The sequence below is a fragment of the Furipterus horrens genome, unplaced genomic scaffold, assembly GCF_987537825.1.
Source record: "Furipterus horrens unplaced genomic scaffold, mFurHor1.1.pri manual_scaffold_5, whole genome shotgun sequence".
Lineage (NCBI taxonomy): Eukaryota > Metazoa > Chordata > Mammalia > Chiroptera > Furipteridae > Furipterus > Furipterus horrens.
In genome coordinates this window covers 158,197,343-158,325,051 of record NW_028327175.1, presented here as the reverse complement: position 1 = coordinate 158,325,051, position 127,709 = coordinate 158,197,343, and the positions used below count along the sequence as shown (strand labels likewise).

General features: G+C 37.9%; 1 protein-coding gene, 2 non-coding genes and 4 pseudogenes across 3 annotated transcripts; 2 read left to right on the top strand and 5 right to left on the bottom strand.

Annotated features, from left to right (window-relative positions):
• Nucleotides 1-909: 909 nt before the first annotated feature.
• On the bottom strand, nt 910-16,816 carry LOC150010171 (membrane cofactor protein pseudogene; annotated as a pseudogene).
• On the bottom strand, nt 6,190-6,293 carry LOC150010172 (U6 spliceosomal RNA). The gene has a single exon (XR_016511477.1). It is a non-coding gene; the product is annotated as a U6 spliceosomal RNA (small nuclear RNA).
• Nucleotides 16,817-31,275: 14,459 nt separating the features above from the next.
• On the top strand, nt 31,276-70,526 carry DNAJC12 (DnaJ heat shock protein family (Hsp40) member C12). The gene is made up of 6 exons (XM_090278090.1): nt 31,276-31,337; nt 31,430-31,536; nt 41,154-41,232; nt 51,926-52,065; nt 65,050-65,254; nt 69,990-70,526. The coding sequence occupies exons 2-6, from the start codon at nt 31,459-31,461 to the stop codon at nt 70,082-70,084; spliced, it is 597 nt and encodes a 198-aa protein (XP_090134216.1). The 5' UTR covers nt 31,276-31,337; nt 31,430-31,458; the 3' UTR covers nt 70,085-70,526.
• Nucleotides 70,527-89,381: 18,855 nt separating this feature from the next.
• TRNAS-UGA (transfer RNA serine (anticodon UGA)) lies at nt 89,382-89,463 on the bottom strand. The gene has a single exon. It is a non-coding gene; the product is annotated as a tRNA-Ser (tRNA).
• Nucleotides 89,464-93,320: 3,857 nt separating this feature from the next.
• Nucleotides 93,321-94,620, bottom strand: LOC150010168 (GTP-binding nuclear protein Ran-like; annotated as a pseudogene).
• A 500-nt stretch (nt 94,621-95,120) lies between these two features.
• LOC150010167 (protein-serine O-palmitoleoyltransferase porcupine pseudogene) lies at nt 95,121-96,562 on the bottom strand (annotated as a pseudogene).
• A 12-nt stretch (nt 96,563-96,574) lies between these two features.
• On the top strand, nt 96,575-103,862 carry LOC150010166 (ribosome biogenesis protein NSA2 homolog pseudogene; annotated as a pseudogene).
• Nucleotides 103,863-127,709: the final 23,847 nt, after the last annotated feature.

The following is a 127,709-nucleotide window of genomic DNA, read 5'->3' as shown; positions in this document are numbered from 1 at the left end:
TTGGAAAAAGATGTTAGTAAGATTATATACATCCATAACCATTCTTTCTTCATTCATTCATTCATTTATTCATTCTTTCTCCAGGGTAGATTTGACAATGTGGAGATATTTTTGGTTGTCACAACTCAAGGCAGACTGTACTACCAGCATTCAGCAGAGGGAGACCAGGGATACAGCTAAATGTTCTACAATGCAGAGGACAGCTGCTCATAACAAAGAATTATCCAGCCAAAATGTCAACAGTGTCAGAGTTGAGAAACTCTGGCTTAGAGTTTCAACCACACAGGGCAAGTGGTATTGGTTGTGGCTCTAACTAACAAAGATTTCCTAGGGAGTAGGGGACTGGCTTTTACTAGCAAGGCCCGGTTGCAAAGTAACATAGACAGTGATTTTCAGACTTTTGTTTTTAGCAGCAGAATCCATTTGTTGAATGATCTCAACTCTATCATAAAATGTAGATAATTTCCTTTAATAATAAAAGAACTTCCACCAATCAGTAAGAAAAAGATTCATAGCCCAGATGAAAAAGAAGAGTTCATTTCACCAAAAAGGGAATGTAAATGGCTTTTAAACATGGGAAAGATGTAAAACTTCACTCATAAGAGAAATCCTCATTAATCTATAATGGAATATCATTTTTCACATATCAAAGTAGTAAGGAACCAAAACTTGATCATATCTTGCATTGACAAGGATGTGAAGAGCCAGGCCCACTTGTATCATGATAATAAAAGTGTAAATTAGTGTCCTATGGAATGCAAATTTGGCACTATAAAAATGTAAAATTCATATACCATGTGTATAAAATGACATATACAAGGGTAGTCATTGTGCCATGATTTGTATTAGCAAAAGATGGGAAATACATGGTTTTTGTTTGTTTGTTTGTTTTTAGAAGAAACATTTAATTTACTCTTTCTTCCCCTTGAGAAGACATTTATACAAGCAAGTGCAAATTACTGCAATGGCAACAAATAAAGTAAGAATAACTGGAGCAATGACTCCTGGATCTAATTCCACAATCTCTTCCATTGGTGGTAATTCACAAGGATTGGGATATCCTGGATATCTTGAAACTGGAGGCTTGGTTGGATGAGTAGACTTGAAATCTTTAATACAGTTTGGCATCTCAGGCTCCCAAGTGTTGTTTGCACTACAGAATACTGGGTTGCTGCCATTAAGATAGAAACCCTCCAGGCATTGAAATAAAATCTCATTCTGGTAGGTAAATTAAAAAAAAAAATTGATATTGGTCTTCCATATTCGAGTACTGGATAGTCACATCTGACCGCTTTACATTGAGAAGGGTTACTAGTCCATTTGCCAGGCCCAGAACAAATAAGCTTGCTTTCTGCAACAAGTGAATATTCCTCTGCTCCATTTGAAGAATTATAACTATAAGTTACTAATTCATTAAATTCAAATACATCCCTCCAGTTATCAGTGTGTTTTCCATTTTTTATATTTCCAGGTGATTGACAACAAATTCTCTGTCATCACAATAAAAGTGAGCTTCTTTATCAAATTCAAAGCCCATCTGTGGGTCAACTGCTCCACCATTTGGGACCTTTGGAGTTGGGACATGCTTTTCTGCAACAAGCTTCATCAAGAGGGTACCATGTGTTATTTGGCTCACAAAAGGTGTTATAGGGGAAAAATAATAGTATCTTGGTTTACACTCAAAATACTTTCTCCCAAATTGCATATGAAGATTTAGGGATACCCTTTATTGTCTTAGAGTCAAACACTGGTTGTTTACCGTAGTCACTTTTTGAGTACAGATACCAGATGCAACAATTAATTGTCCGTTAATGAGGAATTGGTTAAACATATCACCAGTATATATGTTTATATGTACATAAATTATCACTTAAACTCAGAAATGGGTGACAGAAGTTTCTCTTAGGGAAGGCAAATGGGGGAATGAATGACAACGGTATAAAGAAGATTTATTTTTACTATAAAATCTTTAAGGCCTTTTGAAGTATTCACCATATGGATCATTACATATCATACATGCATGCACTCATACATCATATATTACATGTACAGACATCCCTCTCTATCCTTGGGGGATTGGTCCCAGGACCTTCCCCTCCCCCTACTGTCGATACCAAAATTCTCTGATGCTCAAGTCCCTTATATAAAATGCCATGGAACATGCATATAGTTGACCCTACCATGGAGTTGACACCTGTGGGTATGGAGAGCTGAAAACAGGGTTGTTCTGGCTAAAGTAGACTCCATGAGTTTCTACCACAGTGTCCCTCAAGACATCACTGAGATTTAGGGTTCCAAATGAACATAGTAAAAGCCAGTGTCATAGTTGTATTAGGGTAGACTAATTGCTGTAATAAATAATCCAAAAACGTCAATGGCTTGTTGCAACAAACGTTTATTTCTCTCACACACAACAATCCTTCAAGTTGTTCCCTGTCAAACAACTCTTTGGGTCCACTTGCCATTGGACAGGTAAAGGAAATGTAACATCTGTTGAAAAGTTTTATGGGCCAGTCTGGAAAGTGACACTCACTACTTCCGCTTCTCACATTCGGTTGTCTAGGAACCAGTCATGTGGCTACACACAAGAAAGCCTGGGAATTGTATCATTCAGGGAGATAGAATGGCATTGAGAGCAAACAGAAGACAGTGACTAGCACTAAAATGGAATCTAGCTGTGTGGCCAGTTTGTCAGCTGGATCTAGTCGTTATAACTTTACAAAGTTATAATGGATCCGTCTCTGTAATGGTGTCTTTTGATGAACAGAAATATTCATTATAATGCAGGCTAATTTATAAATCTTGTCTTTTATATTGGGTTGTCTTCTTTTTATTGAGATATAATTAAAATACAAAAATTTTAGCTTTATATGTTCAACATAATGATTTGATATATATATATATATATATAGTGATGATTATCAGAATAAGTTAACATTAATTACTGCACAGTTAAAAATATGTGTGTGTGTGATGAGAACTTTTTAGATTTACTTTCTTTCAACTTTCAAATATACAATATAGTATTGTTAGCTATAGTCACCATGCTGTACACTACATCCCCAGGATTTATTTGTGCCTTTTGACCACCAACACCCATTATGCCCACTTTCCCCTTGGCCCCTCACCAACCCTGCCTCTGGCAACCATCACTGTTCTCTGTTTCTATGAGTTTTTTAGTTCCACGTGTAAATGAGATCATACAGTATTTACCTCTCTCTGTCTGACTTATTTCACTTAGCATAATACCCTCAAGGTCCATCCACAAATGGCAGGATTTATAGCATAATCAATAAAATATATTTAAAAAATAAAATAAAATATATTTTAAAATAAAGTAAAATAAGCCCTGGGATGTAATATCTCACTTATTTGGTGATAAGCTTTTTAAGAATATTGAGGTTATCTTTGTATTTAGTCTTCAATTGACCATTTAATTAATAGTACGAAGGGTCTACTATATATTGGGCAATATGATATATAATGGGATGTGATGATAGACTAGGAATACAGACGGTCCCCAATTTAACAAATTTTGACTTACTATTTTTCAACTTTACAACGGTGCAAAATTGATATGCATTCAACAGAAACCATGCTTCAGATTTTGAATTTTGATCTTTTCCTCGGCTAGCGATATGTAGTACAATACTCTCTCATGATACTGGGTAGGAGAAGGTCCCACTCAGCCACGTGATCACGAGTACAAACCATTGATACTCTATCGTGTACTGTGCTGTCAGCATTTTTTAAGATACTGCGTTTTGTGTTTTGCATAAATTATGAGATATTCAACACTTCATTATAAAATAGGCTTTGTGTTTGATAGTTTTGTCCAACTGTAGGATAACGTAAGTGTTCTGAGCACATTTAAGGTAGGCTAAGCAAATCTATAATGCTCATATTAAATGCATTTTTTACTTCTGGTATTTTCAACTTATAATTGATTTGTTAGAATGGAGCCCCATTGTAAGTGAGGAGCATCTGTATGTATAGTTCCTGACCACATAAAACTTGAGATATGTGCACAACCAATGGACATGGAGTAAGGGGGGGGACAACTTGAGGGAGGGAGGTTACTGGGTGGAGGGGAACAAAGGGAAAAGAAATTGGGACAACTGTAATAGCATAAACAATAAAGCATATTAAAAAATAAAAATAAAAACAAAAACAAAAAAGAAAACAAGATGTGTATCACTTATCATTCCTATAGAAGGCATTCAAAAATATTTGTAGAATGTACATGAGACAACTCTTTTTGTGGTAGGTAGTATTTTAAAATATAGCATCTGTTGCAATTTTAATCAAAACTAGTTGGACTGCATTTATTAATAACTAAATTTATAAATCATCACTTAAATCTGTGATAATAGTGGTAAATAAAAGAAATAAAGTAGATAATTAAAGTCATAGTTAATCTGTCATTTTCTTATGGAAGGAAAAGTACCATGAAGATTAAGTATTGCCTGCAGGTAACTAGTAATATTCTTAGGCTGCAAAACCCTGTCCTAGGGAGCATACTTTCTGGAACAAGATGTTCCTCCAGATTTTGTTGGTTCATGTCATACATAGATTCATAAATGATAAATTTGATAAAGAAAAAAATGTTTATAAGGATGTATCATATAAAATAGATTACTAAAAGCAGCCAAATTAAATTTAACCAAATTTGGCCTAATATAAATTAATCTATTTGTTATTATAAGTAGTAAAACATGCACCAAAATCAAAGTCTTTTATTATTTAATTTATAAAAATACAATATAATAATGCACTACAGATAAAATTATGTAATTTATAAAGTTAAAGGTGTAATAAAAGATATGGTATTCCTATACAAATACATATGTGTGTATTGAACTCTGGCATTTCATTTTTTTTTAATAAATAGGAATTTTATGAAATAGTTTCATTAATGAAAGATGAATGCTGAGATTTTTCCAATAATTTTTCTGGCCACTATCATTACATTTTTCCTCTGCATTTAGCAAAAAGATAAAGTTATGTAATGCTAAAAATTAATCAATTTGATCCAGTCACTAAAATATAATTTTCTTTTGGTAATAGAAGGCAGAAAATATTAAACATTTCAAAAGTGGAAATAAGATGGTGTGGTAGTCAGAATTCTAAAATTCCCCCTATCATCTCCTCCCCTTGAGCATGGGTAAGGCCTATGAATAAGATGAGATATCCACTCTCTTGATTAGTTTATGTTTTATAAGTCTGTTTTAGCTGACTGGAGAGATTCTCCTGTTGGCTTTGACGTGCTCTCCTAGGTTGTAAGGGTGCTTGTGAGAGGGTCACATACCAAGGAACTGCAGGGGTCTTTAAGGAGCTCCAGCTGATAGCCAGCAAGAAATTTAGGATCTCAGTCCTAAAACTGCCAAGGTAAATTCTGCCAAAAACTAATGAGTTTAGAAGAGGATTCCCTAGCTTCAGACTGAAACCAGAAAAGTCAGCATTTATGCTGTGTTTCACCATCAGAGCAAATAAGCAAAGAAATATTTTGATTCTTTATGGGAGCTTTATTCAGATGGCCGGTGATCTCAGCAGATGGCAGGGTATATACATACCCTAAAAGACCCTCTTACATTTAATTTTTTTTGTTTATTTTTTAAAATTACATTTTATTGATTATGTTATTACAGTTGTCCTGCCTTTTCCCATTTGCCCCCCTCCACTCAGCACCTCCCACTTCCTTAGGCAATCCCCACACCATTGTTCATACCCATAGGTCATGAGTATAAGTTCTTTGGCTACTCCATTTACTATACTGTAATTTGCATCACCATGGTTATCCTGTAACTACCTATCTGTACTTCTTAATACCCTCAACTCCTCACCCTTTTTCCCAGACCCCCCACTCATCAGGCAACCATCAAAACTCTCTCTGTATCCATGATTCTGTCTCTGTTCTTCTTTTTGCTTAGTTTGTTTTTTAGATTCAACTGTTGATAGGTATGTATATTTTGGCATTTTATTGTTCATAGTTTTGATCTTCTGCTTTTTCTTGAATAAGTTTCTTTAATATTTCCTATAATAATGGTTTGGTGATGATGAGCTCCTTTAGTTTTTTCTTGTTTGAGAAGTTCTTTATCTTCCCTTCAGTTTTAAATGATAGCTTTGTTGAGTAGAACAATCTTGGCAGTAGGTCCCTGCTTTTCACAACTTTCAATATTTCCTTTATTTTAAAATATGGAATACTTCATAAATTTGTGTGTTATCCTTGCACAGAACCATGCTAATCTTCTCTATATCATTCCAATTTTAGTATATGTTCTGCCAAAACAAGCATGTGACTGAATATTTCTTGTCAATGCCTTTTAGCACACAAAGCTTCTTCTGAGAAATCAGCTGACAGTCTTACGGAAACTCCCCTGTAGGTAACTAACTGCTTTTCTCTTGTTGCTTTTAAGATTCTCTTTATCTTTAACCTTTGGCATTTTAATTATGATGTGTCTTGGAGTAGGCCTCATTGCATCTACCTTATTTGGGACTCTGTGTTTCCTGGACTTGCATGTTATTTCCTTCATCAGATTAGGGAAGTTTTCTTTCATTATTTTTTTCAAATAGATTTCCAATATCTTGCTCATTCTCTTCTCCTTATGGTACCCTTATGATGTGAATATTGGACCTCTTGAAGTTGTGCCATAGGCTGCTTACACTATCCTCATTTTTTTGGATTCTTTTTTCTTCCTGTCACTCTGATTGGTTGTCTGTGCATCCTTATATTTCAAATCATTTATTTGATTCTCAGCTTCATTCACTCTACTGTTGTTTCCTAGTAAATTGTTTATTTCAATTAGTGAATACTTTGTTTCTGACTGAATCTTCTTTATGATGCTTAAGTCCTCACTAAGTTCCTTGAGCATCCTTATAATCAGTGTTTTGAACTTTGCATCTGATAGATTGCTTATCTCCATTTCATTTAGCTCTTTTTATGGAGTTTTGATCTGTTCTTTCATTTGGGCCATATTTCTTTGTCTCCTCATTTTGGCAGCCTCCCTGTGTTTGTTTCTATGTATCAGGTAGAGCTGCGTTGACTCCATGTCTTGATAGTGTGGCATAACGTAGTAGGTGTCCTGTAGGGTCCAGTGGCACAGCCTCCCCTATCACCCAGTCTGGCTACTCGAGATGCACCCTTCATGTGGGCTGAGTACATCCTCCTCTTGTAGTTGAGACTTGATTGCTGTTGGCAGATCTTTGGGAGGGATTTACCCAGGCCAGTCAGCTGTAAGGACTGGCTGTGACCACTTACCACCAACCTCCACCTTCCATGGAGGATCAGCTGTGTGTGGACAGAGTGGTGGTGCTCCGACTTGGTTTTTAGCTGTCTACTGGGTGCACTGGTCCTGGGGTTTCCTGGATCGTGCAGGCCAAGGTCAGCCCCCACCTGTGTTTTGCCTGGGGTTACCCTGCCTGAGCTATAAAGCAATCTGAGATGGCTGCTGCTTGTGCTTTGCTTGGAGATTCCCAAGCAAAGCCAAGCTGTGACTATAGGTTGGTTGTTGCTAGTGCCAGGCCTGGGGCTCACTGAGGCCAGCTGTTGCTTTTTTGAGAGGATTTAGGAAGTTGTGCTTCATGAGCCAAACCAGCAATTCATATGGAAAAGCAGCTTGGGTGGGCCCATAAGTTGGGTGTGGCGGAGTCTCTAGGAATCTCCAGCGTAGGTCAAACAGTGTTAGCCAGGTTGATGGAGTCTCAGATATGGCACCAGCTTGCTGGCTCGGTGGCTCTGTGGGGAGAGGGTTCAGAAAAGGGACAACTGCCTGTGCTCACCTTGATGCCAGATACTTTAGTTTCTCCCAGTATGCCACTGGTGCCTTTCAAACTTCTCCCTTGGTGCTGTAGCTCAGAAAGAGTGAGTCTGAGTAGGTATGTGCAATTGTGGATTCTTTTAGGAGAAATTGCTTGGGGCTCCAGCAGTTTCTTCCAGCAACTCAATGCCTGCTGATTTTTGCAGCCAGAAATTGTGGGGACTTACCTTTTTGTCACTAGAACCCTGGGTTGGAGGGCCTAATGTGGGGCTGTGACTCCTCACTCCCAAGATATGCCTCCTAAATCATATGCACCACACGTGAGTGAGGGACCAACCCATTCCACATCTGCACCCCTCCTACCAGTCTGTATGGATGTGGTTTCTTAATCCCATAGTTGTCAGACTTCCATTCAACTTGATTTATGATGGTTCTGGTTAATAGTTGTTCTATATTTTAGTTGTAATTTTGATGTGGCTGTGCAAAGAGGTAAGCCTTGTCTGCCTATGCCACCATCTTGACCAGAATATCTCATTTATTCTTCACATTTCATTTTAAACCAATCCTTTTTATAAGGAGAAACAAAAGTGTATGTAAGGGTTTTGGAATTGAGGGAAAAGGTTAGATAAAAGCTGCAGCATTCTTTCATCTATGGACCAGTGATTCTTTATTTGTACCTTGGGTGTTGGAGTCTCTCCTTGGAGCACAATGGCTCAGATACCATCTAATTGCTTGCAGTCCTCATGGGACACAAAGGTTGGATTGCTGTGGCCTCCTGGAGTCAGAGTGGTCTTACCTTCAGTTCCTAAAACAATAGCTTTTTACATGCATTAATTACTAAGCTTATTAACTATTATTTAAAACTAAAATTTTCCAACTCTTGAGTTACCCCATCAATATGAGATGTAACCCTCAGATTACACCTTGATTGTAGCCTCTGAGACCTTGGGTGCCAGATTCAATTAAACTCTGCCAGAACTCCTAACCAGTGGAAACAGTGTGGTTTAATAAATGTATGTTATCTTGAGTGCCAGCCTGTGAACCAAAGGGTCACGATTCTATTCCCAGTCAGGGCACATGCCTGGGTTGCCAGGTCCCCAGTTGTGGGCACATGGGAGGCAACCATACATCAATGTTTCTCTTCCTCTCTTTCTCCCTCCCTTCTTTAAAAAAAAAAAAAAAGAAAGCAAAGATATACCTTCATAATTATTTTAAACAATCAAACTGTGCTTCCCAGGATATAAAATCATCATAATCTTTCCAAAGGTCGCCAAGGTACTCGTATAAACTATACATACAGTATATATAACATACAAGTCTAGGGTAAAATAAAAAATAATTTTTTTAATGTATGTTGTCTAGAGCTACTAAGTTTATGGTTCATAATGTTTCTCTTTCTCTCTTTCTCCCTCCCTTCCCATCTCTAAAAAAACAAGTAAAAAAAAAAAAGGACTCAGTCTTACTAGTACTGCTTCAGCAATTCAATTGTGTTTTCCTTCCAGCTAATGATATGTCCTGGGAATTAGCGCTAAAATAGATGAAGACAATTTTTAAAATTTATATTCATAATAAAAGCTATTTTAAGCATTTCAATGTTTCTTACTAAAGCTCTCTTTGCTTTCCCCAGACCTTCCTTCATGAACGGTGTATTCTTGGACAATAGTCAAAGGATAAAGAAGTTACTAAACAAGAGTTGTTGCCACTCCCATTGCCCACACTGATTTCAGAACATTCCAAGGTCAGCACATCCTCTTTATAAGTCAGTGATCCATTCCTATTGGAATTATGTTTAGATTTGGAAAGGCAGGAAGCTGAGGAAGATTTATGGGATCCCGATTAAATATTAATGGGTGCATTTCCAATTGTCCATTTGCATGTCGTCTTAGAAGATCTCACACTTGGGAAATTGTTATATAGCAGTAATATTCAGGACAGAGGTGGGGAGTGACTTTTCTTTGTAGGAGAAATGCTATTCTGAAGGGGAAATAGGGAAGGATAGCCTGAGCCATGCTATGAAAAAGTACAATTGATGATCTGGGGACAGAATTTCTTGACACTCTATGCACCTACCTGTCTGGAAAGTCTTCCAGTGCTCCAGTTTGAAGACCTTGGGTTCCTGCTGGTCCTCGACTATATCTTATTATCTTTAGTGCCTTCCAGTCCTTCCATCATTAGCACTGGCAAGACAAGTAATAAAAAACAGACAATGACTTTCCAAGTAACAAAAACAGACAATGACCTTCCAGTGGGTAGAGGAGACTTCTGTCTGCCAGAGATAGTGTCTCTTCTCCTGAATGGAACAGTATAACTACGGTCAGATTCTTGCTTTGTAATTCTTCATTATATTTATCTCCCAGGGAATCTTTACCACCTCATTACTTCAGAAAGGCATATTATCATATGAAACATTTCCCTCTAAGGACTCTAAATTCAACACAGATTTGTTGAACATGATATATCTCTTACAGAAGTTCTGTGCTTCACTGGGGATCCTGAGATAAGAGGATGGTTCTTTAGTTTCAGGAATTCTAAGTGCAGAAGGGGAAATGGACTCAGGTATAGAAGTTCAGACATAGGAGCATTTTGTTTTAATCAACATCTATGCTCTTGAAGATCTCATATCAAACTACATTTTCAAGACTGAGTTGGATAAAGGACTGCAGTGAAACAATTTTTGTTTAGCAGCTAAAAGGTAGCAACGATATTTGCAATTAACTCGGCTCCCCAGCTTTGAAATTATGTAATTCTTGATGGATTTTTTTAATTTAGGAAATTTGCATTATTTCTATATTTACAACATTCAAAATAATATTAGTATAATTATATCACAGGATTTCAACATTTTATAATTCAAATTCTCAAACATTGCTCTGCACTGTCCAAGGAATAGAAGTACTGTAGGCACGACTGAATGCTTTGAGGAGAGCACTTTCTTCTGAGAATTAAACATTGGGACTTGGTGTCACCTGGTCTTTGGTAGGTGGGCAACAAATGAGTATTGCAGCAAATTCTCAGGGCACACTGTACATGTGGTGGAAATGAGACAGTTTTTAAAAATCCTGAACAAGTCTAGAGAGACTTCGGGGGGTTAGAAGGGTTGGGAGAGCAAACATTAATATACTTAAAAAAAAAAAAAGAAGCTCAACTGGATGGAAGGCGGCAGCTTTGCTTTGCCTGAGGCTAGAACGTATTGTAATTGCTCATGCTGCCCCCATCAGGTTGAAATGTTCACTTTCCTAACTCTGTCTTCAAGACAACGAAGGGGTGGGGAAAAGGGCTTGTTCTTTCCTCACTCATTCGTCTCCTTTCAGACTAAAGGGAGCTAGATATGGAAGACACAAAACTAACCAAGTGAGCAGGAAGAGGATGACTCAGAAAACACACTCAAAAGCAAAGCCAGGGCACTGCCAAGGGGAATGGGGCACTGAACCACATGAGGGTTACATCCAGAGGGGCAGATGTCCTCTTGGTCTCAGATCCCCAAAAGCTGGGGTGAAAATCTGAAGGGTGGGTTGATTCTAGGTCAGCACTAAGACCAGTGTGTGATCTGGAGATTGGGGAGATATTGAAATCTAAATCTAAATGTAGGGGCTTAAAAGTTTCCTTCCAATGCTCTAATAGAAGGCAATGGCAGTTTCTAGGGCCCTTACTATGCAAAATCTCAAGTGACATTTTGGAGGAAGTCATTTTAAAGCTCTAAGAATGGAATCTAGGTGGAACTCGACCGGCTTCAGTTTCCAAACTTGCCTTCTCTCTGAGGACCTCTTAAAAATCCGCAGGTGCCCTGGCTGGTGTGACTCAGTGGACCGAGTGCTGTGAATCAAAAGGTTGCCAGTACCATTCCTGGTCAGGGAACATGCCTGGGGTGTGGGCCAGGTTCCCAGCTGGGGAGGTGTGAGAGGGAACTAAACTAATCAATGTCTCACACATGTTTCTGTTCGTCTTTTTCTCCATCCCTTCCCATGTCCCTAAAAATAAATAAATAAAATCTTAAAAAAACAAAACAAAACAAACAAACAAAAAAACCCACAGGCTGAGGCCGCACCCAAGACTAATTACATAGAAATCTCTTGGGGTGGGACCCAGCCATCAATATTTTAAAATCTGCTCAGCTGATTCCAGCCCCACTTACGAGCACTTTAGAAGCCAGCTGGCATATTTTCTGTATAAATAAAACTGTTCAATGTTGTCTACAATAAAAACACAAGGATAGATATGGTATTAGGGTATAAGTGATACAGAAACTATGTAGAACATATCATATTACATTTTTATGAGTTTTGATAAAAGAATACACCTGTGTAATCACCACCTTGATCAAGGTATGGAACACTTCCATCACCCCAGGAAGTTTCTTTATGCCCTTTTGAAGTCAATCCTTACCGCTCTCCCAAGAGACAAACACTTTTCTGACTTCTACTATCCTAGATCAGTTTTGCCTGATCTTGAACATTATTGAAATGGAATCACACCCCATGCATTCTTTCATGGTGATCTTTTTTTTTTTTTTTTTTAAGATTTTATTTATTTATTTTTAAAGAGAGGGGAAAGGAGGGAAAAAGAGAGGGAGAGAAACACCGATCAGTCACCTCTCACATGTTCCCCAACCTGGGATCAGGCCTGCAACCATTTTCCAGCCATCAGATTAGTGAACATATTCAAGTATATAATATTTATTATGGGCAAGGATGTGGGGGAGTTGGTGCTTTTGTACACTGTTGGTGGGAATATAAATTGAGGTAGCCTTCTTGGAGGGAAGTTTGAAAAGATCTTTCCTGATTCAATATACACACACCTTTGATTTAGTCATTCCACTTATAAGAATTTATTCTACAATACATTTACTGAGGATAGAAATAATTTTTACAAATTAATAATAATAATAATAAAACAAAAGTCCCTTAATGAGATTTGAGTAAAGTTCTAAATGTATATAAGTTATGAATACCATGAAGCTGTTAAAAGAATGACTATGCAGAACAATACATATAATAAGCTACTGTTTTGTGCAAAAAGGGAAGAAAGTAAAATAAGAATGTATATGTATATATTTGCATAAAGAAGGATACACAGTAAACTAATATGGTATTAATGGTTACCTGGTTGAGTGAGAATTAGGTAGATGGTAGACAGACATGGATATGAGACAGTCCATTGAATACCTATTTATATTGTTTTATTTTTGAGCTATGTGAATATTTAACCTAAAAAAAGTTAAATTTAAAAATTAATAAAATAACTGAAATAAAAGAATAAAAATATCCACACAGGGGTTGGGAGTGGGTGGATGTAGGAGAGGCTATAAAGGGTTAAAAGGTAGTGGAAAAAAAGTATAGTAAAAAATATATAATGCAAAAAAACCCACAAAAAGTCAAAGACAACTTGTACAAGATATATTAAGTGAAAAAAATAAGTTACCAAATAGTATGTAGTTCATTTATTTATTCAATTAACAAATACATTTGAGTCCTTAATTTATGTTCTAGATACTAGAGATATGAAGTAAACAAGGCCGCCAAGGCTGCTACTATCATGGAGACTGCATTTTAGTAGTGAGTGGGTAGGCAAGTATATAAATGAACAAGGTAATTTCAAACAGTGATTGAAGAAAGAGGAAAATAAAACATGGTGATGGAGAGTGACTTGGGTTGGAAAATAGCTACTCTGTGGGTGTCATAAAAGACCTCTCTGAGGAAGTGACATATAAGATGACATAGGAATGAGAAAGACCCGGGGGAAGAGAGTGGTCCAGGAAGATAAGATAAAGAGTGCAAAGGTGCTGAGGCTGGAACAAGCATCAAGTCTGATCTGGAATACAGTTTGTATAGAAAACAGAAAGTGATAGGAAAAGGAGTCAGAGTGGTAGTCAGGGGACAAATCATGGTTTAAATAAAAAAATATATATATATGTTTATATAGACATTGAAAATATCTATAAGGACACACAATTTTATTAATGTTATTAAGAGGCCATTTTGCGGCTGGGAATCAGTTCAGTATCTTCTAGTAGGATTTAGATTTTTAAAAATATATTATTTATTTATTTTTAAGTATATTTCATTGAATACGTTGTTACAGTAGTTCCAATTTCTCTTCCCTTTGCTCCCCTCTTCCCAGTACCTCCCTTCCCTCCGGCAGTCCCACCCCCCTTAGTTCATGTCCATGGGTAGTACATATAAGTTCTTTGGATTCACACTTTCCTATATTATTCTTAACTTCCCCCTGTCTATTTTGTACCAATCACCTATGCTTCTTAATCCCTGCACCATATCCCCATTTCTCCTCCTTCCCCCTCCCAGCTGATAACCCTGTGAATGATCCCCATACCTATGATTCTGTTCCTATTCTGGTTGTTTGCTTAGTTTGTTTTGCTTTTTATTTTTTAGATTCAGTTGTTGATAGTTGTGAGTTTGCTGTCATTTTAATGTTCATAGTGTTGATCTTCTTTTTCTTAAATAAGTCCCTTTAACATTTAATATAATAATGGCTTGGTGATGGTGAATTCCCTTAACTTTACCTTGTCTGGGAAGCACTTCATCTGACCTTACATTCTAAATGATACCTCTAGTGGATAGAGTAGTCTTGGGTGTAGGTCCTTGCTTTTCATCACATTAACTACTTCTTGCCAATTGCTTCTTGCCTGCAAAATTTCTCTTGAGAAATCAGCTGACAGTCTTATAGGCACTCCTTTGTAGGTAACTCTCTGCTTTTTTCTTGCTGCTGCTAAGATTCTCTCTTTATCTTCAACTTTTGGCATCTTAATGATGATGTGCCTTGGAGTGGTCCTCTTTGAGTCTAGCTTGTTTGGGACTCTCTGTGCTTGCTGGACTTGTATGTCTATTTCCTTTGCCAAATTTGGGAAGTTTTCCTTCATTATTTTTTCACATAAGCTTTTGATTTCTTGCTCTTCCTCTTCTCCTTCTGGCACCCCTATGATTTGGATGTTGGCATGTTTAAAGTTGTCCCAGAGGTTCATAAGCCTCTCCTCATTTTTTTCAATTCTTGTTTCCTCATTTTGTAGTGGTTCACTGTTCTTTTCTTCTTTATGTTCCAAATCATTGATTTGAACCCTGGTTTCCTTCTCTTCACTATTGGTTTTATGTTGATTTTCCTTAATTTTATTTAGCATAGCCTTCACTTCTTCCTTTATGCATTGCCATACTTAAGCATATCTGTCAAGCCTGTGAGAATCTTTATCACCAGTGTTTTGGACTCTAAGTCTATTAGGTTGGCTATCTTCTCATCTGTGAGGTTGGCTATCTCCTTAGTTCTCCCTCTGGAACCTTGATTCGTTTCCTCTTTTGGGCCATACTTCTCTGTCTCATCTTGACAGGCTCCTGTGTTTGTTTGCCTCTGTGTCTTAGGTAGAGCTGTTGCATCTGTTACGTTGTAAGGGGCAGAGACTTAGGTATTCATCAGTACAGGGCTACCAGTTTCACCACGTTGTGGTGCTGTGTGTGGGGGAGGGGTCTGAGAGGGAGAAATGCTGCTTGCTTAGCACTTGCCCCTTTTCCAGGCACTTTTTTCACTTCTTTATGGAACTGGAAACTCTCTGGCTGTTTCCCTGGCCATTGTTTCCAGAGTGGGTGTGTCTGTAGATGTTCTAGGACTGTGGGAGTCCTTTAAACAAGCAGACTCTGCTGAGAGGCTGGCAGTTTCTGCCTCCATGCCAACTCCCACTGGTTTGCACAGTCAGAAGCAATGAGGCATTATTGTCCCTGGCCATGGAACCGTGTGCTGTGTGGTCTGGTTTGGTGCTTGGAGTGCTCACCAGGTGTCCCTCTCGACTTTAAAAAATCTTTTACTGCACTTTATGCTGGCCTGCCGCTGCTGCCTCCACCACACCATGTCCTCTCTGCCCTGGCTCCACCCTCCTACTGGTCTGGATGAGTATTTCTTCTTTATATCTTTGTTTGTTGGACTTCCGTGCAGCTTGATTTTCTGGAACTTCTGGTAGTTGTATTCCTTCTTAGGTGTGGAGGGAGATGCAACATGTCTGTCTAGGTCTCCATTTTCGTCGGAAGTCCATTTAGATTTTTTAAAGTACTTAAAAGTGCATGTAATAAAAAATATGCTTTAAAGTAAGTTCATTCTTTTCCTTTTTTTACAAATAAGGAGTATTGAGTAATAATCTAGGAAAGTGAATACTGGAGAGGCAGTCAAGACTGTGGCATAGGTAAACATGGCTTGGGTCCTTGCAAAACCATATCAAAATTACATCTAAATTATACACCAACCATCACTCAGAACTGGAAGAAGTTGAGTTGAATGGATGTCTGACAACTACAGAATTAAAGAAACCCCATCCATCTAGACTGGTAGAAGGTGTGGAGATGTGGAACAGGCTGGCCCAACATCCATGTGTGGTGAATAAAAATTCAGATATCTTGGGAACGAGGAGTCCCAGGCCCACACCAGACCAATCATCCTAGGATTCCAGCGACAGGAAGATAAGTCCCTATAATTTCTAGTTGCAAAAACCAGCAAGGACTGAGTCAGAAGAAGAAACTTCTGGAGTCCCAAGCAGTTGCTCTTAAAGAACCCACACATGGGCACACCTACTCAGACTCACTCCCTCTGAGCTCCAGCATAGGGTTAGCAGCTTGAAAGGTACCAGTGTCATACAGGAAGGAACTGAAGTGTCTGACATCAAGGCAAGAGTTGGGGGACAGCTTTCTCCCAGACAGAAAGATGGGCAGAGGCCATTGTTCATTTTGTTCATTTTCTGAACCCTCCCCCAACAGAGCCACAGAGCTGACAGGAAGGAGCCATATCTGAGACTCCATCAACCTGGCTAACATTGTTTGACCCACCCTAGAGATCCCCTGAGACTCTGTACCACCCAGCTGTTAACAGAAACTTTCCCGTATGAATGGCTGTTTTTAACTCATGAACCACAACTTCCTAAATCCTCTCAAATAAGCAACAGCTGGCTTCAGTGAGCCCCCAGCCTCATACCTCTTGCTTAGTGGCCCCAGGCTCGGCACTAGCAAGAACCAGCCTAGATTCACAGCTTGGCTTTGCCTGGGAATCTCGAAGCCCAGCAAAGTAGCAACCATCTAGATTGTTTTATAGACTAGGTAGGGTGGCCCTGGGCAAAACATGTCTTGGGGCTGCACTTGGCCTGAACCACTTGGGAAACCACACAACCTGTACATCCAGTGGATAGCTAAGGACCATGTCGGAGCACCACCACCCAGCCCCTGCAAAACTGATTCTCCACAGTGGTTGGAAGTTTGTGGTAAGTGGTCACAGCCAGTCCTTGCAGCTGACTGGCCTGGGTAAATCCCTCCCAAAGATCTTCCAACAGGAATCAAGGCTCAACTGCAAGAGGAGGCTGTACTCAGCACACATGGAAGGCACATCTTGAGTAGCCAGCTTGGGTGATAGGGGAGGCTGAGCCACTGGATCCTATAGGACACTCACTACATTAGGCCATACATAATGCAGCTGTACCTAATACACAGAAACAAGCAGAGGGACCCTGCCAAAATGAGGAGACACAGAAACATGGCCCAAATGAAAGAACAGATCAAAACTCCAGAAAAAGAGCTAAATGAAATGGAGATAAGCAATCTATCAGATGCAGAGTTCAAAACACTGGTGATAAGGTTTCTCAAGGAACTTAGTGAGGACCTCAGCAGCATAAAAAAGATCCAGTCAGAAACAAAGTATTTAGTAATAAATAACAATTTACTATGAAACAACAGTAGAGTGTATAAAGCCAAGAATCAAATCAATGATTTGGAACATAAGGATGCACAGACAACCAATCAGAGTGACAGGAAGAAAAAAAGAATCCAAAAAAATGAAGATAGTGTAAGCAGCCTCTGGGACAACTTCAAGCATTCCAAAATTCGCATGATTGGGGTGCCAGAAGGAGAAGAGGAAGAGCAAGATATTGGAAATCTATTTTAAAAATAATGAAAGAAAACTTCTCTAATTTGGTGAATGAAATAGACATGCAAATCCAGGAAACACAGAGTCCCAAACAAGATGGATGCAAAGAGGTCCTCTCCAAGACACATCATAATTAAAATGCCAAAGGCTAAAGATAAAGAGAGAATCTTAAAAACAGCAAGAGAAAAGAAGTTAGCTACAGGGGAGTTCCCATAGACACATTTCTCAAAAGAAACTTTGAAGGCTAAATGGGATTGGTGAAGAATATTAAAAGTTATGAAAAGCGGGGACCTACGGCCAAGATTGTTCTACCCAGCAGAGCTATCATTTAGCATCTAAGGGCAGATAAAGAGCTTCCCAGACAAAAACAAAAAACAAAACACAAAACGAAACAAACAACAACAACAACAAAATAATAAAAGAGTTCATCATCACCAAACCATTATTATAGGAAATGCTAAAGGGACTTACTGAAGAAAAAGAAGATCAAAATTATGAACGATAAAATACCAATAAATACATATCTATCAACAGTTCAATCTAAAAAACAAACTAAGCAAACAAGAAGAACAGAGACAGAATCATGGATACGGAGAGGGCTTTGATGGTTGCCAGATGGGAGAGGGGTTTGGGGGAATGCGTGAGGAGGTGAGGGGATTAAGAAGTACAAATAGCTGGTTACAGAATAGCCATGGTGATGCAAAGTCGTCGTCGGCAGCCGTCCGTCTTGAGAGACGATGGTGTAGCTTCTTCAGAGTCTATCTGCACCGCCAAGAATGGCTGTGCAGTCCGACTCGGGAGTGACATGGTATCTGTCTCCTCCCGTGTTGAATCGACATCTTGAGATGACGCTGAAGCTACAGAGCCTGGGCAGGGTAATATGGAGGGTCTGCTGTTGCCCAGCAGACCCCCCCTCTCTTCGCAGCTGAAGGGTCCAAGGGAAAGACGGAGTCGATACAGCTTGGGTTCAGGTGCGCCGCAGGAGTTGCCGGTGTTGACTACAACGTCAAACCGCCTTAGGGACTCCGGCTCCGGATTTTCTGTCGGGGTTTACTCCCTTAGCCTTTCCCCTGAAGAGGTATGCCGCAAGGCAGCGGAGGTTTTTTGGAGTCAGAGTTTTCCTTCTCTGATGTACCCTGACTGGAAGATCGAACCAGCGACACTTAGCTCGCAGGCCGACGCTCAATCCACTGAGCTAAACCAGCCAGGGCATGATGCAAAGTACAGTATAGGAAATGGAGTAGCTGAAGAACTTATATGCTTGACCCATGGGTATGAAAAATGGTGTGGGGATTGCCTAAGGATGTAGGGGTTCTGGGTGGAGGAGAGCAAAGGGGGAACAATTGGGACAACTGTAATAGCATAATTAATAAAATATAATTAAAAAAAAAAAAGAGTACTGTACGTAAGAGCTAGATGATTCCTTTGGTTCTACTCCCTCTAGTGGTGGTCATGAGGTAGTGCTGCTGACTGTGTTCAAACACAAGCATCCTGAGCGAAAATACCTTTAATGGAACTCTGAAGCACGCAGAAGTTTTTTACCACCACCCCCACCCCAGAGTTTGAATTCTTAAAATTGAGTAATCCTTGCCAAATAGTGGGTGGGGAAAACTCAAAAATTTCTATAGTGATTGTTACAGTCACCTACCGTATATCATGAAGCAGGGGCCAGCAAAGTCTTCAGATTTAAAAATTAAAACATGAGGAAAATTCTTCAGTTTGGTTGTTCCTGCAAGTATATGGCTTAAATATCTAGGCCCTAGTAACCATCTCTCCTGAACTTTTTTGCTCAGGTCTATACTATCCTGTTTTTTTCTCCACTTGGACAAGCTATGTCTTCCTCCTCCCTTCGCCAGCTCACCTCCTCTCTTCCCCAGCTCACCCCTTCTAAGTAACTTCCCCAACAACTCACTTTGCCCCTCTTTAACTCATGAATAGCTGACATTTAGAGTGCTGTCACTAGGTACCAGATACCACACTGACTCATGTCAAATTATGCAATCCTCAAATCAGCCCCCTGAGGTAGGTGTTATTATCATCCCCTTTTTACAAATGCAGAAAAGCAACCTGAGGTGTAGGGCCATAAAGTAGGATCATGGTTGGTAAATGGTAGCTTGGAATTGAATCCATGTCTGACTCTCAAGCATATACATTTAAGTAGTAATCTATCCTTTAATATATTGCTTTTATTTGGATATTGATTATATATATTTAAAAGATTTTATTTGTTTATTTTTTAGAGAGAGGAGAAGGGAGTGGGAAAGAGAGGGAGAGAAACATTGATTGGTTGTCTCTCACATGCCCCCAACTGGGGATCTGGCCTTCAACCTAGGCAGTACCCTGACAGGGAATCAAACCAGAAACCTTTTGGCTCGCAGGCCAGCACTCAATTCACTGAGCCATACCAGCCAGGGTTGATTATATATTTTAATCAGCAAAGATCATGGGTCATAAACTCAGATATGTATAGAGGCCAGGCAGAGAACTATATAATAGTCTGTGTTTTCTCAAATAAATTATATCTTTTCTATTTATTTATTTTTATCTTGAGAGTGCATTTATTAAAGCTGGGAACAGTGAAAATAAAGAATGGCTTAGGGTAGGGGAAGCAACAGGAGAGAAATGTTTCTAGGCAGTACTCCAGAAACATTTTAGGAAAAAAGTGAGCCAAGGTGGGGCTGCTGTTAATTCACTGAAAAGTAAGAGAAAAGGGGGGCCTTGGAGAGAGGCTCAGGGGGTTAGCCTGGGATGAGCTGCTGCTGCCCACTGCTCCCCTGGTTGCAAGTCTCACGGGGATCCTTAGAACTCAGGGAGAAAAAATAAAGATACATGCCTGGGGAAGAAAGACCTAGGTGTGCTCCAGAGCGAGCCTGCCTGTCCTCTTATTTTTCTTGAAACATTGGGGCCTTCTTGGTTTATCTTTTGCTGTTCTACAATTGTTAAAAATAGGGGTCAAGAAATAGTTACTTTCCTCTTAACTCTATCATAAAAATGTTAGCGATAACGCCTGCCAACTGACACGTCGCCTCAGTATCAGAGAGCAGCAACAGGGAGTTGCAGGACTGTGACAAGCCCCATCTAAAGGGGAGATTCTCAGCTCAGCTTTAGGCAAATGTTGCCACTGGGAATGGCAAATTGAACCCTGATTCTCAGAGCTTCCATTTTTTCAAGTGGTGGTAGAAGCCTTAAATTTTATGTAAAATTTCCTAATTTTAAAATGTTGGCAACTAATTCACAACCTTTTAGGAACATGATTTGGTAGGCCTATTCCGTGGCTCACAAATTCAATCTTGCTTTTTAATTGCAATCCAAGTTCCTTATAAGGAACAACTAAAACAGACTCTTAATGTCTCTCATAGTGCTAGGCAGGTATCATGGAAGCAAAGATTTTTGCTGACCCATTAAGCCACTCATGAGTATTACTCTATATTTAGATTTCAACTCCTAGAGCAAACATTCATTTGGCAAACTGGGCATTCATAGAATCATGTGGTATCTATGCATTTATCATTGATTCAAATGATTCTTCAAATTTACCAAAGAGGATGGTGATATAGAAAGTACTCATAAAGTGTTTCTTGTTTTTATTCCATTAATATTTCCTGTGTATCATCAGATTAATATCATTGGTCTAGGATATATCTTGCTGTACATTAAAATCACTGAGGAAAGCTTTAAAAAATACCCATGCCCCACCCCCAGAGATTTTATTTTTATTGCCCTAAAGGAGGATCCTGGATTGGTATATGTGTATATATGTATATACATGTATGTATATATGTGTGTGTATTCACCAAGTGATTGTAATATGTAGCCAACCTAGACGATAACAGGTCTATGTTCTAGGAATCAAGACATAGGACCAGGGCAGTAGAGATTTTTTTTTTAACATTAATTTGAGAGAGAGAGATTTCTTATTCTCCTTATTTATGCATTCATTAGTTACTTCTTTATGTTCCCTGACCAGGAATGAAATTGTAACCTTAGCATATCGGGACAACACTCTAACCAACTGAACTACCCAGCCCTGGGCCAGGAGAATCACAGATCTTACACCACAAGTTATCTCATGGTGATTTAGTCCAGTTTCATACTCTTAAGTCACTATTTTCCTAAAACTACCATTGTATCTTATTTGACTACTTTATTACTGTCAACCTTAAAAATTAACAGCAAAAATTATTAAACCAGCAACTGAGTTTATTTGGGAATAGCAGAAGAACTGCAATTCGGGATATGCAAACTATGGTAAACCATAGGCAAGTCCACAGACAAAATTGAGTTCCAGGAGAAAATTGGGGAGGGTTGTCTTGAACAAGAGCTCATTGGTGGGGAATGAGAGTTTGAGGTTGTGGCCCTTTCTAACTGGGAGCAAGGAATGACTATTGCTGAGGGAAAAAGATGATCAGTGGACCATTACTGAGACAAACAGGGAGCGGTCTTCTTTCTTATTAATTGTATAAGCTGCTGATGCTGGTTAGCTAAGTTGCAATGAGTGGTATGAGCAATACATGGGAGCTCTCCCTTCATGGCTTCCTGACTCTATTTTGAGTGAGTTTCCCTTTATTTATTTTCACCTAACATACTCAAATGCAATTCTTTTTGAGAAGAGTGGGAAAAAAAGCTGAAATGTCAGGGAGATATATAAGTGCTTGTTTCCTCAACATAATCAAGTGACTGTTCAAGGAATTTCATTCTGTTTAAACCTGTTATAGTAATAGAAGACACAAAGTAGTAACTTGGCTTCTTCCTTTACTAATGAATAGAACATAAACCAATCTGTATTTTAGTCTCTTCACCTTTTTCAACCAGTCTTCCCAAACCTCTCCCCTCTGGCAACCACCAGTCTGTTCTCTGTATCTATGAGCCTGTTTTTGTTTTGTTTGTTCATTTCTATTGTTCTTTAGATTCCACATATAAATGAAATCATATGGTATTTGTCTTGCACTGACTTATTTCACTTAGCATAATACCCTCTAGGTCCAGCCATGCTGTCGAAAAATGAGTTATTTTTTTAATAAGATTTTATTTTTAGAGAAAGGGGAAGGGAGGGAAGAAAGAGAGGGAAAGAAACAACGTGTGAGAGAAACACCAATCAGTAGCCTCTCACATGTGCCCCAACCTGGGATCAGGCCTGCAACCCAGGCATATGCCCTGATCTGGAAACGACCTGGAGACTTTTCACTTTGCAGGAGGACCCCCAACCAGCTGAACCAACCTGGTTGGGGCTGAATTATTTTTTTAAAATCTAAAATACACAGTAAAAATTTTGAAGGTATAAAGCACAGTAACATATCCCTCCCATCCATGTACTTGGGTCCTCCCTGAAGGCAACTAATTTTATGAGCTTCTTGTGTATCTTTTCAGAGACATTATTACCCTAGTTTAGTCATTTTTTTATTTTGGCTTTAGATAGGAAATTTTAGTCACTCCATTTTGAAAGATCCTTTAACATTTCCTTAAGAGTAAAGGTGCTAAGGTCAGAGGAGGAAAGACTGACTGATCCACTGTGAAAATATTAAGAGCTTGAAAAGATATCACAGGTCATCCTACCCTTTGCTATTACAAGTGTTGTCCCTGGAATCAGCTGGGACTTCACCTGGGGACTTAGCAGAAATGCAGAATCTCAGACCTCACCCTGACATCCTGAAGTAGAAGTTGCATCTTAACCAGATCACCAGTTGATTCGTGTGCACCTTTAAGTTTGAGATTCATTACTCTGGTCTGATATCTTTCTTCACAAATCAAGGAGGTGCGGCTCACTAAGGAACCAGTGGAGGGTGATACAGAAGTCAGGTGTCCTAATCACACTGTCAAATGCTTTTTCTACTATGCCGAACTTCTGACCAGATAATCTGATGTGGTGTTTTCATGCATTTCCTTCACAATGAGCTTTTAGTCAGATCCATCAAAGTTCAGATCCTAGCTTTACCCCTGGCACATAGCAAGAGGTCAATAACGGTAGTTACTATACTCTTAGGTTATTACTGTTTTTAAAATTAATAAAATTTGTTTTTTAGAGCAGTTTTAGGTTCACAGCAAAATTTAGCAAAGAGTTCTCACATACCCCCAGCCACCTCCAACACTCCCTAGTACTGATACACTATTATTAACAATGGGATTACTAGCATTCCTTATTGTACTTGATTAAAACTTCAAAGCATTATGTCAACAGCCTTTAAAGAATCATTTACAAATTCTACTGTGTCTGACTTAACAAAATCACTCTGTTTAAACATATTCTGTTATCTCAGAATGCTGGTTTACTCTGGCAGCCAGGGAGGGATTGAAACATAAGCGAGACTAAAAGTCCTCGCCAGCTACGTTTTCTTTCCACCACATCCCCTGCTGGAACGAGGCAGTAGCTTCTGATGGGCGTTGGGAGCTAGCTGGGACTGAATTGAGAGGCCTTTTCTACCATAGCGCACAACCAGTTTCCAGGATCCCTGTGCAGGAAGCCGGAGCCCTGTTGTGGGCTGTCAGTAGTAATGGTTGCAGGCAATTTCAGGAACGTAGACTTAACTTCCTGGAAGCTCGGTTCCCATGAACCGCAAAGGAAAGCGTGCAAATTTTGTTTTACACGACAGAAATACGGCAAGTGACTGGAAGGAGAAGCCAGTGTCAGAGATGCTGCACGCCTTGAACTGCGAGTCGGCACAGAGCCCACCTATGGGCTACTTAACTGCTGTCCTCTCTCAGAGCTTCTGAGGCTTGTAGACTCTTACTTCCCGGCCGCCCTCTTTTCCGTATGACCTGAGTTTTACCTGTTACTTTCTTCCCGCTTAGAGCCTACTAGAGCATTTACGTAGCGATAATTTAAAAATTAAAAAGCACTTCCGGAGGAACGTTTCCTGAAAGCCGCAAGTAACTGAAACGTCTTGCGTTGTCCCCTTAACGCCTTTCCCGCGATGCCTCCTGGGGGTTGTAGTCCCGGGTGGGCGATGCTTCCCGGGAGTTAGTGGACAGGCCGGATTTTCCGGTCTCGTTGGTCCTGGGGTTGTGCATCTGACTCGCCTCTTTTGAGGTACCGAGAGCTTTCACTCTGTGAAAAATTTCATTTCATTTCTACCACCAATTTTGTGCTGTTTTTAAAGGTTTTCTTCAGCGACCATATATAAACAAAACAAATGCCATTTGCTGTTCTAAAATACTAAAAAGGACAAAGAAGAAAGCAAAAGTGGCGGATGACTACACTGACTTCATACACTTTCCAGAGGCATAAACAAAAGCCTCTCTTCTTTCTGTACATGCCTCGCTCCCACCCTTAAAAGGACAATACTAATATGCTTCTTAAAGACAAATATATATATATGCAAATGTGCATGTTCTTAAAAAGTACACAAAGAGAAAATGCTATATGTAATGCTCTCCTCAACCTTCCCTTTTCATTTGATAATCCATTTTCATTCCATAAATAACATGATTTATTCATTCACTACCCTCTTCTTAACCCATTGAGGGACATTTTGGTTGTTTTCCTTTTTTTTTCTGTTGCAAAGAATGTTGCAATGATTGCCTTGATCATATTTTGGTGTAAATCCTCTGAGTAAATTCGTAGAGAAAAAAATTGCCCAGGAAACAAAATAGATGCTTTATAAAAGTTATAAATACCACCAAATTGCCAGACTGTTCCAATTTATACTCTTACCCAGCATATATACAAGTGCTTACTTAGTCATTTCTGCTTTCACGTTGGATAAAACCAAGCGTTAGAAATTTTGCTTCTCCGAAAGGTGAATAACTTATCTTCTTTTGATTAGCCTTTTCATAATTATAAATAAGGCTTCACTACTACTGACGTATTTATTGGCCATTAATATTTCTGAAAGTAGTCATATTCTTGGCTCAATTTTCTATTGGATTATTATCTTTTTCTTACTGATTTGTCTACACTTTTTGTAAATTTGGGAAGTTAGCCTTTTGTCTATTATAGGAATGTGCATATTTTCCCTTGTATCTTTATTTTTCATCTGAGTTTGCATTTGTATTTTTTGACCACAGAAATAGGCTTAACTTTTATATGGTCATATTTATTAATTGTTTTCTATGGCTGCTCAATTACTTGATTATCCATAATTTATTTTGGTATAAGGAGGAATGGCTCTAACTTTATCATTTCTCTTAGCCTGTGGTACCAACTTGGTTTTTGTTACCTTTATAATTAGGGAGAAAAGCCCAGTGAACATTTAAAATATACCCTATGGTGAGATTCTGCTGTAGGTTTGAAGGCTAATTTTGGGGAAAAGAGTAGAAATAAATGAGTGGCACTCCAACTTTTCTCATAACATTTGCTCATCTTGTATTATTGCTTTTTTCTGAACAATATCCCAAAAGGTTGTTAATATTTATTAAAATAAGTAATAAAAACTTTTGTAGTCAATATGCAACTTAAAAAAAGAAAAAATTATGAAAATGATTTTAAAACTGAAGAATGATTGAAGTATTTCCAAATTGAGAAAGTGTGTTAAGATATAAGGCAAGGTTTTTCTCAACAATCATTCTTTAGGAAAAAAGGTAGATGCTTTATATTTTTAACTTTACAAAGTTTCTTATACAATGGAAGAACAGCACTGTTCCTAAATTAATAGATTTTTCATAATGTAAGATTTTAAATATGTAGGTTTAAGTAAATTTAAAAAATTTAATATTATTAAGAGATCATTTGATCATTTTATATATAACTAAATAATAGAACTTCAGTAGGTATCTGATTGTTTTACATATAATATATACAACTACAGTTATATGTACTACATAGATTTATGACCCCAAACTTATTTTTTTGGATTGTCTCATTGATGAAATTTAGAGTTGTCTTTTATTCAGGCCTGTTGTATGATCAAGGCTTTAATGTAGATAACAGCAGTACAAAACTACACATGAAGTTCTGAAGTACAAATTTCATTTAGAAAAATTGTGAAAAATACAAAAAGAAATAGCTAAAATGTTTCACAGTTTTGCCTCTGGGCAGAGGTAGATGTGAAACAAGTCTTCCACTTTTTAAACTATAGCTTGGAATTATATATCTTAAAAAAACAAACAAACTCATGAGGATGTATAACATTGATGTAAATAAAAGTTAATTTGAAAACAGGAATGTGAAGTTTGTGTTGTTTTGATAATAAGAAAAAGATGAGGACTGTCTGGTTAGGCACTTCTTTCAAGATTTTCTTTTTCTCTCATTATAAAGTGGCGCTGTAAGCATTTTATCAAGGGCCTGATCAAACTCAACTTTTTAATTTGGAGATGTACTCTCATAATTGAGCCAAATAGCATAACACTTTTAATAACAATTAAAAAATAACAAAACCTCAGAGGCCTAAAACAAGATGAGGAGGAATTTTTACTGAAATCTGGCAGTGAAAATAAATCTGGAGGTAACTAAAAAGAGAAAAATATGTAGTAATCGTGTGTAATATTAAAATATAAAGGAGGCCCTGGCCAGGTGGCTCAGTTGATTAGAGAGCATCATCCCAATATGCCAAGGTTGCGGGTTAGATCCTGGTTAGGGCACATACAAGAAGCAACCAATGAGTGCATAAATACAGGAACAACAAATTGATGTTTCTTTCTCAAATCAATAAATTAAAAAAATATATATAAAGGACATCTTCAAAGAGGCCTAACTGAATTACCTTTAAGGGCCAGAAATATATTTGACATACCTTGTAATCATTATCAGTGTTGAAATGTATGTGTAGTTTATGTGTGTAATTTCGTGCAAGCTCAACTACAAAATTTTCAGACTGCCTCCTTATTTCCTTCTTCTGCATGAGCTTTTTCTCTTTAATCCTTACCCTTGCCCCAAATGGTGTTGTGAGTTGTGGGGCATGAAAAATGGAGGAGCTGTTCAAAGTCATGGTGTCAGAAATGTAGGCCACAGTTGGATAAATAATAGATAGATAATGTAATATGATGCAGTTGAAGTCTATTCTCTAGAATTGCCTGTGCACCTGACTCTACAGACTCGTGAATAAATGCCTCGCTTTGCTGCTGAAGTCCTGTGTTCCGGTGTTTTATTATGAGTGCTTCTCAAATTATCAGTGGTTTTCCCTAGGGAAGAAAACTGGTGGTGGGAAGACAAATGGTGGAAGGACACATATCTTTCTTGCCTACCCATTTTTACCTTTAAAATTTTGTCCTCTGTGTATGTAGTGCCCATTCAAAAAAAGTGTGTGTGTGGGGCCTAACCCTCAAATTAATGGTTTAACTGTATTTGTCACTGTTGTCCTGCTTTCTTTCCTCCAAAAGCATGCAGCCACCAGATTAATCTTTTTTTTTTTTAAAGATTTTATTTATTTATCTTCAGCGAGAGGGGAAGGGAGGGAAAATGAGAGGGAGAGAAACATCAATGTATGATTGGTTGCCTCTTGCATGTCCCCACCTGGGGACCCAGCCCACAACCCAGGCATGTGCCCTGACCAGGAATTGAACTGGCAACCCTTTGGTTCACAGGCCAGCACTCAATCCACTGAGCCACACCAGATTAATCTCTTTATAGCTCCACTTATAACATGATACTCACATGCTCAAGAAGCTACAGTAGTTCCCTGTTGCCCACATACACACTCAGTATCCTCTGTCTGATCAGCAAGGCTCCCCTCCACCTGCTGGCCCAGGGCTCATCCTCATACTAATCTTAAAGGCTTTTCTCTCCAACACACTCTGCCCTAAGGTCGTTTTCCACACCTTTGCCTGAACTTGCTATGGACATTTTCATTTTTTTATGACAGCTTATGTGTGTTGCCCCTTCCTCCTTCTTTCCCTTTCGTGAGAAAGCTTCAATGATTCCTGTTAGATTTTTCCTCCAAACCACAAAATTTAGCATTTTATTAAGCTAATCTTTCATTTGAATTAATCTTATATTCTCAACCAAATTAATTCACTGATGTGTGAGGTGTGATTAAAGCATATTCCTATTCAAGGAGCAAGGGTCAGAGTTCAGTATTGTTTCCATTGCACTGTGATGCCTGTAAGCAAGCAGTCCTTCAGAAGACACAATACCTGGACCAACCAATCAGACTGAACAGTGGCCAAGACACCCGTGAGAGGGGAAGCTTGTGATGGCAGGACTAATTTCATTCAGTAAGTTAATTGTTATGTGAAGTTCGACATTTTTGCAGTTTTTACTTTCTTGTTTTTCTTATTGCTTCTCTTTTCTTACTATAAGAATAATATATGTACATCTTAGCAAGTGTAGATGAATAAAAAGAATAAAATATAAATCTCCTGTGACCCTATTATCTTGTGACAACTGACTTATTTTGGTGTATATACTTTCTTATATTTTATAAATATACATACAATGCATACTTATAAAACTGGAATCATACCATACCTACTTGTAAAATTTTATAGTTTTTACTTTTTAAATTGAGGTAAATTTGATGATATAACTTATACTCAGTAACATGCATAGGTCTCATTGCTCAGTAAATTTTTACATGGTACATACTGTTTTCTAACAGTAATGTGAATATTTCTAACAGATATGTGAACATTTTTCAGATATTAATATGTTTCTATATAATTTTCAATGTCTATATGATATATTACAGAATGTGAGAACATGATAGTTCAGGAAATAGAGCCTCAATTTGCATTTAGTGCAATAAAACATGAGTGGATATTTACCAAAATTCTTTTTGTAATTTTCTTTTTGTTCTTGAGAACAACATTAAAACATTGTCCTGACTGCTCTCAGGATGAAGAGTAAAGGAGCAATACTTTTTTATCTGGTCAAGGTTGTCTAGTGTTTGAGGAAATTCACATCACTTTTCTTTTCTTAAAAAAATTTATTTATTTACTTTTAGAGAGAGAGGAACGGAGGGAGATAGAGAGGGGGAGAGAAACACTGATGTGCAAGAGATACATCAACCAGTTGCCTCTCATATGCCTCCAACTGGGGACCTGGCCCGCAACCCAGGCATGCGCCCTGACTGGGAATCGAACCAGCAACCCTTTGGTTCACAGGCCAGTGCTCGATCCACTGAGCCACACCAGCCAGGGCCACTCTTCTTTTTAATTGTGGTAAAATATATATAATGTAAAATTACCATTCTGACTATTTTAAGTGTACAGCTCATTGGCATCAAGTACATTTACATTGTTGTGCAGTCATCACCACCATTCATCTTCAGAATTTTTCTCATTTTTCCAAACCAAAGCTTCATATCCATTAAAATACTAACTCCACAGTCCCTGGAAATTTTTCTTTTTCTTTCTGTCTCTATGAAGTTGACTCCTCTAGGAATCTCATATAAGTAGAATTGTACGGAATTTGTCCTTTTGTGTCTGACTTATTTTACTTAGCATAATGTCTTCCAGGTTCATCCATGTTGTAGCATGTATCAGAATTTCTTTCCTTCTTAAGGCTGAATGATATTCCATTGTATGTATATATCACACTTTGTTTATCCATTCCTCTGTCAGTGGACACTGTGTTGCTTCTACCTTCTGGCTATTATAAATAATGATGTTATGAACATGGGTATACATAAATCTGTTCAAGTCCCTGCATTTAAATCTTTTGAGTGTATACCACTCAGAAGTGGAATTGCTGAATCATATAGTAAGTCTGTGTTTAATTTTTTGAGGAATCACCACCCTGTTTTCCATAGCAACAAATTTGTATCATTTTAAGGCAATTTCTAGTTATTTTGGTCAGGATTTTGTGATACCCAAATAGGTCTCCAAATACCTCAAGGAATGTGAAATTTCTAAAACAAAATTATTTTATTTAAAAATTCCATACAGAACTTTTAGCAAGAGAGGATATATAATGAAGGATTAGTAAAAATGGTGTTTCAGTGCTTTATTTCTCTTCAGAAATACATCTTTAGAAAGATGTATATAGGTTGGCACAAAGAAAATATTTTTTTCCAAGGTGATAATTTATGGGGGAATTGAAAGAGGGAAGGCAGTTAGTTTTGTATATCTCACTACTTACCTTCTTCTTTAAATCCTAGACCTGACCTGCATTTCCTGGGGTCACAGTGAGCTAAAACACAGATTCCCACAGCCACTCCAGGTCAGACACACCCCTGAAACTGGACAGAGCCAGCCCAGGAGAAATGGCACACAAATCCGCCCCTATCATCATACAGTTCTCTTTCCTATTTTATTTCACTATTTAAATGTTTGCGTGTTTCTTGTTTGCCTCCCTCTGTCAGAATGTAAGCTCCCTAAGAACCCAGTCTTGCTTACTATACCTTTCCTACATTCATACTGGGAACAAAATAGGTCCTTAATAAATTGTTGAATGATAAATTATCAAATGAAAGAAAATTTGCTTTCCTAGTCGATATCCTTCTACTCAAACTATTTTAGAAATTCTGAAATATTCTAAACACTCAGAAAACCACCCACTACTCATATTAACAAATCCTAAGATTTAAGCATATTGCTTCAAATTTTCTTTCGTCACTTAAAAAGAAAGGGGAAAGGAAAAGGTGACGGCTCACTTGAGGAGTATGTAAAAATGGACAGTCTTTCTTTATCCATAAGTGGAATGGGTCATCTGCATTGCTTACATAAACTCAAACTACAAATCCCAGGCAGCACTGCAACAGTTAAGTACGAGGTCTATTATTTTTTCTTCTTCTGTAAATAGCCAATGGAAGGAAGTTTACACAGGTCTTGGGTGACATCTGGTGTATTGACTGTCCAGCCTTCAATCTTGTTAGTACAGTTTGGAATGTGCTGCTGTAAACCAGATTTAAAAAGGCCTTTCCTGTTAATTCGCAGCTCATTGTGCCTCTCTCTTGTTTCAGGGGCAAGAAGAGCTGATTTAGTGATCTAAATGGATGCAATACTGAATTACAGGTTGGAAGATACTGAAGATTACTACACGTTACTGGGATGCGATGAACTGTCTTCGGTAAGACAACGGATAATGTCCTTTTTCAGAACAGTATTTCAAGTTTTATTTAAGATTTTAACTTTGAAATTTTAGTCACACTGCCTAAAAACCTAATCTTGTATTATTTAAAAGCACTGTTGGCTCAGAGAAAGTTAAGGATTTAAATATACATTGGGTCTTTACTTGAATAGTGTCCTCTTGCAATTTTATGGATACTTCTGCTTGAATATGTGTTCTGGCACATGACCATAAACTCTATTTCACATATATTAAATATGTATGTTTGATATTTTGTTGTAATTGCTGTTGGCTGTGTTTCATAGCATACATAAGCTATAGCTTTAGTATCATTATTTATATTATAACTGAAATAAAATGTAATTTTCTAGTAATTAGTGAATTAAATGTTTTATTAAAGTATGTATTTTTATGTGAGCAGCTAAATTATGCAAATCAGGAAGCATCCTCTTATGTTAATATTTAAAATTGTGTGAGAGAAATTACTTCTTTAAAGGGTGGCTTCCTGCACAAAACATGTAAAAATTCTGTAATTGTTTGCTTGATTTATAATGGAATAATGTTTTAAAGGTCCCCATAGACAATTATAAAGGTTATAAAAGGTTTTTAAATTTTGGAAAACTCATTTATAATTCTACCTCCCAAGGGTAACACTATTAATGTTTGATATATTAATCTTTAATCTTTTTTCTATACATATTTTTGAAGAGATGTTTGGGAAGATATTATATGTATTTGTTTATTCCTGCTTTTTACCCATTAATCTTATAACAAGGATTTCTTCATGCTATGAAACATTCTTCATACTTATTTTATTTTTTTCATTTAAAAAAAAGAGATGTCATTTATCCTTAGAGAGAGGGGAAGGGAGGGAGAAAAACATCAATGTATAGTTGCCTCTCACATGCCCCCAACCAGGGACCCAGCCCACAACCTAGACATGTACCCCGACCAGGAATTGAACCGGCGACCCTCTGGTTCACAGGCCAGCACTCAATCCACTGAGCCACAGTAGCCAGGGCTTCATACATATTTTAATGATTGCATAATTCTCTTGTACCACAATTGATAATCCTGTTATTGTTAAATATCTTATTTATTTCCAGTTTTCAATATTTTAAATACTATTGAGGTGAATATGAAATATATTTCAATTATATTATTAAATATGTTCATATCATTTTATATTTTATAAGTACATACTTAAAATATTTTATTACTAAAGTATAGCTATTAATATTAATATATTATAAAGCAAATTATTTTTCTATTTATTTTTGTTTTATATGGTTGGAGTTTAGTAATAAAATATACTTTGGAGAATAGAATGTAATAATTGGACACAAAGGATGAAAATCTTTATCATCGCTCAGAGGAGTTTATCTTAGGTACCTTGTAGTTCCACACACACACACATACACACACACACCAGGTTATAATACTCTTTTAGGTTCATATTTCTCCTTTAGGATGATATGTTACTTGTTTACTTTGGTGGTGATTTTGCTTGTAGCAATTGAGAAAGTTTATTACCATTTTACCATATGCGTTATTCACACCTTGTATTCTATTATTGCCAAATAATTTTTGAAGGAACTATTTAAACTAAAAGGAGCAGCCCTGACCGGTGTGGCTCAGTTGGTTTGGCCTCATCTTGCAAAACCACAGGTCATCGATTCCCAGTCAGGGCACATTCCTGAGTTTGGTCTCTGGATGGGGTGTGAATGGTGCATGTATGAGAGGCAACCAATTGATATTTCTCTCCCATAAATGTTACTCTCCCTCCCTCTCTCTAAGAATAAGTAAATAAATAAATAAAATCTTAATAAAATAAAATCAAAGATAGATGATTGAACTTGATAAGTTTCACAATTTGGATTAAAAAATATTGCCATGCTAGGTTATAAAGTAAAGGTTATTATATCCCCATAATAAATCTTTTGACTGTTTAGTCAGTCTCTTGTAGTTCTGTTATTGTCTTTTCATTCTATAAAGGAGGAGGATTAATTTTGAATAGACAAAAAAGATCCTGTTTTTTTATTTATAATGTTTATAATGTTTAATATTTTTAACTGTTATAATGTTTATAAAGTTATAATGCTTATAATAGTTTTAAATAGGCTAAAAATGATTCTGTTGTTTGTTTATAATGTTTATAACATTTCATGGTTACCAGGTATAGTCATACTTCTCTGCATATATTGTGGCATACACATATTAAAAGGAGAATAAGAGCATTGTCTTGACATTCCTTTTTCTGGATGCAGTTTACTGAATCTGTCAATGGCACAGCATGCATAGATAACAACCACTGATTTAAAATGAAATGACCTGTCATAATTTTATCAATTCTTTTTATATGTATCCTTCCCACTTAAAAATATTTTATGACATTTTTGTGTATTTAGTGTGACATTTCCTTTACTTGACTTGTATTGTCTGGAGTTCTTTTACTTCAAATATTCCTTGATTTGATGCTCTAAAAAATTGGCTATAACTGTTCATATCCCAAAACAACTTAGCAGTTCTAATTTCAAAGCCACTTGATATTTTTATTCTTATAACAATTGAGTTGAGACACATAATTCTTTTGCCTTAATACATAGTTCTTATAATTCAAAACCTATGTTAGAAATTAATTAAATGACATATATAAACTATGGGAGGATTTCCATGCTATTGAGTAGAAAACAACATACCTCCCTAGTTTAAAAACATTTACACAAGTTTGAGTCGAAGTCAGTTAACTCTTCCTTCCTATATCAGGTTTTACACAAGTCACATTCTATAATATCTTGTAAAGTCCTTACACTAGTGGTATAAGGCATTCTTCCTGGTGTGGATCTTATTTGATTTTTAATATTTGGTCACCATTTTACAGTAATGGTAAGAATTCTTGACTTCAAGATTTCATGGACCTGAATATTGAACATAAACTCATAAAGGGAAACACATTTTTTCTAGTTCTTTTTCTTATTGACTTCAGACCAGCTGGGTTTAAATCTTACCATTTACTAGCTGTGCAACCTTGGAAGATTACATAACTTTTCTATGCCTTGGTTTCCTAATCTGCAAGTGGGGATAATTAGAGTACCCACCTCAAAGGGTTGTTGTGGAGATTAAACGAGACATGATATACAATCGAAAGTGCTTAGAACATGCCTGGCATATAGTAAGTTGTGGTGGTTGTGTTGTGGGTGTTGTTTTGGTCTCACAGTAATACTTGGAACTTTGTAAATTTATCCTTATTCTATAATTCACATTATTTAAAAAAATTCACAGTATTTTAAAAAAGTTTTATTTAAAAATGATTTAAATGGATTTGTTAAGTGCAGTTTTAGGTTCATAGAAAAATTGAGTAGAAGGTGCAGAGATTTCCCAAATACCCCTTCCTACCACTCATGAACAGTCTCCCCTGTTAACAACATCCTGAGTGGTGTACTTGTTACAACTAATGAATCTACATTGACATATAATAATACCCAAAGTCCTTAGTTTACACGATGGTTCACTCTTGGGTTTGTATATTCTTTGGGTATGGACAAATGTATAATGACATTTGTTTACTATTATAGGATTTATAGAGTAGTTTTACTGCTCTAAAAATTCTCTGTTAAAACCTATTAGAATAACTTTTGACTTACACAAAAAGTTGCAAAAATAACACAGACAGTTCCTATATATAAATCACTCAGCTTCCTATAGTGTTAACATCATACTTAATGGTAGTGCATTGATCAAAATAAGAAAATTAACATTGGTACAATAGTATTAACTCAACCAGGGGCCAGCAAGTTTTGTGCGTGTGTATGTGTGTGTGTGTAAAGGACCAGACAGAGTCAGGGCTGAGGAGCAGGCAAGCAGGGAGCTTACAATAAAAAATTTAAGGATGCACTATCTTTCAGAATTGAGCAAGCACAGAAACCTGAGAGAGAAAGAGTACCTACTTAAACCTAGGTGTCTGGCTTTTCTTATTCTGATGCTGGTCCTAAGATAGCAAATATTTTAGACTGCAAGACTTATGGTCTCTGTGATAAGTATTCAGCTCTGCCATTGCCAGAAAGTAGCTATAGATAATATATAAATGAATAACCATGGCTGTCTTTCAATAAAACTTTATTAAAAAAACAGGCGGCAGGGCCAGATTTAGCCTGTGGACCTGTTAGTCGACCCTTGATCAAAAGTATATGTCTCATCCTAATTTCATCATTTTTTCTACTAATGCCCTTTTTCTCTTCCAAGATCCAAGACAGGATCCTTTTTACATTTAGTGATACTATTCCCTCAGTTTCCTCCTATGACAATTTCTCATACCTTCCCTGTCTTTCACGACCTGGACACTTTGAAGCATAAGGTCAGTTATTTTGTAGAATGACCCTTAATTTTTATTTGTCTGATGTTATCTAATGATTAGATTGAAGTTATATGTATTTGGAAAGAACACTGCAGAAGTGGTATAGTGCCTTTCTCAGTGTGTCATATCAGGGGTGGTACATGATATTGATATTTCTTATTGACCTTGATCACTTGGCTAAGGTGATGTCCATCAGGTTTCTTCTGCCAGGTTTTTCCACTGTAGGGATACTGTTTTCCCTTTTGTAATTAACAATTATACTGGGCCCTGTTTGGTGTGGCTCAGTGGACTGAGCACCAGCCTGTGAACCAAATCGTAGCTGGTTCAATTCCCAGTCAGGGCACGTGCCTGGGTTGTGGGCCAGGTCCCCAGTTGGGGGTGTGCGAGAGGCAACCAATCAATGTTTCTCTCCCTCCCTTTCTCCGTCCCTTCCCTTCTCTCTAAAAATAAATAAATAAAATATTTAAAAAAACCAAATATATTGGTGAAGATCCCTTGAGACTATAATGTTTATCCTCAAACTTCCACCTACTGATTTTAGCATCCTTTGGTGAATCTTACCTGTAACAATACTACTGTGTTTGCTTAATGATGGCTATTTTCCTCATTTATTTTACATTTATTATTTGCAATTCTTCTCCCACATTTATTTATTTATTTAACTATTTTTGTCACTGTGCATTAATAGTTACTGTATTTTATGGGTTAAAACCTAGTACTACCCATTATATTTATTTTGTGGCTCAAATAGTTTTTTTTAGCTTACATTTTAATTAATTATCATTTGATTACAATGATGTAGGATGATCTCTCATGGAATTTATTTTAGGGATATGTCTAATACCTGGAGTTTTGTGTGGAAAATGCAGTTTTGTACTAATTGAATTGAAATAATGGATACTAATTAACCCATTTATTAAAATGAGTTTTCCTTTTTCTGTAGCATATTCTGTAGCATATAAATTTCTATCACTAGAATCATTTCATTTTTAATGAATAGATCACAATTTTCAGAAACCTTCTATTACACTACAGTCATGTTATTCAGAGAACATCTGCCAGTCTGTAATCAAGGATTTAGTCAACACTTGGCATGAGCCAGAACTAGAAGCAATTGGGGGGAAAGCAAAACAAAACAAAACAAAAAGGTGAGACATTGAATGAATGTAGAAAGAACTTAAGATCCAGTTGAGGAGCCAAAGCTAATATAGAGGAAACAATTTGAGAACAAATAAGTATGTGCTATGTAGTACTGTACATAAGTGCAACAGGAATCAAATAAAGAATATCTGAAAAGACTTGAGAGAAGGATGGGGCTTGAATGATATTACAAGGTCAAAATTTAGGTGCATGGAGGGGAAGACAGGGCATTTGTGTGGCCAGGGAAAGCTAGACAAGCTCTGTCCAGATGGGAATCAGATTAGTCCTTATTGCATACTAGAGTATTTCCTGGCACAGATAAAAATATTGTGCTAACAGGATATGGAAAATATGTTTTAAAATTTAATTTCTAAAATCAATATATGTTTGATAAGGAAATGTGGAGTATGAAGAGAGCACAAAGAAAAATGTTAACCTAGATGCTTAATATTTGGGTCTATGACATATGCATGCCAATTATGTGTGCACACACATATGAAAGGGTTAGGTATGTAAATACGTACATGCACATATGTGTATATATTTATATGCGTCTATTTATATGTATTTGAAATCAGCCCTGATTGGTATGGCTCAGTGGATTGAGAGCCTGCCTGAGAACCAAAGGTTCATCAGTTTGATTCCCAATCAGGGAACATACCTGGGTTGTGAGTCAGGTCTCCAGGTGGGGGTGTGTGAGAGGCAACCACGCATTGATGTTTCTCTCCCTCTCTTTCTCCTTCCCTTCCCCTCTAAAATTAAATTAATAAAAATATTAAAAATAAAATAAAATATATGTGTTCGAAATCAGACTGCCAGAACTCAAATCCTGGCCACTTACTAGCTGTGTATCCTTGGGAAAATTATTTAACTTTTCTATGTCTGGTTTCTTAATTTATAAAATGGGAATAATAATAGTACCTACTTCATAGAGTTGTTGTGGGAATTAAAAGAGACGTTGTATATAAAGTGCTTAGGGCAATGCTTGGCACATAGAAAGTCTCAATAAATCTTAGCTATTATTATTATTATCATTATTATATTTACATCATTTATTTTTAGGAAAAACATGGTTTTATACTGCACAAAATGCTTGTGGCTTACTTCTAAAAATAGAAATGCAATATATAAATTGTTTCATATTATTGGAAGTTTTCTACTACACGATAATTTTTTACAAGATTTTATTCATTTATATTTAAAGAGAGGAAAGAAGGGAGAAAGGAGGAGAAACATCGATGTGAGAGAATAACATTGATGGGTTGACTTTTGTATGCACCCCCAAACCTGCAACCCAGGCATATGCCCTGATTGAAAATTGAACCAGTGACCTTTTGCTTTGCGAGATGATGCCAAATCAACTGAGCCACACTGGTCAGGGCAAAAAACCAATTTTTTAATGACTACAAAATATTCCAGCTTATGGCTATATTACAATTAGCCTTAACAGATATCTTATGGACACATAGGTTTTTGTTTACAATATACAGCATGACTCTTCTTATAATTAAATTCTTTTCACACCTCTGATTATATCCTTAGACCAATTCCTTGAACTGGAATTGTTGGATCAAAGATTATGAAAAAAAAAAAATTCCAATTGCCTTTCAAGACATTTGCACCAGGGGAGCATGGGAATGTTCAGTTCTTTGTACCTTCAATAATACTCGTCATTATCATTCATTTCTTGGATTTTTTAATTTATTTGAGTACAAGTAAAGTTGAACATTTTGGTATGTTTACTGGATAACAGGACAGTCAGTTTTCCAGACCACTGGATATTGGATCAGAAAGTCAAGATTCAGTGGACCTTGAAATGGAGGGCCTCGCCTGCCCATGGGTTGCACTTGGCATTGGGCACATGGGGTGGTGATGCCAAGGGATTAATATTAATAGAATGTGTCCAATACAAACTAACCCACTTGACTAGTTAGTTCAACCAGAACCAACCAACATAAGAGATTTATGATGAACTTTATGACAGTGAAACTATGAAAAGTAATGAAAGACACATGTGGACTATTTTTAATTTTTTAAAATATGAAATTGGCGAAATATAGAAAATATAAAGAAGACAGTAACAACTGCACACATTAGCACTACTGAGAATTAACCATTTTGACATATTTGCTTCCAAGAGCTAATACTAAAATGTTTCCTAATGGGATAGGAATCAAATAACAATAAAATTCAAAATTTCTATCTTTGATAAATAAATATGATTTTAGCCATATTATTAAAATACCCCAAGATATGTACATATATATGTAAAAAATGTGTCTTGAAGGATGTAACCTGTTATCTTGGAGTAAGAAGGGTAATGGAGCTTTTACTTTTTCCTCTGCATTGATAGAAATTTTTTCAAAGAGAGACTGTGATTATTCATAAATGACTTATTAATTATAAAATGCTTCCTACTAGGATCTTTAGAATGTTTAATATTTTTAAGTTGAAAAATAAGTTATTCTCAATTTTCTTTGTTGTATAAGCAGATTACGGTGATTGATGGTTAAAGGGAGCACCAAGGAAGAAGAAACAATTGATTACAGTTCTTAACAGGAAGTCTATCTCTCCCCATTATTCCTGGAGGTTCTCAGTAGATGCTTAACAGGGAAAAGAATAAAGTTATTAGTCTGGGCTTTATACATATGCATATCTAATACAGTCTGACTGTATTAGTAAAGAAATTTTTTATAGTAACTGATTAAGAATGACATGGAGCTGATAAACCTATGTTTTTCCTCCCATGAATCTTATGACAGTATTGAGCTGAGCTGCTTATGAACTCATTTCTCAAACAAGAGGTAATTTGCTGTTATTAATAACTGGATAGTAAATATAGAACTTAATAATAGGTCCCTGAGCCTGAAGAATTCAGCCATATAAAACAGTAGGAAAGATGATTGGATTTGAAGTCCAACTGCTTACTTAACAAAAAACTTCGCTTTTTAAGTAACTAGATAAATTATTTCAGATATGTTACCTAACTGATGACATTTAATAATAGCTATTATTATTGAGTTTTATTTTAATCAGGCTTTGTGTTAAGTGCCCTACTTACATTATCCGTGTAATGTAAATATGAGGAAACATAGGCACTTAGAAATTGTATAACTTGCTTAAAGTCTCAGGGCAGAACTGGGGTTTAAAACGAAGCAATCAGATTCCAGAGCCACATACCCATTGTTGTCTCCTGATGCTGTCATTGCAATTATGATTAATAAAGCCAATTCTTAATTATTACTGATAATAGGGATTAGATGGGTGAGTGAAATCAAATCAAATCATAGATGGACCTCAAATGTAATTCTAGTTTTGGCTGAAAATCCTGTTTTCCCAGTCACAATCTCTAACCAAGCTGTTAATTGGTAGAATAGTCAGGTTTGAACTATGTCCATTTAAAAAAATTGTGAAGTTCTTAATATAACTGAAAAGGGCCAAAAGGCAGGGAGAACAAACTTTATAATGGATAATTTATAAACTGGACAGTCATCCCTGAATAACGAATGATGGCTAAGCACCTTTTCTTTTAAAAAGACTTTATTTACTTATTTATTTTTAGAGAGAGGGGAAGGAAGGGAGAAAGAGAGGGGGAGAAACATCAGTGTAAGAGAGAAACACTGATCGATTTCCTCTCCTATGCACCCTGTTGGGGGATTGAATTGCAACCCAGGCATGTGCCCTGATGGGGAATCAAACCAAAGATCTTTTGCTTTGCAGGACAATGCCCAACCAACTGAACCACACCAGTCAGGGCATAAACACCTTTTGAAGAACTCAGATGTATAAATACAGCTTTTATACATTCTTAGGATAAACCTATCTGACTGTTTTTGACATTTAAATATATTGAGCTCATAGGTGTCTTGGGTCATTACTTAAACACAGTAATACGTGAAATTGTCATCACAGACCACTATTTGAACAGGGGACTTTTATTGGATGCTTTCTGAATTTTGTTATTGAGGACATTATTTCTTAGAGTAAAAAGATGAAATACAAATATAAAGATCAAAATGAAAAGTTGGGTTGATTATAGCTGTTTTGGGAAGGACTGATGTGCAACTTCTTCCTTCATGACATTTAAGTTGGACTCTATTTTAAACATTGATTTTTGTTTTAGGTTGAACAAATTCTGGCAGAATTTAAGGTCAGAGCCCTGGAATGTCACCCTGACAAGCATCCTGAAAACTCCAAAGCGGGTAAGTATTTACTAGCTGTTTCTCATGAAACTGAGTAGCATATAGAACTAAAAAGCCATTGAATAGTAACTTAATTTTATTTTCTCTCTTAATCTTAAACTTATTTTTTCATTCAATGCCAAACAATGTTTTTGCACTGTTGGATGGTAGGAGGGAGGGAAAAGTGTAGTAGTCACTTAACATCCATGTTTCTTTCTGGCATAATGTGCTACTTCATGGCTTACAATTTGTCCAGTTTATTCCTTATTTCACCAGCACTGGAGTGTTAACATAACTTAAGTACGTTTGTAACCAGGTGGTTGTTTAGATAAGAACCTCGCTGTGTTTTCATCATTTTAGGGACCTGAATATTTCCATATATGATACATGTCCATATGTATGATAATATATTCATACTTTTGTTTTTTCCTTTATGATAACTTAAATTCTATTAGCATAAATTTAGACATAAATGCTTATGTATATTTTAGCTTGAAAAAATACTAACAAACTAATAATCCTTCCTTGACCTTTCTCCCTCCTGCTTCTCCTCTGTCTCTCCCCTTTCCTTCAGAGCCAAACTTCTTGAAGAAGACCCACAGTTGATATCTTTACTTAATACACCCAGTTTTCGATTTATCCCAATCTGACCTCCTTCTCACCTTACTTGGAAACTGCTCCTGTAACAGCCACCAAGACTTCTTGGCTGCCAAGTCCAATGGTTGATTTTTTGTCTTTACCTTCCCGGAGTTTGCATCAGAATTTGGCACTGTTGATCATGCCCTCTTTCCTGAAACACTCCTTTCTCTTGGCTACCAGGATAGGCACTCAAGCTTTTCCTCCAATCTCTTAAACTGCTCTTTCTTCTTTGTGATCCCTTCTCTGCTGCTTTAAGTTTCCCTCCTAAACTCTCTTCTGGGCTTACTCCCCTCTTTGTCTCTACAGTCTAGTCTAAGTCTGTGGCTTCAATCGTCAGCTCTTTGTTGATGTTTCCAAAATCTAACTTAGTTCTTGTTCCTCATTTTCAGACTCGAGTTTCGACTGCTTCATGGAAATTTCTCTTTGGAGACATTTCAGTAGCCCTCTCAAAGACTGGACTGACTCATTATTCTCCTCTCATCCGCTCTAAAATCTTGTTCATTTTTTAATGTTTCCCCATCTCAATAAATGGAACCACCAATCCCTTAGTTGGCCAAGGAAAAAACCTTGCCTCCCTCCTTTCCACATCTGGTTGATACTGGTGATTTACCTTTCACATCTCTCTCTTCCCTCCATCCCCACAGCCACTACAGCAGGTCACCATCATTTCGTGCCTGGATCCTTACAGCACTTCTTTAATTGCTTCCCACTAGAGATAGTGATTTTTCTTTTAAATTATGGGAAAAATAAAATATTCAATATATATAAAGAATACCAAAATAAATGCTCATGTAATATACCACTCAGCATAAGACATTACCAATGCAGTTAAAGTCTGTTGCGTATTCATATCCTGATTCTATCCTCAGGGTAGATAATGCTATCTTAAATTTGATGATAATGTTTGCTATATGTATATACTATAGGTATGTATACAGTATATGTGTATGTACGGTTTTTCTATAAGGAAATTTTATGATTAAGACCTGTCTATAACTCCACATAGCACAAATGATAAAACAGAAACTTCTCTTCATTAAAAAATGTTTCCCTTCCTAGGAGCGGACAAGCCAGAGGAGAGACCCTGAGTTATGTCTACATTAAGCCTGTGTGATTGTTGGGGCATTGGGTGGGTGTGGGCATGCGTGTGTGTGAGTGCACAAGTGTTAAGGAGCTATGTGTTGCTCGTGTTCTGATTTTTGGGAGTTTGACTGCACTTGGGGTTGATCTATATAGTTACGTATTCATAATAATGATTTCACTCCTGTGATATTTTTATCAGAAGTATGAATAAATACATAAAGATTGATACAAAAAGTTTCCCTTATCTTAAAACTCTTTATTATTTTTTTCTAGAAATCATCGATCCCTTTGATTTGTATAAACATCATTTTTTAGTATAGGAAGTCATTTTTTTTGGTTAAATACTTAACTATTACTTTTGCTTATTTGATTTTCTCCCCTTTTTATTAAGGCATAACTTGTTTAAGGCAACATGAACAACTCATAAGTGTAAACCTGATAAATTTGTGTCTATGTCTAACCAGTTTAACCACTGCCCAGGTGAAAATTGGGAACATTTTCAGCACCCCAAGAAGTCCCTTTTCGTGTCCTGTTCAAAGTCAGCACCCTCCCCCTTTTTATGAATCTCTGTTATCATTGATTAGTTTTGCCTGGTTTTGAATGTCATATGTATGGAATCATACAATATGTGCTCTTTTTTTGTGCGGCGTTTTTTGGTTTACCTTGTGTCTGTGGTATTTACCCTTATTGCACAGCAGCTATAGTTCACTCTTTGTCATTGCTGGGCCTTTAGGTACATGTCATGTTGTGCCTCCATTTTCATTTTCTCACCACGCCTACAAGTCCATGTTTTAGCCACTTAGAAATACCTTGGTTCCATAAGGTGCTCTGTTTTCTATTCTTCAGACCTTAGTGCCTGCTGCTTCCTTTGTTTGGACCCCACCGGAGGCCTGTACACCTCCCTGCCCTGCTTTGATTGGCTAGGTCACGCTCCACTGTCAGGCCTCAGTTTAGCTCTCATGTGGGACTTGCAGAGCTCTCTATACGTCAGGCAGCAAACTGTATCAGACCATCTCCTTGTTGCCTGTTTGCTTATTAGTCACACTGGAAGCTCAGTGAGGCAGACCTCCTGCTTATCTTGTTCAGTACCTACCACAGAGACCATCTATGTCTTTTGTGCAAATAATTTCTTGAGTGAGTGAATGAATGAATACATGAACATTTATTTAGGAGACATTAATTACTTCTCTGAGCTGGAGTTAATATTAAAATAGATGTCCTAACATAAAAGTATAAACATTTGATAAACACTTAAAACCAACTTCCAGCCCCAGGTTATTCTTTAACTGGGTTTTTTCCCCATGAAAGGTGGCTTTGAGTTGTTTCTCTGTCCCTGAAAAACAGTTTCTATCTGGGATACATGATGAATCACTGTGCAATCATTGCCATTTCTAGTTGCCATAGTGATGAGAGTTTTCACATATGGGCTACCTTAAAGCATCTTATTCAGAGAAACACTGCACTGCATAAATATTGTTTAAAATGAAAAGATACACATACATCAATATCTTCCCTTGCCAATCTTGCAGTTATAGGTGATTCAACCTTTGAGTAGAAATTGTTTTCAAATCTGTTTAAGCATCCATTTACTCAATTTGGACGAATAAGACTTTATGAAAATCTAAGTGGTTCTTTACATATTTGAAGAAGGATTAGGATTCCTGATAAAAAATATTTTAAGATGTTAAAAAAGTTCACCCAGATGTTGAATTTTAGCTTGGCAGAAGTCCAGAATACATTGGAAAGATTTCGAAATGTATTTCATTCAAGTGAAAGGCTAACCTGTCGAGCAACTGTAGGCAGATGAAATTAAACTTATATACATACCTTTTTGGTCCACTAAATGTAGTCTCAACCATTGTCATTGAAATTACTGATTTGTTAGCATAATGGAGTATTAGATAGGAACACAGGCTTGTCTCTCAGGATTGCTCCTAGCTCCCACTTCCAAGCTAGCTGACCTTGGGCAACATCTCTGAGCCTCAGCATTCTCACAGGTAAATGGATAGACTAATAGTATTACTTCATGGGTCTGCCATGAAGATTATGTGAGGTGTCCTGCATGCTGGAAGAGCTCAGTGAATGTTGGCAATTATGATCCACTGGACTTCGTTTTCTTGTTTTTATGCAACGCTCCAAGATAAAAATTTAACAAAATGGGATAGTTTTCTTTTTTTGTAAGTAAGCATTAGAGCTTTTTTGCTTGCATTTAAAATTAATTCCAAATCTAAGGCTTTTATTAATCCCTTCTGTCCAGGCATGGGTAATGGAGGCAGGACTGGTTGTACTATCGAAATTATCTCACTCAACTCAAAAGATCCTGGCTGCTGTTCATGCCAGTCCCATGCATGCGTGTGACAGTAACTATTTTATGCCAATGCTTTAAAGCATCTCTTTGACCCTGAAAAAAGGGGTCTAACTTTTGTGAAATAGTGTGTTATTGATTTGCAGGCTTCAAAGACATACAGATATTTGAAGAAGGGCATCTCTTTGTCCCTTGCTGATATCTTTGAATGTTTCAATGTTTTCCTACTTCAAAAACTTTTTATTGCTTCTTTCCCTGAGAATAAAATAACATAGAGTAATAAATAATTTTGAAAGTGAAAGTCTGCTCTTATCTCTCTCTGTCAGAGAACTGCTACTAACAGTTGGTGTATTTTTCTTCAGACTTTTTCAAAGCATGTTCTGACATCATATTATTATTATTTCTCAAGTAATTGTAAGTGTCTGCTTTTAAAATGTGGCCATAATAGCCCTGGCTGGTGTGGCACAGTGGATTGAGTGCTTGCCTGCAAACCAAATAGTCACCGGTTTGATTCCCTTCTCCTCTCTCTAAAAATAAATAAATAAAATCCTTAAAAAGAAATTTAAAAAAAAGTGGCCATAATAATACAAATTCTATTATGAAATGAGCTCTCAAAGTAGACCTAGGAGTTAAGTCAGAATGTCTCTCAAATGTTCCAGCATCATTTGCTCGTATAAACTTACAAAATGAGATCTCTCTTCCCAGAACTGATAAATATTTATCTTATGTGACTCATTTGATTAGAAATATAAACCCAAACTCATTTTTATTAAATGCTGGGAAGAGAGGATGGAACAAGGAAAAGGCCACATGAAAGGAAAGATAAGGCCTCTTTTGCTTTTGCTTATCAATTGTTGAGGGATTGACATCAGAATCATTCCAAGCAGGCTTCCTTTGTTCTGGATACTCTAGAAAACAGGCCAATAATAATGTGCAAAGAGAAGGTGACTCATGGATAAATATGTAAATCTTAACAACCCCTACTCTAGTAGTAACTGGCATGTGCATCTGTGGTGATAATTTAATGAGCTTTTTATTTCTGTTGGAAAAAGTTACGTTTCATTTATACAGAGAGACATTTATATTATTATGGGCAACAGGAAGGATTGCTCACTGTAGCCAGCTGTTATGACAAGATGCTTTTACTTTTTTTCTTTGTTTTTCTGTAGCTTTCAGTAGCCCCATCTTTATGTTTTTCCCTTTGACTCGTTCATTGCTGCTACCTCCAGTGGTGATATTAAATATTTAATGGTCTGTTGGGTACTTCTGCTGTCCAGCCTTGAAGTGGGGTCCTGGAGGTGCTCTCTGTGGCAGGCTGCATCTCTGGTTGCTAAGGGAACACTTGAAGTGGTGTGTTTAGGGGACTGGAACCCAGGAAGATAAGCTCTTTACCAGCTGGGGTACAGAAATATTTCAGTATTTTCACAATTGGTATGGTGGTACAGTTAGTACTGACTACACTTTTGCCCTAATACCTGTTCTAGAGGATTTTGACTACTTGCCATGAGGTATTTTTAAGCACTATCAGTGTAATTTTAATTATTTTTGCAGTGATACTATTAAAATGTTCACAATTCACAAAATGTTATAAGGATATCTGTGGTTTCTTAGGTTGCTTAGAGCTCAGGGAACAGCACTATGGAATTATTTTTATGTTCACATTCAAAAGAGAAGGCATTCACGCCTTCATTCACTGAACACATATTTTTTGAGCACCTGCTATACTGTTCCTGAGCAAGGGAAGCAGTAGAGAACAAAAGAGTAAGTGTCTGTCCTCATGGAGTACGTATTTTGGTAAGTCACAAATAAATAACTACATAGTGTCAGGGGGTAAGTACTATAAAGAAAAGTAAAACAAACAAACAAACAACAAACTCTGGCTGGTATGGTGTGGCTCAGTTGGTTGGAGCATTGTCTGGTAAACTGAAAAGTCGTGGGTTTGATTCTTGGTCAGGGCACATGCCTAAGTTGTGGGTTCAGTTCCCGAGTCCTTGGTCAGGGTGCGTGCGAGAGGCAACGGATTGATGTTTCTCCCTCACACAGATGGTTTTCTCCCTCTCTCTCTTTCTTCCTTTTCCTCTCTCTAAAATCAATAAGCATGTCCTTGAGTGAGTGTAAAAACAATTAGAAAAAAGAAAAGTAAATAGGGCAAGGGAGATAACGGAATGGGGTGTATGGGATGAGCAGCCATTTTATACAGCATGGTCAACGAAGACCCCATTGACAAGACGGCATCTGAGCCAGTATCTGAAGGAAGTAACATGTGAGTGCCTGGTAAAAGTGTTCTTGGAGGAAAGGACAGAGGACAGCAAGTGCCAAGGCCCTGCCTGAGGCTGAAAGACTGTCAGGCAACAGCAGGAAAGCTACGATGGCTGTAGCAAAGGGAGATGGGAAAAGCAGAAGGAAATGAGGTCGGAGAAGGAAGGGGGGAGTAGAGGGCAGGCAGAGCATGTCAGGCTTACTAGCCATAGTAAGGATTTTTGGCTTTATTCTAAGAGAAACAGGAAGTTATTAGAAGCCATGTTGAACAGAGGAGTGATATTATGTGACTTATTTTTTAAAAGATTACTCTAACTGCTGTGTAGATAATAGATTGAAGAAAAGGCAGGGAGATCAATTGAGAAGCTACTATACTAATCCAGCCAGGGCAGATCATGGTGACAAGAGGTCAGATCTTGGGTATATTTTATTTTATTTATTTATTTTTATTTTTTATTTTCTATTTTTTTAGAGAGAGGGGAAGGGAGGGAGAAACAGAGGGAGAGAAACATCGGTGTGAGAAACATCAATCAGTTGCCTCTCACATGTGCCCTGCAACCTAGGCATATTCTTTGACCGGGAATCGAACCCATGACCTTTCCCTTTGTGGGATGGTATATTTTAAAGGTAGAGCCAACAAAGTTTGCTAATGCATTAGAAGTGATATGTGAGAGAAAGAGAAGAGTCAAGGATGACTATCTGCACTGAAAACTAATGAAATATTTCCTGACTCTCCATAAAGAACCAGTCTTGCCTCTATATTTCTATTTATCACATTGTATTGAAATGACTTGTTTATATATCTGCTTTCTTAACTAGACTCTGAGCCTCTCAAGGGCACAACTTGGATCTTATCGATGAATGATGAAGTTTTATTATCCCTGGATGTGGGGGAGAAAGTGAGGATTAGAGGGTAATATGCGTTGCAGGAAAGGCAGGAAGGCAGCAAGGCAGGAAGGCAGGAAGGCAGGAAGGCAGGAAGGCAGGAAGGCAGGAAGGCAGGAAGGCAGTCAAGTGCAAAGCAGCATCTGGGGAGCCTGGCAGGATTGGGTTTGAATTGTGGCTCCATTATCTGAAGCTTTGGGACTTCGGGCAAGTTACATTAACCTCCTTCAACCTTAGATTCCATATAAAGGAAATAATAGTAATAATTATATTCACCTTATAAGATTGTTGGGAAAAGAAAAAAGAAAAAGAAAAGAAACCCTGTACTTATTAGCAATTACTCCTCATTCTCCCCTGCCAAGCTTCTGGCAGCCACAAATCTATTTATTGTCTCTATAGATTTGTTTTTTCTGAATATTTCATATAAGTGAAATCATATAATATGTGGCCTTTTGTAGCTGGCTTATTTCACTCAGCATAATGTTTTTAAGACTTATTACATTTTGTTTATTCATTTATTTGCTGATGAACATTTGTAAATTTTGAGTTGTTTTCACTTTTTGGCTAGTATGAATAATGCTGTTATGAACATCAATATACAAGGTTTTTTGTGGACATATTGTTTCAGTTTTACTGAGTTGATATAGTTGTCCCTTGGTATACATGGGGGATTATTCCAGAGCCCTTGTGGATACCAAAAGTCCACTATGTAAAATGGTAGTATTTGAATAGCCTAATTATATTATGATTATAATACCTAATACAATGTAAATGCTTTGTACATAGATGTTTTACTATATTATTTAGGGAATAAGGACAAGGAAAAAAGTGTGTACAGATGTAACCACTGTAGGCTTAACTACATAGCACATGTTAGCAACAATGCAACATTTTTTTCGAAAAAATGTTTAAGCAAGTAGTTTTTTAAAAAAGATTTTATTAATTTTTAGAGAGAGGGGAAGGGAGGGAGAAAGAGAGGGAGAGAAACATTGATTGGTTGCCTCTCGCTTACCCCCAACTGGGAACCTGGCCCTCAACCCAGGCATGTGCCCTGACCTGGAATCAACTGGCTTTGGTTTGCAGGACAGCGTGCAACCCTCTGAGCCACACCAGTCAGAGCTTTTCTGAATATTTTTGAGTCATGGTGAGTTAAATCCATGGATGCTGAACCTGAGATACAAAGGGTTGGCTATATTTACAGTTGAAGTTCTTGGGCCATATGGTAACTCTACATTTAACATTATAAGGAACAGCTAAATGGTTTTTCAAAGTAGCTACATTGTTTTACAGTTTTCTCTAATGTATGAGGCTTCCAGTTTCTCCACATCTTCATTAACACTTGTATTTGTCTTTTTATTTTAGCCTTTTAAGTGGGTTTGAACTGGTATCTCACTGTGGTTTTGATTTGTATTTCCCCAATGACTAATGATGTTAAACATCTTTTTATGTGCTAATTGACCATTTATACAGTATATCCTCTTTGGAGAAATGTCTATTCAAATCACTTGCCAATTTTAAAATTAGGTTAATGGTCTTCTCATTGAGTTGTAAGAGTTCTTTACAAATATTAGATATAAATCCCTCATCAGATTTATGATTTGTAAATATTTCCTCCCCTTTCATAGATTATCTTTTTACTTTATTAAAGTGTTCTTTGAAGTGGAAATTTTTAGTTCTGATGAAGTAGTTTTGTATTTTTTCTTTTATTGCTTGTGCTTGCACTTAGAGGGTCATATTTAAGGAGCCATTGCCTAATAATCCAAGGTCACAAAGATTTACTTCAATATTTGTTTCTCAGAGTTGTATAGTTTTAGCTTTTGCATTTAGATCTATGATCCATTTTGAGTCAATATTTGCATATGGTGTGAGGTAGGGATCCAACTTTATTCTTTTGTATGTGGATATCAGTTGTTCCAGCATCATTTGTTGAAAAGACTATTTTTTCCCCAATTGATTTGTCTTGGTACTCTTGTAGAAATCCAGTTGACTGTAAATGAAGGGTTAATTTCTGGACTCTTAATATTTCACCACACTTAAAAAAAATTACTGGAGCTTTGTAGAAAGTTTTAAATTGGGAAGTGTGAGTTCTTCCAACTTTGTTTTTAATTGTTCAAGATTGTTTTGATTATTCTGGATCCCTTGCTTTTGCATATGGATTTTAGGATCAGCTTGTTAATTTCTGCAAAAAATGGCAGCCAGTGTATTGATAGAAATTGTGTTGAATCTGTAGATCAGTTTGGGGTGTATTACCATCTTTGCAATATTAGGTCTTCTGATCCATGCACATGGATATCTTTCTACTTATTTAGCAAGTTAATTTCTTTCAACAGTGTTTTGTAGTTTTCTGTGTATAAGTCTTGTACTTTTGCTAGCATTTTTCTAAGTATTTTATCCTTTTTGTTGCTACCATGAATGGACTTGTTTTCTTAATTCATTTTCAGATTGCTTATTGCTAATGTATGGAAATAATTGATTTTTGCATATTGATTTTATATTCTGCTCTATAGAAAAATTTTTTAAATTTATTTTTTCATCATCTGAGGACATGCTTATTGATTTTAGAGAGAGGAAAAGGGAGGAAGAGAGAGGAAGAGAAACATAATGTGAGAAAGAAACACCGATTGTTTGCCTCTCATATGTGCCCTGACCAGAGACCTCCAACTGGGGACTAACCCCACAACCTAGGCACGTACTCTGACTGGAAATCAAACCTGCAATCTTTTGGTTTATGGGATGACCCTCCAACCAACTGAGTCACACTGCCAGGCTCTACAGAAAGTTTTAGCTTCACTGAGGAGCAGAAGTGACATTGGAAGTGTTTTCAACAGGGCCATGAAAGGTTTCCATTGTATGCCATGTGGTCAAATAGACCAGTGACAAAGCTACCAATTATTAACCATATACCATGTTATTTCTTGTGCTTAAAACCTCTCAATAGCTTCCCATTGCTCTTACAACAAAAAACAGACCAGAATCCTCAGCATGACCTCTAATGTCCTGAATACTGGGTCCTTGTCTACTCTGCAGCCCTATCCCTCATTGTTCATCTACTGGCCTCGTGTCTTCCAGCCACATTGGCATTCTCTCCTTCCTCTAAATTAAGATGCCTGAGGTATTTTTAATTATAATGTTCCTCTAGCCTGGTTACTACCTTCCCTGAAAACTACTACTAGAAATGGTAGTTTTCTTCCTAGTAAAGAGAATTATAATTTTTCCAATGTTTGTAAATGTCTATCCCACTAAACAGATCATGTCTATTTTTCTCACCTGTGCCATCAGCACCTGGCACAGAAACTGGCACATTACTGGAGTTCAGTAAAGGGAGTGGATAAACAGTGGGCCAGCCACTTTACATACATAATCTCACTTGTCCTTATGATTCACTTTACAAATGAGGAAACTAAGTTTGAGGAGATGAAATGGCCCAAGGTCACACAGCTGGTAAGTAGCAGAGACATATTCCAGTGAGATCAGTATGATTGTTTGGGAGTGTAAAATAATACCTCCAAGAGAGAAGTATTCATCTTTTGATTTGTTTTCCAGTGGAGACTTTTCAGAAACTGCAGAAGGCGAAGGAGATTTTGACTAATGAAGGGAGTCGAGCCCGCTATGACCACTGGCGAAGAAGCCAGATAGCGATGCCATTCCAGCAGTGGGAAGCTTTGAGTGACTCGGTGAAAACGGTAGGTTTCTCCCTGGGATGAAGTGAATCTATGAAGCTCAGGCTGCCTATGGATTAGATTTACACAGTAGCTTAAAGAATCAATAGGAACTAGGAGGGAGAAGGCCAAGAAGGTGGTAGAATCTGGATAGAACTCAATCAGTGTCCACAAAATCCAGTGAAGAGAAATTCAGTGGATCAGTTCCAGAAGAGACTATGACTGTGTTTGTGAGTCTCTTTGGATGTTTGATTTGTCATATACACTCCCCATTATCATTTATTGTTTTATACATTCTGATACCTATGCTTCTCAAGTTGCTTGTATAATACTGCTGAATTTTGAACAACTGTAAATTGATGCCTACATCTTTTTAGTTCATATTAGCCTGTTCTCTTCTTGAGACTTATAAGCTCCATAAAAAAACAGGGTCTGATTAATCAAGAAAGCTATAAATTATTTATAAATTATTTTGTTATAAATTCTGATGAAAGAATTATTGGATGGATGCAGAGAGGCTTTAAACTATTGTGTTACTTTTTTTCATGCCAATAAAAAAACCTAAATATTGAAGTAATCGCTATGTTTACTGTGTTATATGTTTTATTTTGTTTTTGCATTGACCTTGTATATTACAGAGATAATGTAATTTTAAAAGTTTCTATATTCTTAAGCATAACTTACTATCTAGCTTTTTTTCTACAGGGATACTTTTCTATGACATGAGACTTAGAATACAGAAGTTACGTTATAGGCAAGTCTTCAGGGACTTTTGTTAGAATTAGGCTACAAAATAATTCACTTGTTTTAAATTACAGCCTGTCAGTATTACATTTAAATTGCCTTCTTAATAGTTTTGTTTTAAGAAGACTTCAGCAAATTGCTTTTCCATTGATAAAAGATCTATAATAGTAAAGAAAGGTCTTTGAAATAATGGGGAAAAACAATGCAAAACTCTCAAAGTATATTGTTAAAGCCACTCTACATAAAATGTAACCTGTTTTCTTCATCTCATTTTGGAATGAGTGTATATTCATATGATTTCTTTAAGTGGGTTAATTATTTATTATTTATTTTTTTATTACCATTTAAGTGGGTTAATTATTTATGAAGAATTAACCATGTTATTATTAAATATACAGGGTAGGGTAAAAGTAGGTTTACAGTTGTTCATATGGAAAATAGTACAATAAATAATATATCACGATACAAGAATAACTTTTGTGTTTTGTGTACTCACAATTGTAAACCTACTTTGCCCCTCCTTATATGCCCTGAATAACTAGAACAAATATTTTAAAAATAGTGACTTAACTTCACATACTCAAAAGTAAGATTTTTTTCCTTTTATATTGTGTATTCTCATAATCCATTGTTAGCACTGACTAAATAAACATCATCTTACCACCTTTGCATAACCATATTTCCATTTTGCTGTGTGTGACACACTATAATTGCAACTGAATTAGTGACCCTTGCTATTCTAATGCTTTTAAAAAAAGATTTTATTTATTTATCCTTATAGAGAGAGGGGAGGATGGAGAAAAAGAGAGGGAAAAACATCGATGTGTGAGAGAAACATTGATCGGTTGCTTGATTTGTTGCCTCTAGCACATGCCCTGACTGAGGACTGGCCCACAATGCAGGCATGTGCTCTGACTGGGAATAGACCTTTCACTCTGTGGGCTGACGTTCAATCAACTGAGTTACACCTATCAGGGCCTAATGCCTTTTGATTTATAGTTCTTTTTTTTTTTTTTATGATCCACTGAACTCTGTTACTTACTTTTAACCACTAATATGAAGTTAACTTGGATTAAGAAAAAAGACACCTCTTCTCTAAATTCCTGCTCTAATTTATATTGCTGACATCTTTCCATTAAATGCTAATTTCTTGTCTCCAAACACACCATTTTGGCTTTGAATTTAGCTTAACTATGAACTATTTGAGGTCTTACAATAATTACATTTTAGATCTTACTGACTACATCATTTGTTTTGTCAGTGAAATTTAAATAGTATCCAGGGCTAGCATTTGGTTTTGGATTTATTCTTATTATAGTCCAAAAATGATGAGACACATATCTTTCTGCTTTATATCAGCAGCGATATTTTTTCTAGAACAGTATTCTTTGTTTGGGCCAAACCATTTTGCTTTCCACTTGCTGTTGTTTCTCTTCCCCAGTGGACTTTAAATACCGTAAGCCAACTTTCATGCATTTTCTACTTCATTTGTTATACGTTCTGTCAATTTCTTTTCATTCCTATCTGTTCTCATCCTCACAGTGACCACTGCATGTGAAAGCCTCACCTCTCTCTGTAGCATTTTAATCGTTGCTCTGCATTTATTCATTTCATTTGTTCATCCTTTCACATTCAATGCTCCATAAAAATTAAGGACTTCTTGAAGTGTTGAATATGGTCGGGGATGCTGAGATAATTCCAGCAAGCAGGATGAATGGCTAGTACGCACGGAGGACTGTAGCTCGCTCAAACCATCAGCCCTGAGCAGTGCAAGCACCTTCCTTTTATTGGATTTTGCAGATATTCTAATCAACAGGGAGGGTCCAGGAATGAGCTCACAGGCACATCCCGGGAATGATTACAATGTACTTGAAACTTACAACAGAGGAAGCTCAAAAGGTCAACTGAAGAGAACACTTCCTGACAAGTCTATATAGCATCTATAGACAGAAAAACAGAAATCCAATCACTTATTCTTTTAGGGCTAAGGAACGGATGCACTGTTCAGAAAGCAATCAAGGTTAAACACCATTTGTACTTAGTTTTGTTTGATTTCCTTATCAACATCAGGGAAGATGGAGTACTCAGCAAGATTCTTTTTAAGTCACAGGATGTCTTTAAGATCCTGAGGCCTGAGCAGTCAGAGACTGTCGGCACCAGCGAATCCAGCTCGCTGCTCGGATCATTAAACACCTGGACCGAGAGGCATGTAAACATACGTCAAATCAGAAGTCTTGATTTCCAGCATCAACTTCTGGCTAAGATGGAGGCTTAGTCGGATACGCTGTGTTTCCCTCCACAACTAAGAAGGAATACAACTACCTCAGAACTATAGACAACCAGAAGTTCCAGACAATCGAGCTGCATGGAAGTCCAACAAACAAAGATATAAAGAAGAAATACTCAGCCAGACATGTAGGAGGGGTGGAGACCAGGCAGAGAGGACACAGTGTGGTGGTGGCAGCAGCAGGCTGGCAGAAAGTGCAGTAATACATTTTAAAAAGTGGGGAGGTACACCTGGGGAGTGGTCCCAACACCAGACCAGACTATACAGCTCACGGTTCCAGCACTAGGGAAAATAAAGCCTCATTGCTTCTGACTGTGCAAACCAGTGGGGGTTGGGGTGGAGGAAGGAACTGCAAGTCTCTCAGTAGAGTCCATTTGTTTAAAGGGCCTCAAGAATCCTAGAATGTTCGCAGACCCACCCACTCTGGGAATGACTGCCAGGGCAATGGCTAGAGAGGTGCCAGGCCCATACAGAAGTGGGAGAAGTGCCTGGAAAAGGGGCAAGTACTGAGCAAGTGACATTGTTCCCTCTCAGATCCCTCCCTCACAGCACCACAACGTGTGAAATGGGTTGTGCATACAGATGAATACCTAAGGCTCTGCCCCTTACAACATAACAGGTGCAACAGCTCTACCCAAGACACAGAGGCAAACAAATACAGAAGCCTGTCAAGATGAGGAGACAGAGAAGTATGGCCCAAATGAGGGAAGGGATCAAGGTTCCAGGGGGAGAACTAAGCGAGGAGGAGATAGCCAACCTAACAGACATGCTTAAGTCTGTTATCTGGTGATAAAGATGCTCACAGGCTTGACAGACATGCTTAAGTATGGAAAATGCATAAGGGAAGAAGTGAAGGCTATGCTAAATAAAACAAAGGAAAATCAACACAAGACCAATGGTGAAGGGAAGAAAACCAGGGTTCAAATCAATGATTTGGGACATAAGGAAGAAAAAAAAAGTCAACCAGTACAGATTGAGGAAATAAGAATTGAACAAAATGAGGAGAGGCTTAGGAATCTCTGGGACAACTTTAAATGTGCCAACATCCAAATCATAAAGGTGCCAGAAGGAGAAGAGGAAGAGCAAGAAATCAAAAGCTTATGTGAAAAAATAATGAAGGAAAACTTCCCAAATTTGGCAAAGGAAATAGACATACAAGTCCAGGAAGCACGGAGAGCCCCAAACAAGCTAGACCCAAAGAGGACCACACCAAGATACATCATAACTAAATGCCAAAGATTCAAGATAAAGAGAGAATCTTAAAAGCAGCAAGAGAAAAGTGGAGAGTTACCTACAAAGGGGTGCCTCTAAGGCTATCAGCTGATTTCTCAAAAGAAATTTTGCAGGCAAGAAGGGACTGGCAAGAAGTATTCAATGTGATGAAAAGCAAGGACCTACAACTAAGATTACTCTATCCAGCAAAACTCTCATTTAGAATGGAAGGGCAGATAAAGTGCTTCCCAGACAAGGTAAAGCTGAAGGAGTTCATCATCTTCAAGCTATTATTATATGAAATGTTAAAGGGACTTATTTAAGAAAAAGACGATCAATACTATGAACATTAAAATGACATCAAACTCACAACTATTAACAACTGAATCTAAAGAATAAAAACAAAATCCAATGAAGCAAACCAGAATAGGAACAGAATCATAGGTGTGGGGATCATTTGGAGGGTTGTCAGCTGGGAGGTGGAAGGGGGAGAAATGGAGAAATGGTGCAGGGATTAAGAAGCATAGTTGATTGGTACAAAATAGACAGGAGGAAGTTAAGAATAATATAGGAAAAGGTGACGCCAAAGAACTCCTATTCCTGATCCATGGACATGAACTAAGTGGGGTCGGATTGCTGGAGGGAAGTGGGTTCTGGAAGGAGGGGAACAAGGGGAAAAAAAGTGGGACTACTGTAACAACATAATTAATAAAGTATATTAAAAAAATTAATAATTGTCTCCCTAGTATTGTTCATCACCTAATAGGTTGTGGTCTATCCTTTTGTGGATAAACATCACCACTAGGGTGTTTGGGTTAGGTATATATATTACACTTGCCATTCTGACAATAAAATGGCTATAACAGGGTAGGTGACATTTATCTAAAACATATAAGCACGTTCTCTTGCCCTTCACATTTATAGTGTTAAATCTCATAAAATCCTAACCTTTCACATCAAAAACCCTGTGTTTCTGTTTGTTATTTGAGCAATGTAATCCCTCTTGAAGGAAAAGCATTGGTAGGGAGCAACATTGGTCCCAGTACCTTCAAGGCAGGACAAATCACAATGTGTATTTGCAGCGTCACACACAACTTCATTATCGCAGGAATCTCCATTGGGAGAATTCCTCAGATTACACATTTCTAGTTTCCAAGCATGATGAAACTGTAACTGTTTTTTTTTTTCTTCCCCACGCCAAGTTCCTGTTACTTCATTAGTTATTTCTTTTTTTTTCTTTTTAGAAGTTTCTACTAATAGTTTAATTTGTAAAAATATTTTAAGAATTCATTGAGGTCAATGAATGTGTTGCAAATTTAAATTTAGATATGTGATGTTGGTTAAAAAATGGGGTAATGAGGTGAGGGTTTCTGTAACCAGGGCCTTTGGGATCTTGGAATAACTTGAAAACAGATGCCTTTCTAACTCAAAGAATCTTAGGGAAATTCATCATTGTCAGGCTGAATAGTTTTACCCCAAGGGATTCAGGATATGAATGGGTCTCCCTCTAGGTCCAAAATATAAGGCAGAATGCCTTTAGGATGGCTGTGGGAAAGTGGTAGCAGCAAAGCCACAGTCCAAATAAAGCTCTGAGAAAAATTCTCCTAAGCTGTAAAACTGTCCCATGCCATTTAAATTGCTCTATATTTTATAAAGAGTTAAATAGAAACACATTTTTGATGAACTGATTGTTTGACAAATTGATTGTTTATGGAAGGCTTTGTTGGACTGCCAGTCACTTTCATGTGTACCTGTTTCTCTGCTGCTCCTGGCTGGACAAAGTGTCCTTGGGATGAGTCCAGCTGGCTGCAGACTACCAGGGAAGCTTCCTATTATGCTTGTAGAGCCATGGGTCCCCTGGCCAGATGGCATGCAGTTCAATACCTTCTGGGCTTATTCAGAGGCAGTTTGTCCTAATTGGATGTTATCCAAAAGCAGGCCAGAAATCACCCAGGCGAGTTAAAAAAATGTGCTCATGGAGATCCAGGATAAAAATAACCCATCAATTTTGAGTGGTTATTTAGCTGACCCATGACTCATCTAAGTCCACCGATTTTCCCCCCCTATTTGTCTCAATGTTTACTGGCATATAGGCACCACGTTTTTATATTCCATTGTTGACCAGGGTACAGAATTTAAGAAAATGGCTTCCTAGATTAAAAAAAGACCAAACCACCCATTGAAGAAAGCTGATAAACAAGTTAATTGAGTAGGCAGAACAACAACACAGGACAGGAGCCTTTGCACCCAGGCTTGGTGTCTGTTTAGTGTTAGTCCACTCCATGCATGCAGTGATTTGCTGTCTGGTGCAGCTCATAATTTTACTCTCCAGACTCTCCCCACACTAGCATTCCTCTTTTCTCTATCAACTGCTATCATTTGATGTTTTTATTGGTGCTCATTCTATTGAATTGAGTGACTGCACAATACTTTAATTGATGTTAACTATTGTGCCCAACTAATACCCTAGTGGAGCTGAGAAGTAAGTTCTGTGAACACAGAAATGAGTGATCTAATTGTGTCCCAGCAAACCAGGCTGCTTAGCATTGCTCTCATGCCAGTCCTTGGATTGAAGGCCTGACATAAGCATGAGAGGTACCTGTATGGGTTTGATATAGTTTGGATTTTCCGCTTGGGTATTTCATTAATTGGGATCAGCAGAGATGGGGGCTGATAATAAAATACATAAAGGGAATGGATGAGTAAGACTACTATCTAAATAGCTTTTCACTAAGGGCCTTGAAAGCATTTACTGTAGGGGAGTCATTAGTCCTCAGCACCCATCTAGGGCATAATGTAGGCACTTCTATTCCAAAAGAGAAGTACTGAGGCCCAGAGTCAGTACATCGTGCACAGGCCATCTGTGCCACTTACAGCTCACATTTTCAGCTCTCTGGGCCCTGAATTCTTGATTTTCTTACTGTTTCTCATTAACCTTCCCAATATTCTTTCCGCTCCATGGAGGAAGCCACTGCCAGCCTCTACTATTCTGTGCATGTGCAAAAAACTCAAGAAGCCAAACAAATACAGCTACAATAGACCCTAACCAACCAAAAGCAGGTTATTTTTTACACTAGCTGAGGCTATTAACCCTTTTTAAAATTAACATTTTTATTTTGAAATAAAACTTACAGAAAAATGCACAACACCTACATTTACAATTTAGCAAAGGGTTGTGAAGTGTATACTTTGTAACCAGCTCTTTGCTAAAACCCAGAAGCTTCTCAATTGTATGGGGTGGGGGAAGGAAAGTAGATTTATAGTTGTTTGTATGGAAAATAGTACAACAATTAATAAATAATAATACAAAAATAAACTATTTTGTGGAGTCATAACTGTTAACCTACTTTTGCCCATCCCTGTATGTCCTGGACTCCGACCAGCGGTATCGGCGGTGTTGTGGATACGACAAACAAAATCACATGGACTGCACTAATCGGGTAGAGAAAAGGGACAGAACGGTCACTCTCTAAATCACTGAGAGCATCACGGGCTTTTAATCCCTTTCTGGGCAGATCACATCAAACAAAGTTCCAAATCTCTTTGCTAAGGTTGTTTTAGATGGTTGTTGCTTACAGATAATAAAGAAAAGAATGTTGTGCATGCAAGGAAACAATAAAGATGGCCACATCCTGTCTTTAAAATAGTTCAGAATAGACCTTGAGAAGTTACCTTAAAGTTATACATTAAACATCTGTTTTTCAGCTCAGGGTGAGGAAGTTTTTTTTAGCAAAAGCAAGCTTTTAAGCAGTATAGATACAATGCAGGCTTGATTCCCTGGGGTAATCTGATTTGCAGGCTTGGCTCCTGTGTGCTGCCTTGTGCCTGTTGGTTTTCAGAACCAGGGCTGAGCTACATTCACCATTGCCATGAGGACCGGTCCCCTATCCCTGTATATTTTGGCAATTGTTAGTGCATTTAAGTTTTAAAATCTAATTTTTTTCTAATTATACATATTGCCGGGAAAAATTTCTGACCTGGTCTGAAACCGACCTCCTTAAGGAGGGTGGGGCCGAGAGACCAAAGAAAGAGGCTGATAACTTCAGAATTAAACAGTTAACTAAGGGAACTTATGGACAGAAGCAAAGTCTTGCAGGGCATTAAGAGTTTGGATCTCCAAACCCAAAAGGGGATGGTGGCTTGATAAAGGTATAGCCTTTCGGCACACAGCAAGTGGCACCTGCTTGTTAAGAGCTGTGCACTCCAAGGTAGTAAGCAACTTGATGGGCCTACTTATCTATCTAAGACTATTCATTCCTTCAGGTGATACTGGGCCCACCCTTCCTGGGGTGAACCGGAGGTCACGGAGAGCAACTGTTTCTTAAGATGGTAGGTAGGTCAGTCAAGTGCTAGAAACCATTTTGCTTAACACACACGTATATTATCTTGTCATAGAAAATTTGGAAAACACCAAAGATATAGAAATAAAAGAAAAAATAACTTTATAATCCTGCCATGCAAATGTAATCACATTAACAGTTTGATGCATTTCTTTCCACTGCTTTCTCCCCTTTGTTTGTTAGTGTGAGTGCCAGTTACACTGAATGGTGGCAGAAATTGCATTATGGGGTAATTCTTGGATGTTGGGGCGAGTGGGTTACTTTTGGAGAAGGGTATTCAGGATAATACTCCCTTGAAGTTGGGAAGAGAGGTTGAAGGTGGGACTGCTACTCTACAGCCATGTCGGGTTCTGCCCACCACCCACAAATTCCAGAGGCAGAGGTTTGGTGAAATAAGAAAGGAGTCTTTTATTCAAAGGCTGTACAATTTTAGAACAATAACGGGCTGCTGCCATTCCCTCTAAAAATATCCAAAGACAAATAACCCCTCCACCTTTGCCAGATCAGTTCAAGGCTGTGCCTGGAATTCCTTCTCCCATTTAAAAACACTGCCTTTTGGGATATACAGGTGGCTTAGCTGGTTCCTGGTCATGGTTTGCACTCAGGGATCTTTCTGGAGTCTATGTGTGCCAGTATCTTACTTGCAGTGTGCTGCCCTTTCTTCCAGCTGAGGCTCACCGGCTCAGGGCCTACACCTGGTCCCTCTGGCCATCAGCTGGCTGTTGAGTCCTCATGGCTGACTGAGTACAGTGCCAATTGACAGCACCGCTGCGGCCTCTTGGACTGGGAGGGTGTGGAAATGCCATCAGACCATGAGGTCTTCAGGGCTCACTGGCCCAAACGCTTAAATCCGTGAACCCCAACCAGGTTAGTGAGGGGAAGGAAAAAGTGACGCGTTTCCACATGCCCTCTGTGCGTATCTTTCACCCCAAAATCCCACCCAAGGTGCAAGTGTCCAAATTATCAGCCAAGTTAGGTTGGCATCCACCACGCTTAGCCTACACAGTGTCTCTGCCCCTCTTCCTGCTGCCATAACTCAGAAGCGGGTAGGAGGGTCTTTTTGCCTCCAACATTCCACTAGCCTGGTTCATATTCTGTGCAAACTTCCTTCTTTTGGGTTGCACTGCGCTGCTCGGTTGCTCGGGCAACCATGCCTGTGCGCCAACTTGTTTACTGTTGCTTGCGGCAGCGCCCTCCTATAGCTCCCCTCTTCTTCTCCAAGCGAAGGCAGGTTCTTTCAGGCTGCCTTGGGGTTTCCTCCCCCACTTCAGGGAGGGCAGCCTTTCCTGCTTCCTCGGGGTCTCTTCCTGCTCCCCAGTGATCTAGCCAGATGCCCCTGTTACAGGAAGAAGCAACTTCTCTGCTTGGATTAGAGCAGAGGGCTTCAATATATTTGATTTTAGAGTATGCACAAGACTGTATACCCTCCAGTCTATATTTTATGTATATGTATCTACATATATATTTATATACCTATATTTGAATATATCTCTTAATATAGTTGAGATCATGCCATTTTTATGGCTATTATGCATTAACACCATGTCATTACCATTTCCTAATTTTCTTTAAAAATTGTGATGAACAGATTTATGTAAAAGATTCTAAGATGGCATTTTACTCCTTTGCACTTTTCTTCTTGGAGAGGTGCTTCTCCTGGCTTTTGCTAAGAGGCCAGCATTAGTGCTGGTTAGAAATTGTGGTGTCTCTAAGTTCTTTAAGATGCTGATGTGCTGATGAACACCCCCCACCCCCGCTCCCCGTACCTCATACCTCAGCAGAGAAACCAGTGATGGCCACTCAGCCTTATAAGGCAGGGATTGGTTTCTTAAAAAAAAAAAAAGTTGGTGAGGCAACATGGCCATGAATTTAATATTCAGATTCCGCCTCCCTATATTGTTTTGTTGAAACTGGTAAATAAAGTGGTGCCCTGAGGCAGAAGTTGGCAACCCAAGTATTTTAAGATCAGTTCAGGTGCGCTGTAGATGAAAAGCAAGATGCCCCTTGCGTCATGGGGCGCGTGTGTAGTAGAGGCAGCTGCTTTTGTAGTTCTGGCACAGTTTTAAAATGTCAACTTCTGAGCTAATTCAATAAGCCTTGGACTTCAGAAAATCAATGTTTTGTTTTGATTGCTTTGATACCCCCCCCCCCCCCCCCCCCAGTTCAGGAAAGCAATATTCTGGATGTCAGGAAAATAAATAGTTATATTGACTATTTTGGTTGACATGAGGGCTAACTATTCTAATCGATATATTCTTGATACAGCAAACTCAGTCTCTCTTCCTCACTCTGTATCCATCCGCCCATCTATCCAATTTTAAACATTTTAATGGGAAATACATATACAGGACACAAAATGGAGAAGGTACAAAAGGATATGGGGAAAAGCAGCTCTTTTACCTTTGTTCCTTAGTCCTCTGACCCAACAAATGCTTCCGTTTTGAAGACCCATTTTTTATTTTCCCCTTATTCTAGATCCCACCCTGCATAGCCAGAGTGACTCCGGCAAAATCACACAGTTAAATCACTGGGTGACTGACCTCTGCCAGCATAGTCAACATAATATGATATCAGGTTCCTGAGGAGAGTTTTCAGGGGTCTTGGATCTTGTGTTATGTCTAAAAATATAAAAGTTTTTACCAGATATCAGTAGGCAATACCCAATTTTTGATTTATGACAACTGATTTTTTAATTTGTAAATTAAAAATATAACACACTTTTGTTTAAAAAAATCAGTATAGTACAATAGGATATGTAATAAAAAGTGAGCTCATCCTAATTCTAGACCCCAGTTCTACTCTTCTCTCTCAGAAAGCCGCTGTTGCAGTTTCTTGTGTTTCATTCCAGAAACCTTCCATATAGTGTTCATGTACACTTTCACATTATCCTTAAAAAAATAAATGGAAATATATTTAGAAAATTATTATTATTTGAGGATAACTGGACTTAGAAAAGTTCACATAAATTGAATTTACTTAAAGTTAGGACAAATATTTCATAGTAAATATTGATCTGCTTCATGCCATGTGTTTTCTTTCTTCTTTTTTATCCTTACCTAAGGACATGTGTGTTGATTTTAGAAAGGAGAAGGAAGGGAGAGAAACATGGATATAAGAGAGAAACATTTATCAGTTGCCTCTAGTATACCTTGACTGGGAACCAAACTTGCAACCCAAGCGTGTGCCCTGACTTGGAATCGATCCCATGACTTTTTGGTTTATGGGGTGATGCTCCAGGCAACTGAGCCACACCAGCCAGGGCCCATGTGTTCTCTTAAAGAGAAGATGTATAATCCAGAATTCTAATATATTTTTAAAAGATTTTATTTATTTATTTTTAGAGAGAGGGGAAGGGAGGGAGAAAGAGAAGGGGAGAAACATCAATGTGTGGTTGCCTCTCAGACGCACCCAAATGGACCTGGCCTGTAAGCCAGGCATGTGCCCTGACTGGGAATCAAACTGGCAACCCTTTGGTTCACAGGCCAGAGCTCAATCAACTGAGCCACACCAGACAGGGCCAGAATTCTAATATTTTTATTGCCAGAAAATTTAATGTCAATTTTGCATTGATCATGGCTTAATGGAAGGTCACAATAGTAGTCACAATAGTTACAATAGTAGTGGGTTGAACCTCTGGCCTGACCCAAGACACACAGTCTCATTGTTTTTTGGTGTTAAAATAGGCATAACATAAAACTTGCTATTTTAACCATTTAAAGTGTAAAATTCAGGGCTGTTAAGTACATTCACAATGTTGTTCACCCATCATCAGTATTTAGTTCCAGAACTTTTTCATCATCCTCTCCTCCAGCTCCTGGTAACCACTACTCTGCTTTCTATCTATGTGGATTTGTCTATTCTGGATATTTCCTGTAAGTGGAATCTTGTGGCTTTTTGTGTCTGGCTTCTTTTATCTAGCATAATATTTTCAGGGTTTATCCAGATTGTAGTATTTTGTTCCTTTTTATGATCAAATAATATTCCATTGTACGGGTATGCCAATTTTGTTTATTCATTAGTTGATGGACATTTGGATTGTTTCTACCCTTTGGCTTTTGTGAGAGAACATGCATGTATAAGTTTTTCTTTGAGCGTATGTTTTCGGTTCTTTTGGGTCTATACCTAGGGATGGGATTGCAGTCCATATGGTAATTCTAGGTTTAAGTTTTTGAGGCAACATCTATTTCTTTGAACTTCTCCGATGCTGGTCCTTTTGCTCCAAACCGTAATATGGATTTCTCCTTCTATCATTAGGCTTCCAAATCAGAGAAGATTAATTAATTAATATCTGGATTAATTGATTAAAATCTTGTTAAAAGTCAAGTTTTACATTCCGATAATTAGCGTTATAATAGGTGTTATCACATATTAAACTTTATAGAAAACTATATAATATTGACTTTATATGTCTTGCTCTTAATATAGTCAATGCACTGGGCTGTCAGAGGTAAAAAAGATCTCATGCTGGAAGAAACTGACCAGACTGATACCGACAAGGCTGAAAATGAGGAACAGAATGAGCAAAGAGAAATAAAGAGAGAGGAACTGGGTTCAGCCACAGAGAACATGGAGCAAACAGAATCTGAGTCCCTGGAGAATTCATTCTCCCCACAGAATCCAGATTCTTTAGGTAAGTCATGTCATATTGCTTTGCAGAGAAGGTCTGAGTCTTGCCAAATTTAAGGATTGGTTTGGCATTTTAAAAGGTGCTTACTTAGCATTGACACAGAAACTAGAGGATACATTCTTTTTTAAAAAAATATTTGTTTGTTTGTTTGTTTATTTTATTTTTTAGATAGAGGGGAAAGGAGAAAGAGAGGGAGAGAGGGAGAGAAACATCATTGTGTGGTTGCCTCTCACTTGCGCCCCCAACTGGGGACCTGACGTGCAACCTAGTCATGTGCCCTGACTGGGAATCCAACCAGCGACACTTGGCTGGCGGGCCGACGCTCAATCCACTGAGCCATAGCAGCCAGGGCTTGAAGATACATTCTTTAATACATTCCTGGCAAAGGAAACAGATATTTCTGAGAATGTCTTCCTCTCCACTGAAATAATGCCAGGTAACATTTATTGGGGGTATTTACTATGTGCAAGAATGCTTTTACATACATTAATTTACATTGTTATCTCATTTAACATTAATTTTGCATATATTAATTTATGTAATCCTCACTACAAGTTTGTGAGGTTGGTATCAACATTATTTTGATTTTACAGATGAGAAAAATGAAGTCCAGAGAGGTTGAATGATTTTCTCAAGGCTACAGAGCTTTTATGTGGCAGGGGGAGGGGTCTGAACTAAGGCAGTTTGGCTTTGGTCTGTTTGTAAGACACTGTACTATCTTGAGAAGATACCTTATCTGTAAGTAGCTCTATAGACATTCTGAATTGTTTAAAGATCCACTGAAGCAGGGTATTAAGATGTTGAACTTCTGGCTTCCAAGCTACACATCCTGACTCTATTACTTATCATTTATATTACTTGGTGAAACTCACTTCTCCAGACCCCAGTTTCTTCATCTACAAACTAGAAATCATAATGGTACCTTCTTATAGACTTATCATGAGGATCAAATGAGGAGATCCATGCAAAATGCTTAGCACAGTGATTTGCCTATAGCGGGAGGACCCTGGGTAAATGTGAGCTATTATTATCATTTCTAGCCACCCCACTGTGTGTCTTGTATAGATAGATATGTTATGTACACACATTGTAACTGTTCAAAATCTTATTTGATTTTCAGGCTTGTGATACAACACTCCAACAGATTTTAGCTTTTAAGTAGAAGGTTCCTGAACATCCTTGAACACTTATTTAATAAAAGAAGGAAATTAGATAGTTTGTGGTGAATTATAATCTTTCTCGAAATAGTCACTTCAAATCTCTCTTTGGGGAGAACTTTTTAATGCTCACTACTTTCTGGAAATAAAGATTCTTAGAGTTTGATTCGGGTGTCATTGCTGGTAACCCAAAAAATCGTTTTGGAGTCTGTACACTGATTGCATCAGCCTATGACTGATCAAAGCAGAAGACCGAATGTCAGAAAAACTTTTAAGCAAATTCACACATACAAACACCCACTCACATGCACACACAGGCAAACATACGAATACTTCTCCATTCAGCCTTGAAATGTTCAGATCTGTCCCTCCCTACCCCTAAGTGTGGATGAAAAAGAGGGGTTCTATGGAAAGTAACTTCACAGGATGATCTGATCATAAATTCCTAATTGAGCAAGTCATGGTGGGTAGTCACACCCCAGGCCTATAACTTCTTTAGTAAAAGGTTCATCTCTGCCCTGTCCATTGCTTGTGCCTCTAGGTTAACATACCTTTGAAATGCCTCTTTTCAGACCCCTCCTAACCATGCTCTCCCCCAAGAGGGAACATATTCTTAACCTGTAGTCTTGTCCTCACCTTCATGTAATCTTTCTTACATTCCCTCCTTAATCTCAAATGCATAAAAGAAACTACAAACTGTTTTCTGGGAAGCATTTTTCTGTCTGTTGAGATCTTGCTTCCAGGCATATCCCCTGTTTAACTCAAATAGTGAATTTTTATAAATATTCTCTACAGGTTTGGAAGTTCTTATGTTGATAAGAGTTAACTTCCCTGAGTTTTCTTATCCGTATATAATGGTTAAAATATTAGTTTCTACTTCATAAGGGTAAATCTTTGGTATAAATTATTAACATCTTACCATAATTGATTAACTTAAGCAGACTTCTTGAGGAGTAAATAACTTAATATATGTAAAATATTTAGATCAGGCATATAGTATTTTTTAGTGTCAGATTTTATTATTATAGGAATTTTCCCTAGACCCTTATGTTTAGGATTAACTTATTGTTTTTAACAGCTGATAAATATTCCACAGAGCAGACATACTATACTATACTTTACTCAGGATAAATTGTGATGTCAGGTTGATGCCCTCCATTTTGAAGGCATTTTCTTTCTGTGGTTGAGGAATGAAGTGGAGGGGATGAGAAGGGGGAGGGTCATTTTTTTGAGAAGCTGTTTGTTGAAGAATAAGAATTATGAAGTTTTGCCAAAGGTTGCATTTACCAGTATTTTTTAATGTTGTTTAAGAGATTATTGACTATTCCGAGTAGTGCCTTGTAGTTGGAGTTTGATATACCAACGTGTAACTGTATGATTATTTATAATTTCATTTCACTGTAGTGTAAATTTTTATAACATCAGCATTTAAGAAATAGTATTCAGGGCCCTGGCTGCTGTGGCTCAGTGGATTGAGTGTCTGCCTGCGAACCAAGTGTCACTGGTTGGATTCCCAGTCAGGGCACATGACTAGGTTGCAGGTCAGGTCCCCAGTTGGGGGCGCGGGAGAAGCAACCACCCATTGGTGTTTCCCTCTCTTTCTCCCTCCCTTCCCTTCGCTCTGAAAATAAATAAATACAATCTAAAATAATAATAATAATAAAAAGTTAACAATAGAAAATATATTTTAAAAAAAGAAAAAAAAAAAAAAGAAATAGTATTCATGTCAGCTTTACCAAGCCCTGAGAGGCTCTTCTCACATAACTTTTCAGCATATTTGTTAATTTCCTCAAGCAATGCTTAATATTTACTTTGGAGTTTGCGTTTTGATGCCGCTTCTGTGATGAGCAGTCATCAAATAATCCCCATCATTTTCTGACCTCCTTGCAACCAGTAAAATATGGATCATGGCATCTGAAAACTGGTGTGCTAGACAATCTCACCAGTACTTTTTCTGTTTAACTGTGTAAGAAATATGGCTACTGGTAAATACAATCAAGTAGTTTTGAATAACATCCTGGGATAAAAACAAACAAAAAATCAAATGTAGCAGTAGCTGTTGGTGTGCAATCATGTCCTGTGGGCATCCCTCTACCTTCCCAGCTTTGCCAACCCTGTGGCTTCTAGCAGAGGGCTTCCTCTGGCAGAGGAGCCTGCCTGGCAGCAGGTGAGATGTGAGAAAACATGGTCAAGCCAAAAGAAGAAAATGCAACTGATAATCTTACCAACTTGAGAATATATCTATTGATCTTTTGGTATATTTTTATATATTAGTCTACCTAAAACTAAAAGGACTATACAGTACATATTTTATGTGTGTGTTTCAATTACAGGTTGTCAGAAGGATTTCCTTTTTTGCTTTTTCCCCCAAATGGAAATTCTTTGGATTTTTTTTCTTTGATAATTCTAAAGAAAGTGCAAACAGATCCTGTTTTTCTGAGATAATCACTTTCAACTATTCTGTGTGTAATTTCCCTGACTATTTAGATCATATTTAAAAATATTTTATATATTTTTAATATTTTAAACATCAATAGAAGCATATTTTATTTATTTTCTGTAACCTGCTTTTTCATTAGCAATATTACAAACAAAAAGTGAAAAATGCTATACTTGTATATTGCAGGAAAGTAAGAAAATACAGATAAACAAAAAAGGGTATAAAAATGAAAATCACATCTATTCCAACTATGCAGGGATAACTATTGTTAACATTTAGTGGTAATTGCTTTTATACTAAAAACTTTTTTTAAATAAATACTCATGTAAATAAGAAATGTAAAAATGAGATCACACTGTCTAAACTGTTTTATGATTACCTGTCACTTAGCAATATGTTATGAGCATATGTGACAGTAAATATTAAAAAATTGTTAATGACTATATCAAAATCTTTTAACCAGATTTCTATTGTTGAAGACTTAGAATGGTTCTTGATTTTTAAAAACATTTATAAAAGGTTTTATAATAAACATTTTATGGTTAAAACACTTGAGCACATCCAGGATTATTTCCTTAAGATAAATTTCTAGTAGTAGAATTACTGGGTAAAGGTTTATACATTTCAATGAGTTTGATAAATATTGCAAGCTGTCTACCAGAAGAGTTTTGCTAATTTACACTTCCTTTAGTAGAGAAGGAAAATGACCTTTATCTAATTTTCAACAAAGTTTTTATTAGACTAAAAAAAGACCTTATTTCCATGGAATAAATTATTTGTATTTCCAGAGATTCTTTACCATTGACCTTTTATTTTTGGCAGTTGTTTGAAAGTTGCTTCCAGTTTCTTTGCAGGTGAATTGTGAAAATTTCCGCCACTGGAGGCATCTATAAACATCCTTTTATTATTAAGCTTAACCATGTGAGATCCTCTCATACATATAAACTAAGTCCATAAGAATTCAAAAGTCTGCTTAAGTTAATCAGCTTCTGTAAGATATTAAAAATAATTAATACCAAAGACTTACCCTTACATTTTATTTATTGCCATGAAGTCTTATTAGCATGCTGTTTTATTATTACAAGTTTGACTTCCTTGTTTCTACCTCTGAGTTAAAAATCTTCTCTTCTACCCTTTAAAGCTTTTTCAGATGTGAACAGTTGGCACCTTCGTTTCCGCTGGTCTGGGGATGCTCCATCAGAACTTCTGAGGAAATTCAGGAACTATGAAATATGAAATGTTCCTTCTCTATACAAGAAAGCGAGTGAGCAAGACCATCCCCTGCGCTGCCAACATGCAGCCTTTGTTCACATCTTTAAAATGTCGTGTTTATATGTCACATCTGTGCATCACTGAGCGTTGATTGAGTCCTCCATCCTTGAACCCATTCACATGATGTGTTTTTTAAATGATGAAAATTTCAGAAGACAAAATTTTTAAAATATTTGAATCAATTAAGGCTCTTAGATCCAGGGTGGATTGTATTATGTGTTTTCCTGTTAATGTTATTTATAGAAATCCATTAAAAATTGATCTCTGTGTTTAAATATTTAATCGATTATATGATAATCTCTTTTAGTGCTGGATGTACAAGAAATGTTTTCTGACTCTGGACTTAAAATGAAATGTGAAATTACTTGTCTAAACTCCATAGAATGAAATAAATAATTTTCCCAAACTTCGTAATAAATGTATAATTCATCTGTATTTTGAAAGTAATTTGAATAGGTATTTCTACTTTAACTTTAATAATTGTAAGCTAAAAAGGCATTTATTTGAGGAAATATGTTTCTACTAGGTTTCTTTTATTATATAGCAAGTGATTAAAATTTATTTTCTTACAATATGAAGGCTGGAAGTCTAAGATTAAGGTGTCTACAGGTTTGGTTTCTTCTGAGGCGGCTCTCCTTGGTTTGTATATGGCTGCTTTCTCACTGTGTCCTCACATGGCCTTTTTCTGTGCATGTACATCTCTGGTGTTTCTGCTTCTTGTAGGGACATTGGTCATATTGGATGAGGGCCCCACCCTAACAGCCTCCTATTGACTTAATCACCTCTTTAAAGACCTTATCTTCAAATGAGGTTACATTCTGAGGTACTGAAAGTTGGGGACTTCAATATATGAACAACTAAAGTTTATAATACTGCTGAAAACTTTTTAAATAAGAAAAAAAATACAGTCCTGTATTGGTTCCTTTAATTTTATTTGTATTTTTATTGTTTTGTCAAATCTGTTTAAAGAATTATTTATGTGAATATTTCATCACTTCAGTAAAATGTGATCTGGCATTTTTGCCACATCTGCAAACTTTACTTTAAAAAAGAAAATAAATGCAAAAATGTAGCATATTGAAATAATAAAAGGAGGTCTTGGACTACAAGTACCTATCATAATATCTACCTGGTCCAGATAGGCACTAAAAAAAAAAAAAGAAAAAAATTGGATTGAATAAGTGAATTTTTAAATCTAAGAATTGGAGTTTTAATTTTTTCTCTCCCACTTCCCCCCAGATTGTCTGACTTATAGCACTGGTGACTTTTAATGACTTGCCAATGGGAAAAGCACTTCCACTCCATGGCCTACTCTGCTTCTGTTACAGATGGATTTCCCAGTTGCTGACAAGGCTGAACGCCAGCTCTCATTTACTTTTTTCTCCCATGAGGCCTGAAGCCTCCAAATAAGAAGTGAGAAAGAGCGCCACTTGAATGGGAATTTATGGTAGGCCAGCATTGTGCTAAGCACTTTATATACTTGATCTCATATAACTTAGTAGGAGACCTTTTATTCTTAAACACTTAAATACTCTCTTGAACTCAGAGTTTGAAAGGGAGGGGACTGGGCTTTGATAATACAGTTTTTCTCTTTGAATAAAAAATAAAGGGAAAACTGGACAACTTTTCTTCAATAATTTGTTTGAATTCCCTAGCATGTTCAGCACAATCGCAATTGTACGTATGTGTAATAGCACATTTTCAAAGCCATTTATTTTTGGATTTTGGCTCTACTTCATGGCAGAACAAACTTATTATAACAAGATAATTTTAGATAAAAGTTATTAAGCTCTTAATAAGCTCTAGATGATGAAGATAATTAGTTTCATATTTGATATTGAATGGATAAATGAATGAGGTACATGTTTCTTGAGAGCATTATTATGTGAACACTATTATACTATTGTTTGTGTAGGGTATAAAAATGCTTAAGTGATGTTTTTGTTCTCAAGTAGTTGATAATTTAGTGAAATAAGACAGGTATCTGAATTTTGTATAAAAGGAGCATGTTGAATTAGTGTAAGTATGTAATATGCTTAGAACGTGCCTGGCACAGAGCATTATGTGTGCTAGTTACTATTCTTAGTATATATAATTATATGTTAAGTCTTGTGATAATCAATTAACAGAATCAGGGCCTCCTTCTCTCCTCAATCCCTTTCCCCCAATTTTCTATCTCAGAGGCACTCTTTCTTGCATATCTTTCTATAGCTATCCTGTGCATTACACACATAGATGTGTTTCTGTTCTTTTCTTTATACAAATGGTAGCATACTATTTACCCTGCTGCACACCTTCCATTTATTCAGTTAATCCTGGAGATGTTTCCATTTTTAGTACAAGTGCTACTTTATTATTTTCATCTGCTTCATGCTATTCTATTGTGTGGATAAACCATAATTTAACTTACCTTCTATTGATGCTTTTCAAGGTTATTTACAGGTTTTGTGTGTGTATGATCACAAGTAACACTGCAATGAATAGCTTTATACATAGCATTTCTTGTATGTGAAATATACCCGTAGGATAAATACCTAGTACTGGAATGGATAAACAGTGATATATATATATAAAAATTCTAACTTGATTACCAAATTCTTAAACAAATAACATGTAACTTGGCAAGTTTTGGAAATCGTAGGGCCATTGGCTTGGAAAACCCAGAAAACAGTGCTTGTTCATCGGGATTCTTGCCTTCAGGTTTTTTTTATCACTCTAGGCTAGACTTTGTTCAGTTGCTCAGTGTGGCATTATGCTTATGGAATAATTTCCCCAGCACCTCCCATAACTCCTGATACCAGAGAGTGCCCAAGATATAAAGCAATAATAAAATGAGAGTACACTTTTCTTCTGCTACCTTCCATAGAGACAGGAAGAGAAAAGGGTGTTTTTTCAGTGTTATGGCTTCTTGCCTTCTGGGTATCCTGAAGTGTTGAAATAAAATTCTGAAACAGTTTTGCTCTTTTAAGTTAAAGGACAACTCAACAGAGCAACTCTGGAAAACCTAGGCAGAATTCACAATTTCCTAGAATCCCAAATAGTTTCTGGTCCCCAGTGGATATATCCCAGCTTGTCAAAAATATGCCCCTTGATGAACAAATCAGAAATGCAAAAAGGACTTTGCAGATATTTCTTGTAAAGAGAGAGCTGGGTAAGGGGAAGATAAGGTTGTTTTCCTGCTTATGAATTTTCATATCCTCTCTGTGCCCAGATCTGATGGTGGTTACAAGATCAATCACAGCAGCAAGTGTCGATGACTAATGCAGTCATTGAAAGGGTCTTTAATTTCCTGGAGACAAACACCATTACCCGCCATCTCCATATCATGGATGGAGAGATGCCGGGACTACTGGGGAGTAGTGATGAAAGAAATTATAAAACTGATGCAATTACTGTGAAAATGATTAAATGTCTCTTAATGAAAGGCTTCAGTTCCCTTCAATTTCAGGCTTTGTGATATGAATCAGTGTGGCTGTGCCTTCCAGGATTATTACTTCTTGGCTTTCTGTGTCATCTCACCCTCATTGTGGGGGAATATTTTGCATCAGTTTGCACATTTTCATCCTTTCTCTTCCCACCTAGGCTTTTGTTTCTTCCAATGTTTTTGATTTGATGATTCTTATATTAATTAGCTGCCAAGAGTGAATGTTTCCATAGTGGAATCTAGGTTAGGTTTGTGGAGAACTGGATCTTTCTCTGGTCCTAGACTACTGTGGGATTTAGGGAAAATTCAGTTTCTTCTGCCTGTGGCTGGAAATCAGAATCTGCCTTTTGTAGTCACAGGCTCTTGGCTCAGGACCAGGTCCAGAGCTGGGCTGTTATGGGCCTCCAGCGGGAACCAGGATGGGTATGGGAACTGATGAGGAATGTATAGTCCAGAAGTAGACGTAAAGGGTTAGTGAGAAAGGGAAAGCAGAGAAAGAGGATGTGTCTTCTTCATCAGTCTTCCTAATAACTTCACATCTTACTGTTCTTCTTAAAAAAGGGAATCTCACCTCTGAAGACAATGGTGATTTGTCTTCAAAGTATATTAAATATAAATAAACCATATTAAATACTTTCCAGTGGGAGACTCAGACGAGAGTACAGATAATGACAGTGCAGTGTGTTGTGCTGCAGCAGAGGTATGTCCAAAGCCCTAGGTGAGGCAAGCAAAGGAGTAAGTCAGCTTTGAGGAGGATATCTGAGCTGGGGTTTGAAAGATGTGTAGGAATCTTAGGCTGACGGGCTGGGATAGGAGTAGGAGAGGGTATTTTTAGTGAAAGAAACAGCTTAAGGATTTGACAGTGCATAGTGTGTTTGGAAAGAAAAAATTTCTGAGTGACTGACATGTAAGTTATATAAAGTTATTTGCCAGACCTCCTTGCTCTGAAAAATCTCTTTGCTAAGCACTCCCCACCACTATCTGAGCCACTACCTCCTTCCTCCAGGCTCCTCTCACCAAAACCTTGTGGCTCCTAGATCTAAACCTTGAATCTCTCCTTCACCTCCTGATTTCTTTTTCCACCTCCTCACTCCTGCCTAGATTCCCCTCCATTCACTTAAAGTTCAGAGTCCCTTTTACATAGTCAAAACCATCCAGTGCTCAGCCAACCAGAGGAATAATAAAATGCTGAGATTGTTAACCTACTCCTAGGAAGGTGGTTTAAATGTCATTAACTCTGAGGAGCTTATTTGTATCTTGATCCAAACAAAAGGGTTAAAAACTGAGAAATTTATGAGTTGATTGAAAATTTGAACATTAACTAGATATTAATGATTAACATTTTTAGGTATGATAATGGCATTGTGGTAATGTTAAAACAAGTCTTTACCTTTAGAGATGCATCAGATATTAATAACTGAAATGACATGAAGTCTGGGATTTGCTTCAAAATAATATAGTATGGGAGGGGAAGTGGATGAGATACAGATGAAACAAGATTTTCTATGACTGATAATTGTTAAACTAGGGTAATAGGTACCTAAGGATTCATTATGATAGCCTTTCTATTTCTGTATATGTTTGCATATGCATTATGTTGGAAACACTCTATGTTACTGGTAGAACTGTGTCCTTAAAGAAGATATATTAAAGTCTTAATCCCTGGTACTGTTGAATGTGACATTATTTGGAATTGGGTCTTTTCAGATAAAATCGAATTAAGATGAGGTCTTTAGGGTAGACACTAATCTCATATGACTGGGAGAAATCTATCTGGCTAACTAATGTTTGACAAGCAAGCCAGGAATACTCAATGGATAAAGAGAAGTTTATTCAATAAATGATATTGGGAAAACTTGATAACCACATGTGGAAGAATGAAATTGGATCCCTGTCTTTCACTACTCACAAAAGTCAACTCAAAATGGATTAAATTGGGAATTCTGGCCAAGATGGAGGCGTAGACAGACACGCTGTGTCTCCCTCCACAACTAAAAAGGAATACAACTACCTCAAAACTAGAAACAACCAGAAGTTCCAGAATATCAAACTGCATGGAAGTCCAGCAAACAAAGATATAAAGAAGAAATACTCATTCAGACAGGTAGGAGGGGTGGAGCCGGAGCAGAGAGGACAAGGTGTGGTGGCTACAGCAGCAGCAGGCTGGCAAAAAGTGCGGTCACACATTTTAAAGTAAGGAGGGACACCTGGGGAGCATTCTCAGTTCCTCACCAGACCTTGCAGCTCACGGTCCCAGCACTGGGGAAATCAAGCCTCATTGCTTCTGACTGTGCAGCCCAGTGGGAGCTGGGGTGGAGGCAGAAACTGCTGGTCTCTCAGCAGAGTCCGCTTGTTTAATGGGCTCCCCTGGTCCTAAAACGTTCGAAGACCCACCCACTCTGGAAATGATGGCCTGGGCAGCAGCTAGAGGGGCGCCAGTCTGGTGCAGAGGTGGGAGAGGGTGCCTGGAAAAGGGGCGAGTGCTGGGCAGGTGGCATTGTTCCTTCTCGAACCCCTCCCCCACATACAGCGCCATGACATGGTGAAACAGGTCACCCTATACTGATGAATCCCTAAGGCTCCGCCCCTTACAACATAACAGGAGCAACAGCTCTACCTGGGAATTGGAGGCAAACAAACACAGGAGCCTGTCAGAATGAGGAGACAGAGAAGTATGGCCCCAAAGAGGGAATGGATCAAGGTTCCAGTGGGAGAACTAAGTGATGAGGAGATAGTCAACCTAACAGATGAGGAGATAGATGACCAAACAGATGAAGAATTCAAAACACTAGTGATAAAGATGCTCACAGGCTTGACAGATATGCTTGAGTATGGCTAACGCATAAGAGAAGAAGTGAAGGCTATGCTAAGTGAAATGAAGGAAAATCTACACAAAACCAATGGTGAAGGGAAAGAAATCAGGGTTCAAATCAATGATTTGGAACATAAGGAAGAAAAAAACAGTCAGCCAGTGCAGAATGAGGAAGCAAGAATTGAAAATAATGAAGAAAATTTCCCAAATTTTGTGAAGGAGATGAACATACAGGTCTGGGAAGCATGGAGGGTCCTGGACAAGCTGAACCCAGAGGGGACCACACCAGTACACATCATGATTGAGATGCCAAAGGTGAAAGATAAAGAGAGAGTCCTGGGGGCAACAAGAGAGAGGTGGAGAGCTGCCTACAGCGGGGTGCCTATAGGACTATCAGCTGATTTTTCAGAGGACACTTTGCAGGCAGGAAGGAACTGGCAAGCAGTATTCAATATGATGAAAGGCAACCTGCAACTAGGACTACTCTATCCAGCAAAGCTATCATTTGGAATGGAAGGGCAGATGAAGTGCTTCCCAGACAAGGTGAAGCTAAAGGAGTTCATCATCCCCAAGCCATTATTATATGAAATGTCAAAGGGACTTACTTAAGAAAAAGATCAAAACTATGAACACTAAAATGACAACAAACTCACAATTATCAACAACTGAATCTAAAAAGGAAAAACAAAATTTAACTAAGCAAACCATAATAGGAACAGAATCATAGGTAGGGGGATCATTTGGAGGGTTATCAGCTGCGATGGGGAAGGGTGAGAAATGGGGAAATGGTGCAGGGACTAAGAAGCATAATTGGTTGGTACAAAATAGACAGGGGGAAGTTAAGAATAATATAGGAAAGGGTGAAGCCAAAGAACTTATATGCATGACCCATCAACATGAACTAAGGGTGGTGGGATTGCTGGAGGGAAGGGGGGTACTGGGCAGAGGGGAGCCTGGGGAAAAAAATTGGAACTACTGTAACAACATAATCAATAAAATATACTTAAAAATGGATTAAATCCTTAAAATAACAGCTGAAGCTGCAAAAACACTTAGAAAAAATATAGAAAAAACTCTTTGATATTGGGTTTGACAATGATTTTGTTTAGATACCAAAAGCACAGGCAAGAGAAGCAAAAACTCATATGTGGGACTCCATCAAACTAAAAAACAGTGAAAGAAACAACCAACCTATGGAACAAGAGAAAATGGTTGCACATCAACTCCTCATGAGAGTTAATATAAAGAACTCATACAATATAACAGCAAAAAACCCAAATAATCCAATTATAAAATAGGCAGAGGAACTGATTAGACATTTTTCCAAACAAGACATACAAATAACCAACAGGTACACAAAAAGGTGCTCCACAACACCAATCATCAAAAAATGCAAATCAAAACCACAATGAGGTATCTCATAACTGTTATAATGGCTGTCATCAAAAAGATTAAGAAATGTGTTGATGAGAATGTAGAGAAAAGCAAACTTGTGTACCGTTGGTGAGAATGTAAATTAGTATAACCACTACGGAAAACGTTATGGGGTTCCTCAAGAAATTACAAATAGAACTCCATATGATTCAGAAATCCCACTTCTGGGTATAGATTTGGAGGAAATGAAAACAGGATCTTGAAGAAATAACTGTGCTCCTGTTGTTATATGACTAAAGGGGTCCATTTGCTTGTGTACATCAAAGCCCAATCAAACATGAACAGCAGTTTGTAGCCAAGAAAGTAAGGATTTATTATCAGAGGAAATGGCACCAAGCCTGGAGTCACAGGTGAGCTAGTTAGTGTTCAAAGACCTGGCTCCTGGGTGGCTTCCAGGGGATGGGTTATCTAAGGTAAAAATCATTAATCAGGGTGGCTAGAGGAGTTGGGGTCTTGGGCCCTATGGATTGGTTTGGGCCAGGGTAGGAGTAGTCAATCATTGATTGTATTCAGTTCTGATGTCAGCCATAGTGTTGGTTTGTCTGGCCATCATTGATTCCTTCTCAGGGTCAAGAGCCCTTGTTTTTGATCTTGGGTCTGCTATTTCCTAACTCAGAGATGGTGGGCAAGCTGTTATATACAAAAGACTTATTTTCTCCTTAGTAAAGTCAGGGGGGGTGGGTTACACAAGAAAGTTCCCTGCTCATCTTACACTGGCTCAGGTGCTGTTACAGCACCTGAACCAACCTGCAGCTACTGTAGCATGCATCAACACCACCTTGTCATTGGTTACCATCTAACCCTACCAGAGGATTGTGGGCTCCTTGAGGCAGGGACTGTCTTGTTCACTACTTGACCCTCTGGCTGAACTCTTGGCTTCACGTACGGTATGTGCTCAATGAACATAGCCTGCCACGACAATGCTGTATTCATGATAAATATGGACAAACCTATGGTAAAAATTCAGAGAACTAGAGAAGCAGCCATTTGTCTGCATCTAACTGTTTTAACTCTTGGCCCTGGGCCCAGCCAGGCACTGCTCTTCTATTTCCTATTTGGGGGTCAGTCTCTGAGAGCACCCCTCTCCCCACCTAGGGCTGCCACCTCATTGTGCTGACACTGGTTATGCATATGGTACAATGCCCAAAACAGGGCTGAGGACAGCTAATGTGCTTGCCCAGGGTAGGGTTTTATTTTTATTTTTTGTATGTCTGTGTTAAAAGTTTTGTGCTTTTTAGTGATGAGGCCTAAGCCTTGTAACTGGTTTCAGAGAGGAAGCAAGAAATTGACATAGTATGGGTGCTAAAGAAGAACTTTTTAATCAAGAAAGACATCAGAACTGTAGATAAACATGTGAAGCCCTGAAGTAAAACCAGCCAGGGAAAGCACTTTGAACACATGTAGTAAGTTGGTTTCTGCAGTTGAGTATGGAATGATATCTTTCCTTATGAGTAATTCCATTTCTGGATAAAGGAGAATTTCATAATGAGAAATTACCATATGAAAAATGTATAATTTGATATTTAGCAATTTTAGCAGAGTTATACGTTAGAACTTTGGCATTTTGGTCAACTAGTCTTACAAAAAGCCTAGCTATTTCTTTACAAGTTGATTTCTGGAATCTTTTCTATTTTAAACTTCTGTGTTTATCTAAGTAGAATTTTTCTATTATTTTTCAAAGTTATCCCAAGTAGGTTCTACTTATCCTAGAAACGGATGGAAGATACAACAAGGAAGTGTAAAGATTTTCCCTCAGTAGTATATTCACATTGTCCCCTAAAAAAGTTCTTCAGATTCATAAACTGGAGTCACCATTCCTCAGATGGCCACAAGATGGCAGCCTTGGTCTAATAGTAGAAGAAGGGTTCATGCAAAAGCATTTGCTAGTTGCTGTGATGTTGCAAAAACACTCCAGATCTAGTTGCTTCTTTGCTTCTACACCTCTACAGTGTGGTCAGCTAGTATCCTTGTCCACCACAGACATTTCATGAATAAAACCTAGAGAAGCCTGAAGAAATCTTAACCCAGAGAATGTATCAGGGGGAACACTTTGTAAAATATACGACTGTGTAACCACTATGCTATACACCTGAAACTTATACCAAATAATATTGAATGTAAACTGTTATTGAAAAAAAAAAAGAAGTTTTAACTCAGAAATTCTGCAAGTTGCTCAGGCCAGTTTGCTGATGTCAATGCTGTGTGAAAGAGAAACACTTTTATTACCAAGCACCATTTTTTATCTGAAACTTTGTGGTCAGAGGTAGGATTGATTTGGAAGCTTAGAGATATATTTTAGGATGTTAGGAAACAGAAGTTAGGAAGGTATTACAACACTGAAAATGTAATTAAGAATCACTAAGTGATGTTATAATGAATTAAGTGTCCCTAGAAGAAATCCTTCAACAGGACAGGGACAGGTTGTTTTGTTGGCCACTGTATCCATACATACTAAAAAGCTGCCACATACTGACTACTTTCTCCAGTCAATTCTGGTCTTACTTGCACCATTTCCTCCACAATGTCACTGCTCTCCATTCCCAGCCTCTTTTCTGCCTCTACTTTGAATATTTTCAGTATAAACTTACTTCCTATCCCAAGGATCTATACCAGTGTTTCACAAAATGTGGTCAGTAGACGCCCCTGCATCTCAATCATTAAATAAAGTGTAGATTCCTGGGCTCACCTCATATCTTTTGAATTAGAATCTCCAGCAGTGAGGTCCAAGTATCGTGTTTTCAGTAAGCTCTCTTAGGTGATACTTATAATGTTTGAGACTACCTAATATAAAAGGAGCCTCCTACAGCCTTGGAGTCTGGTGGGTTAAGGAAGATACTTCTTCCAATAGCTTGTTAGGTGAGGAAAGAGAGAAAAGATAATAATGATAATAATAACAATAATAACATCTAGGCCATAACAGACACACATGTATCTCAGAATCAGCCAGCCAATGCCAGCTACCTTCAATATCTCTCAAAGCAGGTGCTGAACCATTAGGCTGTCAACAAAGAATGGAAAGTAACATGAATTAATCACTGTTACCATCCAGGCTGCATTTAGTTTTGCACCAGTTATTCTAAAAGCTGGAAGAGGGGAAAGAAGGATTCTAGGGGAGGGGTGGGTAATTTTGTAATCCAATAGAATTATACACTTCCCCCAAAAGTAGATATTAAGACTATAAGCCCTCAGCTTGAAGTTCATTAGCCTCTTTCCTTTGAAATTGCTATCTTACCACCATGATGCTCAATTGTTTTCAGTAAGGATTCCTCCAAGGGTCAGCTTCAGCAGCAGTTTTAGGAACCAGTGGCTGATACTGTAGAAAGTCAGAAATTAAACAGCAAATACAACTAGTAAACAAACATACGGTACAACATAGAAACTTGAGAAGTAATAAAAGAAAAGCAAATTAAATGAAAACAAGGAATGTACTTACCTATTAAATTAGCGTCCCCCCCGAAAAGTTGAAAGTGATAATATTCAAGTTGAAAGTGATAATATTCAGTATAGATCAGAATTGCGTGATCCCAGCTTTATTATGCATTACCACTGGCACTATCATGGGCACAACACTTTAGCAATGCGATTTGGGAATATGTATTTTGGGAATATGTGTTTAGAGCCAGCCATGAAATTGTTCATATACTTTGTTTCAATATTCCTCTTCTTAGTGGTGTAGATGTTAAAGCTATACCATAAAATATGGAAAAAGCTTTTATCTCAAAGATGTACATCATAACATTATTTAATATTATTATTTAGAAAAGAAGAAAGTAGCTTAAGTGTGTAACACTTGCTTCATTAAATTAGATGCAGCTACTGTGTTGTCTATTATACAGCCATTAAAAATCATTATTATGTAGACAAAGGAGCAGCAAAAAATTTATGAAATAATTTTAATGAAAAATATAGAATATGATACATGATATTACTTTCTGTGCACTCTGTATGTTTGAAATACTCAATGATTTAATTTTTAATGTAATTGTATATTAAACTATATAAATATAGAACAGGAAGGAAATGTGCCACAGTGATAAATTTGGAGTGTTACAATGCTGGATTATGGATAATTATTTTTGTTTCTTTGTTTCTCTAGCTTTATGTAAGGGAGAGTCCTGGCTATGCCCTTTTGCCTCTTTAACCCATTCTCTGCCCGCCCGCAGCTGCAGAGGCTGACTGGTTGAGTTTGGGCAATGGGGAGGCCCAGTGAGAAGGCAGAGAGGGAGGGAGAAGAGTAAGGAGGTACAGCCACCTCCCTGCAGGCATCCCTTAGCACTGTGTGTCCCCTAAAGGAAGGTCATTGCTCCTCTAGGACAACCTTCTTCTCAGAACTTTCTTCTTCTGGGTTCTGGTTGCCCCTCCCTCCTGTCTTGGGGGTGGTGACACCACTTTGCAGTCCCTTGTGGTTTCTCTACATCCTTTCCATACCTTTGTAAATAGTCTATTAAACTTAGTTAGAATTGTCTCATACTGAGTGTGCCTTCTGCTTCCCCCTGAGCTACTGACTGAAATTGTACTAACCATGCCTTTTAAAAACTTCATTTTTATTATTTATTTATTTTTAAATCATGCCATTTTATTTTCTGTGTTTCTGATGCTTTGACATCTGGGCAGACTGCCCCTTTCAGGGCTAGCCAATTTCTAAAGACAGTCAACAACTCACCTACAAGGTAACAACTCTCCTGCAAGCGTGCCTTACGTGTGCAATGAAGCAATTCTGAGCCCACACCTTCGCCACCTCCTTACTGGAGCTCTTACACTCAGCTGTACTATTCTCCTGCCTAATCTCCCCAAGGCCACGTACCAGAAACTAGAGACAACTCTTATGCCCCAGACCCTGTTGAAATCATTCAGAGGAGCCAATCCTAAACCTACTTGCTCTGCCTCTCCTGCTGATTCCTGCAGGAACCAAAAGACTCTAGCCCACATTTCGCCCTAGCTTTCTCAGTCTCTGGACAGACCTGGGACTGATCTATTTGTCCCTGTACTGACCCCCTGGTGTGGCATCCCCCTTCTGCCCTTGGGAATTGTAACAAATTATCTTTTTAGTGGCGATCTTCTCCTGATTTGTTGGCTTCACCATACCTGAATATTATATACAAGCAGTTTGATAATTTTATCAATTTTAAAAAGTGGATGACGCTCACCAGAACCAGTGGGATTGCAGAAGAGTCATAGCTGAGAAATGTTACAGTTTGTGTGGTGGGTTTTTTCTGGAAAGATGAAAATCTGTTTTCATTTACCCAAAAGCCAAACATTCCTTCTAATGAGAAATTCTCAAATGCTGTAGTAATAATAATAATAATAATAATAAAAGCGTAACTAAAAATTTAAATATGAAGATACAGTCTAGTCAGTGGCAGGCTGGATGTTTTATAGAGACAATTTTGAGAAAAATGGTTACAGGATTACTTTTTTTAAATGGAGTTTACAAAGCAGAGGGGGAGAAACAATAATTTAGAAAGACATACTACTTGAAGGTGGTGCTAATGTATTAATATGTGTTAGAAATGAGTGGCTCAGGAAGCATCAATCTGCCTAAGCAGTGGCCATTTTTCAAGCCTGGATGAGTGTAAACCAAAATCAAATTGTCACAAGTAGATCTGAACGATATATTGGCTAATTTTCATGGCAAAAGCTGGAACAGGAAAAGCAATAGATAAAAGCATCTCTGAACCTCTTTGCCTGCATCTTAGAAATAAATTATAGTTTCTAAAATGAATGAATCTACCTTCAGGTCAATCTTGCAAAGGAGCTGGAACTGTGTCATGATGTACATGTAAGTGAAGCAGGACAGTAAGAAGCCAGGAAAGTTCCCTGGCAAGTGGAATGGGAAAACTGAGGCAGATGGCTCATTCAAACTGGCCTCATCCAGCACCCTGACTCACCTGCCTCCTTCTCCCTGTGCAACCCTCCCTTAAATATTAACATAATGAGGTTCAGATCAGTATAAAATAACCTTAGAAATAAAGCCCTGCATCTGTGGGCCGCAGAGACAGAGATGTGGTCAAATTAGAGGCAACATCTAGGCCTCAGTTTTGTTTCAGCTCAGGCCCAGACAAAGCGATGCCAGGGCTGACCTCAGGAGCCGGTGCAAAGACTAATGACCCCTTACGCTAGCGCTCACCAATCAGTAGAGACCATGACCCTGAAAGGACGCACCTGGAAAGCTGATGAATATTCTATTGAGAGTCTCCCCTGGGTCCTTTCCTAACATTCCTGCCTGTAGAAACCAGAAAACCCCGTTAAGATGAAAGACGCAGGGCATGCATGCTTCTCTCAGGAGCATGCCTGTGCCTTAGCCACCCCGACCCCGCCTCTTCTTTCCTTAGATGCATATCCTTTGCTTTCTTTCTTTTAAGTTCCAAGGGCCAGTCTTTTGCCTCTGTAAATTGTTTCCTGAGTCCACACAGCCCAGCTGGCTCACTTCCGCTTCTGTGACTTTCTTTCTAAAAGGCTAAACAAATACCTTGCTCTAGAATTCTTGGCTCTGAATTCTTTCTTCACTAAAATCAAGAACTGAGGTCTAACATCACCACTAACATAAGTACTGAAAAAAATTCATCAAATCATCCATCTCACCCTTGAAAGGTTCTGCAATAAAAAGCAGTAATTGAGAGCGAGTCTCAGGGACTTCCCACCACTCCTTTGCCTTATAAATAACCTTTGGCATTCTCCAGGGAAGCTTCCAGACCTGCATTCTTTTATAACTCCAGTTTTAGTTGTCCCTCTTATGAACCAGAGGCAGTGAGCACTGCATCCGGAGAACATTTGAGTTAGCAGAGGCTGTGGTTATGAATATTATTACTGGAGCGTTTAGAATTATTAACAAAAATTCCAGGAAGCCCAGTAGTTGCTGGGTAGAATATGGAATTAAGGAAAGGGAAGAGAAAACAGGGAAGAGGGAAGGGGCGGGTTCCAAGGACTGACTCATTTGAGGTGTCAAAAACGAGTACTTTTATTTCTGGCTCTTTCTGTTCCTTGGAAATGGAATAGATAAGCAGTGGGGGGAGTTTTCCCTTTCTTTCTAGGGTATATGTGTATACTATAATTTTATTTTATTTATTCATTTGTTTATTTTTTTTAGCTTTACTGAGGTTAGACTATGCTTTTAGAACTGTTTGACCACCACGATTTTTTGTGCCCATATCCTGGTACCTGCACAAAGAACTGACCCCTTTATCCCAATGTTACATGAGACTGGATGGGATTAAGATTCCTGCTTTAGAAAATGTCATATATACAAGATTTTCTTTGAAGCATTTTTTTGGGGGTGGGGGTAGAATCAAAAGATTGAAAACAACCTGAATGGTTATCAGTAGTGATTTAGTTAAATTATGGTCCATTCCATACAGGGAATTTGAGTTAGCAACAGCTATTTTTTTAAAAAGACTTTATTTTTAGGGGGAGGGAAAGGGAGCGAAAAAGAGAGGGAGAGGGACATCAACTGGTTGCCTCTTGTATGTTCCCCGACCAGGGACTGAACCCACAACCCAGGCATGTGCCCTCACTGGGAATTGAACTGGTGACATTTAGCTTTGTGGAATGATACCCAACAGACTGAGAGCAGAGACCATTTTTAATTAAAAAGCTCTTTATATATAAAGGTGTTTAGAATATATCTTAAAGTAACACAAGAAGGTTCAGAACATTTTGTATAGTATGCTAACATTTGTGTAAAAATCACTATGTTCTTGCTTGTGTGTAAAGAAGGCATGAAAGGAAAAAATGAGAAAATAATAACTGGTGGTACAGAAAGGGGACCTTGGTGGTAGGAGGACAGGGATTAGAGGGAGATACTATAATTTTGAATCATGATAATATATTCCCTATTCAATATGTGAATTAATATCATTTAATTAAAAAATCTTTATTGGTCTTTCTATAAAATTGGATTCCTGATGTTTCAATTTGTGGCCATTTGTTTTGTATATCTGATGTTTCTGTTAGCTTTTCTGGAATATTTCTTGATCATGGGACAGAAGAGGAGAAACATAAATTAAATTTTGCTTATAGGACACATTTTAGACTTATTTATTTGTGTGTCCTCAAATTTTTGTGTGCTTTGGAGGGGTATATGTATATGTGGGGTATAAGTGTGTGTGTATGTATAAGTGCATGTTGGTGGGTGTGTATATTCCTAATCAACTATTAGGGAGAGGTTAAGTTTCCAGCCAAGGGTGCGAGTGTGTGAAAGGGCCCGAAATTGCTAGCTCTGTTCTGTGGGAGTGTGTAAGCCACTCTGACTGCTCTCATGGAGTTATGTTGGGGGGAAGGTTGAAAAGATACTAGAGCCAAATTATGAAGAGCATTGGCAGTGTGCTAGGATCCCTAAGCCAGGAGTTTGGCCTTTGCTCTGCTTGCCACAGGGATCTGCTGTGGACCTGTGAACAGGGGAGGAAGGGGTCAGATCAGTGTCTAGAAAGAGGCAGTGATGGTGGGACCAATAGACCTGTCCAGTCCAGAGGACCTAGAGAGAAGGCTCCTCCAAGTCAGATTTTCCTTTTCAGGGATAAGATATTTCACATTCAGAGATCCTTTACACATGTCTGTGCACTGATTCATATTTATTTATTCCTTCATTAAAAATTTATTGAGTACCTTTTCTGTGCCAGGCAGGGGTACAAAGATCAGAGACCGTATCCCTTGATACATTAACAGGGATTTACCATTTAGAAGGGAGAGAGGCAAATTGGCAGAAATAGTTGAATGTCATCCATGCTATACTAGGGAATAGAATAAAAACGAGGCTTCTGAGTCAGCCTAGGGGATTGCAGGAATTCTTTACCCAGAAGGTGATATTTGAAAAAGAACATGAGTTTTCCCAGCAGGTGATGGTGGAGTGAGAAGGGAAGCTATATCTGGTATTTGGAAGCAAAAAAGAAAAAAAGAAGAAGAAAAAGAAAAATTGACTAGGGCTGATTTAATCAGAAAACTTACTGGAAGGGTATCAAATGGTTTGCAGAATTGCCAGGAAGGCTACAAAGCCACTTTTGGAAAATGCGGCAGCAGCAAGTGTAGGCTAGGCAGAGTCTGAGATTACGTCAGAATGACGCCACAAAATCAGCCTTGTGTAGACTCTCCTGTCAAAGCTTCTAGACAACTCAAACCCCAATTACAGAGCTGGTGCTGCTGCCCTTAGATATATCTGTGGTTGCCATTGTGGCTTTTGCTCTCTAGCAGGATGGGCCCTTAATCTCTATGCTTTCTTACAGAAACAGCTCTGACTGAAATTTGGGAGTGGGCACATCTGATTGGCTGGGCCTAGGTCACATTCTGCCATCCTAGCTGAAAGGGAGTCTTTGAAAGCAATGATGTGGCTCTTTCAATTTCTATGATGGAGATGGGGGGAAGAAGGATGGATTGCATCCTCACACCTAGATTCAAGGAGAGAGCAAGTCCCCTAAATAGGAAAGGGGTTCAAATAATGGACAGCCCTTTTTTAATGAGGGGAGAAGGGTGAAAGTAAGAGAGGATATTCCAAAAAATTGTATGTGAACATGTAAAAAGGTTCAAAGGCATGAACCAGCATACAGTGCTGGAAGGCCTTTTAATAACTCAAAAGCAAATGGGAGAAAAGGGAAGGAAGGCTGGAAAGACAGAGGACCTGTTTTGCCTACAACTTTTGGCTTTCCTGTTAGGGAAGTGTGGCAGACAAAGCTGGCTGCTCACTTAGTACCCATCCATCTTTCTTCCTTACCCACGGAATTCCAACTTAATGTGGGTAGCAACATACCCAGCTAAAACTGCTTACTGCCCTAGATTCCTTGTAGCTAGTTGTAGCCTCGTTACACACAGGTCAAGTAAATAAACATAAACTGAGGGTTCTTCTCTCTTCCCTTCCTAGCTGAATGCAGATGTGAGGTCTGCAGGTAGAACAAACATCTTAAGACAATGAGACAAGCATGGGGTGAGGCCTATGCATTAAAAATGGCAGAGTGGAAAGATGGAAAGAGTTCTGGTCCCTGTTCCATCTGAGAATTGCCTACTCCTAGGTTTGAGAGAAACCCCAATGTATTAAAATCACTAGAGTTGGGTTTTCCATTATTTGCAGCTCAGTATGGTAATAACTGAAAGAGGGAAGGAGGCCAATTAGAAAACTAATGCAATTATTTATAAGTGACTTGAATGGGGGAAGAAGAGGCTGTGACTGGGCAGAGAGGATGGATTGGTGATGTAAATGTGGTGAGTGTATATGTTCAGGGAAGTCGCAAATGGAATGGGGGCTGTATGGGGAATGTATTTCAGGTATTACTAAAAGCTATCCCCAGCCTTGGGATGTTAGGGAACTCCCAAGGGCACCTGGAAAGCATGGGGTGGGAAGAAGGTAAAAGTGGACCAAAGGGAGTAGAAAGGGGTTGTACAGGGTTTCAAAGACTAACGTCACAATTTTCTTTTTTAAAACTCTATTGATCTTTAGAGAGAGGGAGAGAGAGAGTGAGAGAGACAGATAAGCAAACATCAATTTGTTGTTCCCCTTATTTATGCAGTCATTGGTTTCTTCTTGTATGTGCCCTGAGCAGAGATGGAACCTGAAAACTTGGGATATCAGGGTTGACACCCTAACCAATTGAGCTACCTGGCCAGGGCTTCTCACAATTTTCTTTTATTAAGGAAAAAAAGAAAAAAGAAAAATACTGGGTCACCCTGGCCAGATAGCTTAGTTGGTTAGAGCCTTGTCTTGATAAGGCAGGGTTATGGGTTGGATCTCTGTCCAGGACATGTACAAGAATCAACCAATGAATGCATAAATAAGTGGAATAACAAATTAATGTCTCTCTCTCTCTTCCACTTCCCATCTCTTTCTAAAAGCAATTAAAAAAAACCTGGGTTGATATAAGATAGAAAAGTAGTTAAACAAAAAACTATCTGTTAAGAAAATTAAAATCTCACCACCCAGAAATAATAATTACTGCTATTATTTTGGTTATTTCTCTCCAGCACCAATTCATTCTTTTTCTCCCATTCTTGCCACATAAATGAATTGTTGAATAAAACTGTGATCATAATATAAACTGTTTGCCAACCTGTCCAACTTTTTGCATTTCGCAATGCATTGGGAAGGCCTTCCCATGTCATTAATAGCATTTTAGTGGCTACGTGCATAGTGTTCCATTATGTGGATGTACAATAGCTATCATGCTTTAGAAGTTGAACTTTTAAAAGTTTTTACTATTTCCCATTTCACACCAGTTGTGGACGTGCTTGGGGAAAGATTGAAGGTAATTCTGGGATGGAAGGAGTAGCAGCGTTTGCTTTGTCTTCAGTTTTAGTGAGATGATAGCTTGTTTAGGTTGTGACAGCCTGAAAACTTCCAGCACTATTTAGTCATTTTATTTTGCGAATTTGCTCTTCACAATGAGGAACGATTTTAATACTCTTAGCTTACCGTTTAGAACAAAGGACTTTTATCTTTAGCGTAAACAGTGTATGTTTGCAGCAGACATTTATTGTGCTTTTCTTCGGCACAGTAACCTTATTTGTAGGCGCTCCGTTTAGCCAGCAGGTATGGGAAATAATACAGGAAAAGTGAGGGTTATCATTTCATGGAATATAACAAAAACAAAGTAAAACGAAAGGCAATCCGCTTTCGCAGCGAGCAGGGTTCGAACCTGCGCGGGGAGACCCCATTGGATTTCAAGTCCAACGCCTTAACCACTCGGCCATCGCTGCTACGGAGACAGGAAAGAGGCGGTGACACTTTAGTATATTAATAACTCCGCGCACGCGCGCCAGGCAGGAGAATAGGCGGGGCCAGCAAACTCCCGGAGTTCTGCTCTCAGAGAGGTGTCCGAGGTGGCGGATAAGTTGTGGGAGCTACATCCCGGACGCGAAGAAATAATAGAATTCTCTTAAGTGGTTTACTTTAAATAAATTCCTTTAAGTAGTAGGTCTTAGAAACCTTTGCCTTCGCTGCTCTCCGAAAATCACAACCTTGTTTGCCTTCTGGTGGCTGACCTGGCTTTTAGCCTCCCGCTTCTTGACTAGGTCATCGAGAGAGCTGTGAAACAAAGATCTGTGCCGTGTAGTGCTGGGGACCCACGCTTTGGAAAATTTCCGCGAGGGGAAGCGTCCCTCCGGCAAGGTTTCCTGAGCGGGTTGCGTCACCTTGAGCCCGCCTCTTTTTGCGCAATTTCGGGAGGGGTGAGGCGAGAAGAGTGCCTCCGCTGCTGGTGGGCCTCCCTTTCGGAGGCTTCTGACGACGCAGTCGCTAATGATTCTTCCCTTCCCAATGACCCCTTCACTGCCGAGCCCTACTGGAAGAAATCAGGGCCCAAAGGAGCTCAGCCTTCTCAGTTGATGGGACCTTGGAGGTGGTTTGAGAACAAAGTTTTGCGCGTTAGGTCTGCAATCAATTTTTAAATGCCATTAATTCCCGCCCCTGTTAAGTGTCGTTACTGCCTTAGGTGCTTTACTTGAGTTATTTCCTCAAAGTTCCGGAACCGGGATGGATCTGTACCTTCTTCGCCCACCTCAGAAAACCGAGGCAGGGTGATGCGCCTCACAATGTGGAGCGGCTGACGCCAGGGCGCATGCGCAGTTCATACGGGCTCACGTGTGCCAGTCAGGCAGCAGCTTCTGTCTTGATGGGCGATTTGCGGAAAACGATGGGTGGCCTTTACTACTTTAAATTTCTAAAACTGTGCATGGAAATTCACCGTCCTTCTCATAATGTTACGTTTCATATTAAGGCAGGAAGGCAAATCCTTGATCTTTGGAAATCCAGTTGTTATATGATCTCACCTAATAGCTGTGTGAATTTTTTTGAGAGCTTTCAATATTATTTCTCTTAATTATAGTGCTAAGAGTCTAAATAGACTTAATTGTGGAAAGGGAGCAAGATACTTGAGAATTGTAAGAGGAAGTTTTATCTAATTTCAGATTGCTGCTTTTAGAAATTTTATCTGTTTTAAATTTGGCAGAGCTACACAAGTGATCCCAGTTTCTCTGTGAATACCACATGGGAACAAAGTTATATATATATATAAAAATTAATTTATTTAGAAAATTTTAACTATTTTATTGATTATGTTGTACAGTAGTCCCCAAACCTTTTTCCCCTTTGCTCCCCTCTGCCCAGTACACCCCCTTCCCTCCAGCAATCCGACCCCTCTTAGTTCATGTCCATGGATTGCGCATAGAAATTCTCTGGCTTCACCTTTTCCTTTATTAGTCTCAACTTCCCCTGTTTTGTACCAACCAATTATGCTTCTTAATCCCTGCACCATTTCCCCATCTCTCCCCCTCCCCCCTCCCAGCTGATAACCCTCCAAATGACCCCCATATCTATGATTCTGTTTCTGTTCTGGTTTGCTTAGTTGGATTTTGTTTTTATTTTTTAGGTTCAGTTGTTGATAGTTATGAATTGTCATTTTAATGTTCAAAGTTTTGATCTTCTTTTTCTTAATTAAGTTCCTTTAACATTTCATGTAATAGGCTTGGTGATGATGAACTCCTTTAGCTTTACCTTGTCTAGGAAGCACTTTTCTGCCCTTCCATTCTAAATAATAGCTTTGCTGGATGGAGTAATCTTGGTTGTAGGTCCTTGCTTTTCATCACATTGAATACTTATGGCCAGTCCCTTCTTGCCTGCAAAGTTTCTTTTGAGAAATCAGCTGATTGTCTTATAGGCACCTCTTTGTATGCAACTCTCTACTTCTCTCTTACTGCTTTTAGGATTCTCTCTTAATCTTTCACCTTTGGCATTTTAATTATGATGTGTCTTGGGTTGGTCCTCTTTGGGTCTAGCTCGTTTGGGACTCTCCATGCTTCCTGGACTTGTATGTCTATTTCCTCCGCCAAGTTTGGGAAGTTTTCCTTCATTATTTTTTCACATAAGCTTTCAATTTCTTGCTCTTCCTCTTCTCCTTCTGGCACCCCTATGATTCGGATGTTGGCACCTTTAAAGTTTCCCCAGAGGTTCCTAGGCCCGTCCTTATTTTTTTCCAATTCTTGTTTCCTCATTCTGTACTGGTTGACTGTTTCTTTTTTCTTCTTTATGTTCCAGATCATTGATTTGAACCCTGGTTTCCTTCCCTTTACCATTGGTTTTGTGTGGAGTTTCCTTCGCTTCATTTAGCATAGCCTTCACTTCTTTCCTTATGTGTTTGCCATACTTAAGCATGTCTGTCAAGCCTGTGAGCATCTTTATCACCAGTGTTTTGAACTTTGTGTCTGTTAGGGTGGTTACCTACTCATCTGTTAGGTTGGCTTTCTCCTCCTCACTTAGTTCTCGCACTGGAACCTTGATCTGTTCCCTCTTTTGGGCCATACTTCTCTGTCTCCTCAACTTGAGAGGCCCCTGTGTTTGTTTGCCTTTGTGTCTTAGGTACAGCTTTTGCACCTGTTTTGTTGTAAGGGGCGGAGCCTTAGGTATTCATTAGTACAGGGCGACCTGTTTCACCAGGTTGTGGTGCTATATGTGGGGGAGGGGTCAGAGAGGGAACAATGCTGCTTGCTCAGCACTAGCCCCTTTCCAGGCACTTTGTATGGGTTTGGTGTCTCTCTAGCTGTTATCCTGGCCATTGTTCCCAGAGTAGGTGGATCAGTGGACATTCTAGCACCGTGGGGGCCCTTTAAACAAGCGGACTCTACTGAGAGACTGGCAGTTTCTTCCTTCACCCAAACCAGTACTGGTTTGCACAGTTAGAAGCAATGAGGCTTGATTTTCCCTGGCGCTGGAACTGTGAGCTGTGCGGTCTGGTCTGGTGCTGGGAGCGAACCCCAGGTGTCCCTTCCTACTTTTTAAAATGTGTAACTGCGCTTTCCACAGGTCTGCCACTGCCACTGCTGCCACCACACTGTGTCCTCTCTGCCCCAGCTCCACCCCTCCTACCTGTATGGATGAGTTTTTCTTCTTTATACTTTGTTTGTTGGACTTCCATGCAGCTTGATTTTCTGGAACTGCTGGTTGTCTCTAGCTTTGAGGTAATTGTATTCCTTCTTAATTGTGGAGAGAGATGCAGCGTGTCTGTCTATGCCTCCATCTTGGCTGGAAGTCCCTGTATGTACATTGGTTAATAGTTATTAACCAAGAAGGAATACATTTTGTCTTATCTTGTTCTTAGATTCTACATGTGCTCTGAGATAACCTATAACTTAATCTTCACTATTTTATTGTATCTTGATTTTGATGTCTTTTTAATTCTGTGCAGTTAAATGAAAATATTTACTGAAAAACTTTTCTGTTTTAAAAATAATTTAAAGTACAATTGTATTCTGATTCTAAATGAAAAGGAATGGAAATGACAGTAACAAACGATTTCACCACTGAATATTGTGATGCTATTATAGCAGTCTTATATGGGAAACTCAATAAGGAAACAACTGCGTTCCAAACAACTAAATGTGCAGGTCCAAAAAAATGAAGGTATTTAAAAAAAATTTGAAGCTCATTCATGTCCTTCAGCATTTCAAAGATTAAACACATGTTTTGCTTAGCTATAACTAAGGGGCAAACACACTGTAGACTGACATTACAGGACAGTTGCCTATAAAATGCCTTCTGAGCAGGCTCCAGTTTCTTTTTCTCACAGGTCGTCGTCCTCATCTGGTAGAACAGTTGTCTGAGCAATCTCCAGATCATGCTCATACTGTGCTGCCAAAGTTGGGTCCATGACAACCTCTGGTGGGACAAGAGCAGGCACAGCAACAAACTCCAAGTTATGGTCTCCAATTAGTTTTCTGGCAAGCCAGAGGAAAAGCTTTTCAGAGTTGTAGTTACTTTTGGCAGAAATGTCATAGTACTGAAGATTCTTCTTTTGATGGAAGACAGTTAATTTTTGTCTTAACTTTCCTGTTTTTAATATTCCCTTTGTTGCCACAAACATGATGGGAATATTCTCACATACTTATACCAGATCTCTATGCTAGTTAGGTATGTTCTTATAAGAACTCTTGAAGTTACATCAAACACCATAATGGCACATTGGGCTTGGATGTAATAGCCATCTCTCAGTACACAAAATTTGTTCCGACCAGCTGTATCCCATTTATTGTCAAATTCACTGGTCAGGTGACATTTTATGAATGTAGTTTTTTCAGTACCATCATCACCAAACAATACAACCAATACAGTACAACTTGGGATTCTCCTTGGGCAGATATAATAATATTACTTCTAGAAGTACCTACAGCCTGTATGACCAAGAGCTGAAAAAATGGTGAAAGTGCAAATCAAATCTCCTTTCTCCTCCTTAACCTCCTCTACCCCTTTTAAGAGTTCTCTTCATCCACTTAAAAGCTTGACAGTAATGGGAATTGATTATGGTTAAAGTATTTCAACCAAAAAACTACTCTGAGGGTTTTTTTAATGATCTGGGTGGGGCCTGAGAATTTACTCAGAGTGTGTTTTTGTTGAGGGGAAAGGAAGACTGAAAAGGAAAAGAATATATTACAAAAGCCAATGTGTATTTGGTGAGAACAATTGTGATTAAAATTTCTTTGCAACATTTCAAAAGTAAATACTACATTCAACATTTAATTTTCAGCTTATCTGAGTTAATGTAGGCTTTTCAAAAAACAAAAGTGCTTTTTCCCCTGATTTACCATATTGCTAAAATGATCCAAGAGGTCAGAATTAGTATAGTTTATATTTTCAAAAAGTGTGACTTTCCAGATGAGTTCTTTTAGATCTAACATTAGGTCTTTAGCATTGCCATTTGATGCAGTGAGGAGCAAATAACAAAAAAGAAATAAAATACATATGTTCCCACACAATTATAACAAATATATTATGATTCATGACAACGTCACAAAACATTGACTTGCAATCATGGACATTTTACCTTGTAAAGATTCCCTGGTAGTTTGGATTGCCTTCTCCTCCATGCCACTCCCAGATTCTGTTCTTTCATGTGGTAGTTTTTATTAAGCTAATTTGGGTGCAGAAGGCAAATGTCTTGTGGCTTTTTCTAAAACTTTTCCTTGATGCCACTTGCAGAGGTGAAATTCTGAGAGAGATGGGCATGTGTTTGGGAGCAGTATGTCATTTCTTTGTTTTTTTTTTTAAATGGCAAATCAAAATTTATTCTAAATTATTTTGGTGGGCCTTAAAAATATTTTCTGCTCTTAATTGACAATAACAAACTGTATATAAAAAGGGAGTAGGGAAGCAGGGAGGCTATGGATCTCTCCCTCTCTGCTTCTCCAAGCATCCCCCATCCCTAGGCCCCATCAGGGACCACCCATTTTCTGCTTTGTGGTGAGGTGGGGATAGGCAGGCATGGAAATCGTGTGTGTGTGTGTGTGTGTGTGTGTGTGTGTGTGTGTGTGAAGGAATGTTGGGGGCATCTATGATGGAGAGTAGTCAAGAATTAAAGGGCCTTCTCTCATCCTCTATCAGAGCTGGCACCCTGAGGAGGTGTCTTGGGGGAGCTGGGAGGATCCATAGATGTGCCTCTGGCTATGAGATGGTAGCAGATCCAGTATCCAAAAGTGACCCAGTGACTTGCCCAGTTAAGCTCTGACCAGTTGTGGACAGTATATGCCGTGTCATAGTCCTGCTCCTCTGTAGTATCATCTATGTCAACATTGAACAGGGAGCCTGGTTAGGCCAGGTGGAAGATGTCCAGGGACCCAAGGATCAGTTTTAAGGCTCTTACCCTCATGCCCAAGCAAAGCTGGTGTGAACAGTCTGGTGGGCACTGAGGATCCGAGCCCAGTGCTTCTGGGGACCGTGCTCCATATAAGCGATAAGTGCCCGTGACAGTAGTACCATAGCCAGGTAGAAGCTGAAGCTGTGCAAGAGGGCACTGGCTGCATAGGTGACCAGGGTGGCTGAGAAGGTCCCCAGGCAGACAGCATTCCTGAAAACATATTTAGCCAATAAGACGCAGGCAGGTTCCCGCTCGTGACAAATTCCCACCGTGGACTGAGACAGCTCCACATTCAGTGGCCTGGATACCAACAAGTCCCATTCTGGTGATCCTTTTCCTCAGTGAAGCCAGCTCCCACCAATGTGGCCATGACCTCCGACAAGAAGCCCACAAAATAGTTGCTTAAGTGGAAGGAGACAGCACTCTCATAGGCTCGCAACAACCTTGCTTTGTGTTTCTTGTTTTGAAGGAGGCAGTCATCATCAAGGGGGATGAAGTACAGGAATAGGTAAGGGCACATGCAGGTAGATGGCATAGGGCACAGCAGGGCCAGTGCCTGGCTCCTGGCCACCTTCTGCAGCCATTGGTGGCGCGGCGAGTGAGCTTGGACAGCCTGTAGGTAGCTGTGGAAGGATAGCCAGGGCCCAAAGACTATAGTACTCATGGAGTAGAGGTAGCCTACGAACTCCATGGGTGAGGGAACTGCATCCACCTCACCCTGGTCCAGGTTGAAGTCCAGAGACACCACCTTCATGGCCATGATCATCTGAGCCTCTTGCATCTTGTGCTATGGCACGGTGCCCACCATGTGCATCTCACCCGTGAACAGGTAGATGAGGGTGGTTATGGAGAGGAAGATGTCACAATGGGAACAATGTTGGCAGAGGAACAGCACGAGGTAGCACAGGAGGCTGAACAGCGAGCACAACCCAAACCATGTGCAACTGGAAAAAGTGGTAGAACCCGCCTGCCACAGTGCTTGTGTGTTTCAGGTAGGATGGCAACCTGAGCCTCCAGAAGAGGCAGTGGGCAACGCAGTTGGCAAGGAGCTGCCAGATCTGGTCAAGGCCATGCTGGGCAGTAGGCAGGAGACAGCCCTGCAAGAGCAGCTGGAAAAATTCCCGGTGGCTGAAGGTGGCCATTGCAGCCCCCAATGGACAGATGGAGAAATGGATAGACCTGGCTAAATGGAAGCTGAAGTCTCAGGGGCCAGGGGCTCACTATTTCTGTCTCCTGCTGGCAAATTTCCTGCAGGCAAGGACCAGCTGTGGCTCCCCTGTGGGTTTTTTTTTAATTCAAAACAAAACAAAACAAAACAGAATTTTAATGCTGAAAGAAACATTTAAGCTAGTTGAATCCCTTTATTAAAAGACAGGGAACTGTGGTCCCTGAGTAGGTACCCCATGTGAGATAGAGAATTAGGGGCAGATTTAAGATAATAACTTGTTATATTAGTCCAGTTTTTCTAGATTTTGTTGCCCTCATGTAGTCTCTAGCTCAGCAGCATGTAGATCAAGAAGTGTGTTATGTGACAGAGCCAATGGTACAGGAGAGTTGTGAGTTGAATATTGAAGACCTATGAGATGTCAGATACTCAATATATTGCCTTGAATAATTTTTGTTCTTCTTTATTCCAGTATCCATCCTTCCAACCGATGATGACACTTAAAGATCCACCCTTCCCCATTTGGATGCAACCTTACTTCGACTGTTAAGGTGTACCCCCATCCTCAGTCCAAGGGGTAATCATGTGATTCATAGTAGTTTTCCTTTGCTTCATAACAAATTACCACAAACTTAGTGGCTTAAAACAACATGAATTTATTATCTCATAGTTTCTGTGGGTCAGGGGAGTGTGGTCATGAACATGGTTCTGGTTTGACTGGTCCTCTACTTAAGGTCTCACCAGATCTCAAGATGGTGACTGGGATTTTGTTATCATCTAAGGCTTAGATTTCTCTTCTAAGATCACTAGTTGTTGGGAGAGTCCAGCTCCTGTAGTTGTAGGACTTGTCTGTCAGTGCAGGAACATTCTCAACTTCTAGAGGCTGCCCACTGTATCTTGTCATGTGGAACTTCTCTACAACATAATAGTTAGCGTCTTTAAGGACATCAGGAGAATTGCTCTCTAGTGTACTACAATAGAGTTTTATATAATATACAGTCATAATCACATTTTGGTCAATAATGGATATATGATGGTGGTCCTATAAGATTAACATGGAGCTGAAAAATTCTTATCAGCTAATGATGTCATAGCACAATGCATATCAGTTGCCTACAGTATTCAGTACAGTAATATGCTATACAGGTTTGTAACCTAGGAGCAATAGGCTCTACGATATAGCATAGGTGTGTAGTAGGCTATACCATCTAGATTTGTGTAACTGTATTCTTACGATATTTACACAATGATAAAATTACCTAATGACACATTTCTCAGAATGTATCCCATCATTAAATGACATAATGTAATCACAGAAGTGACTATTTCATTATATTCACCATTTCTGCTCAAGAAAGTGGGTTATATATTTATCTACAGTGAAGAAAGCATCTTGGGAGCCATGTTAGAATCTTGTCTATTACACAACTTCAGTTAAGTCAGTAAGACCCTCTCAAAATTCCTGTTCTTTCTATTATACAATTGTAATTTTTTTGATACCCATATAGAACACACACACATAGTAATCAACGAGAAGTGATCAGAGTCTGGAAATTTTAACTTAGCTGTATTGTGTGCTTTTGTACTTCATTTGAAAGGAATATAGTTAGCAACGACTGCAGAGTTTTAGAGACTTAGCTGCTATTCAAGATTCTTGAATTTAATTCTATATTGATTGGAGAATAACTAGCTGTACATATTGGAAAATATATGTAAGGGGACTTAGTTTAGGTTGGCCAATAAAAAGTGCTAAATTATTGGCAACAAAATCCTCATGGAGATTTAGTTGGTTAAGTTACAGGCATCATGAAAAGTGATGAAAATAATTATCATAGAATTGCTGCACTGAAAATGACTGTACTTTTGAAGCCTAAGAAATTAATTGTGGATTGCTTTATAGTCATTGTATTATATATATAATATATATGTTATACATATTTTATATATATATATATAGTAAGATTTGGGGTCATTCTATTACCAATAAGCTCTGAAGTGAAGAATTATATTTTTACCCTAAAATAGTACAGTTTTAAATGAGAAAGTTATGTCTATATATCTATATAATAATAAGTGCTTAGAATATAGAAAAGGAACTTCTTAGCTTGGGTGAAATTAGTGACAGGTTTTTACTGATCAATAGTGGTTACTGAAATTATGAATTTTGAGACTTTATGACAGTTTTTTCTAAGACTTTGACTTACATGCATGTTTTAATTTAAGCATAGTACTCTGACTTTTAAAATACAAGCTCAACAGTTGGTATTATATAAACTTATAAATATTGTTTTTCAATTTAACTTTTCATCTAATGATACAAACACTTCTTAAAAACAAACTGCTGTAGTATGACAAGCATGAAAAAGCAGCATTCTCTGCCCCATGCTCCCTGTTCTCACATCTCACTCTCCAGATATGATAACCACCCTTAACTCTTTTTTTAAAGTATATTTTGTTGATTATATTGTTGCAGTCCCTTAACTCTTATAGTTGTTTGTGCTGGTATTTACTCACAACTTTCTAAACAATATTCTTATACAGTTGCTTATTGAATTTTAATTTCAGATTTTATCTCTTCACTATTTTTTTAATGTGTTTTATTGATTATAATATTACATTTGTCCCAATTTCCCTTCCCTCTGCTCCCCTCCACCTAGTGGTCCCCCTCCCTCCAGTTGTCCTCCCCTTTTAGATCATGTCCATTAGTTGTGCATATAGTTCTTCTCAACCTCTGTCTATTCCATTCCCTCCTACCATGATCCTTAATTCCTATATCATCTCCCTCCCTCTCCCCATTCCCCCTCCCTGTTGACCTCCCCCCAAAATGTTCCCCATACCTATAGTTCTTTTTCCACTCTCATTGCCTGTTTAGTTTGCCTTTGTTTCAATTCCCTAGCTTCTGTTGTTTCTTGTGGTGCAGTTTTCATTTTAGATTTCATAGTCTTGATCCTCCTTTTTCTAAACCAGTCCCTTTAACATCTCATATAACAGTGGTTTGGATCTAATGAACTCTTTCAGTTTTATTTTGTCCTGGAAACACTTTCTCTGCCCTTCTATTCTGAATGACAGTTTCGCTGGATAGAGTATTCGTGGTTGTAGGTTTTGGATTTTCATTACTTTGAATATTTCTTGCCAGTCCCTTCTTGCCTGCAGGGTCTCCCTTGAGAAGTCAGCTGATAGTCTAATTGGGACCCCTTTGTACATGATTCTTTTCTTCTTTCTTGCTGCTTTTAGGATTCTCTCTTTATCTTTAATTTTTGACATTTTGATTATAATGTGTCTTGGAGTGGTTCTCCCTGGGTCCAGTTTTTTTGGAATTCTCTGTGCTTCCTGGACCTGTAAGTCTATTTCTTTCCCCAAGTCTGGGAAGTTCTCCTTTATTATATTTTCACTCAATTTTTCAAGTTCTAGTTCATCTTCCTCGCTCTCTGGCAAACCAATGATTCTTATGTTGGGCCTTTTATAGCTGTCCCAGAGGTTTCTGATCCTCTCATCGTTGCTTCCCATTTCCTCTCGCTGCATTGGTTGACTGCTTGTTCCTTCTCCATATTCCGGTTTGTTGAAATGAACTCTGGATTTTTTTTCCTCACCATCTGTCTCGTATGTGGTTTTGTTCCTTTCGTTATGAAAGTTTTTCGCTTCTTTCTCATTTTTCCAGATCTTTTGTTAATTCTGTAAGCCACCTGCTAACAATGGCCCTGAACTGAGCCTCTGACAGGTTTCTTATTTGTTCATCTGTCAGATTCCTCATCTGTTGCCTGGTGAGCTGTGCCACCGGGATTTCTATAGTTGTCTGCCTCATTTTGACAGATGCGTTTTGTTTTCTTGGGCCGGCAATAGGGGGCAGTGCCTGTGTACTCCTCACAACCCAGCGACCGGCGCCTGTCCGCGACCTATTTCGCAGCCCTGTGGCGCTTTCTTTGGGGGCAGGGGTCCAAGATGGATTCACACAGTTATTCTGCTAGGAGACCGGGATCCGTCCTCCCGCCCCCCTGGGCCTCACTGTTCAAGGAGATGTGGTGGCTGCTTTCCCCAGCGTTGGGGTCGCGAGCTGCCGGGGGTTCGACTGCAGCCGGGATTGTCCTCCCTGCCGCTGGGATTACTCTCCCTGCTGCTGTCCCTGGTGCAACCGCAAACAGCACCACCCACTTTCGCTCTTCCTACCTGCCCAAAGGGCGCCGCTGGCTTATAACTTCATATGTTGGGCTTCCGTGTAGTTTTATTTTCTGGAATTTCTAGTTATCCTTTGTTTTGAAGTAGTTGTATTCCTCTCTAGTTGTAGAGGGAGACCTAGCGCGTCCGTCTAAGCCTCCATCTTGGCCGGAAGTCCTCTCTTCACTATTTACTATAAAATATAAGCCTTCAGCTTTTTCAGTATACTCATCCTTTTCCTGTCTCTTACCTTTTAAATATTTGGTTAAAACAATATTTAGTGTTTCTATGACTATTACTATGTAATTATTATTCATAGCTAAGCCACATATTATACTATGCTTAAATTTCCTTTGTACTATAACCTTTGTTTTCCCAGCCATTAATGATTATATATTTTTTTATCTGCTTTATTTTCTATATGATTATCACCAATTCATCCCAAATTCTATGACAGAACTATAAATCTCTCATTATATTTAAACACATCAGGCTATTAGATTTCTTTCTCTTTGCCTTCATCTATTCTTTCCCCTCTCTCCCTTCGTTCCTCCCTTCCTCCCTTCTTTCCTTCCTTCCTTCCAGCCATCCAGCCAGCCAGGTATCCTTTCTAGAGCTCGTCTAATCTCTGCTCCAGTCTGGACCAGTTGCTCTTAAGCCTACTGCTCACTTGTCACCCTTTCCTTTAATGTACTCTATAGCTTCCTGGCTCACATCTTCCTGGTTCACAGTTCACTCTCTCAGTTTAGAGGAGCATGTAGTTTAGTAGTTTCCTCAGAAGGGGTGAATGAGAAGGAAAATATATTTTCAACTACTCATATTTTAAAAATGTCTTTATTTTTGCATGTGTTTGATAGTGTGGCTGGATAAAAAATTGTAAGTTTAATCAAAGTTTAACAAGAAGTCTTAACATTAAAAAAAAAAGAATTCCCAAGGAAAATTTCCATCAAAGGCTTTATGTTGTATTTATTTTGAAAGATACAAACTGTCTGAGTTTGAGCTAGTTAAAGTAACCTGCTCATGTCTCTGCTTTTTAGCCATATATATGTAAAGTTTTTCTCAGAAATTTCTGAGATTTTCCTTAGAATTATGAACAGCATGTGTGAAGATTGAGATTTCTGCCCCTGGGAGAATAAACGAAGAACTCAGTGGGTTGGGAACACTAATCAAATTAAATGCTTTTGGGAGATTAGCATTTAAGGTTATTTGCCCAGTGAGAAATCTAACACTTTTCTTTTAAAAGTTTTTGTCTTCTTATAAAATGTCAGGAGTAAGAATCATAGGACTTAAAAATTGTGAGAGTTGTATTGCCCACTTTTGTTTTAAATATTTAAAAAAATTGAAGTAAAATTGACATAACATAAAATTAACCATTTCATAGTGGCAAGTCAGTGGCATTTTGTGCAACCAGCACCCCCTCTATCTAGTTCCAAAGGATTGCCAACTCTTGATATTGATTATTTTCTTAGAACATAAATTTGGTCTTAATATATCAGTCACTTTGGAAATAAGCCAAATTATTATATTCTGACTGGTCAGTTCCTTTAAAACTACATTGTACAGAGTATCAGAAAATCACAAAAGGATATTACTATCCTTCCTGCTTATTGTATTCTTTTAACCTAGCAATGTAGAAATGAAATTAGAACACAGTATCCAAAAAATTAGATTAATGTTGTCTTTTGTTTTAGGATATTTACAAATGTACTGCTTCAGAACTTTGAAAGTAGGAAAATCTCATCAAGAAATGGTTCATTTAACAAATAAGTTAATAGATCCATAAATGTTTCTCCTTTTCTTTCACCAGCACATTATGCTGCTATTTGTCACATGCTGTATAGAATGATCATCATTATCACTCTGTGATGGAGAGATTCCTTTGAACAGGGCTTAATGTGAGTGAGATTTCATGGAGAATAATTTCTCATACCTTTAGGGGGTCAGTGGGAAAAAATAAAAAGACTAGGTAGGAAAAGTGCCAGAGACTGCTTTTATCTTTCCACTTTCCCTACAACTGCATTTATAAAAATTAGATTGCCTTCAAATTCTTGCTTTTCTTATTAACAGCTTTTTATTTATTTTGTAATTAGGATTTAGGAATTAATAAGGAACCTTCAGAGGACGCACCATTTCTCTCTGTAAAGCATATTCTTGCCAGCTTTAGTTAGTAGTTAGGCCAGATTTGTTGTCTCATTCTATTAATCAAATATACAGATGACCTGATTTATTTATTTATGTATGTATGTATATATGTATGTATGTATTTATTTATTTAGTGTGGAATAAAATACCACAAGTAGACCTAACAAATGTAGGTAACTATGGAGCTTTATAAATTAGCACACAGCTGTGATTTTTAATGGTTACAGATATTAAATTAAATTGAAAATAACTAAAATAATATAATAAAATAATAAATAAAATAAATTACATGTTAATTAAATGTTTGTATATAAATACAGACATACACATAATAATTAAACTTATTTGGACCAGTGGTTCACAGAGTGTGGTTTTAAGACCAGTATCATTGACATCACTGGGAGCTTGTTAGAAATGCAGTTTCTGTCCTTTCTGTTGCACGTGGCATGGAATCTGCTCACAGGTCTCTGAGACTGGAAAGTTGAGAGCTTCTTGGCACTGGGAGGAGTGCACCCAGCGGCTCAGATAGTGGTGCCACAAAATGAGTACACTGAGTTACACTGTAGGCACTATGGATGTCATTTGGATTACTATGGTAACAAGAGAAATAAGGAAGGTGAGAGGCTCATGACTGTTCAAAGAAGGCAAAGAAGATGATTGATCTGAAGGCTATGCTCTACCATAAACAATTCCATGCTGAGAAAAATACAATGAAAAAGACTATCAAGGTGCATGAAAATAGAAACACCAAACAAAAGAATGGTGAAAAGACTTCAAAAGGAGCACCATCTGCATATCTTCTGGACAGAGATGGAAGGTCAAGAGCTAAGGTACTGTCCAATATGATTAACCAAAAAATGAAAAGAGAAAGCCAGAAATGGGAAATCCCTCTGCCCATAGTTTGTGTCCAGGGAGAAGCAGAGGTATTAAAAATTATTTGAGGAGGAAAGAGAAAGAAGAAAGCCTAGAAAAAGATGGTTAATGAAGTCTGCTTTATTGGAGATGGTTTTAGTTGAAAATCACCTACTAATAAAACATTGATGGGCTTGTGTTTCAAGTCCCATGTAACACATCCTGAACTGAAAACTGCCTTTTGCCTGCCAATACTTGATGTACAGAAGAATCCCTCATCCCCATTTTATACAATTTAGGGTGTTATTACCAAAGATACTGTCATCAAGGTGAACGTGATTGAGTTGGCCTTTGTGACGAAAGGAGGCAAAGTTATATGGGGAAAATATGCTCAGTTACCAACAATCTTGAATATGACAGATGCATAAATGCTTGACAGCATGTGAATTATTATAATTATTGAAGACTATGCATCAATCAGGAAAACTCCTTTACTGTGATGTTTCTGAGTATTAACATGCAGGTAACATGTATGCATTCATCAAAAGAACTATTTATTCTGTTGTTAAAAACATTAAAATGACCCCGTTTTACAAAAAGAAATGCAATATCTATTGAATTAGAAACTCTGAGGTGTCATCCAGCAAGCTGTTTTAACAGTCCCTGAAGATGGTTGGGATATAATAGAACCCATGTTTTAAGTTTGGAAACTACCATGTTGGCACCAATGGCGAGCCCTCTAGTATTGTTGCCAACATTGCATTTGACTGGGCTTGGCCTAGAAATCCTGATATAAAAATGAAAGGATTTTTTTCCTCAAAAGTATCTTCCCATAACATTTTTTTGAAACCTTCTTTCTATGCATAAGTTTTACAAATTTTAGAAAATATTATCTCTACAATTTTAAGCTTGGTCTTATTTGGACTTAAATTATGGAATAAGGATTGTTCATGTAATTAAAAATATTTAGTAAACTTAATATTTAAAGGCTGCTTAATAGTTTGTAATTTTATTCTCCTTATTTTCCACAATTGTATTCTGGAAGGTTATCTTTTTAGAGAAAGGAAGAGAGAGTAGTTACTTGCTTACATTGTGATTTTTGTAAATACTTAACTAATATCTTCTTATGTTGCCAAAAAGGCATGGGCAAGTTTGGTAAAGCTGTAAAGCAGCCAAAATGGGTGCTTAAAAATGTTAACTTCTTAGGATTTAGTGCTTTTCATTTCTTGCCTGTTCCTTTTGACATCTCCTTTTAGGTTTATGTACCTCCCATCTCCTCAATTTATTGGCTCTTAACTGCTCAGTGTCTCATTCTCTGGTCTAGTCCTTTTTGATTCACTTTTTTCATAAAATATTTTTATAGTTGGTCCTATCTTGAAGGTTTTAAAAGCAGGAATTTGAAGACTAAAGTAATTGAAGAAAATATTCTGGGACTGGTTAGCTTTTCCTTGCCTTTAATTTCGCCATTCAGGCACTTTTTTACTTGATCTTAGTGGTTAATAGAGGTTCTGTGGAGTCAGATAAACCATCTTTCCACTTACTAGCTTCATGGTTTAGGCAAATAAATCCCTTCAGCTTAGATTTTCTCATCTAATAGTCTAATAGTGTATCAGTATCTTAGTTATAGATGTGAACATTACATTATATATAAATTATAATTTATTGATGTGAGCAATATATAATATCTAAAGTGCTAGCATAGTGTCTGACATTATAAATCCTCAATAACTATCAGCTATTACTGTTAGATGTAATATTCATGTGTATTTCACTTTAGAGCCACCTTTGTTGCTGAGATTTATTTTAGACCTTAATTTTTATGACTAATAATGTTTAAATTGTTTATATTTCATGTTAATAAAAACCTGGCTGTTTCTCTGACAGTTAAATTTATCCTTTAAAATGAAAACTTTTAAATTTCATGGGAGAAATATTTAAAAAAGGCATTCTCTCAAATTTCTACTTAATTTTTCTTTTTTAAACTTAGATTCTGTCCCTGATCAACATGGCTCAGTGGGTTCATCATCCCACAAAGCAAAAGGGTCACAGGTTGGATTCCCAGTCAGGGCACATGCCTGGGTTGTGGGCCAGGTCCCCAGTTGGGGCACGTGAGAAGTAACTGATCAAATGTTTCTTTCACACATCAATGTTTCTCCCCCATTCTTTCTTCCTCCCTTCCCCTCTCTAAAAATAAAACAAAACAATAACAAACAAAAAACCCTAAACAAACAAAAAATTCCTTCAAATTCTGTCTTTTATAGGAATTTATCTTTTGTAGAGTACTTGTATTTCACTGTCTTTCCAACATCACAGATTTCCCAGAAATTGCAGAGAAAAGTATATATTAGTGCACTATTAATGATAAACTCATTTAATGTTTTTCTTGTAATCTTTGAGTTTGATTAGTTCTTAAGCATCATACCTTAAAATGTTAATTGAAAAATAAAGGAAGCATGATTGGGTTTTACTTTCATTTTGCATAATTTTTGAGATTTTGTGCTTATATTTATTGAAGTCAGAAACCTATTTAACCTGAATTACTCATATAAGTGATTATGTTAATATCAGTTTGTTCTTCCCATGCGCTGAATGAGCAGTGTACAACATTTGGCCTACTCAGTTGACTCACTTAACAATCATTTATCCCATGAGTATTATGTGTTAGGTACCATGGTTGGTGTTCAGTGTTTAAGCATGAATAAGATATAGTAGAGTTTATTCTTTTGTAGAGATATATGTAAACAAGTAATTTTGATGCAATGTGCTGATTGGTATAATGGAGGTATGTAGAAAGTGTTAAAGAAGCATGTGACTGGCCCATTTAACTTAGGTGGCAAGCAATGAGGACTGATTGATGGCTGTGTAGGAGGCCAAGCGATTAGGTAAGTCTTGTCAAAGAAAGCAGTGTTTGAGCTGGGTCTTGAAGAAAGGAAACATGTTCAAGTCCAGGCTGGTGGGTCTGAGGGAACAGGGAGGGGGATATAAAAGGATAACTGTTTCATCATTTGTAGATGACACAGGAATCAACTGAGAAATGTAAAACTAAGGAGAATTTTGCAAGATTTCCAGGTATGAGATCAGCTTTAAAAAATTAGTAGTATTTCTTTGCATTCATAATAATCAACTAGAAAATATAACAAAAATCCATTCACAATATAACTATATTTCTAAGATATTTAGCAATATGCAAAATCTTTATGGCAAAAACTTTGAAACCCTAAGACAAGTTTAGTTGAACAAATGGGGAGATATCCCATAGCAAATGGGACAACTTAATAAATATATGTCAATGATCCCTTAATGTATAAATTCCAATTCCAGTTAAAGTTAGAGTTAGTTTTTTTTGAGGAGTTTGAGAAACTTATTCTAAAATTTATGTGGAATAACAAAGGTACAAGAATAGCTAAGTCAACCTTATAATAGAAAAGCAGAAGATAGGTATTTATCATACTAGATATTAAGATGTATTTAAAAAGCCTTCATATTACACATAGACCAGTTAAACAACTTAGAGGTTTTGGAGACAGGTTGTGTATACAGCTGATCCTCATTATTCACAGATTCTATATTTGCAAATTTGTCTACTTGCTGAAACTTGTTTGTAAACCCAAGATTGATACTCAGTGCTTTTGCAGTCATTTACCAACATGCACAAAATGGAGAAAAATTTGAGTCACCTGATGAGCAGGAGCATGTTCCCAGCTACCCAAGGTGATGCTCTGTCTTCTTGTTTCAGCTTCCATACTGTAAATGTGTCCTTTTCATGACCTGTTTAGAGTCATATTTTCTGCAGTTTTGTGTTTTATGCTGGTGATCTCACTGTTTAAAGTGGCACCCACACATAGTACTGAAGTGCTCTCTAGTGTTCTTAAGTACAGGAGGCTGTGATGTATTTTATGGAGAGAATATTTGTGTTAAATAAGTTTTGTTCAGACATGAGTTCTAATGCTGTCGGCTGAGAGTTCAATGTTTGTAATTAACAGTAATGTTAAATAAGATGTTTTTAAACAGAAACACAGTTAATACAATGTGAAGTATTGATAGTAGTGGAAATATTGTTACTACAGATTCACAGGAACTGTATTTCTCCTAGGAGAAATGGTTCAATATTCACTAATTCAGTGTTTGTGGCAACTTTATTGCAAAACTAATGAGAATTGACTGTATATGTATATCAGTCAGAGTCTAGTCACGAAATCAGCAATCACACGAGGAAGTTCAATAAAAATAATTCACTATTGGGAAATGGCTAAATTGGTGTTGGATGGTTGAAAAACTGACAAAACTACATTTAACACCCTTGAGAGAACACAGGAAAGAAGTTGGGGTTATTAGAATCCTCAAGCATGAAGCAGGTCCTGTTTGGATCTGGGATTCAGTTGTTTGGGGAGAGTACTGCTGGGATGATGGAGACAGAGAGATCATTTCTGGGAGTGTAAAGGAGCTGACCCTGGATAGCTGTTGCTGATGGGATAAAGAACCACTGCTGGGGTGAGCTGTGTGAATAGAAAGGAGACAGAGAGAAGCAAATTTTATTTACTCTCTTGCCTTTTAGTGCCCTTGGAAGAAACCAACAGTAAGCTAGCTGACAAAGGAGAGTAGTTTGTTGATTCAACTCCAATATCACAAACAAAGCATAGAAGTAGTAGATTTGGAGCCAAGACATACTAGTTTAATATCTAACACAGTATGAGGTCTTGACAGATAATAAAGACAGCACTACCAATTTTCACATGTGTTCATAGAAAGACATGCATAGCCAAGTGATTAAGAACACAGACTCTGGAATGAGATTATTTAGATTTGTATTTTGGCTATGCTGCTCTGCGTGTGATCTTGGGCAAATTATGGTAATCTCTCTGCACCACAACATGAAGGAAAGATATTCACCTTCTAAGAATACCTACATTGGACTGTTGTAGGAGCAAGAAATAAACTTAGTTAAGCACTGAAATTTTGGATTGGTTTGTTAACAATAAATAACATTATTCTGAGTATTACTGCAAGAGTGTTTGTTGCAGTATTATTTATGGTAGGGGAGTCAAAGGCAAGCTGGTTGTCGATCAAAGTGTAAGTAGAAAGGTTAAATATAGTGGGATGGAGAGATAGAGATTTATACACTAATTAGAAGTAGAAACACATGAACATGAATGAATTGTGAAGTCTTGGTGCTGAGTGAAAAAAACGAAGCAGAATGAGATGTAGAACACTAATACTACTTAGTTGAATCAAAAATACATGGACATAAAACAGTAAACACTTTTTCTAGAACAAGTAAAAACACAAAGATACGCTTTGGGTATATTAAAATAGTGGCTTCTTGAGGGTGTGGAGAAAGAGGCAGCTCAAGCCATAAAAGAATAAAGTAACAAGAGAGGAGCATTGCAAAGAACAATAATGATAATTGCCTTAAATGAAGGGCAATATGATTTACTCAGTCTCTCTTTACCTGAGAGTAAAAAAAGAAAGATCAAGCGCAAATGTATAATAGTAATAAAAGAGAAAACAAGTTGGAATGAATGCAATGATAAAAGCAGAGCATAAATAGGAAGAAAATTCTAAAGCTCTACTGAGGTGAATAAAAGATGACTTGAGTAAGTGGAAAGACAGTGCTTGTTCTCGTTCTTGTAAAGTTTAATTTTTCCTAAATTGTTCCATATATTTAGTGAAATCTTGAAGTATTAATAGGACTTTTCTGGAAGCTGGACTAGCTGGTTCTAAAGTTCATGTGAAAAATAGATATGTGTGAATAGCTGATAAAATTGTGAAAAAGAAGAGTATTAATTATGAGCCACCAGTTCTAACATATTCAGATGGGGAGGTGTAGAGATATAGTAGTTGAAAAAGTTTAATATTGGCTTATGAGTTGACAGAATAGAACCTCCACAATGGGAAATGAGTGTGCCATCAAATTCATTTAAAATTAGTGAGAAGAAAATCTCTTTAAGTAATGTTGGGATACTTCCCTATCCATCTGGAGTAAAAAAAATGGGTCCTGATTCATTTTTTTCACCATAATCAATTGCAAATGGATCAAATGTAAACATCCCAAACTAGAAGTCTTAGAAGAAATGAGTGCATTAAAAAATTAGAATTACAATATGATTAGATCACATTGTTGTCATTATCATCCTCTTCATCATCTTGAGGTAGGGCATGCTATCCAAATAAGGTATAAAACCCAAATCCAATAGGGGCAAGGATTTGTATTGGATTACATAGAAATTACAAAGTTCTGCTTATTAAGAAGTATCCTAAACAAAATCAAAGAATGAGTGATAGATTGGCAGGAAAAGATGGACAAAATCTGTATGAGATTAACTAATTTCCTTAATATATAAAGGGCTTTACAGTTAAATATGAAAGCAGCAGTGGAAAGATAATAGGGAACAACAGGCTTTGTATGGGAAATGATATGCAGATGGCTTGCATACAAATGAAATGATCCTCTTATTATTCATGATTAAAGAAATACAAATTTTACTTTTTGAAAGAGATCACTTTTCACCCATCAGATTGGCAGAAATAAAAATGTTTGATAATGCAGAGGTTTGTTTAAGGTGTGGGAAAATGAACAATTTTATGGATTTGTTGAAGGGTATTTGGAGGAAGCTCATTAGAAAAAGAAGAGTATGGTTTTGTAGGAACTGGCAAGTACTCTATGGGTCTGTATGCTTCTACCATTGAAATATAACCACTCAGAAAATAAAGCTCTCTTGTTCTTGGTGTATTTGTATGCTATATTAGGTATTGATATTTGGAAAGATAGGGAAAGCCCAGATGGTAAAGGGCTTTGAATGCCAAACTAAAGAGTTTATATTTTATTTTAGGAGTTCTTTGAAGACTTTGTATGCAAAGTAATTAAATAATCAGATAGTATTTTAGAAAGAAGTCTATGATAGTAACATGGAGAATGGATTATAAGGGTTATAGTGTGGTGGAGGTTGTAATATTGAGAATGCTAACTGTTGGAAAATCACATAAGAAAGCTATTTTAATAGCTCAGGTGACCATTGATAAGATTCTAATTTGAGACAATAGGAATGGAAGGGGAGAAAGAATTTTTAATTCAATAGGATTTGGTGATTAATTGGGTATGTGGGGAAAGGGAGTAGTTAAACATGACTCTTTTCCTGAGGTAAAGAGGAATTGGGGGTTGTTTTAGAGTGTTTCTAAAATAAATTCTACTTGCTTTAGAGTTCCTAAAAATAATTCTACTTACTGTTACATAAGGTGCACCTTATTTATCTATAATAAGATCTAAACACTTAAAGATTTTTGGGAATTAAGAGTGGCATATGGCAGGATTGAACATTGTTGAGCCCTTTGAATTTTTTACAACCAATATCTAACAAGGAGCTCTTCTTGCTTTGTCTGTCTGTCTCTCTCTCATCTTTTTTACCTCTATCTATTTTTTTACCTTATTATCTTGGCTCTGTTACAATATTAATCAAAACTGTTTTCTGTTTTTGATTTAGTCAGGGGACTCTGATATGTGACAAATGATAACACTGGGAGAAATGAAAGTCTCTTGTTCTTAGAGCATATTAGACTGGCAGATCTTACCATATGAAAGCAAATATAACAAGTCAATATTTCTATTAGGTGAGTATATAGTTAAATAACTACATGTAGACTGTAAAGCCATCATTTTATCAAATAGTGCCTCAAGAGAGTGAAATTTGGAAATAAAAAGTAATGAGAGTACAATTATCTAATTTTATAAAAAATAGACTATGACTAATATGTATTACCTCTTTATGTAATACTTAACCTGAGCACTGGGAAACTGAAATATAATATGTATTTAGAAACTTTTCCTAACTTCACTATTAAAAAGTTTTTCTAGCCCCGCCTGGGTTGCTTAGCTGATTGGAGCATTGTCCTATGTACCAAAAGGTTGCAAGTCCAATCCTGAGTCAGGGCATATACCCAGCTTGCGGGTTCAATCCTTGGTCAGGGCACATATGGAAGGCAACCAATTGGGTGTTTCTCTCTCTCTCTCTCTCTCTCATCAATAAATATATCCTTGCTGAGGATAAATAAAGGGTCTTCATAAAGGTAAGGGATGGTATAAAACAACTTTGATGAGGTTCAGGCATTATTTCTCTCAGATAACATCTAGAAGTTTTGCTGTTTCTACTAGTTAATTGTAGGAATTTGTTATGATTTCTTTCCGCTTAGTAAAGAAATAAAGACAAAATATCAGTAGAGTCTCAAAACTACATCTCTAAGCCTCTATCCTTGCCAATTTCTTTTGCGATGTCATTCTTCTTTCATTTCCCCTCTTAGAGGTTGGTAGCTGAGAATTATTTGTATATTTGATTGCCTTTAGGTTTCTTATAAAAATTCAAGGAGTACAAGGTTAGGCAGCAGAAACTCATGCTTTGTCTCACCTTCTTTAGAAAAAGAGGAACAAAATCTAGAGCTGGCCTACTCTTCCTAGAAAATAATCCTCTAATAAACACTTCTATCTATTATTCAACTTCCTTGTCAGCCTTTTTCTCTGAACATTTCCCAAACTAGCGAGTAGCCTGAGATTCTGTGAAATTCTGCTCAATAAAAACCCATGTTGAGGAATAAGAAGATGGCAGAGGAATGAGGGGAGGCTGTGCTTTCAGGCTCCCGAGACCCATCTGTAGTTTGGACTAATTGCTGACAGAACATCGCAGTGAGCAGCTGGACACTGGCAGGAGTCGAGCCATGGCACTGCTGGATTAGAGAAAAACCATCTGGGAACAACCTGTTTAGTGAGGATAGCAGAGGAAAAAGGGATGAGACGGGATCCCTGACTGGGGTGGCTACCCGAGCTGTGGTTGGAAGTACACAAAGGCTTTTTGGCGACCACAGACTTCCCCAGAGAGGAGTCGGGAGGAGAATGAATCTCTGCCCGCTGGCAGAGACAGGACTCGACCAGGTGGTATTGGTGCTGAAGGACAGGAGACAGCGTACTGCTGTGCAAGTGAGAACATAATTTTCCTTTATATTTTTCTCTTGCAGACTGCAGGGAGGGGTGGAAAGTTTGGGGGTGGTAGGACATTCTTGAGGAGCGCAGGCACAGAGGTGCATTCGTCCACTCCCCAACCCTCCCCTTGGGTCGCTAGGGTGCACATAGGGAAGTGCCCTCATTCACTGGCCCAGGTGTGCAGGGCCACGATTTCAGGTGCCCCTCAGACACACCCCAACAGACATAAGATCAGTGCCCCAATGGGCGCAGGGAGGGCCCACTGGACACACAGAAGACCCTGTGCAGACACCCCTGGCCAGCTTCAGTGGGCGCCAGGCCAGAGCACAGACCACTTGCTCAGGCTCTGCTCGTGCCCGCACAGGTGGGTGTGGAAACGGCGGGTGGCTGCGGTGTGGGAACAGTGGGCAGCATCGACTCACAGACGCTTACTTCCACTGTACACTAGTGTCCGGGGCCCCACCTAAGAGGCGAGAGACCAACTCCCGGAGTGCGGCTCTGCAGGCCTGAGGTAAGCTCTCGGGTCGCCTTGTGCGCACAGGGGCACGCAAGCACAAAAGCACCTCGGCAGGCTTCTCTAGGCACCAATCTCTCACTTCCACTGTGCCCAAGTGTCTGGGACCCTGCCCTAAGAGGCAAGAGACCAACCCCTGAACACAGTTCGGCAAGCCTGAGGCAAGCTCCTGGGCTGCCTTGCATGCACAGGGACCATGCGCAAAGGCACCCCGGTCAGCTCCAACAGGCGCCAAAGGAATGCACTGTGCTGGCCACCACGGCGCACACCGCTGCTGCAAGGAACAGGAACCTCTGACCCGCCTCATTAGACCAACTGTGGACGCAGAAAAAGAAGACGATACACTAAGGCTGAACTGAGTAAAAACATTCCTTTTTTTTTTTTTTCTTCCTTAAAGGGAGGGAAGGAGAAAAAAGAAAAACAAAACAAAACAAAAAACTATATTTCTTATCTGTTTCATACAATCTCTCCCTCTCATCCTTTCTTTTTAATTGTTGTTTATTTGTTTTTGTGTTTAGTTTAGCCTCCCTTTCACTCTAAATAAATAGAATATAATTACTATATAAATTCAATACTATACAATCCCACATTCTTACTGTATTCTGTATTCTTCCCTCCTTTTCTTCCATTGTTATTAACATACAATGTAATTATTACCTACTGTCTTGCATAGTCTCAACTATTATCGGTCTATCATCCCCTCTCTCAAAAATCATATTTTTCCTCCCTAAAACAACTCTTATCTATTCTTCCTATAGTATAAAAGCTCTAATCTTTCTACATTTATATTAATACTGGCTCATTGGCTGATGATAGCGGGATAGAGGGTGGGGGATATTTTTGAGGGTGTGGGTCTCCTGCCTGGGCTGTGTGTTTATGTTTTTAACCGCATCTCCACAAAAGAACTCAAGACAAAGTGGGTAGAGTGACTCTCAATCAACTAGCCAGAAGGAAGATCCTACCAAAGAGCATCTGAAATATAACCAGACAGCATAAACAAATAACATAAAGGGTAACCCAAGAATATCAGGCTCAGGAGATCAAAGAGACTGCACCACTGAAACCCCCAGATCTCCTATAAAGAATCTCATACCACAAAGGTGGGAAGTCAAAGCAGACAACCCCCCAAATAAAAACAAACAAGAGGAATCCAACATGATAAGATGCAGAAATAACGTCTCAATGAAAAGAAAAGAGGAATCCCCAGAAAGAGAGGTAGATGGAATAGACATAACCCAAATGTCAGACACAGAATTCAAAACAATGGTGAAGAAGCTCAATATACTCAACAACCTCAAAAACAACTATGACAACCTCCAAGGAAGTTACCAACAGTTCCAAGAAAATTACAGGGAACTTGCAGAGAACTACACCAGGAAAAAAAAAAGACATAGAAACTATTAACAAGAACCAGGAAGAAATGAAGAATTCAATCTCTGAACTGAAAAACACAGTAGAATTGGTCAAAAGCAGACTAAACGAAGCAGAGGATCAGATTAGTGAGTTAGAAGATAATGTAAAGAAAAATTCCCAGACAATACAGCAAAATGAAAAAAGATTGAAAAAGTATGAAGAAGAAGTAAGGAATTACAGGATAGCATAAAAAAAAATCAGAATCATTGGAATTAAAGAGGGCTCAGAAGAACAAGGAATAGAAAAACTGTTAGGAGAAATAGTGACAGAAAATTTTCCCAACCTGATGTGAGAAAAAGTTATACAAGTTCAGGAAGCACTGAGAGTTCCAATGAAGAGGAACCCCCAAAAACCCACTCCAAGGCACATCATAATTAAAATGGCAACATTTCAAGACAAAGAGAGAATCCTAAAAGCAGCAAGAGAAAAACAGCAAATAACATACAAGGGAGCTCTGATAAGGCTATTGACCAATTTCTCAACAGAAACACTACAAGCCAGAAAGGAATGATCAAAAATATTTCAATCAATAAAAAACAAAGGCCCGTAACCAAGAATACTCTACCGAGCAAGGCTCTCATTCAAAATGGAAGGTGAAATAAGGAGTTTCTCAGACAAAGGAAGACTAAAAGAATACATCTCTCCCAAACCAGAATTGCAAGAAATGTTAAAGGGAATGTTCTAAGAAAAAAGAAGAAAAAGAAAAATAAAAGAGGAGAGGAACAGAGGTACAAAGGGAAATGAATAAATACATGTCAATAATAACCTTAAATGTAAATGGATTAAATGCTCCAATTAAAAGACATAGGGTAACGGAATGGGTAAGAAAACAGGACCCACGTATTTGCTGTCTACAAGAAACACACCTCAAAACAAAAGATTTACATAGACTGAAAGTAAAGGAATATAAAAAAATATTCCAAGCAAACGGACCTGAAAAAAAAAAGCCAGGGTAGCAGTCCTCATATCAGACAAAACGGATTTCAAAACAAGAGCAATAAAAAGAGACAAAGAAGGACATTTTTTAATACTTAAAGGAACAATCCATCAAGAAGATATAACACTGATAAACATATATGCACCCAACATAGGAGCACCCAAATACATAAAGAAAATACTAGAAGACCACAAGAAGGATATTAACAACAACACACTCAGAGTAGGAGACTTCAACACTTCATTATCAACAATAGACAGATCATCAAAGCAAAGAAACACCAAGGATATACAGGCATTGAACAACACATTAGACCACATGGACGTAACTGATATATATAGAACTTTTCACCCCAAAGAAGCAAAATATACATTCTTTTCAAATGCACATGGGACATTTTCAAAGATAGACCACATGATAGGACGCAAAACAAGCCTCAACAAATTCAAGAAAATTGAAATCATATCAAGCATCTTTTCAGACCACAATGCCTTGAAACTAAAAATCAACCTCAGGGAAAAAAATCAAAGACACCCAAACTCATGGAGAATGAATAACATGCTATTAAATAATGAATGGGTTAACAATGACGTCAAAGAAGAAATCAAGAAATTTCTAGAAACTAATGATAATGAACACACAACAGCCCAAAACCTATGGGACACAGCAAAAGCAGTCCTAAGAGGGAAGTTCATAGTAATACAGGGATATCTGAAAAGGATAGAAGAATCTCAAATAAAAAATCTAACCCTAAAGCTACTAGAACTAGAACAACAACAACAAACAAAGCCTAGGGCAAAAAGAAGGAAGGAAATCATCAAGATCAGAGCAGAATTAAATGACATAGAGACCAAACAAACAACCCAAAAGGTCAACAAAACTAGGAGCTGGTTCTTCGAAAAAATAAACAAAATTGACAAGCCTCTAGGCAGGCTCATCAAGAAAAAAGGACAGAAGACCCAAATAAACAAAATCAGAAATGAAAGAGGAGAAATCATGACTGATACCACAGAAATACAAACGATAGTAGGAAATTACTACAAACAACTGTATGGCAAGAAATTTGACAACTTGCAAGAAATTTGACAACTTAGAAGAAATGGACAAATTTCTAGAAACATATAACCTTCCAAAACTGAATCAAGAAGAAGTAGAAAGTCTCAACAGATCAATAACAAAAAAGGAAATTGAAACAGTAATCAAAAATCTCCTGGCACACAAAAGCCCTGGACCAGATGGCTTCACAGGCGAATTTTACAAAACATTTAGGGAAGAACTAACTCCTATCCTCCTCAAATTATTCCAAAAAATCCAAGAAGAGGGAAAAATCCCAAATTCTTTCTATGAAGCCAGTATTACCCTAATCCCAAAGCCAGGTCAAGACACAACAAAGAAAGAAAATTACAGGCCAATATCACTAATAAACATAGATGTTAAAATCCTCAACAAAATATTGCCAAACAGGATCCAGCAATACATCAAAAAGATCATACACCACGATCAAGTGGGAGTCATCCCAGGGATGTAAGGATGGTTTAATATTCACAAATCAATAAATATAATACATCACCTAAACAAAATGAAAGACAAAAATCACATGATCATATCAATAGATGCAGAAAAAGCATTTGATAAAATACAACACCCATTTATGATGAAAACACTCAGCAAAATGGGAATAGAGGGACCATACCTTAACATAATTAAGGCTATATATGAGAAGGCTGAAGCCAACATCATACTCAATGGACAAAAACTGAAAGCTTTCCCCCTGAAATCAGGAACAAGAAAAGGATGTCCTCTCTCTCCACTCCTATTCAACATAGTGTTGGAAGTCCTAGCCCACAGCAATCAGACAAGAAAAAGAAATAAAAGGCATCCAAATCAGGAAAGAAGAAGTAAAACTATTATTATATGCAGATGACATGATAGCATACGTAGAAAACCCTATAAACTCCACTAAAAGACTACTCGATATAATAAGTGAATTTGGCAAAATACCAGGCTACAAAATAAATATACAGAAATCTAAGGCATTTCTGTACACCAACAATAAAATATCAGAGACAGAGACAAAAAAGAAAATACCATTTACTATAGCAACAAGAAAAATAAAGTACCTAGGAATAAACTTAACCAAAGAGATAAAAGACCTGTGCTCTGAAAATTATGTAACATTGAAGAAAGAAATTAAAGAAGATACAAATAAATGGAAGCAAATACCATGCTCTTGGATGGGAAGAATCAACATCATCAAAATGGCCATACTACCCAAAGCAATTTACAGATTCAATGCAATCCCTATTAAAATACCAATGACATATTTCACTGACCCAGAACAAATACTCCAAAAATTCATATGGAGCCAAAAAAGATACCGAATAACAAAAGCAATCTTGAGACAGAAGAATACAGCAGGAGGAATCACAACACCAGATATCAAACAATACTACAAAGCCACTGTGATCAAAACAGTCTGGTACTGGCATAAGAACAGACATATAGATCAGTGGAACAGAATAGAGAGTCCAGAAATAAACCCAGGCCTCTACGGTCAACTAATATTTGATAAAGGAGGAAGGAACATAAAATGGAGTGAGAAGAGCCTATTTAATAAATGGTGCTGGGAGAACTGGACAGGGATATGCAAAAAAATGAAACTAGACCACCAACTTACACCACACATGAGAATAAACTCAAGATGGATCAAAGACTTAAATCTAAGTCATGACAACATAAAAATCCTAGAGGAAAACATAGGCAGGAAAATTTCAGATATCTCATGTAACAATATCTTCACGGATACATCTCCTAAGGCAAGAGAAATAAAGAAAAAAATAAACAAATGGGACTACATCAAACTAAAGAATTTCTGCTCAGCAAAAGAAAATATCAGCAAGATGAAAAGGAAACCAGCCATATGGGAAAACATATTTGCCAATGACATCACAGACAGGGGACTGATCTCCAAAATATATAAAGAGCTTATATGGCTCAATATCAGGAAAACAAACAACCCAATTAAAAAATGGGCAAAGGACCTGAACAAACACTTCTCTGAAGAGGACATACAGAAGGTCCATAGACACATGAAAAAATGCTCAATATCACTAGCCATCAGAGAGATGCAAATAAAAACCACAATGAAATACCACTTTACACCAGTCAGAATGGCCATCATCAACAAATCAACAAAGAGCAAGTGCTGGCGAGGATGTGGAGAAATGGGAACCCTACTGCACTGTTGGTGGGAATGCAGACTGGTGCAGCCACTACGGAAAACAGTATGGAATTACCTCAAAAAACTAAAAATGGAACTGCCTTTTGAACCAGCGATTCCACTGCTAGAATTATACCCAAAAAATCCTAAAACACTAATTCAAAAGAACTTATGCACTCCTATGTTCATAGCAGCACTGTTTACAATAGCTAAGTGCTGGAAACAGACTAAATGCCCAACTGTAGATGAGTGGATCAAAAAACTGTGGTACATTTACACAATGGAATACTATGTAGCAGAGAGAAAGAAGGAACTCCTGCCATATGCAACAACATGGATGGAACTAGAGAGAATCATGCTTAGTGAAATAAGCCAGGCAAAGAAAGAAAAATACCATATGATATCACCTAATACAGGAAACTAAAGAACAACACAAACAAACGAACTAAATAGGACAAAGAGCAGAATAGCAGTCAATAGGGGGGAGGGGGGAGGGAGAGAAGGGGGATAATTAAGGGAAGGGTTTAGTCAAAGAACATGTATAAATGACTCATGGACATGGACAACGGGGAGGGATATGATTGTGGGAGAAGGGGTGGGCTGGGTAGGGGAGAGCAATGGGGGAAAAAATGGGACAAGTGTAATTGAAAATCCAAAAATAAATAAATAAATAAACAAACAAATAAATAAATAAAAATAAAAAACCCATACTGAATTTAAAAAATTTGGTCTTAGTGTTTATACTAGTTTCTGAGGAAAAGGGTTGATTTTGTATATGAATAGGAAGAAACTGTTGAGATTGTCAATAGAAGTTTGAAGTTATTTAAATTTATAGTTAGGAATCAGAATTAGAAAGGGTCTGAGTCACAGTCTAGTTTTTAAACTACTGAGATTTTAGTTATTTTTGAATCAATGGTATTATTTAGGCTGTTTTAGAAGTACCTTAAAATCTCTAATATCTAGTTACTGTTGCATGATTTCTGAGACATGAATTCCTGGTTTGCACATGGTGTTAATAAACCCATATTTGATAACATGTATTCTAATAATAAAACATTAAACTCTTCTGATAATTTTATTGAAAGGAGTAGCACAACCAAACAGGGCCATTCATATTCATGTGCCATATAGTAAAGGTTCTGTCTATCCAGCCGTCTAGCTGCAGTCAGTGAAGATACCTACTTTTAAGAATATTTGAAAAGGGTTTTTACAACTCAGGACATAAGCATTTGCATGGATTGTTTGAGAAAAACTTAACCTGCACTATGTAAAAAGAAAAAAAAGTCTACCCTAAACTTTTTCACCTGTGTAGAACTTAATGTTTACCATCTACAGCCTCAGTCAGACCCAGTACTCAAGCAAATCTACCACGGGGAAGCCTGGGCACTTTTTTGTGCATTGAATTACAGCCTTTCTTATAACTCTCTGCCATGTTTGTTCAGTCTAGGTGACTGGGTTTCTGCCCAGGGCACTTGGTTTGGGCTCTAACTCCCTGTTTAATGCTTACCAGTTTCCAGATGAACAACGTGAAAAAGGGTGTCACCACCAACTACATAGCGACACTGCTGGGAGGACACTCCTGCTGCAGTGCCCCACTCACTGGATGTTTGATTCTTGGACATTGTAACTCGTCCTAATTAAATACAACTTTGCTATATTCTCCTCAGTCGCAAGCCACTTTAATTGGATAGGTATCCAGGTTCCTTTGGGGTTTAGCCCTATCATTTGGTCAGTTGCTCGAGCCTTATTCTTGCTTGGCTCCTCATTGTTCCTTGGCCCTTTCTTGTGCCTGCTTGCTGCTGAAATTGCGGTGGAGCCTGCCTACGATGCAATATAACTCGATACCATATACTAAGTAATTAAGATGATTAAAAATAGCTGCCACTTATTGAAGACTTAAATATCTGAGCTTCAACACCTGTTTTTATAAAATAAGGTCACATACTCTTTTAAATATCTGGATTCTAATAGTTTGAGTCTGCATGTCTGAGAGCCAGAAATTAACCCTCTAAAGTATTTCTTGGCTATTTCTGAGTCATACCAGAGTGCTCTCAATTATATTGAGGAAGAGGTCCACCATGCTTTTCTGTTTCAGATGCCTTGTTGGGCTGCTGCACTGCTACTTTTGCTCCTGTTCTCCAGGTCGATACTGCCTGCGACTCAGGAAAACAGGTCCTTCCTTTAATTTTCTACAACATAGCATTTTAACCAGAGTTTACAGCAAAAGAGTAAAAAATGACAACACATATAATAACTACAGTAGGAACTGTGACTATGCTCAGTATCCTGGTCTAAGTTCCGGGTCATTTTCAAGGTATCATTTAAAAGTGTTTCTCTAACTTGTTTCTCTCTACCACTATTATGAACTTGCTACCTTCTCTTTCCACTGTGGGATTCTCTCTGGCTTGTCTCTTCTACATGGAGTCTAGGATCTCAAGTCATGGAATTTCAAAGAGTAAAGGGACTTTCCTTCCTTTCAGCTAAAAATCTGGCTTTTCAATTCTCATTCCTGTCCTAGAATCAATTTCTTCTCCAGATTAAATAACAGGAATAGCCATTCTTTTCAAGAGAAGCCTCATTCACTCACTGGAAGGATATGGTCTGGCTTTTTGGGTGCTGCCCATCCTCTGGGCAATTACCATAGTTGTCTTTAATATATTTTCTAGAAAAACGAATTATTCTTTTAAAAACGTGTTTGGAACTGCAGTAAAGTGCTATGCCATTTCAGTTAGGGCTCTTTACAGAATTTACCTTCTTCCCTCCTTTCCTCTGGCTCTCCCTCCCTTCCTGCTTCCTGTCCTCCCTCCCTCTTTCTCTCCCTCCCTTTTTCTCTACCTTTCTTTCTTCTTTTACTTTTTAAAAAATCTATCTATCTACCCACCTGCCTATCATAGATATTTATTGTTTATCCATCTTTTTTATTTCAGCCTTGGGGCTCTTGTAAACATGCAATGTTTTATAGCACATCCCCTTCCTTTGGCCTGTCCTGAGGGCAAACAGTTATTGTAACAGTAGTTGTGGGACACATTTAACATTTAATAAAAGGAGCTTAGAGGTTTTGCAATGTGTCACTCTCCTCTAAAACAAATTGTTCCACATCCTTTGAAACTTTCAAATATCCCACTGTACATTTGTGTAGGTCCTGCTTATAATTTTCTAAGTCTAGAAGCTAACGCTGGTTTTACTTATAAACATGAATTATTACTTATTGTACTATTTTCATATACAGTTAATTTTTCAGGAATGCAACCAGTTGGCTTTATCAAAGGAAGATTGTTCTTATTTTGTTCTGTGTTATATCAAGAGTTGTTCACCATTTCAGAAAAATCACATTACTATTGCAATGCTGCTTGTTGTATTTGAATTGCCAATACAATATATCCTTATCAATCTATAATTGTAGCTGTCACATATACAGTGATTCTGTCCATAAGGGAAAGTGACTCTTTTATTATGTGTTCAAGTGTAAGAGTGCCTGAGCATGTGTACAATGAAATGCAAATATATAACTTATGTAAATACACATACTTATATATAAATAACGTTGCGTATACATAAAAATATTTTTAAAGCCTTAGTATAGATAATATGTGGTTAGTAACTATAAATTTTAATTCAAAATGTTAAAAAAAAGGACATTGGAAAATATTTATTATATAAATGTTTTATAAGTTCTGATGGGTTCAAGAACTATGCAAAATTTTTTATCATTATTTTTTAATTTTTTAAAGTATGTTTTATTGATTATATTGTTACAATAGTTCTAATTTTTTCCCCTTTACTCCTCTCTGTCCAGCACCCCTCTCCTCCAGCAATCCCACCGCCCTCAGTCCATGCCCATGGGTCGTGCATACTTCTCTGGCTTCACCCTTTCCTATATTATTCTTTAAAAAAAATTAATTATTTATAACAATACAAAATAACAACCCCACCCCCCAGACTTAAGACCCTTTATAAACTTATAAAGGACAATGGGTGAAGGTCTCGTGTTCCTCTAGCTGCTTCAAGCTGGGCGTGGTCGTCATCCTTCCTACCCTTGGGTTCAGAAATCCCTAATAAGAGTGGGGGTTTAAAGGGGAGGGTGGCCTTCCCACATGGGAAAGGATCATGCAGACTCCAGGTCAGTTGGCTGTCCCCAAACAATGGCATGCTTGGTTTAATAGGCTGGCATCCTTGTTGTATTCTGGGGACAAGAGATTTGGCAAGAGGGTTAAAAGGCATCATTCAATCCATAACCACTAGGTGACAAAAGGCAGGGATTAATTTTTCAATGTCCCACATTAGGGAAAAAAAGGGCTTCTTTGGAGGAAGCTGTGCAAGGCACATCACACTTGTCCAAAATCCTTTTGCCCATTATACTTAGCTTGGGCTGAGGGGAATATTTTAGGTTTCCCCTCTCTCAGACCTCTGGGTCCTTTCTGTCCAAGCCATTAGGATAGAAAAGAGAAACCAGTTTTAAAGTGAAGACCACAGACCACCCCATTATTCACCAACCCAGCCACTTAGTTCAGCCAAACCTTTGAGTCTCAGGAAGCAGTAATGCAGACAGGATTAAGTGAGGCCTATACGTACAGACAATCACTCAGGTAATGAGATTATAGGCTTATGCCCTTTGAAAACAGAAAACACATGTTAATTTATGCAACATAACCCATGTACAAGTCTCTAAATCTGTAGGACTGTCTTATCGAAAAGACATCCAGTTGCAAGGCATATGACATTCTTCTTGCCTGTAAATTAAACATCTTTGATGACATCACAGACATAGTTTAACTTTCAAGTGAAAACATATTTTAAATGAAAAGAAACCTTAAAGATGGTTAGCTGCACTACTTTATAGTCTACCACTGAGCATTATGATTTTTCTTGAATCACAATTTTTCTCCATAAGATTACTCTCCTGGTCATTAAAGGGACTGCATTAAGTCCGTTTTTAATTTATCCTGTTCATTTGCAAAAACACAACAAGAGCAGCAAATGACCACTTATGATCTTTAAGTCTGCTTTGCTGGAACTTACACAAGGAACATTTAGGGTGACCTTCAGTCTGCCCTTCAGGGCACAGAAGCTGAGTCACATACCTGCCATTCAGTCTTGCCTGTAAACACCTGTCATTTCCAAGTCCTTCAGGTTTTCCATCGTGCCTTAAGGTCCCTTCTAGCCATCTTACAGGAAAGCAACCTTTGTTCCTTCTCTGGAAAGATTGTCATGGACCACACAACCAACCAAGGTACCAGGCCTTTTATCTCGTGGGCTTTTATTACCTTCAAATGTCAACCCTGGTTCCTCAGGGCTTTTTGGTAACAACCAGAATGCAGGCATGACATTCCAGTCAAAGTCTTGGTCAACAAACCCTCTATTAACAACTGGTCTTATTAGTTTTATGTAAAGAATCTTAGGTCATTACTTCTTCAGAATGCCAAATTCTGGAGGGATCAGGTAGGGAGAAAAATATACAGTGTGAAGGAAAATCCTTGTCCTTCTAATATTCACTAAAATTGCATTTCCATTCTTTATATTTTCTTTTTTTTCCCCCATTAAAAATTTTTGTTTGTTTGCTTTCCTATTACAGTTGTCCCACTTTTTTCTCTATTGCTTCCCTGCACCCTGCCCACCCCTTCTCCCATAGTCAGTCCCCACCCAGTTGTCCATGTCCATGGGTTATTTATACATGTTCTTTGACTAGACCCTTCCCCTTCTTACCCCCTTCTCTCCCGCCCGCCTCCCCCCTTGTCATTGTTAGTCTACTCCTTGTTTACATACCTCTGGTTCAATTTTCCTCATTTGTTTGTGTTGTTCACTAGTCTCCTGTATTAGGTGATAGCATAAGGTATTTTCCTTTCATTGCCTGGCTTATTTCACTGAGCATAATTCTCTCTAGTTCCATCCATGTTGTTGCAAATGGTAGAAGTTCCTTCTTTCTTTCTGCTACATAGTACTCTGTTGTGTAAATGTACCACAGCTTTTTGATCCACTCATCTACAGATGGGCACTCAGGCTGTTTCCAGCACTTGGCTATTGTAAATAGTGCTGCTATGAACATTGGAGTGCATAGGTTCTTTTGAATTGGTGTTTCAGAATTCTTCAGATATAATCCCAGCAATGGAATTGCTGGTTCAAAAGGCAGTTCCATTTTCAGTTTTTTGAGGTAATTCCATACTGTTTTCCATAGTGGCTGCATCAGTCTGCATTCCCACCAGCAGTGCACCAGAATTCCCTTCTCTCTGCATCCTCGCCAGCACAAGTTGTTTGTTGATTTGTTGATGATGGTCATTCTGACTGGCGTGAAGTGGTATCTCATTGTGGTTTTTATTTGCATGTCTTTGATGGCTAGTGATATTGAGCATTCTTTTATATGTCTATGAACCCTCTGTATGTCCTCTTTGGAAAAGTGTTTTTTTAGGTCTTTTGCCCATTTTTAAATTGGGTTGTCTGTCTTCTTGGTGTTGAGTCATATAAGTTCTTTATATATTTTGGAGATCAATCCCTTGTCTGAGGTATCATTGGCAAATATATTTTCCCATATGGTTGGTTCCCTTTTCATCTTGCTGATGTTTCCTGAGAACTATGTAAATTTATGCTGGAGAAAGATGGTTCTCTTTAACAAGCATTAAAAATCTACACAGACATACCTCACTGAGTTTCTCTGTGAAACTACAAGTCATTTCCTGTATCATATTTTATGTGAGACTTGTTTTACATCTGTACAACTAGAAACTCTACTGTATTTTTTTTTTAGAACAAAGACACAATTTGTTTCAAAGATAAATTTAACTTGGTACTCTTAGGAGGCCTAAAATGATTCTATCTTTTAAATAATATCAATACTACTGCACCTCTTGTTGAGTGCCTCTAGTCCAAGATGGTACATTGCTCATTGTTTACATCATTTACTACTAGCTTTTGAAGTCAGAATCACAATGAGAAGACAATTTGTTTAACATTTTAAAAACCATATCAAGTAAAAATTAAGTATGTTAATCCTTTAGAAGTAATATATCTCTTATTTAATGATTTGAACTAAAAAGTCAGTTTCAATGACAGTAAATGTCAATTTCAATACAAGATGCTCTGGTTTAATATATTTAAGGTGGTTAATTAATAAAAGAAATGTCACCCTGAAGGTCTGTGCTGAGAATTTTCATTAACAGGTTGAAAAAGAAGTGACAAAGTAATCAATGAGCTAAAGCAGATGTGATTGACTGTAATTACTGTGCTTGTTAAGGTTATTGACTAATGGCAAGATGGGCTGTCAAAGTTGAGGCATGGCAGTATGAGAACATTAAATGAGAAAAATTAATGAGGAAAACACTCATTTTAGCCATTTTTATCACCCAGGCAATAAAGTTAGTGCATCAATTTCAGTAGTTCTGAAATAGTGAAATTGAGATTTTTAATTTTAGCTGTAAATACACCTTGACTAGAATTTAAATGCTGTATTTGGGTTTGCACGAAGTAAAATAGAGGAGGAGGGAGAAATTAGGTGGTACGTATAACATAAAAAGACAACAAGACATAAATAATTTGTACCAGGATAGTAGCTGTAATGATGGAGAAGCAATGGATTTGAAAGATATTGGAAAAATAAAATTAATGGAACATTATTCCCTTATGATGCCGACATCTTTCCTTTCTGCATCAAGGCAAATATAAATCTCTCCAGGTAAACTTTCTGGATTACTCCTTGCTTCTAGAGCTCTCTCTCCCTCCTTTGAAATCTGTAGCTATTGAGCTTTACCTTCTATTATAGTTAATTTATAAATGCCATGCTCTTATGGACACTGCCACTGCCCCTAGCTTTAATTGCAATGGTGAAGAAAGAATAAGTAAACAAATAAATAAATCTGCAATATTGTGATGAATGTCTGGGGGCAACTGAGGTAAGGTGATCATGTAATACCTCTCTGAGAAGGTGGATGACTATATCAAAAATAAGAGTGAACCAGATGTTTAAATATTGGGAGAAAATAATTTCAAGTAGGGGAACAGCAAGTGTAATAGCCCTAAGGGAATAAGCTTGGGTATTTTATGAACAGAAAGTGTAGTTGAAGTCAGTGAACTAGGGGGAGAGTGCTGTGAGTCAAAATTGTAGAGGTTGACAGAAACCAGACCATGCCGTGCCTTGTAAATTTGATAAAGAATTTGGATTTTCTGCTCTGAGTAATAGGAAGCCAATTGGTAATTTTAAGCAGAACAACACAAGCAAAGCTATGTTCTGAAAGGTCACTAAGACCTTTGTAGAGAATGCATTGCAAATACTGCAGAATAGTTGGGACAGGAAGGCAGAGACATGTGGATGTATTAAAGATAACTTTTGGAAATAGGGTTAATAGAAATTCTTGATGATTGTAAGGGAAAAGAATAATGAAGGATGGCTCCTAGGTTTGGCTTAAGCCATTAGGCAATGGTTCCACTAACTAGAATATGAATGACAGAGAGAAATAGGTTTAAGAGGCAAAAGCAAGAGCTCATTTTGGGGGACATAAGAAATTTGAAATGTGTATTAACTATCCAAGTGGAGTGGGCAGTTGGCTATATATCTATGGAAATCCTGAGAGAGATCTGGGCTGGGGATAAAAATCTGGGAATCATTAGCATATGGATGTGTGATCAGTTTATTGGGTAAACTATTTGCTCTCTTCAGTCCCTGCATTTCATCTGCTCTGTTGTATCTCCTTACTCATTACTTAATGACACGTTGGGTAGGCTCCATAATTTACCTGGCAGTTTCAGTGCTTCAAGGGTTGCTTAGTCCACTTTAAAATTTCCATCTTATTCCAGTTTAAGTTTTTTCAGTGTTTCCCCTTCCTCTAGCACTGACTGAATGTCCTCTCAATGGACTTGGAAATCGGAAGGGATGAGATTGACTGTTTTACTACTTCTCTGATATTTTTGAGAGGAGAGAATTAGTTGGCTTTGTTCCCCTAATTTTTCAAGTCTCCAAATTTTTTCACTAATGTTG

What these genes read in the sequence shown, in the direction of transcription:
- DNAJC12 (XM_090278090.1), top strand. Translation starts at nt 31,459, where the DNA reads ATGGATGCAATACTGAATTACAGGTTGGAAGATACTGAAGATTACTAC. An exon ending in GATGCGATGAACTGTCTTCG is followed by an intron (nt 31,537 to 41,153) that starts GTAAGACAACGG and finishes TTTTTGTTTTAG; the next exon opens with GTTGAACAAATTCTGGCAGA. An exon ending in ACAGAATCCAGATTCTTTAG is followed by an intron (nt 65,255 to 69,989) that starts GTAAGTCATGTC and finishes TACCCTTTAAAG; the next exon opens with CTTTTTCAGATGTGAACAGT.